Source organism: Monodon monoceros, unplaced genomic scaffold (assembly GCF_005190385.1).
Source record: "Monodon monoceros isolate NGI ecotype Baffin Bay Population unplaced genomic scaffold, NGI_Narwhal_1 Super_Scaffold_1, whole genome shotgun sequence".
Classification (NCBI taxonomy): Eukaryota; Metazoa; Chordata; class Mammalia; order Artiodactyla; family Monodontidae; genus Monodon; species Monodon monoceros.
This window is the reverse complement of record NW_021703765.1, coordinates 37,783,184-37,927,362: the sequence shown is the minus strand read 5'-3', so window position 1 is coordinate 37,927,362 and position 144,179 is coordinate 37,783,184. Positions and strand designations below refer to the sequence as shown.

At 39.2% G+C, this 144,179-nt stretch overlaps 1 protein-coding gene across 1 annotated transcript; it reads left to right on the top strand.

The window, feature by feature from the left end:
- The first annotated feature begins 56,902 nt into the window (after window positions 1-56,902).
- On the top strand, window positions 56,903-125,790 carry GALNT1 (polypeptide N-acetylgalactosaminyltransferase 1). Its single transcript, XM_029223215.1, has 11 exons — window positions 56,903-57,146; window positions 67,831-68,005; window positions 91,656-91,822; window positions 97,240-97,447; window positions 102,075-102,245; window positions 104,339-104,456; window positions 105,925-106,105; window positions 106,981-107,120; window positions 118,954-119,052; window positions 119,748-119,882; window positions 125,109-125,790. Exons 1-11 carry the CDS (start codon window positions 57,008-57,010, stop codon window positions 125,253-125,255), a joined length of 1,680 nt encoding a protein of 559 aa, XP_029079048.1. The 5' UTR covers window positions 56,903-57,007; the 3' UTR covers window positions 125,256-125,790.
- The last annotated feature ends 18,389 nt before the right edge of the window (window positions 125,791-144,179 follow it).

The following is a 144,179-nucleotide window of genomic DNA, read 5'->3' as shown; positions in this document are numbered from 1 at the left end:
CCCATAATCAGTGCAATGCCCATTTAAAGATTTGCCAGGAATTGTGATGATTTGCAGTGTCATTGCCTCTCTTACCTGGTCAACCTTGCTAAGTGAAGGCCCCCTCCTCCGAACTTGTGACCTTGGCCTCATTCGCAGAGCCGCTAAGCTAACCAGATGGGCTTGGCATTTTCTGGCAAGTGTGGGCAATGGTCAGAGTAGTCTTTGTGATTGTGAACTGTTTCTGGAGGGCAGAGATCATACCTTGTGCTTAATATCAACACATTGATCTATAATAATTCTTGTCAAGGACTCTGAGAGGGTGGGGTGGGATGGGTGGGTATTTTGTCCTCATTTCACAAATGAAGTTGAGGCCCTAAGAAGTTGTAACTTTACAGGGCGCAAGCTAAGCAGCAGAGTTGGGATTCACACCTAGGTCTTATTAATCCAGTGCTTTTTACATTACATCTGTGTCTGGACTTGGGTTGTCCATTGTGGTAGCCACTAACCACATGTGGCTATTTAAATTAATTAAAATTAAAGTTTTGAAAATTCACTAGCCACATTACAAGTGTTCAGTAGCCAAATGTGACCGGTGGTTACTATTGAACAGCACTTGTCTAGACCATATATCCATTGGCTTATTCAGTAAATATTTGTTGAGTGCCATATGTCTATGAGGCATAGTTTTAAGTCCTGGGTATAGTATGGTGAATAGGAGAGGCAAAATGTCTCTTGGCTTCATGGAGCTTGCATTTTACATGATAGTTTAAGGGATGTTTCCTTGGTACCTTCAGTGCTTTGCTAATGCAAAGTGTGGTTCGTGAACCAGCAGCAGCATCTCTGTCACCTGGGAGTTTGGAAGAAGTGCAGAATCTCAGGTCCCAAGCCACGTGAACCGAATGAGTATCTGTTAAAGTGATTCAACAGGTCACAGGTGATAGATCTCAGATCTCAAGTGATTTGTTTTCATACTGAAGGCCTTATTCAGAACACCAGTGATAACTGGGTTTAACAAATGTCCTGATGGATTGTTTGGTAGGGCTCTTAAGCCAACTTTGAATGCCTTGGGAACACTCATCATTTACACAAATACTTGTTAAATGCCTGGCTTCTGTAGTAGAGTGTCAGCTTTATGAGAGCGGAGATTGTGTCTTCCTTTTCCAGCCATGTATCTTCAAAGACTGCACAGTGCCTGGTAAGCAGTAGGCACTCAATAAATGCTTCTTGAGTATATTAATGAGCCTGTTCAGAAGTCAAAACTAGTTAATCCCAAGCAATTCAGGCAAGGTAATATTCAGGGCAGCGGGTAAGAGCATAGGACCAGAATCAAAATGAAGGTAGGTCTGTGTGCAGCTTTTCAGCTCTAAAGCCCCAGCTACCCTGGCCTGAGTTTCATTTCCTGGTTCCCTTGCATGCCCTATCTCTTTCTTTTTTTAATAATATAAAATAATATTTATACATTTGAATCTTAATCATATCTTAGTGCCACATACATATGTATATGTATATTATTTTTAAAAAACTAAATTCCGGACTTTATTAGGATTTCACCAATTTTCCCATTAATATCCTCTTTCTGTTCCAGAATCCTGTCCAGGGTACCACATTGCACCACATTGCATTTAGTCATCATGTCTCCTTAGTCTTTGGTCTGTGACAGTTTCTCTGTTTTCCTTGTTTTGTGTAACTTGGGTAGCCTTGAGGAGTACTGTCCTGGCTGTCTTCAGTGGGCAGCTTTCCATAGACCAGATAGGATCATCTAATACTGGGAAAAGGCTCTCATATTCAGGAAAGTAAGGCCCTGACAGGAATAGCTATTTCTGCTAGTATTTGTCTGTTTATGTAATATGCTTCTGTAACAACTTACAGAAGTTGTAACAACTTAAAACTGTAGTACTTTGTTTTCAGTAACAGATTCTTGGGATACAGTTCTTAATTGGTTGAGATTCAGAAAAGGGTTACAACATTGCAAATGTGAACCACTATTTTAAAATATACTGAGTTTTTATTTTATGATGGGTTAAGAGCTGGGCTGAGGTGGAGGGGCTAGGAAAAAGGAGAGATTAGCTAAAAGAGGCAGTGGGTCAGGGAGGGACCATGGAGCACGGAGTGACAGATAATGCAGGAAAGAAGACTGGGGCAACTGCATAGAAGGGAACTAGAAGTGAATACTTGCTGTTCGTTCATTGACTCAGTTAATATTTATTGGGTGCTTATTGTGTGCCAGTCCAGTGGTAGATACTCAAGATAACTGGGGTTGGACAGCATTAGATAAACATGCAGGTAAGTACATAATAATTAAACTTGTGATGAGTGCTAGAAAGAAAAGGTAAAGGGTGCTGGAGAGACTGTGTTTGTGTGGTGGTGGGGAGCTGCTTGCTTTTGGTTGGCTGGGTTGGTAAGGAAGTCTTCTCTCATTTGCATTCCTCGCTCCAGCTTTTGGGGACCTTCCATTGTTACCCCCACACTGCTTATTCCATCTTTTTGTTATTTCACAACACACACGCCCCTTTCTTCATAGGCACTGTGTTTATCTTTAGCTCCGAGTCTTTACATAAGATTTCTTCTTCCCAAGACATCCCCATCTCCGCTTCCACTTGTGGAAGTGCTACCTCTTGTTCAAGGATTTGCTCAAATCTCATCTCCTTTATGAAGTCTTTCACTGTTGATTTATGCCTGTGTTTGTCACTCTACTTGAGTTTATGGTGTTTGAGGGTACGGATAATATTTTACGTTTATATCTATGTGTCCGCAGTCCACCACAAAGCCAAAATTAATAAAGAGTTGTTAAGAAGGTAGATCTATTCTGAAGTGTTAACATTTGGGTGATGAATCTTAGAGTAGTGAGTGAAGGTCCAGTTTTGGGCCTTTTTGTGTGTGTGTGTGATGAAAGAAAGTGCAGCATTTATTTCAGGGCACCAAGCAAGGAGTTAGGGACAGCTAGTCCTCAAAAAGCCCAAACTCTGGGCTTTTTTAAATTAAACTTTTTTTGGCGGCATAATTGTAGATCCACATGCAGTTACAAGAAATAATTCTGAAAGATCCCATGTACCCTTTACCCAGTTGCTCCCAGTGGTATCATGTAAAACTGTAGTGCAATATCAGACCCATGAGAGTGTCATTGATATAGTCAAGACACAAAACATTTCCATCAGCACAGGGTTTCTGCATGTTGTTCTGTTATAGCCATACCCTCTTCCCTCCCAGTTCCATCCACTCCTTAAGTCCTGACAATCACTAATGTGTTCTCCATTTCTATAATTTTGTCCTTTCAAGAATGTTTTATACATGGAGTCATATAGTAAGTACCTTTTGGAATTGGCTTTTGCCCCCCATGCCCCCCCCAGCATAATTCTCTGGAGACTCATCGAGGTATTGGGTGTATCAATAGTTGCTTCCTTTTTATTGCTGAGTAGTATTTCATAGTATGGATGTACTTTTATGGTTCTTTTAACCATTTACCTGTTGAAGGACATTTGTTGTTTCCAGTTTTGGCTATTATAGCACCATTGGTTGAAAAGGCAACATTGTTTTCTCCATTGAATTGCTTTTATATATGTAAAAAAAAAATCGGTTGGGTATACTTGTATGCGTTTATTTCTGGGTTCTCTGTTATGTTCCATTGATCTATGTGTCTGTCCCTCCACCAGTATTGTACAGTCTTGGTTACTGTGCAATATAATAAGTCTTAAGTAGGTGTAGAATGATTCCTCCCACTTCATTCTTTTTCAGAATAGTATTAGCTGTTCTTTCCTTTGCTTATCCATATAAATTGTAGAATAATCTTGTTTATATTTATAAAAAAATCCTACTGGAATTTTGATAGGAATTGCATTAGACCTGTATATCAATTTGGGGAGAATTGATGTCTTACTATGTTGTTTCTTCCAATCTATGAACATGGTATGTCTCTCCATTTATTTAGATCTTCTTTGATTTCTTTCATTAGCATTGTGTAGTTTTATCATACAAGTCTATGTTTTGTTAGATTTTGTTGGGGTTTTGTTAGATTTACATGTAAGTATTTGTATTTTGAACAATTGAAAATGGTATTGTATTTTACGAGCAGCTCATGCAGCTCAGTATCAAAAAAACAAACAACCCAATCCAAAAATGGGCAGAAGACCTAAATAGACATTTCTCCAAAGAAGATATACGGATTGCCAACAAACACATGAAAGGATGCTCAACACCACTAGTCATTAGAGAAATGCAAATCAAAACTACAATGAGGTATCGCCTCACACCGGTCAGAATGGCCATCATCAAAAAATCTACAAACAAATGCTGGAGTGGGTGTGGAGAAAAGGGAATCCTCTTGCACTGTTGATGGGACTGTAAATTGAGACAGCCACCATGGAGAACAGTATGGAGGTTCCTTAAAAAACTAAAAATAGAACTCCCATATGACCCAGCAATCCCACTACTGTTCATATACCCTGAGAAAACCATAATTCAAAAGGAGTCATGAACCACAATGTTCACTGCAGTACTATTTACAATAGCCAGGACATGGAAGCAACCTAAGTGTCCATCGACAGATGAATAGATTAAGAAGATGTGGCACATATATACAATGGAATATTACTCAGCCATAAAAAGAAACGAAATTGCGTTATTTGTAGTGAGGTGGATGGACCTAGAGTCTGTCATACAGAGTGAAGTAAGTCAGAAAGAGAAAAACAAATACCATATGCTAACACATATATATGGAATCTAAAAAAAAAAAATGGTTCTGAAGAACCTAGGGGCAGGACAGGAATAAAGATGCAGACTTAAAGAATGGACTTGAGGACACGGAGAGGGGGAAGGAAGCTGGGATGAAGTGAGAGAGTGGCATTGACATATATACACTACCAAATGTAAAATAGATAGCTAGTGGGAAGCAGCCACATAGCACAGGGAGATCAGCTCGGTGCTTGTGACCACCTAGAGGGGTGGATTAGGGAGGGTGGGAGGGGGACACAAGAGGGAGGGGATATGGAGATATATGTACATGTATACCTGATTCACTTTGTTATAAAGCAGAAACTAACAACATTGTAAAGCAATTATACTCCAATAAAGATGTTAAAAAATGGTATTGTATTTTAAATTTTGGTGTCCATGTGTTTATTGTTAGTAGAAGTATTAACTTTCTTATGTTGATCTTGTATCCTGCAGTCTTGCGGAACCCATTTTTTAGTTCTAGGAGTTTTTCTGTAGATTCCTTGAGACTTTCTAAGTAGACAACCATGTCTTGTCTACATAGGGGCAGTTTTATTTCTTCCTTTTCAATCTGCATGCTGTTTACTTCCTCTTCTTGCCTTATTGCACTGGCGAAAACTTCTAGTACTATGTTTAAGAATAATAAGAGAGGACGTTTTTGCCTTGTTTCTGATCTTAGGGAGAAAGCATTCAGTCTTTCACTATGTTTTGGGTCAGTCTCTGCCAATCCATAGTGATGCTATTGGCTAGAAATGACTGGCACTCACCTGGGCCTGTGGTGAGCCCCCGCACAGACATTTCCCCTTCTGGAGCCAGTTTTGTGTCTGGACTGGCCCTTGTGCTCTTACAGTGATTGTAAGACACACCTCTGCAACAACCATAAGGGAAGTTTGAAAAGGAAAGGTTTATTACTTACAGGTCCTGGAGGAGGGTACATGGCATGCCTGAGGCCACACAACGAGGTTGTGGGTAAAGAGTGCAGACCTGGGTTTCTGCTTTTTTTGGGGGTTGATGGTGAGGGGCCTGGGGTTTTGTGGATTCTCTCTTTATTGGTGAATGTAAGACATAAGAGCAGGAATTAGGGCACAGGAAGGGAAAAGCAAGCTGTCAAGTGGTCAGTTATCTAATGACTAGAGCTTTCTTAAAGAAAAAAAAAAAAGTAACTTTATGGGTGGGGCGGCATGGCTCTTTATCTAGCTGTGTAGCTGGCAATATGTTTATTCAAGATGGATGTCTTTGAACTGGATGCCTGGGAAATCAAAAGCTTAATGTCAGGCATTTACATTGTACAATCAAAAAAGCTAGTTGTCAGGTACTTATATTACACACTATTAAGTATGGTGTTAACTGTAAGGTTTTTCTAGATGGTCTTCATCAAGTTGAGGACATTCCCTTCTGTTTCTGTCTCTGAAAGTTTTTGGCATGAATGGGTGTTGAATTTCATTAATTGCTTTTTGCGCATTGATCTTTATATGTTCATGTAATTTTTTTCTTTAGCCTATTGATGTGATGGATTATTTTGATTGATTTTTAATTGAGCCAGCCTTGCATTCCTGGAATAAACCCCACTTGGTCATGGTGTATTATCCCTTTTTTTTTTTTTTTTTGCGGTACCCGGGCCTCTCACTGCTGTGGCCTCTCCTGTTACAGAGCATAGGCTCCGGACGCGCAGGCCCAGTGGCTATGGCTCATGGGCCCAGCCGCTCTGTGGCATGTGGGATCTTCCCGGACCGGGGCATGAACCCATGTCCCCTGCATCGGCAGGCGGACTCTCAACCACTGCGCCACCAGGGAAGCCCCATATTATCCCTTTTATATTTTGCTGAGTTCTGTTTACTAATATTTTATTGAGGACTTTTTGCATTTACATTCACGGGGGCATTTAGCAGTATAAATTTTCCTCTAAGCACTGTTTTAGCTGTGTCCCACAAATTCTGTTTTATTTTTATTTTCACTCAGTTCAGTATATGTTTTTATTTCCCTGAGACTTCTTTGACCCATGGATTATTTAGAAGTGTGTTGTCTGGTTTCCAGGTGTTTGGAGATTTTCCTGTTATCTTTCTGTTTTTGGTTTTTACTTTGATTCTGTTGTGGTTGGAGAATACAGTCTGTATGTTTCAGTTCTTTTAAATGTGTTTAGGCTTGTTTTATGGCTTAAAATATAGTCTGTCTTGGTATATGTTCTGTGGACACTTGTTTAGAATGTGTTTATTGCTGTTGAGAGGAGTGTTTTATAAATTTCATATATGTTGATTAGATTCTGTTGGTTGATAGTGTTGTTGAGTTCTTCTATACCCTTGCTGGTTTTCTACCTAGGTATTCTATCAACTCTTGAGAGAGGGATGTTGAAGTCTCAACTATATTTGTGGATTTGTCTGTTTCTCCTTTTAGGTTATATCAGTTTTTAGCTTTACATATTTTTCAGCTCTCTGTTGCATACACATTTAGGGTTGCTGTGTTTTCGTGGTGGGTTGACACTTTCTGTCACTACATAATGTCCTTCTCTGTCTCTAGTAATTCTCTTTGCTCTGAATTCTACTTTTATCTGATATTAACATAGTTGCTACTTTTCTTTTTCCTTTGATTGCTTTCCTTTAATTGTTTGGATGTTATATCCTTTTCTATTCTTTTACTTCCAATCTGCCTAAACTGTTATGTTTGAATTAAGTGTCTTGTAGACAACATATACTTGGATCATGTTTTTTAGTTGATTCTAGCAATCTTTGTCTTTTTCATTGATGCATTTAGACCATTTACAATGAATGTTATTATTGATCTGTTAGAGCTTAAGTCTGCCATTTAATTTTTTGTTTATTCCCTCTGTTTTTTGTTTCTCTGGGTATTCCCCCACTGCTCCTCCTCCCAGCTTCCTGTGGGCTACTTGAGCATTTTTTTTTACAATTCCATTTTAATTTATACTGTTTTTGAGTGTATTTCTTTGTATAGTTTTTTTTTGTTCTGTTTTTGTTTTTTTGTTTCTTGCGGTACGCAGGCCTCTCACTGTTGTGGCCTCTTCCGTTGTGGAGCACAGGCTCCGGACGCGCAGGCTCAGCGGCCATGGCTCACGGGCCCAGCCGCTCCGCGGCGTGTGGGATCTTCCCGGACCGGGGCACGAACCCGTGTCCCCTGCCTCGGCAGGCGGACTCTCAACCGCTGCACCACCAGGGAAGCCCTGTATAGTTTTTTTAAATTAAAAATATTTTTACTGATTGATTTAGGTATTACATTATATATACCTGGCTAATCATTGTCTAGTGGTGTCATCATTTTTCCTGTTCAGATGAAGCGCAGAAACCTTACTTCCCTATACATCCCTTTACCTGCCCACATTTTTTTTTTTTTCTTTGTGGTACGCGGGCCTCTCACTGTCGTGGCCTCTCCCGTTGCGGAGCACAGGCTCTGGATGCGCAGGCTCAGCGGCCATGGCTCACGGGCCCAGCCGCTCTGCGGCATGTGGGATCTTCCCGGACCGGGGCACAAACCCGTGTCCCCTGCATCGGCAGGCGGACTCTCAACCACTGCGCCACCAGGGAAGCCCTACCCGACCACATTTTAATACAATTGTATTTATTTCTTTTACAAACATTTACAAGTGTACTAGACACTGTGTTATAGTTTTGCTTTCACAAACATAAATTAGTAAACTCAAGGGAAGAAGGAAAGCCTATTTATCTGTATTTTTGCTTACTGTGTTTTCTCTTGATGTGTCAGGATTCATTCTCTTATTTCTTTTTTGTGTTTTAGAACTTCCTTTAGCCATTCTTAAGGGTATGTCTGCTGGCCACAGATTTTCTTTGTTTTCCTTCATTTGGGGATGACTTGATTTGCTCTTCATTCCTGAAGCATATTTTCTTTGGGTATAGGATTCTGTGTTGATCTTTTCTTTCAGCACTTGAAAAATGTTGTACCACTTACCTCTGGCCTCCCTGGTTTCTGATGAGAAATCCACTGTCTGAATAGTTTTTCCTCTGTAGTTAAGGTGTCTTTTATCTATCACTGTACTCAGGATTTTTTCTTTATTTTTAGTTTTTAGAAATTTAATTGTGATAAATGTTGGTTTGGATTTCTTTGGGTTTATCCTCTTTGCATTCACTCAGCTTCCTGAACCTGTAGGTTTGTGTCTCTTTCCAAATTTGGGAAGTTTTCACCATTATTTCCTGAGTGCAAGTGCTTTTTCAGCAGACTCTCTTTCTTTCTTTTCAAGACTCTGATGACTTGAATGTTAGATCTTTTGTTATGGTCCCACAGGTTCCTAAGGTTGTCATTTCTTCTTTAGTTTATTTCTTTCTGTTGTTCAGTTTGAGTAATTTCTGTTTTTGTATCTTCGAGTTTCTTTGTCCCTTCCATTCTGCTGTTGAGTTCATCAACTTAGCTTTTTATTTCAGTATTTTTCAGCTCTAAAATTTCCATTTTGTTCTTATTTTTATCTTCTGTTTCTTTGTTGAGGTTATTTATTTGTTTCATTTATTTATTTTGAAATTTCTTGTTGAAGCGTTCCTGTCACAGCTGCATTATAATCATTCTCAGATAATTCTGACATCTCTGTCATTTTGGTGTTGGTATCAGTGTCTTTTTCATTTAGTTTGAGGTCATCCTGGCTTTTGGTATGGTGAGTGTCTTTTTGTTTTTTTAATTAAAACCTGGGAATTTTCATATTCTGTGAAATTCTGGATCTTATTTAAGCCTTTGTTTTAGCTGGCCTTTTTTTGACACCACTCCAGCAGGGGTAGGGGTGGCATGTGGTGCTACCTTGTTATTGCTAGGAGGAATTAGAAGTACAGCCTCCCCACTTGGCCTCCCTTGACCCAAGAAGTAAAGTGTTTTGTTACTGTCAGATGGGGTTAGAGGTTCAGGATTCTCAGGGGACATGATATGGAAGGGTGCCTTGTTACCAGCTGACATGGATGAAAGCCTGGGCTCCCTACTTGGCCTCCTTAGCACCAGTCTAGTGTGGATGGGGTTGGGGTGCCTTGTTACAGTCTGGTGAGTATATGGAAATTTAAGCTACCTACCTGACCTTTGCTGGCCTGGGTGGGCCACAGTTTTTTCTGTGGTTTTTGTCTGGAGTAGAGTCATTTTTTTCCCTTAGCGTTTTCTGTCTTGCTAAGATGTCCCTTTTTTGGTCCTTTGGCTAGAGAGAGCAGGCTTTTTGTTGGGCTTTTTTTGGTCTGTGCCTGTTGGCATTTCCAGTTGGCCAGCTTCTTCACTTCCAAGTTTGGGATATATGAGGCAAAAATAAAACCCAGGGTAGTCACCATTGTGTTGTTCCTCAGGGCCTGAGGTCTTGCCAGTCTGCCTTCTTCTCTCCACATTTAAGAGTCTTCTTATGTTTGTTTCATATGCACTGTCCAGAATTTTTAGTTGTTAGTGGGAGGAATAAGGAAAAGTACATCTACTCCATCTTCCCGGAAGCAAACGTCCCTGAAGGACCAGTTTTTAACATTTTCCCTTTGTCACAGGCTGATTCTTTTCTAACATATGTAAAGTATGAATTATAAGAAAAATGAAATTAAAAGCCTACAATATATAACTTACAATTTTTTGTTGTTAGATTCAGTAGATGTAAAAGTTCTGTAACATTGCCGTCAAAGTTTCTAAGTGCTTACTGTCAATCTCTGTACTTACTCTTCATGGAGTAGGTGCAAGCAGTTTACTGTCTAAGGACCACACTTTGACTAGCACTGCCTAGGGTATGACTGCTTGATTCTTTTTGAAACTAGAAGTCAGTGATCAGCCATTCAGTTTAGTTTCTCCTCTGCTATTTTACTTGTATTTTTGTAGGGATGTCTTCAATGTGAAACCCTTTTAATCCTTAAGGAGAAGGAATGTTTTAGGGCAGCTGTTTCATTAGCGATCAGTTCAGAGTGCACCTCTGATTTTATGTGACTTATTTCTCCTTTAATTTTTAGAGTTCTTATAAAATGTTATAAGTTATAGAATAAATTCCTACAAGTGTTTAAAGAATCCTTTACAATCATTGTAATTATAACTTCTAATGTTACATAGAGAACATATGGTGGTTTTTGGTTCTGTAAAGATGTGTAAATGTAGGTTTCTGGCATGTAATCTTTTGGTTGGTGACCTTAGCTGTGGGACAAACGCTAAGAGACACTAGATAAACCGTTTTGGGGAGACTTGAGGTGAACTGAAGGTAGTTCTTTAGTTTAGATGTCATGGTTTTTGCTAGATCTTTGTGTCCTTGGTAGTTACGACTTCCTTCTTGTTAAAAAAAATTTTTTTTTTTTAAGTATCAGTTCAGTTATAAAAAGGAGTAGAATTTGCATTTGTTGGTAAAGCCACATGCTAAGTTATTGGATTGGTCTTTGGAAATTGCACATTGCAGTTTATATTTATTGTTTCTCCTAAGGTTAAAGAGTGAGTGAAATTTTCTGGGAATGTTATAATTCTCATTTTTCCATCTCTAGGGATTTGTGAGTTATCAATAAACACTTTTCTAGTATTTACCAGTCCCTGTGTGTGGCAGGGGCTGTAGAGGGTAAGTGAGGCCAGACTGCTTCAGAGAGAAGTCCGTATTCTGCTCATAGTCAAGCCGCAGAATTAGTTTTAATTATTTTAAGTGTTTTCATGCAGAGAGAACACTACCTGATGAAATAGGACTGTTGTAGGGAGAGCAGCCATGAGAGTTTCAACTTCTACCCAGAAATAGGGGCATAAGAGAACTAAAACAGTTTTGCCACTCGGCATGGAGAATGGTGGTAAGATGGTCTCTGATCTGAAACTTGGGAGAGGAGTGAGAAAGTAGAGGGAAGAAGAGGTTGGTTAATTGTAGACTAGGAGTCTCTGAATAGGGCTGGAAATCCTATGATGAGCAGCCTCTGGGGCATTTCAGTGCATGAGCTACAAGGACACTCCTGGAGAGAAAGGAGCTTTGTGGTAGAAGCTTTCGACTGGAGATGTCCTTGAGTTAGAGGAAGGGGTGTAATAGTGGCAGCTTATCAGCCAGAGTTTATCAGCTGGTGTAGTGGGCTCTTACCTCAGAAGGGGAAGCTTGAGGAGTATTAGAGAAACAAGGAGTTGGTTCAGATAGACTGGGATGTAAGCTATTGACAGTTGGAGATGGTGCTGCAAAACACAAATAAGACACAATATGTGTAGCACTGATCAGTGCCAGGCACTATTCCAAGTGTTTTACATATACTAGTTCATTTAATCGTTATAACAGTCCTTGGAGGTAACTACTCTTATCATTATCCCCATTGTTTAGAGGAAGGATGGAGGAACTGTAGCCCAGGGAAGTTAAGTGGCGAAGCTGGGATGTGCACCTTCCCTGTGTCTGTGCATTTAACGTGGCAGTCTGGCTCCAGAGTTTATGGTTAACCACTAAGCTAGATTGCCTGGTTAGAATAGTGTGGACAAGATTAATAGGGTCTTTGAATACCAAGCAGAAGAATATGGACATTATTTGGAGGACAGTAGGGAGACATTGAAGGATTTTGATGGGACTGTTGATTGACATCAGAATTGAACTTTAAAATACATGTAGATGGGTGATTTTTAAGACTAGAGGTAGGACTTGAGACTAATGCACCAGTCTAGTTGACCATGTATACAGGAACATATAGCTGCATTTTTAGAGATGGAATCAGATGTTCTTGTCAGTGGATGAAGGAAAGAGAGAAGTCAGTCACTGGACCTCTAGGAGAATATCACCATTAACAGAAATGGAAAAAACAGGAGAGCTTGTTTGAGGATAGTTACTGAGTGTGTCTTGAGACATGTCCAGTTGCAGGTGCCAGAGAGGGACTCCAGGTGGAGCTGTCCTGCGGCCATCGTAATTGTGGAACTTAATCTTGGCAGGAGAGGTCAGTTCTGGAGGTACAGATAAGCATGAGCAGCATGGAGTTGGTGAAAATAGGGAGTGGTGGAGAGGGCCGGGAAATGAATTCAAGGGGATGCTTATATTTGGGACTTCAGAGAAGGAAAGAGTCTTTTTTTTTTTTTTGCGGTACGGGGCCTCTCACTGTTGTGACCTCTCCCGTTGCGGAGCACAGGCTCCGGACGCGCAGGCTCAGCGGCCATGGCTCACGGGCCTAGCCGCTCCGCGGCATGTGGGATCCTCCCGGACCGCGCCCCGAACCCATGTCCCCTGCATCGGTAGGCGGACTCCCAACCTCTGCGCCACCAGGGAAGTCCGGAAAGAGTCTTTTACATCGTCATTGAGCAAATATTTATTGAGTGTCTGCTGTGGGCCAGGCTATGTGAATACACAGTGAACAAAACAGACATGGTTCCTGTGCTTGTTGATCATACAGTCTTATGGGGTAGACAAAAATAGAGACAATTAAGTGAATAATGGGAGTTTTCACAACAAACAAACAAAATAAATAATGGGGAAATGATGTTTCAGCTGAGACCCAGAGGTCAACAAAGATTTTAGTACAGAGAGTGGGGCAAGAAGATTCCAGGTAAAAAGAATGGTATGTGCAGAGGCCATGTAGCAGAAGAGGACTCACTCTTTTTAAGGAACTGAAAGATCACTGTGGCTGAAGGGCCACTGGTGCAGTGGAAAGTGAGGTGAGATGCAGGGAGAGAAATTGGCAGGGACGATGGGACGGGTGATGCAGACCCAGTGCTGTTGGAAGGCTCTGAGCAGGAGAGAGCCCTGTCTCAAATTTTAGGCAGATCACCCTGCTGCAGTGTGGAGAATGGATTCATGCAGGAGGTAGGATGGGTGGAAGAGAAGCGTGGAGACCAGTGAGGAGACTTGCAGGAGGCCTGGACTACAGTGGTGGCAGTGGGTGTGTGTGAGGCTGAAGACGGCTCTAGTGTCTCTCTCAGCAGGCTGCTCAGGCCCTACCTGGCCTTCCCCTCAGTGGTGCTTTTTCCTGTATCACATCATGTATCGTGGTGATGCTCAGTTTATCCATCTGTGTTCCTTCTGGGCTGTGACTTCCTTAGGCAAAAGTAGGGACCTTCACTTACTGGCCTCTTAAGCACAGGTGCTTTCCAGCTGAGAAGTGAGCGGTAATGTTGAATAATAAATCAGCGTGCGTACCTTTCGAGGTGCAAGACTGTGGTCAGGTTTAGACTGAGTCTTTCCTGTTTTTTTTTCCTTGAGAGACCTGGGCTGGCTGGTGGCAGTGTTACAGGGGAGAGCGTGCTGACTGTGGGGCCTGTGTGGCCTTCAGAGGTGTTTTAAGATGCCTGGCCATTGGAAGGTCGGGAGGAGAATTAGAAGAGAACAGAGTCAGGAAAGCCTTGAATTTGGGGGAGGAGGCCTTGTGAGGAATGACGGGCACTCCTGTGCAGTGCTGCTGGGCAGGCCGGAGTGTGGAGAGACTTGCTCTGCTCCCTGCAGTTCCAGCTGCGAGGTGATGGCAGAAATCCTATTACAAGGTGATCAGTGGTGACGGCAGGTGGAGCCAGTTCCCTGAGGAGCTGGAGAGGAGGAGGGCGGGGCTTGATCGGGGCAGTGGAGGAGGTGACTTCTAGGACAGGAGGAGCGAGCCCATTGCCTGTAAGCAGTGGGAGTGGCCTGTGAGAGCAGGGGCCCAGCGCGGGGCTGACGCTGACGGGACAAGGAAGGAGGGCTGTGGTCGGAGGGGACAAATGCCCCCGCAGGAGGAGGCGGCCAGCCATCTGCTCTGAGGACTTTGCTCTTGGCGTGTGCTCCCTCCCTGGGGGCAGAGGGTTCTGTTTTCCTAGAGAAGCCAGGAATCCTGATTTTGTTTTGAGTGCAAAGTCCTGATGTTTAAATGTTGGCAGTTCATTTTTAAGAATCTGGTTTTGTGGGGAAAGGAGAGACAAAACCCTCATCTCTGACAGTTATCTCAGGAGAAAGGGCTGGTGAGTGTGAGACAGGAGGAAAGCGTGTGTGGAACAAGGCTTCCGAGGCTGTGGGAAGGGATGCGACTAAGTGTGCAAGTGGAGGGCACCGTCCTTGGGGAGGGGGAAGGGCTCTGAGAGAGCAGAGGGCGCGTGAGGTGCGAGTGAAATGGAAGGAGCGCGGGTCTGAGGAGGAGAGACTTCGTGGAGCTGGGGCCAGGGCCGCGTAGTGTGGCCACAAGGGTGTGCACATGTGGCTGGCTGGGCTGTGAGGTGGGTTTCCGGTGGACCCAGCCAGCCTGGTGTCCGGACTTTCTCTGTGATGTTAATATCCTGGAAGTCAAAGCAGAACAAAACAGTGGGGCTTGCCTAGGGTTAGGACTGAAAGGCCGAAAGGTCCAGTGGGTGAGGGAATTTTTGTGTGTCAGGAGGGTGAAATAACAAAGGTTGTGTGACTTCTTGGTTGGTAGCTGAGCACGTGGAAGGTGGGGTAGGGCTCAGGGGCAAATGGAGAAGGGCAGGTTTGGTGGGGTGAGGATTGTGTGTGCCAGATGGTGGGGAGACCGTGGCCAGGTGTGGTCTGTGTCTGGGTTTGGTGTGGGCCGAGGTATCCGTGTAAGGTGTGGATGGGCAGGTTGGTATTGGGCCCTGAGACAGAAGACAGAGCACCAGGATCCGGGCCGCTGAGGACGACAGTGTTAGAAGTCAGCTTGAGTGTTGCAGCCGATGGAAGATGGAGGGGATTGGAAGTGAGGAAGAAGGCGGTCAATCCAGTGCTGACATCAACCCATTGGGGAAGGTTGGGTGGTGTCTTGAAGATCAGTCTCAGAATATAAGGTTACATATTTTGGGGGTGGGGCCTAAATGAAAGCATATTTTGACTAATCCACAGTTCACACTTAACTATTACAGTACTCTATTTTAATATTATGGTAAATGTAGAATACCCTCATATATAACAAAAATGTAATAATATGTAAGAAGATTGGGAGTGATCCATTTTTTTAGGGCAGACAAAGTGGGGTCCACCTGCAGTTCACTTTACTCACACCCACAGCAATACTTGATTGCCAGTCCTGACCTGTTCTGTTTTCATTTACTAGCAGCTCCAGTCTTGTGAGAAGTGGCAGTGACTAACCCAGTCATGCCATCACCTGGACCCCTAGAAGTCCTTGCCAATATCACTTTCTGAGGGGTCAGGGGCTCCACAAGGGTCTTCAGATTTCCCTTAAACTTTCAGCAGTGGAAGACCATTGGCTTTGTTTAGTAACCAGACTGTAAGCCTATGGCAGCAAGCTGCTGCCTGTTTACTTGCCACCTTCCAAACAAAAGTAAACAAAAATGATTATGAATTTAGGGATGCTTTCTTCTCTCCGTATGATGTCCACATGTTTCTGCATAAAAATACTACTGGAAGAGTAAGGAGACTAAGGTCATTTTTTTGTATTATTAAGTAATGGGAATTTTTTTAAAATAGAAGTTGACATTTACATGGTAACATATCCTGACAGTACCAAAAGTTACACAGTGAAAAGTAATTCTTCCACCCCAGTATTATTTTTTAATTTGCAAATGGAAGTCATAGATTTTTCTGGGCCAGATGAGAGTTGCCTTAATTTTTTTTTTTTGTAAATTAGAACATTATGAAGAGATATAATAACTAGGCTAGAGGGGAAAGAAACCACCAGTTAGATGCGATTTTCCGGTAGGCATTTTTAAGAAGTTAAATTTGGGGTACATTTTGAGAAATGGGAAACAGGAGAGCTTTGGGAGAGAACTTAGGACACTGGGTGTTAGATATAGAAGTTAGGATAGATATGTCAGAGCAGAAAGAAGCACGAAGTCACTTAGCACGGGTTTATCTGAGCCCTGAAATGGAAAAACTTTTCTCCAGAGACTCAAAATGGGAACTAAAAACAGTAGCTAGATTCAGATTGGGCAGGAAGGTGGAAATAAGACAAATCAAAGTAGACAGGGATCTAGTGATGTAGACTAGGATAGTAAAAACAGAATTCCAGGAAAAAATTCTTGAGGACTTTAAACCTGAACCAAGCCAGCTGGATAACTTATACTGTTCTCTCACCTCTGAATAAGCTCTGCCCTTACATATTATTGAGGTATAATAGAGTTTCATTATGAACATGAACCTTTTATATGCTAAAGTGTGCTGAACTAGGGAAAAAGTGTTTCCACCAGAGAGAGACAGGGAAAGTCTCTCCCTTTATATTTCTGTGTAGATTGCAGCAGTGAACCTGAGTAGACATATGGTTTTACAGTCTCTGCAATATTATACAAGGCAGGGAGAGGTAATTCTCCAAAAGGAAATTAGGATGGATGCTAGGCAGCTGAAAAGAAATGTCTCCTTTTCAATATCAAAGATTTTCATGATTCTTAAAGGGAACCCTCCTACACTGTTGGTAAGAATGTAAATTGGTGCAGACACTACGGATCCAGTATGGGGATTCCTCAAAAAGTTAAGAATAGGACTACCATATGATCCACTATCCCACTTCTGGATGTTTATCCAAGAATAAAAAACATTAATTCAAAAAGATATATGCACCCCTATCTATGTTCATTGCAGCATTATTTACAATAGCCAAGATATGAAAACAACTTAAGTGCCCATCAACAGATGAGTGGATAAAGATGTGGTATATTGAATACATGCACAATGGAATACTACTAAGTCATAAAGAAGATGAAATCTTGCTATTTGCAGTAACATAGATGGACCTTGAGGGTATTATGCTAAGTGAAATAAGTCAGAGGAAGACTAAGTACCATATGATTTCACTCATATGTGGAATCTATAAAAAACAGAAAACCAAAATAAATGAACAAACCAGACAAAACATATATATGTGGAAAACAGAGTAGTGGTTACCAGAGGGGAAGAGATGGGGGGAGGGTGAAATGGATAAAGGGGATCAACTGTATGGTGACAGATGGAAACTAAATTTTTGGTGGTGAGCACCCTGTAGGGTATATAGAAGTAGAAATATAATGTTGTACATGTGCAACTTATATAATGTTACAAACCGATGTTACCTCAATTAAATTTTTTTCGTAATTCTTCACACTGTAGTAAATTACTTGTATAAGACAAATAATAGCTAGAACTTATTTAGTGCTTTGCTCAATACAATTTATACTGTGTCTGATATCAGCCCTTTACATGCTGCTTATTTAATCATCACAACAATCTTTTAATGTGGGTAACCACTTGTGTGAACTTACCCGATAATAGGTGTGAGAGCCAGGTGCAAACCTAGGTAGTGTGTGCTGCATTGCCTCTGTGCTGTTTAAAAAATTATCATGAATTAGTTAATGCTTTTTTTTTTTTTTTTTTTTTTTTTTGCGGCACGCGGGCCTCTCACTGTTGCGGCCTCTCCCGTTGCGGAGCACAGGCTCCGGACGCGCAGGCTCAGCAGCCATGGCTCACGGGCCCAGCCGCTCCGCGGCATGTGGGATCTTCCCAGACCGGGGCACGAACCCACGTCCCCTGCATCGGCAGGCGGACTCCCAACCACTGCACCACCAGGGGAGTCCTAGTTAATGATTTTAAATAAAATTGAATTTTATTAATTTTAGTGTGTGTGCATATTTTTAAATGGTAGTACCATGTATCTCTTTCTCACACACACACAAATGATGTAATTTATTCAGAAAGGTAGTGAGGCAGTTCTTCAACTTCCCGAGGCTTCTTGGCTGTAGATTAGGAATCACTGGCTATCCTTGTATTGATGTGCAGTTCTCTCCCAGTCATGGCTTCTCTTCTCCCCACTGTGTGACCATCAGTGGTGGCCCTGAGTAATCTAAGGCAGTTATGCTAGTCCCATCCCCCTTGCTAGGGATTGATTCAGAAATAGGCATGTTACAATTTTAGGCTGAGGAAAATCTGCTGAAACTTCTGGGAAAGACTTTTTTCCTTGCCCAAGGCATGGGGAAGTGGCCACTCTCTTTGTGTAGACGTTGTCGGATTTGACTGTGAGGCTCTGAGCTGCTGCAGTAATCTTGTTAAACTCAAGGAGGAAAGCAAGTATTGCAGAGGGATGAAGCGACAGTTGCTAGGCTGACAACTCTGAATTCCACCCTACCCCTGGACTAACAGTTATGTGAGCCAGTAAATTTCCTTATGTTTAAGCAGTTTGAGGTGTGATTTCTGTTCACTTACAGCTAACGGCATCTCAGCAGATGTCATAATGCAGGATTGCACTGGAAAGAGATAACGAGATTCCTTCTGCTGGATGTTCAAAGTAAAATCATCAAGATACTGTTAAATAGGCTGGTCCCCTAACCTGGCAAGGTAGAAACTGCATGAATTAGACTCAGAGGACCTGGGTTATAGTTTCTGCTTTGACATTACGAACCTATGTCACAGACCTAAATTTCCCTATTAGCAATAAAAAGAAGGTTGCCCTGAATAAGCTGTAATGTACTTTTCATCTCAAATATCCTCTGTTTTGGAACCCACAACAAATATCTAGTTAAACTTAATTAGGAATTAGGAGATTTTTTTTTTTGGAGAACAGTGAGCCATCTCAGATTTTGATTATAATTTAGTAGCCCCAAGGCAGTCTCTTTCTACAGCTTGTATGTAAGTAGCAGTAGTAAAGTTTTTAACAGTGTTTTAAAAACTCCCCCCCCCCGCCCCCAAGGACTTAAAACCAGTAGCTTATTTATTTATTTATTAAAAAATTTTTTTTTGGTTTCTTTAAGATTCTTCAGATTGTTCATATGCTCTCTCTTTACTGTGGAAATTTTCAAATGTATATGGAAGTAGAATTGTGTAATGAATCCCCATATATTCATCTTCTTACCTCAGGAATTATCAACCTTTTGACAGTCTTAAAACCAGTAGCTTTTAAATGCTTATATAGTTGGCTCTTCTAGCAGACACTTTTTTCCCTGGTAAACTTTGGAGCTAACTTAGGTCTCCCTTGCTTTAAGGTTTCAGTTGTCTGCGTATGTTTATTTAATAGTTTTTTTTTTTTAGCATCAAAAGCAGTTACAACACTGTGAAAACAAGTCTTTATATTAGCAATTGTGCTCAAACAATTATGAATATTTAGGCATTTATATTTGTACACGTCACGGTAGGATGAGTTATGCTGTACTAGCACGCAACCCCCAAATCTCAGTGGCTTATGTACTGGTTGGCTGGGGACTCTGCTCTGCCTCATCCCGCTCTGACACCCAAGCTGAGGGAGCAGTTACCGTCTTAAATGTTGCCAGCACTGGCACAGAGGGAAAGAGAGCAGGGCAAATTGTGCACTGTTTTTTTTTTTTTTTTTTTTTGGCGGTACGCGGGCCTCTCACTGTTGTGGCCTCTTCCGTTGCGGAGCACAGGCAGGCGGACTCTAAACCACTGCGCCACCAGGGAAGCCCTGTGCACTGTTTCTTAAAGCTTCTTTGTGTCATTTTTGTTCACATATCAGGGGCCAAAACAAGTCATATGCCTATCCCATATTTTAAGGGGATGGAAAATTGCAAATCTACCATGTGCCTGCCAGGAGAACCAGAAATATTTGGTGGACAGCATTAATGATTATCACAGTATCATGACAAATATAAAATCTCTTCTGCCTTTCAACTTTATATGTAAGAGCCGAGGCTTCAAATCTTGTTTACCCTCATGGAACAAGTTTAGTATAGGTCATGGTATTAAAATTAGCCTCATTGTTTTATTAGGTCTTGTTTATTTAAAAGGCACTTTCAGACCAGTTATTTAGAAAAAGTCCTCAAGAGAGGAAATACCAGTTTTGAGATTGGATCCCTGACTTTTTCTGGAAGATACAGACTTTTCACTTCTCTCAGGTGATGCAGTAGACCAGGGAAGGGGCAGGATAATTGGAGCTGCTTCACTTTCCATTAGAGCAAGACCTTTCCCATCTTTGCCCTGCATCTTTCAAAAAGTAGCATTTTGGATTTGCATTCTGACATGGGTAAAATCCTGGGTCAGACCCCTGGAATATTTCAACTGGGGTTCAGGATTCGATATCAGATCTCTGTTTATATATTTTGCTTTTGGAGGCTGGGATTTAAACAACAGATTCTGACTATCCTGTGTGAGTTATGTCAGTCATAGCACTGGCCATGTTTATATGACCTTCTGCAGGAAACTGTGTTACCCCCCCAGTCTCTGCTCAAACGTGCTCTTGGTTGGTCATAATTTTATAGCCCTCAGAAACATGCACCAGACAAAGGCAAGGCAGCCAGGCCAGTAGCAGCTACTGTGATAAGACTTGGCTTGAAAGGATAAGTGAGGCCAGCTAGCTGCTTTCTCATGTAGAGAATTTAACTTCCAGGACTGAGACTGAGGCTCCTGAGCCTGTTAGGAAGCCATGAGAGAGTAGAAAAGCCATGATCAATTCCGGCTGCTGGGGGCCTTTGCATTTCTGCTTCCCTCTGTGAGCCCCCAGCCCTGTGGTCACTTCTGCCCAGCTTGGCTTGGGATTCCTGGGTTCCTTGCATGTTCTGTAGGATAGGATTAGTTAGGAGTACTTGTTCCAGAGACCCCGAACAAGGGTAGCTGAGGCAAGAAGAGCTACTTCTCTTTCGTGTCCAAGTCAGAGCATAGACAGCTCGTGGCTGGGGTGGCAGCTCCATGGTTCTCTGGGATCTTGGTGGCTCCAGCTCTCTCCTCTGCCATCCCAGGGTCTAGTCTTCATCCTCGTGGCCTGCGTCGGCACATTCACGTTCCATGCAGCAGGATGGAGGAAGAGTAGAAGAGAAGGCATGCTCTGTCCGGTCCTTTTTGGACACCTCTAGAAGTTGTACACAAGACTTCTCTCATATCAATTAGATCTTGACTGATGAAGAGACTGGAAAATACATTCTTTTACTAGCTGTCCATGTGCCTTGCAAAAATTGGGGGTCCTGTAACTGCAGAAGAGGGCACGAACAGTAGACACCTCACAATCTGCTTTGTGTATCTTGAAAGTAAACTCTGTTGCTTGAGGCTGTCTCTGTGCCTTGGTATGAAAGGCATCTAAGTCACCTCTCAGAATGTCCTTCTTTCATTTCATGCCTGTTTGTACGTACTCCACTGATTGTTTCGGCCAAACTAAACAAAGATTCATTTGTTCATTTACTAAAATGCTCATTTGTTAGTGTCCGTTGTGCACTTCAAGTACAGTCCTGGGTATTGAGAAGACACAGAAATGAACTAATATGAGGTCTCTGCCCTCAAGGAGCTCACAGTTTGGCAGAGAGAGATGTGTGAGTAAATAGTCGCGCTGTTGTGTGATAAATGCAGTAATGAAGATCCTCGTGGAAGATACAAAGTATACCCGCTAGGATGGCAAAGAAGCATGCTGGCTGCATCTTCCCCCTCTTTCTTTCTTCAAGACGCAGGAAATGAAGGCCCACACGCTGGCCCTAACTGAGCACTAGCCATGGTAGGGGCACTGTCAGTCCAAATTCAGATACTCTTTCTTATAAGAACTTCCCAGTTCTTTCCTATCCGTGGACAGAGTAAAAGCTTTCTAACGGCAAATCCTTGAATCTACTACAGGAAAGAGCAATATATATACAGAGTATACAATACATGTATAACAGTATGTACAGTGCTTTATGTCATATAACATTCTTCTTACCAAAAACCCCATTTATCCAGAAATCCAGTTACCTAGTTTTATCAAAACTGGTATTTCTTTTGGACATCTGTTACATGACAGTCTTTGTTGACTGACTTACCAGTGGTGTTTTTGTTTTACTTTAAATCTTATCCCCATTTACTTTTTGTCTGCATCTGTCTTTAGAAAGCTGATTGTTGATTGGCATTAGTGGTGCTTTAGGGAATACACAGTAATCTTAGGTTGAAATGGAATTTTTATACAAAAAAATTTAGATCAGTTAAAGCACTGTCAGCTTATCAGAATATAGGAGATAACATAAGATTAATACAGCATTGCTCCTGCGACCTATCTCCTGGGATGTGGAAATAGCTGTTTTTCAGACCTCTCCTCTGAAATGGTGTTTTCTCTTTGATGATCTTACCTAGAGCCCGTTGCTACCATTGAACTCTTCTCTGTTTGCTCTGTTAGATTATGTGTTAAGTTTATGAGTTGAAAGCACTGCTATGCATCATAGTTTATTTGGATTAATTATAACTCTAAGTTTTGTTTTAATTCTTGCCATCATAGGTACTACTGGGACTGTTAAGAATTTTTTCCTGAAAGAGAATTATTTTTTAATAGGGAAGGTGGGAAAGACAGATGTGGTCAGAAGCATTTGGGAGAGAGCAGTGGCTGAGACAAAGTGAACTCATAGTTTTATATTGATTATAATCAGCTGCTTGCTCTTTGCATAGTACTAATCCCTTTAGATTCTCTTTTTGAAGGCTTATGTTGTAATAATGACGTCCCAAATAATACTAAATATTTTTTGTATATAAAAGTGAAATGAATCCCTAGCGTTTGAATGATCTTCAGTGTACATTTGATTCTTTTTGATAGACGTAGAAAATTGTTCTGAAAGTCATTATACTGAAACTTATGGAACTTCATATTGGAACATATGGAACTATGTAACTTCAGTTGTTGTTTTTTTGTTTTTAATCTGCATTGTGTCTGGAACCGTGGACGTGTCCTTCCGTGGAATCATAGAGTGTTACAATTTCAAGGAATAGGACCAGCTATATAATGTGAGTGAGCCCAGTGCAAAATGAAAATGTGGGGCCCCTTATTAAAAACCATTAAGAATTTCAAGACTGTGAGAGCAGAGCATTAAACCAAAATGTGGAGCCCTTCTAAGCGTGGGGCCCTGTGTGACTGCACAGGTCACAGGTGCGTGAAGCCTCCCTTACCAGGAAATCTTAGCATGCATTTAGTGTAGGCCCCTTCTTTAATAGATGAGGATGTGTAGCATTTATATGAAACTAGATGCTGATAAATTATTACTGTATAGCAAGACCAAAGCCTCAACCTTTAAAAATGGTGCTTCTGAAGGTTTCTGTAGGCATATTTAGTCAGTGTAATTTAAAACTACCATCAGGTATTCCCAGTGGTCATAAAAATAATGGCATGGGTAGTTGAAATAAATAATCCCACAGAATTTAATCCTAAATTGTTTCTCAATTCTCCATCCAACAGTGTTTCTTTTTTCTTTTTTAAGATTTTTGTCATAGTTTCTGTCCTGCTGCAAATTTTATTAGCTTAGATTTAGATTTCTTTATTCTCCTGTAAATGCTCTGAGAGTTCTAATGAGCCTTGAAGGGACCCACAGGAAGGGGACTGAAGAGAAGCAGAGGGCATTTATAATCTACAATGTAGATAACGAGCCCTTAAAACTGAGAACAGTGCCTGTGTAAGTGTGGTGGATATTCTATTGCTGCAGGACACATGGAAGACTAAGTAGCATGTGTTTGTTATTGAAAGTCTGCTGTATATACCCCTGTCACTATAGGTTTTTTTATTAAATTACTTTTATTAACTAGTAATCAAATAGTTTTTGTTTTGTTTTTGCAGAATCACGTTAATTATGACTGCTGTTAGAAATAAATGGAAGCAGCTAGCTCCTTGAGCATGATTCATGGTCACATCACTTTAAAACTTAAATGTTGATCTTCTGATAGCTACTTTGGGGGGCATTTTTGTACCTTGTTTCATTAGCTTACCCAATTTTATATGGTGTGTTTTTTAAAAAAGAATCATTTATTTATTTATTTGTTTGTTTTTGTCTGTATTGGGTCTCCGTTGCTGTGTGCGGGCTTTCTCTAGTTGCGGCGAGCAGGGGCTACTCTTCGTTGCGGTGCACGGGCTTCTCACTGCGGTGGCTTCTCTTGTTGTGGAGTATGGGCTCTAGGTGCATAGGCTTCAGTAATTGTGGTGTGCAGGCTCAGTAGTTGTGGTTCATGGGCTCTAGAGCGCAGGCTCAGTAGTTGTGGCGCACAGGCTTAGTTGCTCCGTGGCGTGTGGGGTTTTCTTGGACCAGGGATTGAACCTGTGTCCCCTGCATTGGCAGGCAGATTCTTAACCACTGCGCCACCAGGGAAGTCCTATATGGTGTTTTAATAAAACTCACAGACGGTATAATGTAAATTAGACCTGCTCTTCTAGCATGGTAGAATACATTGGATAGCCAACAGAAGAGAACTATTAAAAAAATGTATGAACAAACCAACTGCTCATGGCACAGGAAAATTAGGACATCATGGAGTTAAGGGAGTTTGTAATGCAAACAGCTACCAGCTCGTAGAGCTGCCTCTCAGCTCCCATAACAGAAATCAACTCAGTTGAACAGAAATAGTAAGAACTAACACCCTTCTACATTGAATAATTTGGGGTCATGTTTTACTGTTTTGATTGCTGTGTGCAATTGCCAGCTACAATGCTGAATCCACTTTACTTAACTTTCAGTTTTTGGCTGACTTTTCCTACAGTCTGGTGTCTGACAAGGAGCTTTTGCTTCTCTTAAGTGCTGACCCAGGAGCTGAGACCTGTGATGTGGATACCAGCCACCTCTTGTACCATTAGGGGAGAAACAGAATAGGGGATATGCCTGTTTGAGAGCGTTGCCCTTTACAAAATGGCTCTGAAGTTTATAACATGCTTTACAGATGAAATTCAGTAATCTGCTGAACATTTATGGAGTGTGTGTGATGTATAAGGCCCAGTGTTCAACTCAGTGGGTGATAGAAAGATAAGACGTCTTAATTCCTGCTGTAGTTAAAGATAAGACATAAAAATAGTTATAGTTAGAATAAAAGTCGATTCAGTGATTTAGACATTTGTCTCATAGTTATTAAGCACCTACTGCTATGAATCAGACACTGCTCGGCACAGTGAATTCAAAAATGCCTTCCAGGACCCCCAGTCAAATGGGTGGACTTGGCATACAAAAATACACCTGCATGATGACGTCAGTAGAGGTGTGTGGAGGGAGAGGTCTGAGGAGGCGAGGAGTGGTTCCTTGAATCCCAGCAGCATGTCAGCAGGCACAGCCCTGGGTCCTGGGAGTACAAAGCCTCTGCGTTCACGGAACTTTGGGCTGAGTGTTATATGAATCTGGCAGATGGACAAGCAGAGGCCATTTCAGACAGAGGAGTCAACACATGTGGAGACGTGGAAGCCAGAGACAGCATGGCACACTGGAGCCTGGGCGTGGTTAGCAGGGCAGGGCCCCTGAAGGAGGTGCGGATGCGTGGCTGGCTCATGCTGGGCATTGTCCCCAAGGCTCTGTCGGGGACGCTCTTCCACGGGCTCTTCTGTGGCTTCCCGTCTCCTCAGCAACACTGCCTCAGAAAAGCCTTTCCTGATCACCTGGCAGAGAGGAACAGCCCACATCCTTGCTAACACAGCACCTGTCCTTTTTATTTATTTACAGAGTGCTCCTTACTAGCTGACACTTTTTGTTTATTTTTGTTTATTGTCTGTATCCCAGCACTTGCTACAGTTCCATGAGAGCAGGAACCCGGTCTGTCCTGTTTATTGCTGTATCCCTAGCACCTAGAACCCAGCATAAAGCTAGCATTTGATAAATGTTTGTGGAATCAATGTAAGTATAGAATGTTTTACCATGAATTTTGGATTTTATTTTATAGACCAGTGGCTCTTAATATTATTCTTCTCTAGATGACTTTATACCAAAAAATTATTGAAGACCTCAAAGATTTTTTGTTTTGTGGGTTACGTCTGTTAATGTTTATTAATTAGATAAAAACCTAGACATTTTAGACACTAATTCATTTAAAATAATAATAAATCCATTACATGTTGATATAAATATATTTTAAAAAATACCTGCTTTCCAAAGCAAAAAATTAGTGAGAAGTGTGGCAGTGTTTTATATTTGTGCAGATCTCATTGTCTAACTTCTCATAGCTGGATTCTTAGTATTCAGTCTTTTATGATATCATATGTTATGTAGCCTCTGGAACTCAGCTATATACTCATGATGGAATGAGAGTAAAAAGGCAAATAATGACTTGATATTAGTATACGATTAGTTTTGACCTTGCAGGCTCCTTGAAAGGATCTTGAAGACCCCCAGATGTGGTCCCCAGGCTACCATTTGAAGATCTGCTGCTGTAGGTGGATGGTTTTCTAACTTTTTAGTAGCAAGAGTATGTTCTCAAATAATATCTTCTACCAAGCTCCAATGTATAGCTAAAGATAGAGCTGTTTGGGTTAAAGTGCATCTGTGTTGGGCATTAGGTCCCAGGAGCCCTGAATTCCCTTTCTTTCTCATTCCTTGGCTAAGTTGCTAAATTGGTACCTCCAGGGTGGGAACATTGTGTGAGAGAGTGAGGCAGGTGAGCTCTTTACCACTCGGTACCATAGTTAAATTTCAGTACGTATTTTATTTAATGGCTTTTAATATATCATAGCTTACTATATTTTTGCGTGAACTACTAGTATCTTATAAAGACAGTTTTCCCGTAAATACACGATCATTGGTTTGCTTTCATAAAAAAAAATTAATTGCAATCAGAGACCTTATTTTGTTTGAGGTTTACTTTTCCAATTTTGTTTAAGAAACTTTACTGAAATTTGCAGGAACCTTATAGAAATATTTATGTCAGTAAACATTACCTAACTCAGGTTTTTAAAAACAAGTTGCTTTCTTTACACATCTGAGAGTATGTAAAATAAAATTCAGTCAAGGCCCAATATGTAATCAGACAGAAGTGAAGAGGTAGAAGTGGTCTAATTCTACTTGCCAAATACAGGAGGGATTCTCATGGTTGGGAGAGTGGAGGAGAGTGGCAGCTGGCCAGAGTCAGACGGGCGCCTGCACAGGTGCTGTAAGCAGCATCACCACTGGCTGGCTTTAGTATGTTGCTGGGTTTAAAATGCAGTTATTTGCCTCAGGAAACATTCTCAAGTTGGCCTATTTTGTGACTACGTGGAACTGTTTCTAATGTTTTTTTTATCTTGAAAAAGGATCACAAGTTTCCTGTAAAGCTTCTGGTTTTGCAAGTAAATCCTGTCTCTACATTTTGTAGGTTCTATTCTTTGGGAGTTTTATCTGATAGACAAAATAAAATGACCATGTTATAACATTAATCAATTACCGTCATCATTACCTGTATCATTAAAAAGAGAGAGAGATCATCCGTTGTGTATAATCATAACACAATGTTTATATAGAATACAAACTCTAGCTTTATTTTCTTCCTTTTAAGAGGTGGAAGGGAAAATTGAGGGATACCGAGAAAAGCAATGAAAATAATTGCAGGACTGAAAAGTACAGTCTTGGTTTTGGAGTTAAATGTTTTAAGGTGTGATTTAATTACTAACTCAACATGATTCTTCTTATGAAAAGAGAAAAATCTGTTTTAAAGAGTTACAAATAGGGCACATCTCCATAAAAGATAGAATGAGATATAATTGGGCAAATTACCTTCTAAATTAGGTTTAACATTCAAAAGAACTGCCTAATAGTGATACCAATAAATTCCTAATTATCTTTAGAAATATGAGGGATGATTCTCATTTAACCATTCTCTCAGTAAATATTCAAGTCTATTTTGACTCATATCATAAGTTTATTTTAAAATTTCATTTATTTTAATTTTTTGAATAGGTAGCGTCATAACTTTCTGAGCAGCATCTCCAGTTAATATTAAAGTGCGCCTGTGTTTCTTTGAAGTGGATGGAGTCATATAGTATTAACATATCTGTAGACTGCTCATCATCCTCCTTCACATCAAGAGAAGAGGAAAATACTCATAATTTCTTATAATTGTATGTCTAATAAAAATTAATTGGTGGTATGTGGGGGAAATAATGTTTTAGTAATAGCTACCTTGTTTAAGCTCGCAGTCCCTTCACCTTACTCTTGATCCTTCTACTTAAAGGATCCCTATTTCTTCTTTCCATTGCTCTTACTACCTTCTGTGATACAATTCACTTTACTTAGTTTATTGTTTGCTGTCTGTACCTCTCTTCCCACATAGGGTTTTTTTTTGGGGGGGGGGTTATAATTTCTCATAATATTTTTATTTTTTATTTTTTTAACATCTTTATTGGAGTATACTTGCTTTACAATGGTGTGTTAGCTTCTGCTTTATAACAAAGTGACTCAGCTGTACATATACATATATCCCCATATCTCCTCCCTCTTGCATCCCCCTCCCATCCTCCCTACCCGACCCCTCTAGGTGGTCACAAAGCACCAAGCTGATCTCCCTGTGCTATGTGGCTGCTTCCCACTGACTATCTGTTTTACATTTGGTAGTGTATATATGTCCATGCCACTCTCTCACTTCGTCCCAGCTTACCCTTCCCCCTCCCCGTGTCCTCAAGTCCATTCTCTACCTCTGTGTCTTTATTCCTGTCCTGCCCCTAGGTTCTTCAGAACCACTTTTTTATTTTTTAGATTCCATATAAATGTGTTAGCATACGGTATTTGTATTTCTCTTTTTGACTTCACTCTGTATGATAGACTCTAGGTCCATCCACCTCTCTACAAATAACTCAATTTCGTTTCTTTTTATGGCGAGTAATATTCCATTGTATATATGTGTCACATCTTCTTTATCCATTCATTTGTCAGTGGACACTTAGGTTGCTTCCATGCCGTAGCTATTGTAAATAGAGCTGCAATGAACATTGTGGTACATGACTCTTTGGTTTTCTCAGGGTATATGCCCAGTAGTGGGATTGCTGGGTCATATGGTAGTTCTGTTTTTAGTTTTTTAAGGAACCTCCATACTGTTCTCCATAGTGTCTGTATCAATTTACATTGCTACCAGCAGTGCAGGAGGGTTCCGTTTTCTCCACACCCTCTCCAGCATTTATTGTTTATAGATTTTTTGATGATGGCCATTCTGACTGGTGTGAGGTGATACCTCATTGTAGTTTTGATTTGCATTCCTCAAATGGTTAGTGATGGTGAGCATCCTTTCATGTGTTTGTTGGCCAGCTACCACATAGGGTTTTTGAATGCGTTAATCTTTGTGTAGTTTAGTGATACATGCCAAGCGTGTAGAACAGTGTTTGGTACATATTTGTTAATCAAATGAATCATTTTTTTCTTTGGCTTTTAGAAGTAGAGGTACATTTCTTCTGGGGAAAAATACTCAGCAAACTATTCAAAGTGTTTAGAAGCTTCAGTTTCTGGCAGTGTGGCAAATTAGGGAGTGGAAAAAAAAAAGTCTCCACTTATTAAACATCACAAATACTGGGCCAGATATTCATACCTTTTAAACCCATAGTTGAGCTGACAAGCAAGTAAGGAAATGCCTCAGTGGTCAAAAGAAAGAACTCTTGAATCCAGGGAGGTAAGCTAATGGTGATGTGGCTGCTATGCTGGGGGCGCTGGTATCTGTAGATCCCTTGAGGCCTAGAGCTTTGGATTTTGCAGGGTGACCATGGGGTACTAGGCAGAGTCTTGGGATCAAGCAAGGTGAAAGGTCCAGAGACTCTGGTAGAAAGCTGAAACTCCCTGAAAGGTGTTGGTAAATAAACGAGGAAAAAATTTAAAAACTTGTACCACAGTGCAGGGGTGGGGGACAATAGGAGTGCGGTAAGGAGGATTGCCTGTCTCAGCTTGTCTTTCATTGGGAAGGTGAGCAGTCTTCCCTGAGAAATGATAACTACAAGTCCACTCTTCACTGGGTTTGGGATTGGAGCTCATGCTACCTGAATGGCACAAAGCAAACAAACAAACAGAAAAACAAGCCAAGAAGTTAGTGAAAGGTGATCTCAGGTTGTTAGAACTGAGAAGCAAAGCAGATCCTCTCTGGAGGAATATAGGAACACATACTTCAGAGAATTGATACAGTTAAGTTTCTACGAACATGAGCTCGCAGTTGAAAAAAAAAATCAAAAGCTCTTCAAATAAGCTACGATGAGTTAATCAGTGGAACTAGGAAACCATATAGTCAGGTACCAGAAACTGCAGATATTCTAGTTGTTAGATACAGAATATAAAATAAATGTTTACTGTGTTCAGATAGTATAAAAATATAGCTAAGGAGCAAGAGGCTATCAAAAATAATTAGACAAGCTGAATTCAGCAGTGCATAAAGGAAATACTATATATTGAACAAAGAGTTTATTCCAGGAAGACAAGCTTGGTTCTGTGTTAGAAAATCTGTTAATGTAATTATCCACATGAACAGTTTAAAGCTTTAAAAAAACAAAAACATATTCTAAAAGATACAGAAAAAGCATTTAATAATATTCAACATTCTTTTAGGATACAAACTCATTCCAAAATAAGGATAGGAGAGAAATTCCATAACCTGACAAAGGGCATCTGCAAAAAACCTACAGCTGACATCATACTTGATAGAGAAACATTAAAATTATTCCTTTAAAAATCAGCAGCAATGTAAGGATGTCCTTTGTTACCTCATTTCTGCAGCATTGCACTGGAGCTGCTAGTCAGTAAGGCAAGAAAGGTTATAGGCTTTAAAGAATGAACAGAATGGTCATCCTTAGAGTCAGTATGAATATTCTCATAGAAAATTCACCAGTCCACAGATAAATTTTTAGGATTTATAATAGTTAGCAAGTCGCTGAATATAAGATCAATGTAGTAAAATCAGTTCTGTTACTCTAAACTAGCAGCTCACAATAAAAATGTAATTAAAGATTTTCACATCAACTATACTCCAATAAAAATTTTTTAAAATTTCACAATAGTGAAAAAAAAAAAGCTCCATGGGAATAAATATAAAAAGAGGTAACAAGATCTTTATATATAGAAAGTTTAAAAAATGTATTGAAAGACGTTAAAGGAGACCTAAATAAATGTGGGGACACACTATGTTCATAGGGAGAAAGACTGTTTCTTGTAAATATATCAATTAACCTGTCATTGATATATAAATTCATTGTTATGTCCATAAAAACCCTGTAGGGTATGGTTTTGTTTGTTTTTGTGAAACTTGACAAGTTAATTTAAAAATTTATTTTGGAAAGGAAATATCTAAGAATAGCCAAGATACTTCTGAAGAGTACTTGTCCTACCAGATTTTAAGACTTAATGTAAAGCTTTAATAATTGAGTTAGGGCTTCCCTGGTGGCGCAGTGGTTGAGAGTCCGCCTGCCGATGCAGGGGACGCGGGTTCGTGCCCCGATCCGGGAAGATCCCACAGGCCGTGGAGTGGTGAGGCCCGTGAGCCATGGCCGCTGAGCCTGCGTGTGCAGAGCCTGTGCTCCGCAACGGGAGAGGCCACAACAGTGAGAGGCCCGCGTACTGCAAAAAAAAAAAAAAATTGAGTTAGTGTAGTATTAGGGCAAGGGTACACAAATAGATACAGTAAAAAAAATTGAGGCAAAAAAAACAAAACAGAACTCTACATACATGGAAATCTGATATATGACAGAGCTAGTGTTACAGATCAAATAGGGAGACGGAATCCTCTGTAAACGGTATTGGGATTTATTGTTAGAAGGCAGGGGAGAGGATGGTTTCTTACCTCACACCATATTTTAAAAAAAAATTCCAGATGTATTAAAAATTTGTGAAAGGCAAAATATAAGCCTTCAGAATAAAATATTAGAGGGTATTTTATGATTTCAGGCTTTCTTAACTAGTTGCCAAAAGCACACCTGTTGAAGGAAAAGGTTAATAAATTTGTGTATATTAAAACTGAGATCTTTTGTTTCTTGTTTAAAACAGAAAGAGCGTGTAAAGACAGGTCACAAGTACTCAAATAGAAGATATTTCTAACACATACAGCTGACAAAGATTTTTTAAATCACAGTAATATATACACATATATGTATATATGTCCATGCACATACATGTGTCAATGTGAAAAGATAAACGGGCAATAGAGAGGAAAAGCTTTCATAGAAAAAAAATGAATATTTGTCAACAGGGAAACGCAAATATTTGTCAACAGGGAAATGCAAATTAAAAGTACATTGACAAAATTATAAAAGCTGAATAATACCCAGCATACTCCTGTAATGCTCTGTGGCCAAGGTCAGCAAACCTTCTGTTTTAGGCTTTGCAGGCTGTACAGTCTCTGTTGTAATTACTCAGCTTTGCTACTGTAGAGCAAAAGTAGCCATAAACCATACGTAAACAAATAGAATGGGTGTGGCTGTGTTGCCATAAAATTTTATTTATAAAAATAGTGGTTTGCCAACCCCTGCTCTGTGGCACCAAAGATAATGAATTATTAATACATAAACATGGACACATCTTACAAACTGGACTACAAAGGTAGCAAAACATACATTATAGTATGATTCCATGAATGTACATTCCAAAGGTAGACTATAAAGAATACAGATTTATGGGTTTTACCGTGGTTACTGGAACTTGACAGACTTTGTCAAGGCCAGAACTCAAAATCGATGTTGGCCAAATTACCTAACTTTTTAAAGCATCAGTTTTCTTATCTGTAAGATGATGGGCATAGGCATAATAGTACCTAGCTCATTGGATTGTTGGGAAGATTATTTTACATAGTGCCCCTAAAAGTGCTTAGCACAAAGTTAAAAGTTCAGTAATTGTTGCTATGCCTTTATTCTCCTTTTAAAATTTACATTCCTATTAAAAGAAAGGATAACCTTTCTTGCTTTGGGAACTCTAGGTATTTTTTATCCAGCCTTGCACTGCCTGTAGTTAACGTGACTGATAGTAAGGCTTGAAATACCCTCACCCTGAAGTCTTGAATAAGGTTTAATTTCTTTCAGTTAGCACAGTGTTTGAGACCCTCTGATGTTTTAGTGTCATGTTTAGATCACCAAACTCCATGTAGCTTGCTAAATACCTGACAGAAACAGTTTCCAGTGTCCTTAACCTTCCTCTTTAGCATTTAGCATGTGCCACGCTCCAGATTCTTCTCTGACCTCTTAGACCTTTCAGTTCTCTAAATGCTGCCCACCCCTAAAATCATGACTTATCAGCTTTTTCAGCTGAAAAATGAAGATAAAACCCACTCAGACAATTTTCCCCTCAATCTTCTATGTGTGGCTTCTGTTCTCTATAACTTTCTGTCATACCACCCTGATCACAGATGTTTATACTGTCTCCTCCTTAAGGATAGTGACATTGTCTAACTCGTCTTTGTTCTCCTAGGGTCTGGCAGCATGCTTGGCATATAGTACATAGGTGCTGATTATATTGAAGTTAAGTGAATGAATGTATTCATGCCTTGATTTTGTTCATAAAACACCAGTGTTTGCAATATTTGGCCTGCCAAAGTAGGATGCTAAATCTGTTTGTAACCCTAAAGTAGCTTTTAGCTAGCTGAAACAAATTTAAAAGTTATTTCTTTATATTCAAAAAATTCCAACATACATCAAAGTAGAGGAAATAGTAAAATGAACCCCCTGAAACCTGTTTCCATCTTCCAGATTCAGCAGAGGTTAAGATTTGCCACATGTGCTTCACTTCTCAATCTTTCCCATCACCTTCCTGCCAACCCCAAGTATCTTTTTTTTTAATTAATTTTTATTGGGGTGTAGTTGATTTATATTGTCGTGTTAGGAGCCCAAGTATCTTAAAGCAGTATGAGACACCATGCTATTTTACCTCTAAAATTCTTCAGTGTGGATCTTTTAAAAGTGAGAACGTTTTCAAATCTATCCATAATGATGTTATCATTCCTAATAAAACTAACAGTAATTCCTTAGTATCATCTTCTACCCAGTCCATAGTCATATTTTCCCAGTGGTCCCTATAGTGTCTGTTTGAGTTGGTTTGTTGATTCAAAAGTCAAACAAATCCACACATTACATTTGGTTTTCATGAAAAAACTTCTTATGAAGAGATAAAGCAATACCTAGTTTTTATTATTTCTCACCCCCCCTTTCTTTTTGTTTTTTTTAAATACTCTCCCTCAAGATTAGGGTTCTTTATAATAAAACCAGAGACTTTGCAATTTTAGGTAAATGTTTCATCTCCCTTGAGACTGCTTTGCTGTTCTTTTTTGTTAATCAAGCACTTTAACGTGTATAGGGCAGTGCTGCCCTTAACAGCACAGCAACATGCGAGACTGAAGGTTGTTAAATTTAACTGCTCTCTGCAGTACTGTTAGGACTTTCCATGAAGGCTGTAAAATTATTTTATGTTCGTTAAAATGTATATGCTCTTTGATAACATTTAAACATATCTTAAATATTTTACAGTAATTTTTCTTGAATTTATGGTTTTAAGGAGGAGGCTAAATTTAGGCTGTAACACAGTATGTGTATTTGGAAAAATCTGCTCACGGATGAACTTAATTCTTACATACTCTAAAGCTGAAATGGAGAAATGTCATCTGCAAAAAATTTATCTTTTAGCTATGGTATTTTTGTCGGTAATAAAGAAAAACATGTGTAACTGTTCAGTGTATAATAAGGGAAGATAACCCAAGTGTTTAGAGGTTTTAGCAGAATGCAATTTTGAGAATTAAGTGGAATTTTAAAAAATAGTGCAGAAGTAATGTTTTGAGTTACTGAATTAAATAACAGGATTATTTCAGGGACTTTTTCAACAGTTTTCCTGTTAACTTTCTATTATATTGTTAAGTGAATAACATCCTAATTGCAGTGGTTTTGAGGGTTTCTGAGAGCAGGAAGCAAATCCTATGTCTACTCCCAAAGAGCTGAAAAAAATTCCAAGAAAAGGCACTTGGGATGTTATCTCCTAGCATGGACCTTACCTAGTGTCAGTGCAGAAGTCCTTAACTAGTATCAGAAGCCATGTGAAACTAGGAGAAAACTAAATTGAGGCAGTGAGGTAGAGAATAGCTATTCACAAAAACAAAAGGCAAGGGGCCAGAAAGTTGAGTAAAAACATCAAGAGAGAATGCAGAAACAATATAAGCTAAGAAAAGAAGTTAAGTGGCATTAGAGTAACAAAATTAGGAGGGAAAAACCCCACAAAAACCAAAACCAGTGTACCAGATTGCTGACTAGTTAAGGGAAGAAGATGAAGAGTGTTTTGTAGTGTGTGGTACCTGTGATAAGTCTATGAAGTAGAATTCATGACTAACTAGAGTACCATCTTTCTGTAACATGCTAATAAATGAACAAAGGGTTGTTTTTTTTTTAATGGTAACTAAATATTTCAGACCATTATCTTGGACCAAAATCTGATCTCTACCCCCATCCCAAATTTCTGTTTTCATTTGGTCTGTTGAGCAAATTTAAAACTTTTTCAATCCCAAAAGGTCACTTAAGTTAACCTCCAAGTAACGTAAGACAGTGTTTAAGTGAAGTAGCTCTCAAAAGACCCTTCATGTTTGCAGTCGTAAAAGACAACCAAATTTCATTTGAGGGTACTATCGTCCTTTGATATTTTTTCTTCCTTCTCTCTTCCCAGATGATTCAGTGGAGGAGGAGGAAAAGTATGGCACTGAGCTCTGGGGAGTGCATGGGAGATGGAAAAATAGGGAAAAGGGAATGACAACAGAGATTTCCATTTAGTCTGCAAATTGTTTTTGGTTTTTCTCATCCCAAGCCCAGAGCCAAGAGACTGTGGGATCTTACAGTCTTGTTTGTTATCCAAACTGGCGGTAGCAGTGCTGGTGGTAATAGCATAGCACTGTCTGCATTCTCAGTGTGGTTGGCCAGTTTCTAGTGGATTCTTTATCCACTCTGGTTGGCCACCTCATAGCACATACACATTGCCTGTGCATTTTGGCTTGATCTGTGGGCCAACAGCCATCTGTGGGTAACATTTGAGAATCTCTGTTTAAAATCTGAGAAGTAAAATATATTTTTTAAATAAAAGATTTTAAACATACAGTAAAGTACAGTAGCAGAAGCCCAGGAACAGTCATGAACTCACCTTTCCCCTGTGTCTTATCTTTACATTTTTCTCTACTTGATTCTCTTCAGTTAGTATTAGGTTTGGCTGCATCTAAAAGATGTGTTTCCCTTCTTCCCCCCCCCAAAAGAGGTGCTTTTAAAGAGAGTTTTTTCCTCCCAGGACATGGCAGCTGTGTGGTCATCAAGCACCCTACTCCTCTTATCTTTCTGCTTTTCAGTCCTTAGCCTGTGGCTTGCTTTCTCAAGGTCTTCTCATGGTTGCAAAGAATGTCCTTGTAGCTCCATCCTTTGTGTTCATGTTCCGGGCAGTGAAGTCAGTTCCCTTTCAATACCTTTCCCATACCCCACCCAGTGATTTCTGGTTTGATCTTACTAGCTACCTTAATCTGTGTGGCAGGCCAGGATATGTAAATTGCCACTCATTAATACAGCAGTTTGATTTGTAAGAAAGAAGAGGAAAGTAGGTATTCAGTGAGGAACTAACAACCTGCCACAATTTAGGTCTTTTATATATAAAAAAGTTCCATTATAGTTGAAGCCCTTTCCTTCCTCCTCAGAGTTAACCATATGTGAATTTGGTATATTATTCTCATGCATATTATTTTACCTTTACAGTACATACTTATGTCCATGAAGTGTCTTATTTTAATATATTTTGAAACTATATAAATGGAACATACTGTGCATATGCAGATTGCTTTTTTCTTCATTCAGCATTGTTTACCCAGATAGATGCACATAGTTCTAGTTTAATTTTAACTAGTATGTAGTATTATACAGTTCATGTTTCCTCTTGATGCACATTTATGTTGTTACCTTTTTTCCCCCATCATAAACAATGCTGCAGTCTTTGTACATTTCTCCTTATAAGTATGTGCAGAGTTTCTTCCGGGTGTATATCTAGAAGTGGAATTACTGAGTGATAGGGTAGTGCTTTCTTCAGCTTTGCTAGATATTGTCAGATTGCTCTCTGAAGTGGCTGTGCCAGATTACACTTATAACAACATTGTAGGAGTGGCTTTTTATTCCTTCCTGACACTTGTGTTGCTGCTCATCTGTTGAGGTCAAACTCATTTCCCTGAATACTGCCGAGGTTGAGTATATTTTCATATGTTCATTGGCTGTTTATGGTTCCTTGTCTGTGATTTGCCTGTTCATACCTTTTGGCTATTTTTCACTTGTGTGTTGTTGTTTGTTTTGATTTGGAGGAGTTTTTAATACATCCTGATACTAATCTTTTGCTGATAATTTCTGTTGTGGATATTTTCCCCCAGTCTCTGGCTTATCATTTAAATGTCTATGATGTTGGTTATATTAAAATTTTTAATTTTCATGTAGTAATTATTTTTTCTTTTATGGTTTGTGCTTTTTGAGTATTCTTTAAGAAATTCTTATGTAACCAGGGACATAAAGATATTTGCCTATATTTTCTTTTAAAGTTTTAGAGATTTGTATCCTTAAATCTTTAATCCACCTGGAATTGGTTTTTTGTATGGTGTGAGGTAGGGATTTTATTTTTACATATGGACGAACATTTATTAAATAGCCCATCCCTTTCATACTGATTTGTAGTGCCACCTGTGTCATGTGTTGTTTGTATGTTCATGTAGGTCTGATCCTGGACTCTCTATTCTGTTTCACTGGTCTTTTAATCTGTCTCTGCCCATGATTCACACTGACTTAATTACTGTAGCTTGATTGATATATGGTAGACAGAGTTCCCTCACCTTGTTGTTCAGAATCTTATTGGTTTTCATGGCTTTGCTATTCAGTATGATTTTAGCATCTGCTTTTAAAGTTTTATAAAAGACTACATTGAGATTTTGATTGGAGCTGTAGTCAGTATATAGATTAATATGAAGAGAATTTACTTCATTTTTTAAAAGGTCTTTCTAAGCATTTTTGTAGTTATTATTGGCAAAGGAATTCATTGAATTTTGTTTTTTAAATCTTTTTAAAATTTTATTTATTTATTTATTTTTGGCTGCACTGGGTCTTTGTTGCAGCGTGCGGGCTTTCTCTAGTTGCAGCGAGCAGGGGCTACTCTTCGTTGTGGTGCACGGACTGCTCATTGCAGTGGCTTCTCTTGTTGCAGAGCACAGGCTCTAGGCGCGCGGGCTTCAGTAGTTGTAGTATGCGGGCTCAGTAGTTGTGGCTCACGGGCTCTAGACTGCAGGCTCAGTAGTTGTGGTGCACGGGCTTAGTTGCTCCGTGGCACATGGGATCTTCCTGGACCAGGGCTTGAACCCGTGTCCCCTGCATTGGCAGGCAGATTCTTAACCACTGCGCCACCAGAGAAACCCAAGAATTCATTGAGTTTTGTATGTTGATCTTGAATCCAGCAGCCTTGCTACAAGTTCTCATTAGTTCTAATTGCCTTTATTTTCTTGGATTTGCTATCATTTCTTTTGTTGTTTTTCTGTTTTCGTCTTTCCAATTCTTAAATTTTTTGTTTCTTTTTCTTGTTTTACTGTTCTGGATAGGAATTCTAGTACATTGTTGGAAGGGAAAAGTGATAGAAAGCATTTTTGTCCTTTTCCTAACTTCAAAGGGAATGCTTACAACACTTCATCAATAAGTATTTTGTTTACTGTAGATTTAGGGCAGATATCCTCTCTCAGGTTAACAAAATTCATTCTATTTCTAGTTTCCTAGCATTCATTTGTTTTTGTTTTAAATATCATGAATAGGTAGGTGCAAGGTTGTATTATTTCACATAAAATGTTAAGTCCCTTGCAACCATATAGTTAAGCTTCCTCCCACCTCTATCCTTGGCTCTAATTTTGCCATATATTATGTCTTCATATTAATAAATTGTACAATACAAAGTTATAAATTTTGTTTTAATCAGCCATGTCTTTTAAGAAATCAGGAGGGGAAAAAAACCAGACTTTTGTATTTACTGATACTTACCATTGCTGATGTTTTTCATTTCTCCTTACAGATCTGAGTTTCCATCTGGTGTCGTTTTCCTTCTGCCTGAACAACTTCTGTTAGCATTTCTTGTAGTGCAGGTCTATGAGGCATGAGTTGTTTTGGCTTTTTCTTTATCTGAAAATGTCTTTGTTTCATATAATGAGAAGTCATTCTTTTTTTCTCTGTATTTAATATGTCTTTTTCCTCTCTCTGCTGCTTTCAAGATTTTTTCTGAATCTTTAATTTTCAGCAGTTTGAATGTGATGTGCTCTAGTTGTGATTTTCTTTGTATTTATCTTGCTTAGGGTTCACTGAACTTAGATTTGCAATTTTATGTTTTCTACCAACTGTGGACATTTTCAGCTCTTATTTTTATGTATACTTTTCTGCATAATTTTCTCTGTGCCCTACTTTTTGGGACTCTAGTTTCACTTATGTTAAACTTTATGGTTCTGTACCTCTGCTCAGTGAGCTCACTGAGGCTCTTTGTTTATTAAAATATTTTTCTTTCCACTCAGATCTTCAGATTAGGTTATTGTTTTTTTATCTGTCTTTACGGTGACTGACCCTGTATTCTGTTGTTGCTAATTTGCTTTAAACCTGCCAAGTAAATTTTTCAGACTTTATCTTTGTGTTCTACATGGTTCTGTACGGTTCCTTTTTTGTAGTTTTCATTTGTCTGATGAGAGTTCCCTCTCTTTATTATTAAGTTCCTGAACATATTTATAGTAGCCACTTTATAGTATTTATAGTAGTCCTCGTCAACTAATTCCAACGTCTGAGTAATCTTGCGTTCGGTGTGTATTGACTGCTTTTTTCTCTTGACTGTGGGTCACATTTTCCTGTTTATTCTCATGTCTAGTAAGTTTTTATTGTATACTGGGTATTGTGGATATGTTTTTGTGACCTGCAATTCTGTTTTGTCTTAACGATTATTGACTCTTTGTTGCTCCAGCAGGCAGTCAACTGACTAGACCTAAACTCCAAGCTCTGTTTACCCTGCATTGGGCAATAGCTGATTTCTTTGTTCAGTTCTTACAGCTGTCTGGCTGTTGCTTTCATTTTGGACCTCTGCAGTCTCTTCCGTGTTGTGTGGTCCAGGGCTTACCTAAGGATTGTGGTGGAGGTTATATACATATTTCGGGGTTCCCTCTTTTCTAGGATATCTCTGCTCACTTTCCTATTGCTCTTTTAGCTCCGGACTTCATATTTTGATGCCATGAACCAATATGATTGTGAATTCCTTCTTGAACTTCAGCTTCTCTACACAGTGTCGGCTGGTATCTGCCCTCAGGCATGCACTTGTATAAAGGCAGAGCTCACCTAGCATAGTTCCCCTCTTTCAAGGGTTGGCTTCTGTCTAGTTTCTGCCTTTTGATTGCTCTCCAGTGTGTTTAGTTGTTTTTATCTTTCAGCCAGAGTTTGTGATTGTTGTTTGTGGGAGGGTTAGTCCAGTATAAGCTATTCAACCTTTATGTGTGTAAAACTTCTGTGCTTTCAATTTTTTAAAAAAAAGCCTTTATTTTGAAAACAATTTTAGGTTTACCATAAAATTGAGAGGAAAGTACAGAGATTTCAGTCCATATGCCCCCTGCCCCCACAAATGTATAACCTCCTCATTATCAGCATCACTCACCAGAGTGGTGCATTTGTTTTTTTTTGTTTTGTTTTAACCAAGGATAAACCTACGTTGACACATTATAATCAGTCAAGTACATAGATTACCTAAGGGCTCACTCTTGGAGGTGTGTATATTCTTTGAGTTTGGACCAATATATAAAGGCACATATCCATCATTATAATATCATACAGAGTATTTTCACTGCCCCCTAAATCCTACCCTCTATTTATCCTGACCTCCAGCCCCCATCCCTGGCAACCACTGATTTTTTTTTTTTTTTTTTGCTCCATAATTTTGCCTTTTCTAGGATGTCTTATAGTTGGAATCATACAGTATGTAGCCTTTTCAGATTGGCTTTTTTCACAGTAATGCGCATTTAAGGTTCCTTCATGGCTTTTCATAGCTTGATAGCTCATTTCTTTTTAACACTGACTAATATTCCATTGTCTGGATGAACCACAGTTCATCCATCCATTCACCTACTGAGGGACATCCCAGTTGCTTCCAGTTTTTCGCAATTATGAATAAAGCTACTGTGTAAACATCCCTGTGCACGTTTTTATGTGAGCGAAAGGTTTCAGCTTCTTTGGGTAAATACCAAGGAGCATGATTGCTGGATGGTATGATAAGAATATGTTTAGTTTTGTAAGAAACGGCCAAATTGTCTTCTAAAGTGGCTGTGCCATTCTGCATTCTCACCAGCAGTAGGTGATGGTTTCTGTTGGATGAGAGTTCCTTACCAGTATTTGGTGTTGTCAGTGTTCTGGATTTTTGCCATTGTAGTAGGTGTGTAGTGGTATCTTGTTGTTTAACTTGTATTTTCCTGATGATGTATGATGTGCAGCATCTTTTCATATGTTTATTTGCCATCTGTATATCTTTGGTGAGGTTGCTTTCACTTTTAACTTTTCTGAATCCTTATGTTTTTGATGTATGTATCGTAAATAGCATATAGCTTTTATTTAAAAAAAGTCCAATCTGATAACTTTTAATGAATACATTTAATCTTTTTATCTTCATTTAAATTACTTATGTATGGGGAATTTTTTCTACCATTTTGTTTTGTGCTTTCTATATTTGTGGGTTTTTTGTATTAGGATTTTTTTTTTTTTTTTTGGCTGCATTGGGTCTTCGTTGCTGTGTGCAGGCTTCTCATTGCGATGGCTTCTCTTGTTGCGGAGCACGGGCTCTAGGTGTGCGGGCTTCAGTAGTTGTGGCGCGCATGGGCTTCAGTAGTTGTGGCGCGCGAGCTTAGTTGCTCTGTGACATGTGGGATCTTCCCGGACCAGGGCTCGAACCTGTGTCCCCTGCAGTGGCAGGCGGATTCTTAACCACTGTGCCACCGGGGAAGCCCTGGATTTTTAAAATGATTTTAAGTTCCTTCCCATTTTATTCCGAATTGATTGGTTTTCTTATTTCTCCTTTTTGCAGTTTGGTTTTTGATTACATATACTGTTTTTACTTAATTAGTTGTTACCTTTTAATTTAAAAAAATATTTAATTTTAAAAAGTCTAAAATTAATCAGGTATCTCTGCTCTATACCTAAACACAGCAAGCTTAAAATGCTTTAAGTTACCTTTATTCCTTCTTACATGGCATTGCTTTCTGGTATTTTCATTCATTTACAAATAATTATTGAATTCTTCTACCATGTGCCAAGTTGTCTTCTAGGTGCTGTAGTAATAGCATTAAACAAAATAGAGTCTCTGCCTTCATGAAGCTTACAAGATAATTAATAAACTAATTATGATATATTATGTTGTAAATTAGTGTTTGGTGCTAGAATGGAAAGTAAAGCATTAGGACAAAATAAAGAATGACTTGGGGTGGAGATGCTATTTTATATATGAGTTTCTGCTGTCTTCAGACATTTGATAAGATTTTTAGGGCTCAAGTGTGAAAAACATGATTCTCATGCTGGAGGAGCTTGCATTCTAACCAGAGTCACAGGAAGAAGTTACAGATGTGGGAGCCATCAGCACATGGTGGGTAATGCTTTACAACTGGTGGATTTCCCAACGAGGCTGTTACAGTGTCAGGCAGCATCCAGACAGATCCCGGGCAGAGTGGGATGAGCCAGAGAAGGAGACTGCAAAGCATAGTCAGAAAAGTGGGAGAACAAGGAATGACCCTGGAGCCAAGAAAAGAAGAGGTTATGTTTTACTTATAGCCTGCCTATTCTGCAAATAATTTAAGAGACTGAGACATCAATAGAAGGAGTATGAGAAAGAGACCTGTCTTGGTAGTGAGGACATTAGAGTGACTTGATCAAAAACAGTTTCATTTAAGTGAAGCCAGACTACACTGAGTTGAGAAGTTGAGAAATTGGAGACAGAATGAAGACTACTTGCATAGAAGGTGGTAAAGGAAAGAAGAGAGAGAGAGCGATAATTTGAGGGGAGGGACTCAGGGCTAAGTTTGGTATTCTGGCAAAAATACAGAACAAAACCTTGGAGACTTTAGGGACTCTCTGGCCAGAAAATAAAATGGGCCTCTGGCCTGGAGGAGGTTTCTGCTGGATCCTTTACTTGCCAGAAACTGCTCCCCAGGATCTCTCGGGGTTTCCATTGCTGATGGTGGCAGTGTATTTCCTTGTATCTCAGTTCATGGTTGGGAGGAAAGATGTAAATTTTCTGAAACCTCAGTGTTCTGTTGTAATGATTTGTCATTTGTATTCAAGAGATAAAATTAAAAACATGGGAAAACTTCCCGTGACTACTGCTCTTCAAGCTCCTTAGCGTGAAAGTCAAGTTTTTCTGTTTGCTGTCCCCTAGATGTCCCTTGATTTTCCTGCCTCCCTATTTTAGCTCACATTGTTTTGTCCACTTGAAATATCCTTTTGCCTTTTCCTAATTGAAACCAATTCCCGTCATTCTCCTTCACCAGGTTCTCTCCTTTGTGCACTATAGCTCCTTGTAGCTTGGTACCTGTTGCAAAGATAGAAAAGCATTCTGTAAATTGTAAAGTGCCACAAAAACTTATTATATATCCTCCTAAACTACAAGCTCATTGAGGGCAGAAACTGAGCCTTCTTCATATTTATGTACATCAAACTACTTAGTTTTGTGTCTTGTACATACTTGATATTTATTGAAGTTTGAATGAATTAGGGATTTGTGATTCTGTGATAGCTTAAATAATGCTAAGAGTGGGCATATTATACACCAGGTTCTACTTTGCAGCTGTTAAATTTATACTGAAATTCTGCTCCTATGCAGTCTCCTGTAAAAGTAGATTCCTTAATTTGGATCCTCCACTGGTTCACATCTCACTTTTTTCTTCACAGGATATGTGCCTATCTAAATCAGTAATTGTAGGTTGCAGAGTGATGTATTGGCATGCTTTTGACTATAGTAGCAGAATACCCAGTTAAACAAATAGGGCTTTATCCTCTCCGGTAACAAGAAGCCTAGACCAAGGGATTTCAGGGCTAGTCCGTTAGTGGCCCCACGATACAACAGGGTCCCTTTTGCTTTCCATGCTTTCATGTTGTCATCCTTAGCATGCTGATGTTGGCTTCCCTCATGACCTCAAGATGGCTGCAGCACTTCTAAGTATGCTCTGCAAACAATATCCAAAGCCAGGAAAGTATAGTTTCTCCTTCAGCATCTCTATGAGGGAGCATAACTTTTCCTGAATGCTTCCCAATAGATTTCCCCTCAGATCCTATTGGTTGAGATTTGGTTACTTACACTGGCAAGAGGAGTAGAACAGTCACAGTTGACTTGGACCAATCAAGAATAGGCAGTATAGCAGAGAATGATCACTTGAATTCAGTTAGGGGCCTAATGCCATGAAAAACATGGGGTGGGAGATAAGGAACAAACAGTATCTGCCACAGGTGCTGTCTGTGTGTTCTTGGCCTTCCCACCTGGGAAGTTAATATCCTCATAGATTTCTAAGAGGAGGAGAGATGCTTTTTACAGTATTTCTACTGAGCTTGGTGTTGGATCTCAGAATTACTTTATTCACTGATTCACTTATTCATGTAATAAACATTAACTGAACACATATTTTGTGCCAGGTATTGTGCTCAGCATTGGGGAAGTAGCTGGTAAGACTTGGTCCTTGTCCTCAGGTTGTGGCTGGTGTATAGTCCAGTGGAATAGGGTGGCTGAGGTAATGGGGGGAGGAGAGAGTTATTCTGTAATAAACTGATTTTAGGAAATTTATTTTTCAACAGGAGATGTGGGACATGTGGATTTGGGATATGAATTCATTTGAAAAACCACTTTGGGGTAAGTTGATAGCTGGGAGTAAATGACTTGAGGGTTGTACTTCTCTTTACATTGGGATTTGCTCTTATTGTGATGTAGGTTCAAACTTATGTTCATTGGACTTTATGCCTCATATACACACAAGAAAATGGCTTGTACTAAAATCCTAGTGTAGTAATTTGAGAAATAAAACCATCAAGCATAGCCACAGTACTAATTAATATTCATGCATTCACTTCTCATTCAGGAGGTCAATTTGAAGACTAAATGAAGACCAGGTTTAGAAATAGAAAGATACTTATTATATGCGGTTTAACCTGCTTGCGCTCAACCAATAATCCTGTCATGTGGACTGGAAAGCACTCATAGCACCAGTGTTATGGAGATGGAGGGTTAAAGTTTGTCTCTGAGCTTCTCTTTGCAGTACTCCAAATGGCCGTTTGAATTCTCATTGCATCAGTACAAATATAAAAGATTCCTGATTTTTCATTTCATCTGAGAAAGAGCCTCTAGAAATGCTATTTAATATTTACTGAGTGTTCACTATGAGTGTGTTGTGCATTACTTCATTTAATTCAGGGACTATAAGGTGGGTATGTTTTTCTCATTCAGAGGAATAAAAAGGCCCAGATTTATGCAAATAAAGTACAATTGTTAGGATCACATAACTAATACGTTTTGGAATTGAAATTTGAATTTCAGCATTTGGCCTAACAGACCCTCATTTCGGTTTTAAAATGCTGGTTGTGTTGGGTGTCCCCAAGACCAACCCCAGGTTTAGTGACTGGCTAGGAGGGCTCATAGGATTCAGCATATGATCATAATAATGGCTAAGATTTATTACAGCGAAAGGATACACAGCAATATTACAAAGGGAAAAAGTGCATGGGGTGAAGTCTGGAGGAGACTAGTCACTAGCTTCCAAGAGTCCTCTCCCAGTAGATTCCCACCGGATGAGCTTAATTCCTCCAGCAATGAATTTTGACAACACATGTGAAGTGCTGTCAACCAGGGAAACTCATTAGACTCTGTGCCAATGTTTTTATTGGACCTGGTAATGGAGCCGCCTTCCACCTTGCATGTACCAAAATTTCAGACTCCCAGAAGGAAAACATGTTTTGCATAAACCATAATGTTTGTATAAACAGTTTAGGCACAGTGAGGCCCACTTATCATTTAAGGTAAGTTTTATATCATTGTAGGGAACTGTTTATCCTTCAAGTTCCCAGACACCAGCCAAGGGCTAACCTTGCAACCAAGCCTTTCTAAGGACAGTAATCTCAGTCTTACATCTTAGCTTTTATCCTGTACACTGATTTATTCATTTAAGGATATTGTTCTTTTGATCATTTAGCTTCTGAAAAGTAATGAGAGAAGTAGGTATTATGGCAAACGAAATTCTTTAGTGGTGTTTATTTTGAGGGTCCCATGACTGCCCACTATTTGATTTGCTGGAAAGACTGACACAACTCAACATAATGTTGTACTCATGGCTAAGTTTTTTATTACGGCAAAGGTTACAGTGCAAGAACAGCAGGAAAAAGATATATGTAGGTGATTGCTAGAGAGATCAGGCACGGACTTCTAAATCTTCCCTCTGTGAGGATCACAGGGACACGATTTCCCCTCTAGCTGTGAGTGATAGAGACACGTACAAGATGTGTCAGACAGGGAAGCCCATGAGTATTCCAGTCCAGAGTTTTTATAGGAAGCTGGTTACATAGGCATACTACTGCCATGTGGCCAGCCATGGCAACTGAAACTTAGGGCTCCAGACCAGATACCAGGTGCGCATCATAAATCTTGATGATTACTTTAAACAATGCTGACAGCCTGGTACATCCTGATTCATCACCTCTAACATCCTTAACCAGTGACTGTGAACATTCCAGGAGTTTAGTTCTCAGAGTTTGGCCAGGGGTCATTGCCATGGCTGTAGGCATCCCCCAGGGTTTAGCAAGGACTGGGTAGGACTCTTTGTTAACTCTTTCCTCTCAGACTCCTACATGAAATAATGCTTCATTTGCTGAATGCAAAATTTAATGATGATATATTTTTATAATATACGCTATACTTAGAAAAAATAATTGATAGTAGAAATAGTATGCAAATTTCACTTACCTGAGGGGAGGTTTATAGATTCTTTTCTTTTAGGGATTTATATAATGGTGATTTTTGGATTTCCCATTTTTGTCCATAATTATTAGTATTATATACAGGTATATGTTATGTTAAAGAACGATACAGAAATATGAACTTAAATTAGTTGAATCAAGATATTACAAAATTAACCTTCTCTCTGAAGGTCTGCCTCATGAGAAGCTTTTAAACACAATGGGATCTCTTTTTTATGCAATTTGCAGACTCACAGAAATAACAGTTTTGCAGAAAGAAAATAACCCATAATTTAAAAATTGCCTGGTTCCAGGATTTGGAACCAATCTTTACTAGTTTATTTATTGCTCTTTGAAACCTTGTTTGTGTTATGCAAAAAAGAAAGACAAAGTAGATGGGGAAGGTTCCATGCTTGAATATGAGAAGTTCTGAGTTAACAAACTTGCATAGCTTTCCTTATTGCAGGACTTCACAGAACCTTTGGTGCAGTGATGTACAGCGAATGGAGTATGTAACATTTCCCTAACTTATTTGACCATGGAATTTCTTAAGTGCGGACTCTGTCCCTGTGGTCTTGCAAACAGTGTTCTTTAGAACAAAATAACAGGACATCGGGAAGCCCTTAAAGGGATTTAGCTAAAGGAGAGACAGAAACAAAACAACTATAGAAAAAAATTTAAAGAAAACCTTGTTGCAGAAAAGTTTAGTGTCTTACACTGCCTGATAAAACCTATTTAGAAACTTCCCTATCTGGATGTCTTTTTCCTGCCAGGTTTCCTGAGTTGATGTTTCTCTTTTGTAATGTGAATGGCGTGTCTCTTACACTGGTATTTAATAGTGTGATAAGAGCTTCTGTGGTGTGGATCACTGCCTTCATGCTCCTACCATCTACAGTGTCTGACATGGTAGCAAGAACGTAGTTGGCTAAGACTCAATAAATATCCAGACAGCATGGAATGATTGTGACTCTAAAATACTGAAGCCATTTTTTTTAAGGAATAACAATATAGTAGACGTAAAGGTTAGGTGCTGTGCATTTATTTTAATAGTGCTGTCATTTTGAAAAACATTTTTAGAACTTTTCTTTTAGACTTCTCTTGAATTCCTCTTTTCATCTCCAACTTCTTTTTTTATGACCTTTATGAATTTGTAATTGGTTTATTTTTTCAGAACAGTAGAATTGTTCTACCATAGACATGTAAGCACTTTTAACTACTAGATTTCTTTTGCAGTAGATGGAATATCATTTTAAGTAATTAAATGGTCGTCATAGCTAAGGAAAGCCAGTGGGTCAGAAGTAGCCAAGGCCCTCCTCAAGTAGTGAAAGGTGAGAATACTTGCTTTTCTGTGTATCAAAAATTATTATAGGGCTCCCCTGGTGGTGCAGTGGTTGAGAGTCTGCCTGGCGATGCAGGGGACACGGGTTCGTGCCCCGGTCCAGGAAGATCCCACGTGCCGCGGAGGGGCTGGGCCCGTGAGCCATGGCCGCTGAGCCTGCGCATCCGGAAAGAAAAAAATATATCATAAAGCTGGAATAATTAAGACAGCCATGTGGTGTAGGGATAGACAGACCAGTGGAACAGAACATAGAACCTCAGAAACCTGGTTTATGACAAAGTTGGCATTGCACACTTCTAGGGAGAGGATGAGCTTTTCCATAAATAGTATTGGGGCAATTGGTTATCCACATGGAAGAAGATGACATTGAATCTCTACTTAAACTGGAAAGGTAAAACATTAAAATTTTTAGACATTAAAACATTATTTTTAATGATCTCTAGATAGAGAAGAGTTTCTTAAGACATAGAAAATGTGAACTATAAGAGACACCTCTTGGGAATTCCCTAGCAGTCCAGTGATTAGAACTCCGAGCTCTCATTGCTTAGGGCCTGGGTTCAATCCCTGGTTGGGGAACTAAGATCCCACAAACTGTGTGCCGCAGCCAGAAAGAAAAAAATAAAATTATAAAAGACACCTCTTGTTAAGAAGATAAGCTATAAACTGGAAAAGTTACTTGTAGTACATGTAACTGACATGGATTAGAATCTAGACTGTATAAAGATCTTCACAAACTAATAGGAAAAAGACAAAACGACCCCACCCAATAGAATAATGGACTAAACTTCAATAGGTACATTAGAGAAGAGGAAATGGAATGACCAGTAATGTCAGAGATGGTGGGAAAATGCAGATTCAAACTATATTAAGATAACAACTACACACTTACCAGATTGTCAAAAAATAAAATAGTTTGACATCAATAACTGTTGCCAAGGATATAACACATCCAGAGCTCTCATTTTTCTTTCTAATTTGTTTCAAACACCTGGGAAAACAAATTTGCCATATTAGTCATATTGAAAATATGTATACCCTATGACCTAATTCCCCTAGGTATGTACTGTAGATCAGGGTTGGTGTGACAACTCATGAATTAAGAAAGGTTTTTAACATTTTAAATGGTTAAAAAAATAAAAATAATATTTCATAATTTGTAATATGAAAATTAAATGAGATTCAAATTTCAGTGCCCATAAATAAAGTTCTATTGGAATACTGTCACACTTTCTTGGTTACATATCACTTTTGGCTGCTTTTGTGGTACAACACCAGATTTGAGTGGTTGCAGTAGAGATCTTATGTCCCGCAAAGCCTAAAATGTTTACAATCTGGCCTTTTGCAGAAGAAGTTTGCTGACCCTTGGCACATTTGTTCCAGGAAACGTGTTCAGGAATATTCATAGCAGTACTGCTTGTAATAACAGAAACCTAGAAATAACCACATGTTTATTAAGGGTAGAAGGAATAAACTGTGGTAAGCCTCATAGTGTATAATTATAAGCCAATTGAATATTAGACAGTAGTGAAAATGAACTGACTGCAACTACATGCAACAAATGGATGGTTCTCAGGAACGTAGTGTTAGAAGAAAAGCAGGTCTCAGATTCTTCCATTTATAAGCAGTTCAGAAACAGAAAATGTAAACAAGGCATTTTTAAGGATAACAGTGAGGTAAAACTATCAGGAAAAGAAAGAATGTTAAGTTCAGAATAGAGGTGGTCTTCGAGGAGCTAGGAAGAGATGGTATTGGAGAGGGAACTTTAAAGGTGATGTTCTTATTCTTAAACTGAGTGGTGGATACATGTGTATGTTGTGTTGTGATCCTTTATATCTGTGATTTGTTTTATACCTACTTTTGATACTTGATATGTTTTTGTGATTTGGGGCATTAAAAAGTATCTTTTCAAATAGTGTAGTCTGCCTCATAATGTATAATTGTTTATGACTAGTAGAGGGGAACCTCACCAGTGGACCAGAACCTGTTTGATTTTTACCTGTAGGTCTCCTCTGTCCCCTACCCCCCCATCCCCCCAGTGGCCATCCCAGATGTGTGTTAGGAAGCCAATTCAAACTGTCATGAACAGAAAAGGGGATTAATAGAAGGATTCCTGGGTGTTCACAAAAGCCAAAGTAGAGTCAGGGACTCCGTCACCTTTGCCTCTCATCCTGTGTGCCTCTGGGCTCATCCTCTTGGACTGCAGGTCAGCTTTCTCTACATGTTGGGCAGTGTAGCTGACTGCAGTGCTAGATTAGCACAGTCTTCCAGCTCTGTGACTCGGGAAGCCAAGGGGTGAGATCCTGTGGTTGACCTGGCCAGGTCATTTGGCTATCCTGTGGCCAGGGGGCTAGGTCTGTTACCAGAAGAAACCCTTGGGGGAGAGTGGGGAGAGCACAAGTCAGAATCATGAGCCAGGAAGCCACCTCAGTTTGTGTCTATTTTATGTCTGTTCTTTAAGTATAAAACAATATGTGGCATTTTGACATAGCTTTGTGGATATCAGGGCTATTTTAAAGTGACCATTAAGACATTTGTTGCCTAAGACAGGATACTCAGTGGTTGGGGTGGAAAGAGAGGTTAGAAATGTCTGTTGAGCGTATTACTGCAATTAAAAAAAAATCACAACAGCATCACCACAGAGGTGTCTCCTGCTACCCCTTTATAGTCACAGCCATTCCATTCTTTTCCCCCGATAGGGACATTTAAGACATTAAAATGTTTGAGTCAAAATAGACATTACAAACTTGCTTTAAAACGATGTATCTATGAGCTATTCTGAATGACTGGGAGGGCACTTATCCCACTGGTAATAGTGTTTAAGTGGGATGGGGGTTTATAGATGGCTTTGTATCTTTTATTTTACTTCTCTGTGTTTGCCAGGTTCTTTGTATTGAGCATATATTACTTTGTAACTAGGAAAAACATTCACTTTTAAAGGTATTGCTAGGAGCTAAGTCTGTTTATCACATTGGAAACTGACATTCCACTTAAGATACCAAACACTGAATGCTCTAAATTAAAACATTTCAGCCAGTAAATTTTATAGGAGTTATGATCTATTCATAGATTTACTCTTGTTACTGGTATATGGTAGGATCTAAATTTATTTTTTACCATTTGGAAAGCTATTTGTTCCTTTATCAGTTTTCTGCTCTGATTTATAGTATCACCTTTCCAATTTTCCACACATGTTTAGGTTTGTTTTGGGGTACCACATGGCTGTAGATACTTCTGCTTTATAATAAATCCAGTCCCTAAAGGTTTCATTTGTGTTTTGATTAGAATTAAATTAATTTAGGAAGAAGTTGCTTGTTTGTTTTTCCTGAACATGGTACATCTATCCGTTAGTCAGGTGTTCTTTTATGTCCTTCGACAAAGCTCCTCAATTTTCTCCATGTCTTGCACATATTTTGTTAAGTTTATTTCCAAATACCTTAGGGTTTTTATAGCTGCTTTGAATGTGATGTTTTCCTTTATATATCCTAATTAGTTATTATCATGAAGAAGCATGATTGATGTTATATGTTTACCTTGTATTCAGCAACCTTGATGAAATAATGAATTAGCTCTAATGGTTTATTTATTGATTTCTTTTAGAGTTTCTATACAGAAGACATGCTATCTGCAGATAATTTTGTCTCTTTTTAATCCCCTAATTCTTATTCCTTTTCTTGTCATATTGTTTAGACCTCCAGTACAATATCAGATTGAAGTGAGGATGCATAACTTTTCTTATTTACAATGTTACAGAAATGCATCGGGAATCCCATCATTAAATATGTTTGCTATATAAGTTAAAGAATTTCCTTTCTAGTCCTAGTTTTCTGTGAAGTTCTCTATTGATGAGTAATGAACTACCTAACTGCCTCAAAACTTAATGGCTTTAAACAATAAACATTTATTATCTCATATTTTCTTTGGGTCAGGAATGCAGGAGTAGCTTAGCAAGGTGGTATTGACTCAGGATCTTATATGATGTTGCAGTCAAGATGAAGGCTTGACTGGGTCTGCTTCCAAAGTGGTTCTGGCTTTCCCCAGAGTGTGTGATCTGAGAGAGAGCTGGGAAGAGAACTGTGCTTTATGACTAGCCTTGAAATCACACATCATTACTTCCACCATATTCTATTGGTTAGAAGCAAGTCCCTAAGTCCAGCCCACACTTTAGGAGGGAAATTACACTCCACAAAAGTTGCTTCATGTATTGATTTTTTTTTAGTCTGTCTGCCCCTGCAAAGTTGCACAGGAGCAGGGGCTTCTATCTGTATATCTTTACAGAGATATACAGAGAACCCCACTTTGAGCCTCAAACTTTTGTGTCCTCAGCTGTGGTTAACATCTCTTTGAGGGTATCAGAGGTACCTCATACTCAGCATGTCCAAAGTCAAACTTACATTTCTTCCCATCTTTTCCTCCTTTCCAAAAATTGGTCCTCTTTTTACTGGTCCCTGTTTCTATGACTGGCAACACTCTGCATCCACTTGTATAGGCCAGGATTTCCTCCTCTTTACCCCCACCTGACTCATCCTTAAATCCCATTGAGTTTGTCCCTTAATACCTCTTGAATCTGCCCACTTTTATCCAGCTCCAGCTTTGTCGCAATCACAGTTTTCACCTCTTTTGTCTTTGATCCACTGGCCTTTGAGTGTTGGGCTCCTTCCTGCTATAGAATCCTTGCTACTCACTGCCCCAAATGCTCATTTTCTCTTCAAATCATGTCTTCCTCAGGGAAGCCTTTTTGACAAAGTCAGATCTCTTTTACAGATGTGTATAGTGCTGTGTACCTCCCTCCAAAGCAGTTATCACGATTGAAATTTCACGTTTATGTGAGTGTTTGACTAATGCCTGCTTTCCTGGAGACAACTCTAAACTTCGTAAGGGAAGGAATATTTTGTTCATGTTTGTATTCCTTGCATTTGACACATTCCCTACATTTACTGAGTTTGTGTGTTTTGAATGTATGAAATAATAATAAATGAATGAATAGGTTTCATTATAGTTCTGAGAAATAGAGCAAATGGAATATATAATTAGTAAATAAAATAACCTTGCTTTTCTTTACAATGTTAGAGATAAATATCATTTTTTAAAGTCTTTCAGTTTTTCTGGCAGAAATTTCAGCTACAAATTAAATGAACAGATCTATTGAAGGGTCTCATATCTCATACCTCTGCCTGGTCGGTACAGTGCAAAATTAGTCATTCTAGGTGTAGGTGCCTGAGAATTCAGTGTTCTTGGGAGAGGGAAGATAAGCACCTTAACATACTCAGAAGACTGAAGTTTTAGGTCCAAGAGAATGATGCTTCTATTTTCTCCAAAGCTGCTTTTGAGCTGAGACTCTCTTTTTAGGCTTGAAGTTTCTGGAGAGCCTTGGCTAGAAGTATATGGAGTAAGAGAAAGTAATTATTTAGCCCTAGAAAATACTGATCAACCTTTGGAAAAACTTTACATATGACACGTAGGATAGAATCAGAAGTTTACTGATATAATTGATCACTGTACTTTGACATTAATTCAGATTTTATACCTTCTAAAATAATTAAGGAGTTAAATGCATTTCATATGGAAGGTTTTAATCTATTGTGGTTGAGACAGAAACTCTGAGCTTTTAATAATTTCCAAGATAAATTCTGGTATGTATCACTTGAAGAAATACAAAACAGTTTTTCTCCTAAAATTGGAATTGTTTCTTTGAAGGATCCTCACCTCTCCTGTATTTATCTATGTACAGTAAAATTCACCCTTTTAGGTGTAGTCGTACCAGTTTGGACAAAATGACCGCTGCCACCACAAGCAAGAGATGGAATGTTTTCATCACCACAAGTTCCTTCACGGCCCTTTGAGAGCAGTCCTCTACTTTTCCACAGCCCCTGGCAACCACTGATCCAATTTGTCTCATATAAATGGAATCATACAGTATACAGTATGCAGCCTTTTGTGACTGACCACTTTCACTTAGCATAAAGCTTTTGAGATTCATCAGTATTATTGCATATATATTAAGAGCTCTTTTTGATTGCTGGATTTCTGGGTAGTAGTATTTCACTGTTTGGTGTACCACAATTTGTTTATCCATTCACCAGGTGATGGACATTTGGATTGTTTCCAGATTTTGATGATTATGGTTAAGCTGCTATAAAGATTTGTGTACAAGCCTTTGTGTAGACGTACGTTTTCCTTTCTCTTAAGTAAATAGCTAGGAATGGAATTGCAGATTCTTGTGGGAAGAAACTGCCAAACTGTTTTCCAGAGAGACTGTACCATTGTGCATTCCACTGGCAATGTATTAGAGGTCCAGTTGCAGCAGTTCCTTGATAGCACTTGGTAGTTTTCTTTTTTCCTTTCACTATTTATATTGGTGCATAGTGGTGTTTCATTGTGGTCTTAACTTGCAGTTGCCTAATAGCTGATGATGTTGAACATCTTTTCTTGTGCCCTTTTGCCACCTGTATCGCTGTTTTGGTAAAGCAACAGTTCAAACCTTTTGCCCATTGTATTGGATTAGGATTTTTAAAAATTGTATTTGGAGAGTTCTTTATATGGTCTGGATATAAGTAATTATCAGATATGTAATTTGTAAATATTTTCTCCCAATATGTGACTTGTTTTTTATTTTTTTAACTGTCTTTTGAAGAGCAGATTTTAATTATAAAGTCCAACTTATCAATCTTTTTAAATGATTTGTGCATTTTATTGTTACCATGTAAGGGATCTCTACATAACTCAAGGTCTCAAAGATGTTTGCCTCTTTATCCTCCTTTCTCCCTACACCTCCTGCTTTCTCTGTACCGCTCCCCCAAGTACACACCCACCCACTGCATTTCATCTTCACTTTTAGAATCTAATTGTGCTGCCTTGGAAAAATTAAATAGGAATGAGTACAGAGTTATAAAGATTTACATTTAAGTGTTCTGGGCTGTAAGCATTGAAAAAATTAACGATCAGCAGATTTTAGACAACACCAAACTACATTTGAATCCCAGCTGTTGCACTGGCAGTTAGACTGCTTGCTTTGCCAGTGACCAAAAGAGGCAGCCTTTCATGTAAAGTGGCTTGAAATATATACATATATGTATCTCGCTTCTCTGGAGAGAACTGTTGGTCCATGACACTGTGCATTATAATGCTTTTGCTCTTCCCCTCACCCTAGTCACCACAGATGTCAGTTGTTGCTCACTGCATGTGACAGGTATTGAGTAAGTATGATTTTGAGGCAAGAATATGACAGTAGCATCCCTGTTCTCACTGTGCAGTCAGGAAGTGTTGGTTTGATGAAAGGAGGCCAATAGGCAAGAGATCAAAGTCCCCAGAGAGATGAACAGAAATAATACTTTACATTTATAAGTATTACTTGGTATTTTGGGGTGCTTTTCAGGTTGCTGTTTAGCCACCTTGTGAAGTGGGAAAGAACTATTGTATCTTTTTCATAAATAAACTCTCTGGCCTGCCCTGAATTGTTTAGGTAGAGACATCTCTACTGCCCACCATGGAACATGCTACATAAAACTGCCCTTGTAAGAAGCTGCTATGCTGCCCATCAGCCCAGCCCTTCAGAGCTTCTGCTCATTGGCTTTCACCTGTGCCAAGTGTGTGTTTCCTCCATCCACTCCCCTGAATGCACTTGGCTCATCTATCTCCTGAACAGCAGTGACACAGACCTTTGAGCCTCGGTGTCAGCGGCTCGGTGGGATGGCTCCTTACCTCTCTGAGGTCCCTCGGGCTGCTCCAGAGCTCCCCCAGATGAGTGCCATATGTGTCAGAAGTGTTTCTGGTCTAGCTATCCCAAAGGACAGTTCCTCCAGTCATTTTCTCATGATATTTGGGGGTGGGGGGGGGTGGATAGAAACTAAACATCAGGGAAGTCTGTAAAATTACTGTCAGAGCCAGGACTAGGGCTCAGATCTTGCGATACCCTTTTCTTTTCTGTTATACTTTCCATGAGTCTTGTTTTTGAACGGCTGGTGACTAGCATTTTTAGAATGGGATTCAGTTGGGACAGAGGGATAAGAATCATTCCAATTAAACTGCTCTAGAAAAGCTACTAGGAGAACTCACATAAATCCTTGGACCCTGGGAACTGAATGTGAGTGGTTAAAATGGACTGGGAATTACTGGTTTCTTAAACTCCTGTGGCAGTTAATGGATTAGCTTTTGCTTTAGTGTTTAATACAGCAATTGAATAGAAGGCAGTTAAGCCCCATGTGTTTGATGGATATAAGATAGTAGCTCACTGTTTTAATTTGAATTTTCCTCATTGTAATGAATCGAGCACCTTTTCACTTGTTTATTGGCTATTCAGATTTCCTTTCTGCAAAGTGCTTGTTTAGTCCTTTACCCATTTTTCTATTGGATTGTGTATATTGATTTGTAGGAGTTATTTGCATGTTCTTGTTACTATTTTTATATATTTTACAAGTATTCTTTCAAGTCTGATTTTAAAACTTATTCTTCATAGTAAAATTTCATATTCATATTGAATTAATCCATTGTTTCTTTTTTGGGTTCTGAATTTTTAAGTTAATCGTTTTTCTTTTTCTTTCTATAGGTTATGAACGTGATTTCTGATGAAACTGGATTGGAATAATTTTCATGATCTTTGTATATTTATATATATATATATTTTAAAATTTTGCATTTGACTTAAAGTGCCATGAGAAAATTTGCATATTGCAAGGTGGTCCTAGCCACCTCCTTGATTTGGGTACTCTTGGATATGTTCCTGCTGCTTTACTTCAGTGAATGCAACAAATGTGATGAAAAAAAAGAGAGAGGACTTCCTGCTGGGGATGGTGAGTGACATTTTATAATAGTGGACCTGTTTTGATATATATGTCACTTGTTTGTACTAACTAATTTGGAAACTATAAAATTTTAACATTTTTAGATTAATAATAATCCCTGGCTTCCTATATATGATGATCATATTTCCATCAGTTCTCCAGTAGGTTCTTCTAACAGTTAAAAGTATTGAAGTATCCTGTATAGAATTGCTAAATTCAATTTGTGTGTTCAATGTTAAATGTAGTTAATTTTCTGGAAGATATATTACCAAATACTGTAGGGAATCTCATAGCTGGAACTACCAAAATTGTACAGGAGATTAGTCTAGTGTCATAATGCTGAGTGCAGCGTTAAAATTGCATTATCAAGTATGAGAGAGCGCTCTCCAGCCTTCCCATCTCAGTCCTAAGGGAAGAAGTCATTTTAGGTAGGTGTGGTCTGGTGAGTTTGTTTTGTTAATGCTGTAGATAGCTCCAGTTAGCACTTTTAGGGAGAGCTTATGAAAAGATCAGGCTGTAAAATCTGGGCTGCAGTGAGAACACTGCAGTATCTGACATGGAAAAGGAAGGAAACACAAATATGAAGGACCTAGTTTGGAAGACTGACATTTTTGACAGAGGACACCTGAAAAATTCAGTTTTAGACTCTCTGTGTTTAAACCAAAAAAACAAATGCTGCCTTTTATTTTTTTTTTAAACAAAATGAAAATGACTTTGCATTGTGAATCAGTAATTCAGCTATTCTGCGCTCTGAACTCTCTGTGATTAGTTATAGAATATCTGGCTAAACAGTAATTCTATTTTTAGGAATTATTTGTGAATGATTACTGTTTTATTTGAATATGTAGCCACATTTAAATATCTTGCACTTTTATAATGAAAGCACCTGGTCCCTTAAAATTTACAATCTAAAATTATTTATTTGTATTGGTAGGTGTGCCTACTTACTGTAATTTTTACAGATGGGATTGTGTAACCAGTTCTCTTTATTTCATGGGAAATCTGCCTAAAATTAGGCTCAGTTGCTAACACTGGACTTTAGTAATACCTAGGCTAACCCCTGACTTTTTAATTTTCACCTTCCCCATAATTTTTTTGCCTATTAATTTGTTGACTTTCCTGGTTTCCTTTATGGCCCTGCTGTTTAGTAAGTTTGTCGGGTGACAAGAGCTATAACTCTGTCAACATTTAAATCAAATCAAAGGTATTGCCATTCACCAGTAAGAAACTAGCATAATTCTTGTCCCAAATGGAACAGATTAACTTTACCCTCACTCCACCTTAATTCGTTACCATTTATAGTGGGAGCTCATGGTGTTCTGTCTTAAATGCAAAGGCACGAAAAGTAAGAAAGACTGGGACCTCTGTAGTAGGTGAAGACACACTTAGTGAATGTTTTTTAAACTCTGATATGTGCTGGGCAGTGTGCTATGTGCTAGTGACATACACTTCAACAATACAAAAGAGTTCCTCCCTTTGGGGAATTCCAATCCAACAGGAGAGAAAGAATATGGTAAAATAGTGATATGATAGATAGCATACTAGAGATGTGCATGAGAGCAGGAGGAAGGAACACCGTGGGGCATCTGAGAAGGTGCAGCAAGGAAGTGTAATGCTCAAGCTGTAGTATCAGGGTGAACAGGTGTTTGTTAGGTTTGATGGGTGAGGGGAATACCTTCCAAGCAAAGGAGAGAAGCATGTGCAAGATAAGCAAGTGAGAGACAGAGTTGATGGATAGGAGAATGTGAGGAAAGAGCATGGGACGAAGCTGGGAGGTTAGCAGAGGCCACATCACAGGAGGCCTTTTATGACATGCTAAGGGTTTTGGACTAAATCCTGTAGGTGAGGCATGACATTGAAGGATTTTTTTGGCTGTGTCAGGTCTTAGTTGCAGCGCACGGGCTTCTCTCCAGTTGTGCTGCGCAGGCTCCAAGGCGCGTGGGCTCTGTAGTTTGTGGCATGCAGGCTCTCTAGTTGAGGCCCGCGAGCTCAGTAGTTGTGGCGTGCGGGTTTAGTTGCCTTGCAGCATGTGGGATCTTAGTTCCCTGACCAGGGATTGAACCCTTGTCGCCTGCATTGTAAGGCAGATTGTTTACCACTGGACCACCAGGGAAGTCCCACTGAAGGATTTTAAACAAGGAAATCAGTAACCTGATGGGATCCAGACTTTCAGAAGGAAGTTTGGTGGTCACATGGCTGATGTATTGGCTTGGTGTTTAAAAGCCGAAGTTCCTTCGGTTTTTAAATAAAAATAAAAGACACATTTTTCATTTTCACCAAGAGCTTTATTGAACAACATATTCACAGTTTTGTACCACTACCTTCTGCCATTTTTCAGGCAACTTCATAATTCCATCTTCCCCAAATTTTTTATCTTTTTGAGCAAAGAACTCTTTCAGGTGCCTTTTACAGTCTTCCAGGGGATTGAAATTTTTTCCATTAAGAGACTTTTGTAAAGACCGAAATAAATGGAAATCTGAAGGTGCAATTGGTGAATATGGCGGGTGAATCAGAACTTCCCAGCCAAGCTGTAAAAGTTTTTGCCTGGTCATCAGAGAAACATGTGGTTTTGCGTTAATCCTGATGGAAAATCATGCATTTTCTTTTGACTAATTCTGGACCCTTTTCGTCGAGTGCTGCTTTCAGTTGGTCTAATTGGGAGCAGTACTTGTTGGAATTAATCATTTGGTTTCTGGAAGGGGCTCATAATAGAGGACTCCCTTCCAATCCCAACATATACACAACATCATCTTCTTTGGATGAAGACCAGCCTTCGGTGTGATTGGTGGTGGTTCATTCACTTGCCCCACGATCTCTTCCACTCCACATTATTGTACAGTATCCACTTTTCATCGCCTGTCACAATTTGTTTTAAAAACGGAACGTTTCGTTACGTTTCAGCAGAGAATCTCATGCGGAAATACGGTCAGGAAGGTTTTTTTCCGCTTAATTTACATGGAACCCAAACATCAAAGCGATTTACATAACCAAGCTGGTGCAAATGATTTCAGCGCTTGATTTGGATATTTTGAGTATGTTGGCTGTCTCCCATGTGATATAACATTGATTGTTCTCAATTAATGTCTCGATTTGATCCTTATCAACTTCAACTGGTCTCCCCGACCTTGGAGCATCGTCCAGCAAAAAGTCTCCAGCACAAAACTTCGCAGACCACTTTTGACACGTTCGATCAGTCACAGCACCTTCTCCATACGCTGCACAAATATTTTTTTGTGTTTCAGTTACATTTTTACCTTTCTTGTAATAATAAAGCATAATATGCCAAAAATGTTGCTTCTTTTTTCTTCCGTCTTCAATGTTAAAATGGCTACACAAAAATTCACAGATTTTGATGTGTTTTTTTTTAATGCATGACATATGACAGCTGTCACAATACAGTCTAACGAAAATGTTTCAAATGGGGCTTCCCTGGTGGCGCAGTGGTTGAGAGTCCGCCTGCCGATGCAGGGGACACGGGTTCGTGCCCCGGTCTGGGAAGATCCCACGTGCCACGGAGCGGCTGGGCCTGTGAGCCATGGCCGCTGAGCCTGCGCGTCCGGAGCCTGTGCTCCACAACGGAAGAGGCCACAACAGTGAGAGGCCTGAGTACCAAAAAAAAAAAAAAAAAATGTTTCAAATGAAGTTAAAGACAAATAAGCACTACTAGAGCCATCGTATGGGAAAAACCAAACAAACTTTTTGGCCAACCCAATACTAGAAGGGAGTGAGACGGCAGAGAGTGGTTGTGAGGCCGTTGGGAAGGTTTGGAGAAGTTCTTGGGGCCTACACTAAAGTGACACCGGAGATGGAGAGGAAATAAAATATATGAGAAGTTTGTAAATAGTGGCATTTACATAGTATGGGGAGTCACTGAACGTAGGTAATAATGGAAAGTGAAAAGTCTAAGATGACTCTTAGGTCTTCCTCTTTGGATGAATTGATACGAGGTGGGTCCCCCAGAGGCGGAGTGGCTTTGGTGAGAAGGCAGAAGGATGAGTTGCGTTTGGAGCGTTTAACGTTGGGGTGTTGGGAGGGATGTTCTGCAGCAGAGGGTGGCTGGGGTAGAGCATGTGGGCGGCAGTGTGGGCTCCAGCAGTGTGTGGATGTTGGAAGAGACAGGCCAGTGTTGGAGAGGATCATGGAGGGTCAGCAAAGGGAAATAAGGCTTCTGGAAGTCAGAGTAGGGGGAGAAGCCAGAGAGAGTGGGGTCATGGAAATCCAGGAGTGATGTTTGTTCAGAGGTTTTACCTGAGATGAAGAAGTGGTTCTGATGTGTTTCCCAGCAGGGGGCTTCTTGTGACCCTAGCAAGTGCCATTTCAGGGCCAGTGGATTTGATATTACTGATGTGTAGCTTATCCTTTTAGGAAGCTTCCACACAAAGAGATAGTACAGTAGTTTAAAAGAAAGGAATGGAGCCAAAGTTGGTTTTCTATGAGTGTATGTATTTTTTATGTATGTTGAGGGAGAGGTTTAAAATATAAAGTAATGAAGTAATACTTGAAAGAGCCAATTCTCAGCAGATGAGACAGTGTGGTGTCAACCATAAGAAAAGGATTATCCTTGAAGAGGATTCTAAGGTTAATACAGTTTTGGAAAACCACTAGTAGCATGAGCATCAAGGAAAAGGAGTAGCTTTTATACAAAGTCCAGAAGTACAAAGTAAAGGAGAAATGGTGTGAAAGTAACAATGTGGAGCTATGAGAGAGCGTCGTTACCTCCTGGGAGACAGAGAATGAAAGTTGTTGAGGGTTGTGAGGTTAATGGGCTCTGGGGAAGAGCTGGATTTAAGTCTGGTAGATGGGGCCCCTGTTGAGACAAGACGACGTATTGATAGAAGCTTTATAATGGCCTGGGGGCATCAGGGTGTTGAGTGGGACAGACTGAGAAGGCCATGAGCAGTGGAAGGATGAGAGAAGCACTGAGCAGTAAGCCAAGAGGTGAGTTAATAGCTGAAGGGAGAGACTTGGAGAGGCCAGCGGTTCCAGATGGGGCCGTAGAGCATCCATTTTTTCAAACTGTGTTCCATGTAGCCTTAAGGCATTGAAGGGAAAGAGTGAGGAAATGATTTAGGGAAGGGGGACAATTGATGCTAAGCAAGAAAAGTTTGAAAAATCTGCTCTGATGTGAAGTTTCAGTGCAGTGGGCGCCGAGAGGTCTCAAGTAGCATCAGAGGCCTAAGGTTGTTAAGGCTCTCAGCATAAGGCTGCTGAGGAATTGTGGTGCCACTGAACAGATCTTTCACTAAAATTGTTGGGAGAGGGTTGATAGGTGATGGCATCAAGGATGTGGACCTTCTTAGTGGAATTAGCAAGTACAGTCAGTGACCTAGAGGAATGTAGGTCTCTTTTGATAGAACACGTAAGGTCTCCAGGATATTCGTTTTCTATGGCATTTGAAAAACCAAATCAAAACAAAAAAGCAAAAAAATAATGAGCAGATACAACACTCCAGAGCAATTGTCTCAGTGTTGTGAGGACCTCATTTCTGAACTTCTTTGAACTGCTTTACAGTGCCAATTTGGTGAAATTTACCAAATTCTGTCCTTTATACTATTGTGTGCAAAAAGGTGTCTTATTTTTAAGCAGAATGGATTTGTTATCCTTATGATAATGCTTATAAGATTATCGTTGATATATTTAGTTTTCTAGGATTTTTACATTTACTTGTTACTTGCCTGCGTCAGGTAACAACAGGCCAGTCTTTGGTGTTTCAGAGGGTTGGTTTTGTTTTGTTTTATTTTATTTTCCTGAGCATTCTCTCTCATAGTTTTATTCTTGTATTTTATACCCCAGACTATCTGAGAATAGCAAAATTCTTCTGTTGCTAGAGAATTAGATTCCCTTTGAAAAAACACGGTTAGTGTGGGTTATGTCTTGGGAATATTTTTGCAACTCTTCTGCTTTTTAGAATTAACTCATTCATTCAGTTTATGGATTTGGATGTTGCATAGACTATTCAATATTTTTACAGATGCAATTTCCAGTAGGAATTAATCCTTTCTGCCAGCACTGTACTTGATTTTCAGATTATTAAAATGTTGATTATTCAAGTTTTCATGTACTTCTGCTAGAATTATTTCAGTTGTCAAACAGTAGGAAAAGTTTGAGAACATATTTTATAGAAGAAACTTCTGATGATTAAAAACTTAAAAATATTGTTAGTAAAGGCTTTCAGAAACTCTTTATTACAGACTTTTAGTGTGCTTAGAGTTTTATTTGAACACGTTACAAATGAATTGAATATAAAATTGGAATGAGGGTTGAAACTGACAGGTGTTGAGGTAGCAGAGAGTTATCAATGAATTTTATATGCAATAATATTTTGATGTTAAAAAAATCAGGTAATTTGCTTTGTTTATAGAATACATATTATATACACTAAGAAAGCAAAAACATTTCAGTTATCATTGTAAGCCACATGCCAATTTCAGAGATGTTAAAATATGGGAAAAAATATTTTGGAATAAGTGAGATATAGTGCATAAAAATAGTAAAGATAGTTGTATAATAAGGTAAGAAAATTGTTTGGGAGAAATGATTTTAGCCTTTTATCTTCCCCATCTTCCCCAAATGGGTATCAGTAACTTTATACCTCCTTATTCCACTTCCATGAGAAAAATACAAACTAGAAATTTGTAAGATTTATTAAAACACATTCATAGGTATGTCATGTGGTTTGTATATGTGAATTTTATTTGGCGGCATTCAGAGTGAACCTGTAGTTTTTTCGAAAATTAAATTTTCTAAAACATGAAACTTCTGTACATTGTCATGTAAATGAAGTTTAACTAAAGTGTATAATAAAATGTTTGTTCTCACATGATACTTTGGAATAACACCTTAGTCACCCCCTTGTCAAAGTTGATTTGATTTTTAGAAATGATCTGCCTATAAAATTTTATGGCAATGAAAGTTTGTTTTTCAGTTCGGGAAATGATAATATCCAAACCCATTTCATTTGCTTTCAAACAAGTTTCACTGAACTCTTTTTTAATTTACATGAAAGAGTGGTAAGTAGAATACAAGGAAAGTTAATGCTTACTATCTTCTTTGTTAGTTGCTTTTTAGTACTGCAAGTGCATTAGTAGTAAAAATATTCACTAGCTAGTTGCATTTTATCCTGGCATCTTTGCCAAAGAAAATTAGTTTACTGGTTGGTGTAATTCTTCAGGATATTATAATTTCTAAATTAGAGTATTGTGGTGGATTCTGTAAGTCATGCAGTAGTCATATAACTTTTGATTAATGGCCATTTTAAATGCGGCTCTGAGATCTCATGTGTATCAGTAGGTTAAAGTATATAATTTGGGTATTATACCAGATATTTAGATTATTAGTAAGTACCAGGTGACCAAATTTGTAAAATATTGCAGCCAGGAGGATTTTATATGTTGTGCAGTTTTGCCCAGTTCTTTAAGACCTCAAGGCTAGAGTTTTACTTCACTGTGATGGGGCAGGATTTTAACTTTCTGGTCATACAGTCTCTTAGGCTGTAAGCAATCAAGTTTATACTTACTGGTTCTTACAGTAATAATTTCTTGAGTGCTCCTTCATGCTCCCCCAATCCTCATGGAAAATTTCCAAACATAAACAAAAGTAGAGAAAAATAGAAAATTGATCTCCCATATACCCATCATCTGGCTTCAACAGTTATCAACTCAAAGCTAGTCTTGTGGCATAGATACATGGATACCTCTTTCTTTTTGTCCTCCCCACCCCCATTTTTGGTTGTGTTGAAGAAGAAGAAATTGCTTTCTTTGTTTTCTCCAGTTTCCCACAGTCAGGATTTGCATCCCTTTAATGTTTTTTTTTTTTATCATTTCCTCTGTCCCCTGTATTTCCTGTGAATTGGTAAGTAAGTCCAGAGGCTTGATCAGATTCAGGATCTACCCCACCCTGCCCCCAGCAAAAATATGTTATAGATGGTGTTCTGTATAACTTAATATTCAATTAAAAAACTGAGTAGTGTGAAAATGTTTCCATTTTAACTTTTCTTTAAAGCATCTTCTTATGCTAAAATAGGGCACAGGTAACTGAAGGATATTTATAATCAGGGCCACTAGATGTCTCCCACCTACTCTTCAGGTTATCTGTGCCATGCAGATAAAATAACTGTTACCTCTAGAACTCTGCTGCTTCGTACTGACCCCTGAATGTCCCAACGCCCAAATCTGTTAATTACTCTTTATTTTCAGAGACAGGTAAGTAAGAATTGACTCTGAGAGTTTTATAATTTATGATTTTTAAAGTTTTAAAAGCTTATATAGGCATTATACTTCTGTACTTACAGTTTTTATTACACTTGGCATTGAAAATTTTTGTCACTGAGAATTTTTTAATTCTTATATTTAAAGAGCTTACTTGACAAAAATTAGCCAGGATTTGTTTTTAAAAATTGTATTATAGGGCTTCCCTGGTGGCACAGTGGTTGAGAGTCCGCCTGCCGATGCAGGGGACATGGGTTCGTGCCCCGGTCCGGGAAGATCCCACATGCCGCGGAGCGGCTGGGCCCGTGAGCCATGGCCGCTGAGCCTGCGCGTCCGGAGCCTGTGCTCCACAACGGGAGAGGCCCGCGTAAAGAAAAAAAAAAAAAAAAAATTGTATTATAAGAGTTTCCTATAATTTATTTCCTAATATTTTAACTTTCTTCCTGGAATCACAGTTCATTGTGAGAATGGGGAAAGTTATTACCCACCATTTTTTTCCTTGATAGTCCTCTAGAATAGATTTTATATTCTAGACAGAGTTTTTGAAGACAGTGAATAATATTCTGCAGCTCTGGTATTGGTAGGTTGCTTTGTACCCCATCTGAACAGTCATCCTGTAGGTCAGCTTTACCAACTAGAGCTGTTCTTGGGCAGATGAGGCTTGGCTGAAATGAGCTGGTATGTCTACTGCCTTGATGTCTTCATTTTTGTCCAGAGACTTTCGGGGATGCCTAAAAAACAAACTGTAGGAGAATAAAACTTTCAGCTTTAAAAATAAACAGGTAATGTACAAAACAGATATTTTCATCCCATTCTTATCCTCACCTCATTTTCTACCCATCCCTCTTAGATGGGAAGTTTAACAATTTTTTTTCGAATTTAATATATTCTAGAACATATTTTTCTTGGAACACTTTCCAGCATCTCAAAAGCATATAGCAAGGAACAAGATTTGGGAATTGCTGATCAGGAATATTATTCTTTTTACTAATATAGCCGGTCCTCCATATCCGTGGGTTATACAGAGGCCTGACCATACCACACCTTTTTATATAAGGGACTTGTGCATCTGTGGATTTTGGTATCTGCAGGGCAGGGTGAGGGGGGTGTCTTGGAACCAGTCCCCCATGGATACTGAGGGACAACTGTATATTACGAGATAACATTACTTCTGATTAGAATTATATTTCTTTTTTTCATTAATAAGGTTATTTACTAGATATATTTCAAATATGTAATCTACATATATGGAATACATAATTTTAACACATTCCACTTAGCATTTTTAAAAATGAAGCATTTTTCTAGCCCACAAAGGAAATGTTAATACCTTTCAAAAGGTAGGAAGTTTAAGCCACATGAGAGTAGAGAACATGTAATGTCTTGTCTGCACTGATCCTCAGTGCCTGGCACAGTGGCTGCTATGATGTAGGTGCTCATTAAATATTTATTGTTGGAAGGCTGTATTTTCTCACTTAAGTGCAATAAAATAAAAAAGTTTACAATGAATGTTTGAACAAATAAAAAGCTCAAAGCATAAAAGAAATTCAAAATAAAGAAATTCTCAAGAATTATATTTCTTGATGCTCCACCTTGCATAATGCTTATTATAATGTCTACTATTGTCAATTCTAGGATTTCATTTTGACTTATTTTGAATAACACTTTGACTCACATATTAATTTAGCATATGGTTATAAAATGCCTGTAAAACAATGCTAAACTCCACAGAAGGTACATGAATGAACAAAAAACTCCAGCTAAAAAAGAGATCATAATCTAGTTAGGGGAGGGTGTCATAGGCAGGTTTAGCGATCATAATAAGAGAGAACTATTGATTAGAGACATAGAGCCCTGGATGTATGTAGTAGTCAAGAGTAGTAAATGGTCACTCTAGAGAGATGCAGAAAAGCTGCAGGAGAGAAGCTGTTTTAGCTGGGCCTTGAAGGACAAGTGTGAGTTTGGTATTGCAGAGGTAGAGGTAGGAAGGAGATGACAAGGGAGGGGCCAGTGTGAGCAAAGGCATCAAGGCAAGAAGACATGAGGCACATGGAGGAAAGTAGTGGGTGCTGTTTGATTGGAGGATGAGGATCCCGGGGGTGGGAGGTGGAGACCCCAGCAAGTGGTGGGTTTGGGAAGTTAGATTAAATTTCCTATTAAAGAGATTGGCCTCTAGGAGACCATGAGAATAACACAATGAAGGCTGTGCTTTAGGAAGATAAATGTGGTAACGATATCCGAGATGGGAGTGCCAAGGCCATGAAGTGATTCAGGTGAGTGGTGCAAAGTGAGGAGGTCTTGAGTCAGGACGAGGCGTGGAAGCGGAGGACAAGGCGGCCCCTAGGCCGTGTCTCAGACTGGGAGAGGATGGGCTCAGAAATGGCTCTGGTTGTTGAGGACATAGTTTAAACTCAAATGTTATTAAACAGAAACATGAATCAATTGTTATACAATTAATGTTAGTTAAGTTTCCTCCTTATTCTTAGTTCTAGAGCCAGTACAAAAGCCTCATGAAGGTCCTGGAGAAATGGGGAAACCAGTCGTCATTCCTAAAGAGGATCAAGAAAAGATGAAAGAGATGTTTAAAATCAATCAGTTCAATTTAATGGCAAGTGAGATGATTGCACTCAACAGATCTTTACCAGATGTGAGGTTAGAAGGGTAAGTACCTAGTGTGGTCCTAATAGTATTTAATATGAATGAAAAGTATGTTATGAATTCCCAATAAGTTGCACTTTAGTGTTGACTCTTCTTAAAGTGGTTGTTACATCACTAAGTTACTACTTACCCCCCCCCACTTAAATAATTAAATGCTGATAAAATAATACCTCAAGTTCTAGTGATCATTGGGACTATATATTTTAGGCTTTGGAAGATAATTGTTTATCTTGATAGATTAGTAGGGATTTTAAACTTCATTATTTACAAAACATTTATATAGTTAATTTTTTAATTTGAATTTTATTTTTTTTATACAGCAGGTTCTTATTAGTTATCTGTTTTATACATATTAGTGATTACATGTCAGTCGCAATCTCCCAGTTCATCCCACCCACCCACCCCCGCCACTTTCCCCCCTTGGTGTATATAATTAATTTTTTACAAGATTCTTTTAAGTTGTGTGTAACTTAAAACGGTGAAGTATACAGTCATAAGCATACAGATTACTGAATTTTTACATATGTATGTACCTGTCTAACCATCATCCAAATCAACTTATAGAACATTTCCATCACCCCTGAAAGATCTCTTGTGTTTCTTTCCAGTCAATACTCCTACCCCCAGGGGTAGCCATTGTTTTGATCTCTAAACATAGATTAGCTTTGTCTTTCTTTGAACTGTTTATAAATGGACCCATACTGTTTATATTCTTTGGTGTCTCTGAGATCCATATTGTTGCACATATCAGAAACTTATTCTTGTCCATTGCAGTGTTGTGGTTTGTTATGTGAATATACCATAGTTTATTTACATGTTGATAGATATTTGTGTTGTTTCCACTTATTGACTATTGTGAATAAAGGCTATGGTGACATTTCTGTGCCCATTTTAGGAAGACTTAAGCTCTCATTTCTATTTGGTGTACGTATTGGGGAAAGAAATAGGGTATACACTTAAGTAGCTTTAGCACGTGCTGCCAAACATTTTTCCAAGATGGTTGTAGCAACTTACACTCCTACCAGCAATATAAGGCCCAGTTGTGCCATACAAAGAAGGTAATACAAGGTATCTGGACTAGAGGACAACAGGCCCAGTTAAAAGCAAGGGAACTGTACAGAGAAAGGTAGATCAAGTGAACATATACATTCTAGCTGTTGAGACCCCCTAGCCACCTTGCTTTCTGTGGCTCCCATTAATGCCCGCAGCCAGGCTTTATCCCTCCAGGCAGGAGATTGGAAGATCTTTATCAGCAGAATTGGACTAGCCCTAGAGAAAAGCAAAACAACTGCAAGCACTGACATCAGAGATTCTCCAACTTAATAGCATAGCCTGATCACTCCAGTGGAGTATACTCATGGTCACTAAGCCTCACTTAAATATTCAGAGCTTATATTCAGTTTTTTGGCCTTCCATTTTTAGTAATAGATGACCAAGGAATACTAGACATCACAGGAAACCCTCAAACATGTAAAGTATAATTCAAAACTTTAAGCAACTTGGAGGAAGCAAAGACTGACTATTCAGGGGGAAGAAAACTTAAAAAGAAATAATTAGTAATCCCAATGAAATAAGAAAACATATTACAACCATAAAACAAGAATAGGATACCATTCAAAAGATAGACTGAGAGGGCTTCCCTGGTGGCACAGTGGTTGAGAGTCCGCCTGCCGATGCAGGGGACACGGGTTCGTGCCCCGGTCCGGGAAGATCCCACATGCCGCCGAGCGCCTGGGCCCGTGAGCCATGGCCGCTGAGCCTGCGCGTCCGGAGCCTGTGCTCCGCAACCGGAGAGGCCACAGCAGTGAGAGGCCCGCGTACCGCAAAAAAAAAAAAAAAAAAAAAAGACTGAGAGAACCTAAAAGAGCTTTTGGGAATTAAAACAAAACTCAATAGCAGGTTGGGAGGAAATCTTCCATAAAAATAGATCAAAGAGATGGACAATAGTAAAAGCTTATGAAATTTAATTGACTATCAATGAGGACCAATATTTGATTAATAGGAGTCTCAAAGAGAACAACGAAAAAGGTGAGGAGAGGGATAGGCAGGTGGGAAGGAGAAAATTTATCCACCAGATTTTCCAGAACTGGACTGTACAGGTTTTGGATTGAAAGACCATTAAGTTTTCAGGACAATAGATGAAAACAGACTGCACCCCCAAGGCATTGTGACTTTCAGAACACTGGCAATCATTCCCTGAAAAAGACCTCTTATAAGTTTCTCTTGAGAAGAAAGCAGATCACAGTCAAAGGATTATTTATCAGAATATCTTCAAGCTTCTCAGCAGCAACTCTGGAAACAAAGGAGCAAAATTCTAAAGGAAAATAACTTCCAACCTAGAATTCTGTATGCATCCAAATTAACAATAAACTGCACAGGTTAAATAAGGACATTTTGGGAGTGCAAGGTCTCAAACCATTGAACTGCCACCACATATCTTTTCTTGGGAAGTTACTGGCTTGTGCTCCACCAAAAGAGGACTTAAATCAAGGAAAAGGTTGACACAGGATGTAGAAGACGGGAGATCTGATGTGCGAGAGATGGTGGGAATCTCTGGAAGATGGTGTAAGGACAGCCACGGGTGAGAGTTGGGCAGGCAGAGAGGCAGCCAGCCCAGGTGGGAGCAGCTCAGAAAATGCTCACCAGGAGAGACTTCAAGGAAATGTTGTTGAAGTCATACCTGATAAGGCTGAATGTCTTGGAGAGATTTAGACAATTGATGGAGAATTTGAGATTGAATTAGTAATAAGTACATAGAAAACCATCGCAAGAAAAAAATTAAACAATCATTAAATCCAGGGAAAATTTTTTAAAGTTGTTCAGAGAAGGCAAAGGTAATCATAGTTTATTACATGGCACAGCTATGAATAAGTCATAATAAGGTAACCATTGAATATTGTGCATGTAAAAATTAAACTGAGGGGATATAGAGTATTCATCCAGCAGATTGGTTAAGTGGACATCAGTCAAGAGAAGCTTCATTGTAAACTTAGGTTTTCACAAACTGTGTACTTTCCTGAGTAATTTAAGAATTATTGAAGAAAGCTAGACTCCTCAGGGGAGTCTCAGTTAAATTCAGTGATGTCTGCGTTAAAAAGAACCTTAACTATTATTGTTTATAGTAGAGTTGTTTTTGTGCTTTTAATAATTCCCCTAAATACATCACCACTCTCAACACATTTTATTGTTTATTTTTTAAAATCTTTTACATGGTTCTTGAAGATACTTTTACTAATGAGTAGCTTATAAGTATATTAGATATATTATAAACACTAGTTTTTGCACAGTGAACAACTTCATTATATAAAGGTCAGTGTTTAAATGGTGTGATACGTGTGCTTGTGCACCAAATTTTGGGCTTGATGAGGACTTCTCAGACTTGAAAAAATCCTGCTTTGTGCTGGATTGCTAGTCCAGCTGCTAATACGCAGTCCTTCTGGCCAACCATTGGGTCTCTGTGGGATAGGGCTGCTTCATGGGGTGGCACAAAGTCACTACTACCACTGAATAGCCATTTTTTGCCTTCTTGTTCCATTTCTGTGCTTTTATCCTTTTTTTAAAAAAGTTTTGAAAAACTTTTTATTATGGAAATTTTCAAATATATACAGAAATAGAGATAATAGTCTGAACCCTAATGTATTCATCACCTTGCTTCAACAGTTCCTAAAAGTTCTCTTTTATCCCCTTTAAGATGTCCTGCAACAATCTCCTTCTCCTGGTATTTACACTTCTGTGTGGTCTCTTCCTATGTTGTGCTAGGGTTGGTCTGTATGGCCAGCAGTACAAGTGATGGAGTGTCATTTTCAGGACTGGGTTATAAAATATACACTATGGTTTCCAACTTGGTCTTTTATTCTCACTTGGATCATTGACTCTGGGGTAAGCCAGCTGACATGACAGGAATGGCCCCGTGGAGAAGCCCACATGGTTTGTGGATTTTGGGGATCAACCAGGTGAGTGAGATTAGAAGCAGATTCCCCAACCTCAGGCAAAGACCTAACCATTTGCAAATATTACAATATTTGTCTCTGAAAGATAGGACTCATAGAACAAAGAAAAAGGAAAGGGAAAAATCATGATACCATTTTTCATACCTAAAAAAAGCCTTAACAGTGATTCCTTGATAACATGAAATATCCAGTTAAATTTCCCTAGTTATGTCATATATTTTCCTTTTTTAAGAGTGTTTGTATCGGGATGCAAATAAGGTGCACACATTGCAACTGGTAGGTATCTATCTCAAGTGTCTCTTAGTCTGTAGGTTCCTTTTTCTTTTTTCCCTTACAGTTTATTATTTGAATACGAGTTAGAGCATCTTATATCTTTCCTGAGTCTGCATTTTGCTGATTGCTGGTGCCATTGATTGTGTTCTTCTGTTTCCTCTCTTCCCTGTAGATTGGTAGGTTAAAGGCGTTTTGTACCAATATCCTTGAAGTCAAGTAAGTTGTGACCTATTAGACAGGCCTATTATATGTCCCATCAGTCTGTTTTCTATCATTGAAACTCCTATTAGCCAGGCATTGGACTGCTTGCATTGATTCTCTTAGTCCCTTTTATTTTTATCTTTTCTCATCTTTCTTTGCTACTTCCAGGGAGAAATGCTAGGCTACCTTTCAGCTATTCTTTTGAATTTTTTATTTGTTAAATTTTTAATTACTAAGTCCTTGCTGTTGTTTTCTGAATTAAAGATACAGACACAAAACCCTGCAACTTAACTTTTTTATTCACAGAAATATTTGTGAGATGTTTAGTATGTAACATTTTAATCTTTCTAGTTTTTAAAGTAATTTTAACTTTGGTTTACAAAATTATCAGTCCCATGAGGCAGGCTGCTGTTAAGTGCCTCAGAGAGATTGCTGTAGCTCAGGACAATTGAATCAGGTTTGAATCCAGGTCTTCTGACATTTAATTCCCTTGTTTCTCTGCCTAATTGCTAAAGGTTATTTTTTTCTCATTTTCTTAACTATTACTTTTAATGTTAGATGAAATTCTGGAAACAGATTAAAATCATGTATTTAGTAGAATTCTCCTTATTTTCTCATGTTAGATAAGCTTCTCTAGATGATTTGGATAAACTCTGGGAGTTGCTCTGCTTATAATTTTTAAGATTTAACGGTTTTATAATCTTTTAGGTGTTTTCAGTAACGTTGTTATAATTCTATAAATAGTAATTGGTAGTTTTAAGGCTAATATGTATTTTGTTTCCGTTAAATACAATTTTGAAAACAATATTCTAACATAAATTTTACTCTTTGTATCTGTATTTATCCTCTTATAGTATGATTTCTACCTGCTTCATGAAATGTAAATTTTTGTTACACAAGTTTAGTGAGTTCCCTGATTTTTTGTTTTATCTGTTGCCTCAAAGACACACGTGATAATTAGTAGTTTAAAAATATACCTTAAAATATTTATCTTGAAGTATTTTTTCTTTTGTGGTTTTTTTTTTGGCTGCTTCGGTTGCTGTGCGTGGGCTTTCTTTAGTTGTGGCTAGCGGGGGCTACTCTTCATCGTGGTGCGCGGCCTTCTCATTGCAGTGGCTTCTCTTGTTGTGGAGCATGGGCTCTAAGCACGCAGGCTCAGTAGTTGTGGCTGGCGGGCTCTAGAGCGCAGGCTCAGTAGTTGTGGTGCATGGGCTTAGTTGCTCTGCGGCATGTGGGATCTTCCCAGACCAGGGATCGAACCCGTGTCCCCTCCATTGGCAGGCGGATTCTTAACTACTGCGCCACCAGGGAAGCCCTCTTTTGCATTTTCCATCTTTCACTAGTGATCTCTCAGAAATTTTATTCTTTGGAAAACGTAGCTTTCTCTTTCCTTATTTTAGCTATTAATTTTTTTTGAATGAAATAGTCTAAACATTCAGAAAGCTATAGGAGATAACGAAGTTTTGTATCAAACACTAACTTTATTGAATTTTCACAAGTTGCCATATTCTCTTCATATTTTCTTTTTAAAATAAAGCTTTACAGCTACTGTTGAAACCATTTGTGTACCCCTCCCCAGTTGTATTCCATTACTCTCTAACCATAGGTCTGATTTTTTACATTTATCATTACTGTGCATGTTTATCTATCTACCTAAATAATATATAGTTTCGTATTTTTAACAACAAATTCTAGCATAGCATATGCACATATTCTTCTGCAACTTTAAAATTGTTCAAGCATTGATTTTGAAATTTGGCCATATCATTACATGTAGTTCTAGGTCATTCATTTTAACTGCTTTGTAGAAGTCCATTGTGGGAATATACACCATAATTTATCTATTTTGCTTTTGCTTAGATGTATATACTTTACAGTTACAGAATGTCTATAAATATCCTGTTTAAACAAGCATGTATTCTCTTGTACAGATGTAACAGTTTTCGGTGGAACGGTGCTTTCCAAATTGTAGGTCATGATCCCTTAGTCATTAATGGATCATGAGATCAATTTAGAAGACCTTAGGCCTGAAGTTTTTTTTTTTTATGGTATTTCATACACAATGTGAATACCTGTTAGCCTTTTAATTAGTGAAATAGAAGATATCAGAGTGTATCTCATGTAATAAAAGTTTTTTTCATTAATCATTGTTTCAGAATGTATGTTTTAGGGTGACTTAAAATGTATTTGTTACCATGTGTTATGGTCAGTTGCACAGAGATGCGAAATAATCGTGTTGAGAGGAATGCACTTTTTAATTTCATTTGATGTTTTTAAAAATTGCTCCCGCTGTGGTTTCACCAGTTTACATTTTCCAGCTGCAGTGGGTGAGAGATTACATTGCTCTGCATATTCATGCAGAGGATAGTAGTGGCATGAGTGAGATATACAGTGGCATGGAAGAGGCTGGCACAGGTGAAGTTTTCAAATTCTGATTGTATGTTTAAGAGGGAAGCTCTCAGAATGCTGACAGGTTGGATGTGGAGTAAAAGAAAAAAGGAAAAGTTAAGAATTTAGGCCTGATTAGCTATCTGAATTAAAGTGATACTTGCCAAGATGGAAAGGAGAGTAGAAATATGGGAATAGAAATCAAGAATTGTTAGCACATATTTATAAAATCCTGGAGTTCAGGGGAGGGGTTGAAGCTGGAGTAATTAAGGGATAAGAGAATTTAAAGTCACGGGACTGGTTGACAGCCACTGAAGTGGATGAGTTGAAAAAGGGGTTAGGGAGCTAATGTTCCAGCCTTCGAAGATTGAGAACAGGAGGAAGAGCTAGCAAGAGGCTGAGGAGAGGTGAGGTAATGTTTCAAGGGGGAAGTGGCCAGCTGTGTTAAATGCTGCTGAGAGGCTAAGCTGAGATCTCTAAACTGACCGACGGTTTCAGTTTGTGGAGAGGCTGTTGGGACAGGATTGTTTCTGTGGAGTGATAGGCAATGAAACCGTGGCTTAAAAGAATGGGGAGACTTTCCATTCTGTAATGGTGGCCTTGGTGATCTGGACCAACTCTCCAGATGAGAACATCTAGAGAGTTAGAAAAATCATCCTCTTGAAAACATCCAGAGGTTAGAAAGCACAGCTTAGAAGGTAGTGAAAAATTACAGAGCCAACATCTGGGAGAAGATGGAAACCCAGAGAAATGAGCATAGAATTTGGAGGCTACTTTTTATCTAGAGGCATCTGCTGAATCCAAAAGGTATATACTGAGAAACTAAATAGTGCTTTTGACAGGAAAGAAAAGATATTGGGAGCAAGAGGGACTTAATGAGGTGCTGGCCGTGTTCTATTTCTTCACCTGAGTCATGATTACATGAGCATTTGCTTGTGATATCTCATTCGCTCTAAATTTATGTTTTTTGCACTCTGTTATGCTTCCCATAAAATCAACTTGAAAAAAGAGTGGGAGAAACAAAGTGGGAGGGAAGCAGTGGAGACAGCAAGTATAGCAGTGCTTTTGAGGTGTAATTGTTGGAAAAAGAGAAATGGGGCAGTTAGTTGGGGAGATTGTGCAATCAAGGGAGACATTTTCTTTTTCTTCTGTAATATGGCATAGAGTACAATATGGTTGTATGTTGATAGAAATGATCCCATTGAGGGAAAGTTTGAGAGGGGAGTATTATAGCAAGAGCATTCAACTTGAGCAGGTGAGAAGGAATGTAGTTGGCTTCAGACAGGAACAGGGATAATGCAGACATTGTATAATGGGGAAAAGGCACAATGTTGATGATCACAGATGTCTACAGGATGGTCAGTGTGTTGATGGGAGTATGGAAATCCTCATCTGATGGCTTTTTCAGTGAAATTAGAAACAAGGTTAACACCTGTGAGTGAGGAGGGTAAGAAAGGTATTGGGAATCTCAGGAGGTGTGGAACAGTTTGCAGGGGTTAACTAGGACATGTGGTGGGAACACTGGATAGTGCTGGAGCCTCCTTGAGGTTTGTGTTTGTAAATTGAAAATGAGACCATTCAGCATGCTCGTATGTTTTCTTTAGCCATATTCAGCAGCCCTAGTGCAGATGCAGAATCAGCAGAAAGTTGGATTTAGCTATTGGGATATTGCCAAGCGAGTGAGATAGAATAGGGAGATACAAGGCAGTGATTATAATAAAGAGTCCTGGAAAACATGCAGAGGGTCACAGAAAGTAAAAGGGTGGAAGGGTCTGGATTTGAGATCCCAATGAAGAAAGCTAAGGATCTGGGATTATTGGAGTAACTGAGTGGGAACAAGCCAGGATGTCAGGGGGAGGGAGTGGGGATGGGAGGTGGAAGGAGCAATGGTGACCAGAGATTGGGATGCTTAAAATGGAGATTATCAGTAATGATGTGGTCTAAGGGTATAGCATGAAAGTAAGTGGATGAGATATGCTGGAGGAGAGCAGAGCAGAGCAAAGATTTGAGAGGCCAAGTGTTGATAAATCGACTGCATGGAAACTAAAATGACTGATAATGTGATGACAAGACTAGTGATGGAATTGGTAGGGAAGGTGACAGATGACTGTACCAAGAATGGGTTGGCAACTTCTGATAGCACCTTCTTTAAAGGACCTGAGGCTTCTTAGGGAAGAGGGAGAAACATAAGTCTTAAAATAGCGATGAGGAACAAGGGAGATACTTGCCCCCACTTCCAGACTCAGTGGTGCAAGGGATGTTGAAGAAAAGCTAGCCTTCTCTTGAAAGACCACTCAGAAGGCAGTATTCTTGGTGATATTTTAATTAGTGTAGAATATGAAGGGAATATTCAGAGAATAGATTGTGAATATTCGGGAACTTTGCTAATGACAGTAACCATGAATTCCAGAGAGCACAGTGGAAAGGTTTAGAGATTATGAGCTTTAGTTAGCCAAATCGCAATTAGAATTTGGGTAATTCACGATGACTTGGAAGGCTTGGGTTTTTTGTTATTTGTTCATAGCATTATCTTCAGTACCTAATGCTTTTAAAACATTTTCACTAGATCTATAATTATGTGTCTATTCTCATTTCTAATACTGTTTGTTTCTTTTCTCTTTTTTCCTTAGGCAGTCTTGCTAGTTGTTTGTAGTTTTTAAGTTTTTAAAGAGGAGTAGCTTTTCCTTTTGTTTATCCAGTTTTTAAAAACTTGTTTTCTATGTAATTATCTTTTCTTCTATTTTGTGTTTAATCTGTTTTCTCACTTGCTTAGTTAAATGCTTAACCTGTTAATTTAAAATGTTTTTGTTTTCTAATGAATTCACTAAAGACTCTAAATTTACATCTGTGAATCATGTCAGTGTACCCTGCTAGTTTTATATGTAGTACTTTCATCCTAATTCATTTACAAGTAGTTTGTAATTTCCATTTGATTTCTATTCAACCCAGGATGACTTAGAAGTAAATTTTAAAACTTCTATGTACATTTCTTTTTGCCTTTTGATTTTTGTTATTGATTCCTAGATTAATGATCAGTAAAGATGGTCTTTTTGAAATGTGTTGAAACCTTTGTGATCTAGAAAGTGTGCAGGGTTTTTTAAATGTTTCCTCTGCTGTTGAAAATAACATGGTCTGGTTGCCTGTTACTTTTGTTTTTTTCTGTTTTAGTGTGCATACTCTATTAGATTCTGATTAAGTTGTATAAAAAAAGAACTCCCACTATGATCGTGGATTTGACAATTTCCCTAACTCATTCTGTTAGTTTATTTTTCAAGGCTGAATCGTTGGATGCATTTAAGACAATTTACTGTGTGTGTGTGTGTGTGTGTGTGTGTGTGTGTGTGTGTGTGTGTGTGTGTGCGCATGCATGCGTGCACGTGTGTTTTTTAAACTCAGTGTCCGCGTATCTTTATTGACTTTCTTCCTCCTGATTTTGATATTGTTACATCACTTTTAGTCTAACATTTTCCTGGTATGTCTTTTTTCTTTTTCTGTTTTTTTACTTTGAGGCATCTGTATGATTTTTGTTTTAGGTATATCTCTAAATGGCTGAATTTTATATTTTTAAATCATATAATCTTTGTTTTTAATAGTTGAGTTTGATGCATGTATATTTATTGCGACTGTTGACATATTTAGACTTATTTCTTTTAGGTTGAACCATATGAAATTGATATTCATTTTTGACCTATGAAAATGACAGCTTTATAAAGTTCCATCTAAATAAATCTTGTTTTTTGTTTACCATCATTTTTTTTTCTTCCTTTCCTGCATTGCTAATTGATAACATTTTTAGTATTCATGTTTTTCTCTCTCTTGGTTTGGAAACTTCACATTTTATTTTTATTCCTTTAGTGGTGAGATCTGGGCACATTGTAATGTCTGTCAAGGTGTGAATTCATCTACATGCTCAGTGTACATAGTGTACTTTTGATCTGAGCATTCATGTTCTTCACTTCTAGAACATTTCTGGTTGTAATCTCAGATTTTGCTGTGTCACCATTCCCTCTGGTCTGTTCTTCTGGAACTGCTCGTGTGCATATACTAGAGCTTCTTAATGTATACTCTTATTTTTTCTCCTTTTTTGAATTGTATCTAGGTGAATTTCTCATTAATGTCTTGATGCTGGCAAAGTCTGGATCTGCCATTGTTGGCTGTGTGGCTTTGGACAAGTTACTTCACCTTTCCGTACCTCAAGATCCTTATCTGTACAATCTGGACAGTAATAAGAGCTGCTGGGAGGCTCTGTAGTGCTTTGAATACTCACTGTCCTAGGATGTAGAGAAGGCCTCTGTTCAGGGAGAATGAGCTCCTGGTCCCAGTGTAGTTCTCAGGAGAAGCTTACTCCAAGCATGCTTTTCCATCCTCACTCTTTTTCACTCACCACTGTCTGGCTTTTGAAGTGTATTCACAATGAAATGTGAAATGAGAACTATCAGCCTATATTTAAATATCCCTACATTGAGATGGATGAAACTGGCCAGCAGGTGGTTTTCAGACCCATTCCCAGAGGCGGAAGGAGGAGTAGTAGTGTGGGACAGCCCCTAGAGAGCAGCTTTTTCACCCCCTTATCTGAATCCAGAAAAGCCTTGGTTGTTCTAAGCTGTAGGGTTAACTGGTAGTATAGCTGGAGTGTCCAGATCACCCTGTGTGAGAACCTTTACTGCCTTGTAGGGTCTCCAGGGGCACATTTCTGAAGGCAACTGGAGGAAAGAATAACATTGTTCCAGTGTCAAGAAGAGTTAAGTAGAATTAAGGAAGAGTTCTCTTTGTAACATGTAATCTTAGGGAAAGAGATTAATACAAATTCAAAGCACCTAATTTGTCAATTCCATCCTATATAATTAGTTTCAGATGCTTAAAAAGTAATAATACCACTTATTGAGTGTTTATTATGTACCCAGGACTATACACATTATCCTATTTAAACAGTTGAGCAAAATGGTAGTAGTATACCCAGTTTACAGATTGGTAAACTCAGCTTAGGGAGATTAAATAATTTATGCAAAAGTATGATCAAGAAGTGACTCAAGTGAAATGTGTCAGTGATAAAACATGTAATCTTAGTCACAGTGCTTGGCCATCACTTTTATGGTTAGATCTTCATTGATCTTGCCTGAATGAGAGTACATGGAGGAGAAATTATGTAACATTGCCAAACACTGCCAGACAGTGTTTTAACTTGTCGTTGATAAATGGTAGTGTCAGGTAGGTGACAGGTGGGTGACAAAGAATACTCTGAAAGTGTCAGGTGGGTGACAAAGAATACTCTGAAAATCACACTCAAAGGGACGTGGAGATGAGGAATAGGTTATTTGTGCATATTCACCTTGATTTGGAATCAAGCTACTTCATTTCTGTAAGCCTCAGTTTTCCCATCTTTAAAATTGGGAGAATAATACCTCTGTCTTAGGGTTGTTGTAAGGATAAAGTGGGATAATGCATATAAAACTCTTAATGCCATCTCACTCCCTGAGAGGTTTAGGCTAAGTACAGTGGGACTTTAACTGTTGAAAAATCATAGAACTAATAATTATCAAGGGAATTCTGTTGTTCTGTATTCCTGAATTTTTAGGTATTTGTGTGGATTGACTCTCTGGTAAGCCTAGTCTTGCTGAGCTGAACACTATCCTAAGCAATTTTATTCATGTCTTTATTTCCTGAAACACTGCTGAGTCACTCAGGCAGGCATTCGAGCTAACTCTCAGACCACATAGTGAATTTCATGCATTAGAGTTTATTCAGTAATCCTCTCACTCGCTTATAAAATGAGTACTCATTATGCAGGACATCTTTTAATTAGTATCGTATATAGGGACATAAATGAAACCACTCGTGTTTTCACTCATTGTTTAAAAATTATAAAAATGGGATTTTCAATCTACTCTAGTATATAACTCACTCCCATTAATAGCATCAGCCCACTATAGAAGAGATGGTGTAGTCTGAAACACGTGCCATCTCCCCTCATCCTTTCTCAGTCTGTGCTCTCTGCCAAAACAAAGGAGTAAACTAAGAGAAAGACATGCTGTATAGAAGAGAGGAAGTCCAGTGTGCAGAGAGAGAACAGAATCCTGGGCGGGGCTGGGGGGCAGACGGCAAAGGGAGAGCCTCAGATGACAGTGGTGCAGGCATGGAGGGAGGCAGCCCAGAAAACCTCAGGAGAGATTGCTTTAAGAAGATTCCACTGATACTATATTGATAGTTGCTGCTTCTGAACACCTTAAGAGACTTTTAGACAGTTTATAGAGAGTGTGGGTTTGAATTAGTGACAAATACATAGAAAACTAAGGAAGAGTGGGGGGATAATTGATGGTGAAGTGGAGGGGAATGTTGTGCAGAAAGAGGAAAATTATTAATAATATATGACTCAGCTATGAATAGCATTTTTTAAATTATTATTTATTTATTTTTGGCTGTGTTGGGTCTTCGTTGCTGTGCGCGGGCTTTCTCTAGTTGCAGTGAGCGGGGGCTACTCTTCATTGCAGTGTGCAGGCTTCTCATTGCAGTGGCTTCTCTTGTTGCGGAGCACGGGCTCTAGGTGCGCAGGCTTCAGTAGTTGTGGCTCTCGGGCTCTAGAGCGCAGGCTCAGTAGTTGTGGTGCACGGGCTTAGTTGCTACACGGCATGTGGGATCTTCCCGGACCAGGGCTCGAACCTGTGTCCCCCTGCATTGGCAGGAGGATTCTTAACCACTGTGCCACCAGGGAAGCCCTATGAATAGCATTTTACATAGCTCTAATATACATTCAGGAGTGATGTATCCAAATTTATAATATAATTTTGGGAGACTGAGAGACTAGCAAGTTTATGTGTTGGGGGAGATAGGAGTGAGATAAATCCTCATATTCTGTAGTAAGAAGTCAATACATAATATCTACAACTAGGGAAAAATGAAGTAAAAATGCAGGTATAGTACTTAGAATTATGTCTGCTCTATGAGAAGGGAGAAGTGGCAAAGAGGTGAGGGAACAGCCTTTTTTAAAAATAGATCTTTATTGGAGTAGAATTGCTTCACAATACTGTGTTAGTTTCTGTTGTACAGCCTTTTTAAACAAGCTTTTGACAGCTTATTTTTTAAGCATGTACATGTCCTTTGATCAAAATAAAACCTAAATAAAGATGCTCAGCTAATTCTGATCTCTGCAGACATCCCACCTCCCAGAGACTCATTACTCCAATCTAGTGCTTCTCAAACTCAAACTTGCTAGGGTAGGAGAGGAGGGAGAAAGGAAAATAAGGCTGGGAATGTGGATGTGGAATTAAATCTGTCTCTGACCTTTGGTCACCCCTTACTAGTTTCCCAGACCAGAAGGAGAGAGCTTATCTTGGGACTCTTTCTTTGTGCTTCTAGTGCATGCTTCCAGTTGTGGAACTGCCTTTGAGTGCAGCCTGACTAATGCCAGAGGGGGAAAAATGGAAAACTCACCACTGGTTAGATGGAACTTCAAATTCCAGTCTCCTTCACCAGTTGACCTGCTACCATTTACATTTCAGTGTCCCCTCAGACAGCTGCTCCATGTATTCTGTCCAGGAGTTATGGTACCACCCACTGGGAGTAACAGAGTGGAGTGCACTTACTCCATCTTTCTGGAGCCAGAAAATGCACCCATTTAAAGTGAATAACTCAGTGATTTTGAGTAAATTTTCAGAGTTATGCAAGTATCACCACTTGTAGAAAATTTCCATCACCCCAAAAAGGTCTGTGGTGTGCATTTGTAGTTACTCTCCATTCCCACTCTCAGCCCTAGGATTAAGTTATCACCGGTGTACTCTGTGTATATAGATTTGCCTTATCTGGGTTCTTTGACGGAGGATAATGTTTCTGAGATACTCCCGTGTTGTAGCATGTATCCTTTGTTCCTTTTTATTGCCCAGTGTTATTCAGCTATATGGATAAAACAGATGTATTTCTCCTGTCACCAGTTGATGAACATTTGAATTGTTCCCCTTTTCTGGCTATTATGAATAATGTTGCTAAGAACATTTGTGTTACAGGTGTTTGTGTGGTTATATGGTTTTGTTTTTCTTGGGCAAATTCCTGATTGCTGGGTCATATGATAACTTTAACTATTTAAGAAATTGCCAAACGATTTTCCAGAGTGGCTGCACCATTTACATTCCCACCAGCAATGTATGAGGGTTCTAGTTTCTCCACATCCTCACCAACACTTCTTTTTGACTGTCTTTTTTACTATAGCCATTCTACTAGGTATGAACTGGTGTTTCATTGTGATTTTAATTTGTGTTTCTCTAATGATTAATGATATTGGGGATCTTTTCATGTACTTATCAGCCATTCTTATATCTTTGATTAAATGTTTCTTCAAATATGTTGCCCATTTTAAATTGGATTATTTGTCTTCCTGTTACTGAGTTGTAAGAGTTCTTTATGTATTCTGGATACAAATCATTTATCAGACATATGATTTCCAAATATTTTCTCAGTTTGTGGCTTGTGTTTTACATTTCCTTAATGGTAACTTTAGGCACAGAATGTGCTTAATGGCACACAAAAAGTTAATTTTAATGAAGTCATATTTATCAGTTGTTTCTCTTACGGGTTATGCTTCTGATGTTATCACACTTCATGGTACAAGACTGGAATCTTACCCCTGAGATCAGAAATAAGGAAAGGATGTCTACTTTCCACTTCTGTTTAAAATTGTACCAGTCCAAATCTTGCACCTGTGCTGTGGGTACAGAAGGAGAGCCCCAGAAGAAGCCCTCTCTGGGCTGGGATATAAGAAGAGGGTCTCTTAAGGGTTAGAGAGTGGAGTAAAACCCTTATTTCTCCCCTAACCCATCTCTTTAAAAAATTTTTTTTTACCTGCCCCACAATCTCAGCCCCTAGGCAGTATTGCCAGGCAGCAGAGCCATGAGCAGTGGCCAGGGAAGCAACTAAACATCTGAGGGGAATTGTCTCTGACTAGAACAACTCTGGTGTCCGGAGCATGGGTAGAATTCCCATTGCTTTTCTTTTTCTGTCTCCGACAGCATGACCTGGAACACAGGACAGTCTTGGGAAGTATGCAGCAGAGGGAGGAAACTAAAGCCTCTGCTTTCTAACTATGTTGGAAGACTCAACATAAAAGATGTCAGTTCTCCCCAATAGATGTTTGGTGAAATTCCATTCACAATCCCAGCAAGGGATTTAAGTTTTTATTTGAAAAGGCAAGGGAAATAGAATAGATAAAATAATTTTGAAAAAGATAAATAAAGTTGGAGTAAATACAGTACCCAATTTAAAGACTTTCTATAAAGCTGCAGTAATCAAGACAGTGTGGTGTTGGCAGAAAGATAGATATATAGATTAGTGGAACAGGACAGAAAACTCAGAAATAGACCCATATAAATATGGCTATTTTTTTAAATTGAAGTATAGTTGATTTACAATGTTGTGTTAGTTTCAGTTGTACAGCAAAGTGATTCACTTTTATGTATTCATATTCTCTTCCATTATGGTTTATTATAAGACACTGAATATAGTTCCCTGTGCTGTACAGTAGGACCTTGTTACCTGTTTTATGTATAGTAGTTTGTATCTGCTAATCCCAAACTCCTAATAATACCCCTCTCCCAGGCCCTTTCCCCTTTGGTAACCATAAGTTTGTTTTCTATGTCTGTGAGTCTGTTTTTGTTTTGTAAATAAGTTCATTTGTATCATATTTTAGATTCCACATATAAGTGATACCATGTGGTATTTGTCTTTCTGACTTATTTCACTTAGTATGATAATCTCTAGTTCCATTCATGTTGGTGCATATGGCATTATTTCATTCTTTTTTATGGCTGAATAATATTCCCATTATATACAATACACATATACACACACAAATACATATATATGTATGTATTTATGTATATACCGCATCTTCTTTATCCATTCAGCTGTCAGTGGACATTTAGGTTGCTTCCATATCTTGGCTATTGTAAATAGTGCTGCTGTGGACATTGGGGTGCATGTATCTTTCTGAATTAGAGTTTTCTCCAGATATATGCCCAGGAGTGGGATTAGGCTGTTTGATTTTTGACAAAAGTAAAAAGCCATTCAATAGAGAAAAGATTTTCTCTTCAACAAATGGTGTTGGAACAGTTAGAAATTCATATGCAAAAACATGATTCTCAACCTGAATCTCATGTATTATATGAAAACTAACTCAAATTTGATCATAGATCTAAATCTAAAACCTAAAATATTATAATTTTTAGGGCCAATATTCAGGACCTTACATTAGGCAGAGAGTATTTAGACATGACATCAAAAGCATGATTTCATCAAGGAAAAAAATGATAAATTGGACTTCACTAAATTTTAAAATTTTCACTCTGTTAAAAACACTGTTAAGAGAATCAAATGACAAGCAACAGACTGGGAGGAAATATTTATAAACTGGATATCCAACAAAGGGCTTGTGTCTGGAATACACAAAGGACTCTCAAACATCAACCCTTACTCCAATGAAGATGTTAAAAAATAAAAACAATTTTTTTTAATTAAAAACATTCAGGGGCTTCCCTGGTGGCGCAGTGGTTGAGAATCTGCCTGCTAATGCAGGGGACACGGGTTTGAGCCCTGGTCTGGGAGGATCCCACATGCCACGGAGCAACTGAGCCCATGAGCCACAACTACTGAGCCTGCGCATCTGGAGCCTGTGCTCCGCAACAAGAGAGGCCGCGATAGTGAGAGGCCCGCGCACCGCGATGAAGAGCGGCCCCCGCTTGCCACAACTACAGAAAGCCCTCGCACAGAAACGAAGACCCAACACAGCAAAAATTAATTAATTAATTAATAAACTCCTACCCCCCAACATCTTCTTTAAAAAAAAAAACATTCAACCCAATTAAAAAAAATTGAATGCAATAAAAAAGTTGTCAAAAGATTTGACACTTCACCCAAGATGCTGTATGAATAGCAAATGAGCACATGAAAAGACACCAACCATTGGAGAAATGCCAGTTAAAACCATAATTAGATACTGCTCTATACCTATTTAAATGGCTAAAATAAAAAATACCGCCAGCATCAAGTACTGACAAAGATGCAGAACAATTGGAACTCTCATATATTTCTGGTGGGAATGCAAAAATAATACAGTCTCTCCGGAAGAGTTTGGCAGTTTAAAAGTTACACTTACATTGTTACACTTACCATGTAACCCAGCTAGCTCATTACTGAATATTTACTCTAGAGAAATGAGAACATGTTCACATGAAAAGTTTTTTTTTTTATTGGAGTATAATTACTTTACAATGTTGTGTTAATTTCTGCTGCATAGCGAAGTGAATCAGCCATACGCATACACACATCCCCTCCCTCTTGGACTTCCCTCCCCCCACCCCAACATCCCACCCAGCTAGGCCATCACATAGCACTGAGCTGAGCTCCCTGTGCTATACAGCAGGTTCCTACTAGCTATCTATTTTGCACATGGTAGTGTATTTATGTCAAACCTAATATCAACACAAAAGACCCCGAATAGCCAAAGCAATCTTGAGAAAGAAAAACGGAGCTGGAAGAATCAGGTTCTCTGACTTCAGACTATACTACAAAGCTACAGTAATCAATACAGTATGGTGCTGGCACAAAAACAGAAATATAGATCAGTGGAACAGGATAGAGAGCCCAGAGATAAACCCACACACCTATGGTCACCTAATCTATGACAAAGGAGGCAAGAATATACAATGGAGAAAAGACAGCCTCTTCGATAAGTGGTGCTGGGAAAACTAGACAGCTACATGTAAAAGAGTGAAATTAGAACACTCCCTAACACCATACACAAAAATAAACTCAAAATGGATTAAAGACCTAAATGTAAGAGCGGACACTGTAAAGTTAGAGGCGAACATAGGAAAAACACTCTGACATAAATCACAGCAAGATATTTTTTGACCCACCTCCTAGAGTAATGAAAATAAAAGCACATGAAAATTTGTACATGAATATTTATAGCAACCCTATTCATAATGGCCAAAAAAACTGGAAAGAACAGGTGAATGAAGAAACAAACTAATATATCAGAAGGGAGTACTATTCAGCAATAAAAAATAACAAACTTCTGGTACAACAACTTAAAGGAATCTCAGAGATATTGTCCTGGGTGAAAGAAAGATTATACACCTCATTCATGACATTTATGAAAACACAAAACTATAGTAATGGAGAACAGATGTTGGTTGCTGGGGGTGTTAGGTGTAGGGGGAGGGTGTGAGTATAAAAGGATAGCACAAAGGAGTTCTTTGGGGAGATGGAACTGTTCTGTTTTCTGATTTTGGTGATAGTTTTGTGAATCTATACACATGCTAAAACTCATAGAACTTTTCACCACCACCCCAAAAAAAGGTCATTAAAAAAATGACATAATACCAACTGTTGGTGAGTATGTGGAACAACTGGAACTCTAACAGACTGATGGTGAGAGTGAAAATTATTACACCCTCTTTGGAAACCTGTTTCACAGTATTTACTAAAGCTGAGCTTATATATCCTTTATTGCCCAACAGTACAGAAATGTATACATGTCGTCACCAAAAGACATACACATGAATATTATCACAGCACTATTCATTATAGCCCAGACTAGAAAGTACTCTAATGTCCATCAATGGTGAATGGAAAAATACGTTATGATTATGTTATGATTACGTATTCATATAATGGAATACTGTGCGGCAGTATAAATAAACTATTGCATACAACAATATGGATGATACATAACCACACTGTTGAATGAAAGAATTCAGACATAAAAGGATGCTCTGTATCGATAGCTCCCAAAGTGTAGTTCTGAGGCTTCTGGGGTCCTTGAGGTCCTTTCAAGAAGTCTGCAAGGTCAAAACAGTTTTCATAATATTACTAAGATATTATTTGCCCTTTCTGCTCTTAATCAACTAGTGTGCAGTGGAGTTTGAGAGGCTGTGTGGGTCAGGGTCCAGGTGGGAGTCAGAAATCACACAATAATTTGAACAGAGAAGTTTTAGTATAAATAATTACTAACTATAATGGAATTAACTATAAGGGAGTATAGATAGTAGTAAAGGAAGGAAAATTATTAAGGAAAGAAAACCTTTGGAAGGGAGACCCCCTCCATAAGGCTGGGATTCAGACCTCATTGGAGAAGTTTCTGTAGATGGTAGAGAACTTTGCTAGTTACCCCTGGCCAGACCTGGTACACAGTACCCTCCAGAGTGGGGACTGGTAAGGCAGGGTAACAAGCATAAAATACACTTCAGAGCGCATTTGGGCAGGAAATCAGAGCCAGAACTGCCAAACAGCAACCACCCCTCCTGGCTTTAGGCAACCAACTCTGGGAAGCCAACTGCTGGGGTACCTGGGAGACTTACTCAGAGTCTGCCTGTGGGGTGCTACTCATGCGTTTGGGTGTCTTCCACACACTCCAGTAGCAGCCACCCTATAGGAAGGAGAAGAAAACAAATGGAGGCATGCTAGAACCAGGAAGGGAGGTTTCTTCCTCCGGCAGTGTCCCTCCAACACCCTCGACTGTCGAAGCTTATGTATGCATCTTGCCAACTGCAAAGGAGATATGCTTATAGGAGCCAGTTACACTATCACAGAGCAGGCAGTGAAGGATATATTTGGAGATAAGAGGCAATAAATTCTTAGTGGGTTACTATATGAAAGTTATAAATCATCTCTTTGATAGCTAACGTAATATGTTTGTGGATTCTTTATTTGAAAATTTTGTTTTAATTTATAATGTAAATATTAATAGCTATAACCCATAGACAGAAGAACTTTGGGATCCTCAATTTTTAAATGTGTAAAGGGGTTTTGAGTCAAAAAGTTTGAGAACCACTGCTCTATATTATTTCTTTTAAATAAGCATTTAAAGAAAGGTAAAAATCATCTGTAGTGTTAGAGGTCCAGAGGAGTGGTTACCTTGGGAAGGGGCAGAAAGGAAGCCTCTGGGGTGTTGATAATGGTCTGTTTCTTTATCTGGGTGCTGACTCCTTGATGCAGTCACTTTGTGGAAACACATTCACCTGTATACTTATGGTTGTCAACTTGTTTGAATGTATATTATATTTCAGTAAAAAGTTAAGACTCTTCTTTTTCCTCTCTTCCTAACCCACATCCTGTTGTTAAATCTGTGTGTGGTGTTTTTGCTTTGTTGTGTTTGCTTTTAAAGCAGCACAACCTTACACTGGCTAATTTTCATCCCTGAGGATGAAAGACTCAGTTGGGACAGGGTGGAAGAAAACTGCTTCATAGTACTGCCTGTGCTTATCCTCAGCTCTGTGCTCCCTACCCGCAAAGGGATCCCTCACCTCCAGCCCCACAAGGACAGGTGGTCCCTCCCTGGGAGAAGCTTAGCTAGAATGCTGAAAGCATCTCTGGTCTTCTCGAGTGCTTTATGGCTTTCTCAGGTAGAGGGGGAGTATGTGTGTGTTTACCTGTTTGAGATCAGTTATGAAGATTTTCCCATATTTTCTCTATATTTTCTGTTTTGCATTGAGAGAATATTTATGAATTTATATGTTCTCTGAATGATTAAATTCAATTGTTTGATTTAGGAAATTGTTTTCCTTTTTGTCATCTGTTCTTCTGGGTCCCAATAATTTGCTTTGCTTTCTGATTCTTTCATCCTGCTGTGAATGATTTCCATTTTAGTCTTCTTTATTTCCAGTGTTCCTATAGCCTTGCTTCCTTTCCATACAACTTCAGAATTTAATTCTTTAATGTCATCCTAGTAATAAATCTGGCTTATCACTCCTCTTCTGCAGACCCTGCCATCTCAGGAGTTTTCCGTCATCTTCCTGTCTGCTCCCTAGCCATGCACATGGCTAGCAGTACTGTTGGTACATGGCGAATTTGCCTGATCATCTCTGTGTCTCACTTGATTTTGTTCTCTTTGTTGTTTCAGTAAGCTAGCAGCTTTACAGTCACCATGACTGTTTTGTTTCCCAATTCTCCTATAATAATAAGTAGGATTAACTTGTGAAAAAGGATTACACATGACTTAATATGATTCAGTTAAATAATATTAGAAAGTCTTTTTCTGAATGCCCCTTACCCGTACACAAGCTATTCCTGACTTCACAGTCCTGCTCCAGTAGTCTGTGGGTCAGGTATACAGCATGCACCTTCCCATGAAAACATGAGTGTCTTGGCTTGCTCTCACCTACAAGGTACCTGAAGCATAGTACTAATGAGATATCTATAATTTGGCCACCATTTATAACAGAGTTTTGATAAATACTGTCCAAAAGTAAGACTATTTGATATAATGCTATTATATCAATACTATCTGAAAATAATAATAGTAAATAAAATGGTACTATTTTCAGATAGTATTATTTGGAATGCTAAGAACCTTCCCATAGTTTTCCTTCCCGTAGCCTAGGCAGCTAGTCTTTTGGACTTCACCTCTAGCCCAGACCTGGAGGGAGGGGACTATAGAGAGGGTGGCAGGCTGTGTGGATCTTGGTGTGGACACAGGGTGAGCGGGGAGTGGACTGTGACGTGGACATGGGACTGTGGTCTCAGGCGTCGGTGGATAGACAGTGAGGTTACTGGCGAGAGGAGAGGGAGACGCGCTGTGAAAGGGAGTCTTGGGAATGGTGAAGAGGTGGGAGGGGCTGAAATGGGATTTAATGAAGAAGGACAATGGAAGCTGTTTGTTTCCCCTTTTCTCCTGGGAGGGAGGAGGGACCAGTGCTGATGGGGCTCCCTAGTGAAGTCTCCTTCGTTTCTCCTTCTTTCAACCCCTTTATTTTACCTTGCCATCTTTTTCCTCTTCTATTTTCCTTTTCTTCCAGCTGCCAATCAGCAGCCCTAGGGTGCCGCGTTTAGTAAGTAGGGTTATAGTGGCAGCTTCAGAAGAGGGCTTTTGTTGGTATTTTTTCTCAATTCTTCCCCCTTCTCTCCTTTCTCCACTCCCACTGACAGGTAATAATAGACAAGATTGGAGAGACCACACAAGGTTTGAGGAGTTTACGAGAGCAAGAAAAAAAGGTGGATATAGAGACTGGGACAACTCTTAAAATTTGGGGGTCCCTAAGAAAGAGTAATACATGCAGTCTTTAGGAGAGGTTTTGTCCTAAAACAGATGCCTTGACGTCTGGTTACTTAGTGCTCTTGTTGCCCTCGGTTAGTCTGTTTCTAGCGGTTTCATCTAGCTAACAAGATTGAAAGAAGAGACCATGTAGAATTAGTATATTGATTCTGTGTGCACATATTTTGGGTGTGTTTGGTCTTTCTGATGGTTACATTTCTAAAGATAGTCTGTACTAAACAAGATGCATGTGGAAATTTCATTGTGGAGGGGGCAGCATCAAGACTGTGGAGCTCCCAGTCAGGCCCTGCCGCTCCCTCCCTTGGTCCATCCTCTGCTTCTCATCTGTGAAATGTGGCTTCACATACCCCACAGAACTATTAGGAAGTTTCAGTGACCAGTACATAATAGATACTCAGTAAATTTTAGTTTACTTCCTTTGTGGAAGGTAATCCTTTGCTTAGATTATTAAACTGTTAGACTGTAGTGGTTCTGATTTTTTATCTAATGGGATTCTTGAGATACGTTCACTTTGGGATTAATATAGCCTTAGTACGTTACCCATTAAAACGAGTCAGCAGAAAACATGTCAGGAAAGAGGTGTCTGATTTTAAGAATATAATTAACATCTTTAAACATAGTTTTAATCTAACCATATAACTTTAAGTAGGTACTATTTTATTAAACATGCAACATTAACCAAAACTTAAAGAAATGAAGTACTGAGCGTTGCACCACTAGCGCCACCTGTCTTATTCTTCTGTTACCCCTACTTGATTATGCTATTGCAACAGTTTTACAAAGGCATTTGCTTTGTCTCTAGGTGTAAAACAAAGGTGTATCCAGATAATCTTCCTACAACAAGTGTGGTGATTGTTTTCCATAATGAGGCTTGGAGCACACTTCTGCGAACTGTCCATAGTGTCATTAATCGCTCACCAAGACACATGCTAGAAGAAATTGTTCTAGTAGATGATGCCAGTGAAAGAGGTAAATTTTACATTTTAATGCCAATAATATGCTACACCTTTTGTCATTATGGTTAAAAAACGAGTTGCTATCATTTTAACCTAATAATTTTATACAAACTTCTAATTTATCCTAAAAGTTATTTATAACTTTTGGACTCATTTCACATATGCAAAAAATTTACACCCTTGTGAAACTTAAAATATTACTTTAATTAGCATTTAGTTTGTGTCACATCTTAATCTTGTTTTAAAAAGAAATCTATAAAAATTTATGCAGAACAGTGAAAAAAAAAAACCGCGTAATTTTGTCAGGATTTTCTCTGTGGGAAGCTGCAGCCCTGAGTCAGTGGAGAAAGATTGGCTCTGACTGAGAGCCATGAATAGAGAGATTTAGTTCCATGTACAGTGGGAAGCATCCCTGACAGCAAAACAGAGCCTGAGCTGGCTGAGCCTTAGTTCTCCAGATTCTTCTTAGGTTTTCCGTTTCCTCTATTCCTAAGTTCAGGAATAATCTATAGCTAGGTACATAAAGGGTGACGAAGGAACTTACGAAAAAGTGGTATATAATATGTTTCTGATCTCATGATGAATCTCTACAGTGGCTCTTGCCCAGACATTCTTCCAAGAATCTCAGAATTTTTCACAGGTTTTTTTTTCACAGCACAGCTGTTCAGCATCATTGGTGTCATGTGTTTCCCCAATATTCCTATACTCACATGAGAAAAATTTGGAGGGAACTACGGAAAACAGCTCTTCCTTCCTTGCTTAGGCAGCCTTAAACTTCATGACCCATCTTTTCAACCTTTTTTGTTATTATCTTCAACTTTCTCACCTATCTCTCATTGCATCTGCTAAAATAGTTTAGTCAAGTATTATACCTTCTCCTCCCTGTGCCCACACTAAATATATACGTTTAACCGTGATGAATTTAATCATTTCCTATCTTAATTATTGGGAATAATTTACTCATTGATAACAATTTAAATCTTCTTACTTTGCCAGGTTGTAGAGGTACAAATGAAGAATAAGATACAGCCCTGCTGTTTCAAGGGCCTTGTAGCTTACTTCCTTAGTCTAATCAAGGAGATAGTTTATAATTACATAAAACACTTAATAATAATATATAATGTAATTAATGTCAAAATGAATGAGAGCTGTTATAAATTAAGAATACCACACTTAAATAATTACTGTTGACAGAAGTATAAACCCCACGTGGATAATTGTTAGCTAGGAGTTAATTAATCCCTCTTTAAGAAAATTAGCTGAAGTTAATTTTAGCAGTGATTCATACAGACATCTATCCTGCAAGTGACTTTTACTTATATGTTGATATTTGTTAAATGTTCCTCAAGAAGAGATATTTTTCCTCAGATGAAATGATTTATTTTTCCAGTCCCCCCTTTGTTTTCTCCAAGGCCAAGTGATCATTATTTTGTTGAGTGCCTGAGAAGGCTGTGAAATAGTAAGTTTTTGTAGGATGTGGCCTAACCAGCAAGACTTAACATGTCTGCAGCCTGAAGTGACAAAGATAGTCACGTATCCCGGTTCTCTTTTACCTCCCTCATGTAGGCCCTTCTGAATCACCCCAGCCTTTGTAAACCTGTAATTGGAAACGTGTGGGCAGGTGTCTGCCTCGCTGCCCCGTCGGGCTTAGTCACTAAGCAGGACCCTGAGCGTCACCCCACAGCCCTGATCAGGGACCTGGCTCTTCTGTATCTTCCTGCCTGGAAAGTCTCAGGCATCTGGGTCACCACTTCTGATATTTGGGAACCCCTGGGCATTGTGTTTTTGTGGTTATAACTGCAGTCTTGCTATCCAGATTGAGAATTATCTAATCTAACTTTCTTGTTTAGGTGGTAACTTTGGGCCCAGGAACCAGAGCCAGCTCTCTAAGTCCACTCTTTCCTATTCATGAGGCACAGCCATGGCACCGTCATTTCTCACCTGGCCGATGAAATAGACTAATTAGTCTCCCCACAAACACTCTCACCCCATCCTGTCTGTTCATGCTGCGTGCAGAGGGAGCTTTTTAAACGTGCAGACCTGACCGTGTCACTTCTCTGATTAAAACCTTTCCTCTAAACAAGGACCTACTGTATAGCACAGGGAACTATAGTCAGTATCCTGTAATAACCTATAATGGAAAAGAACCTGAAAAAAATATATATGTATACATAACTGAATCACATTGCTGTACAGCTGAAACATTGTAAATCAACTATACTTCAATTAAAAGAAAAAGAAGCCTTCCTTCTAAGGCCTGCAGGACCTGGCCTCTGCCTGCATCTCCAGTCATATCTCAGATCATTCCCTGCCCACCCCAGCCCCTAGTTCTGCTCGTATGTTTCCTCAGAATCAAGTCGCACTTAGGCTTTCCTGACCTCCTGCGACCGGGTCATGTCCCTCTAAGCACTTCTCAGAACACTCTGTACTCCCACAGCTCTCCCCAGAGATTAACCTGTTTACTTGTCTATTTAATGACTGTCTCCCCCAACCCTGCCCCCCAGACAGGCACTATGACTCCATCAGGACTATTTGCTCACCATTATCTCCTTGGTGTCCACAGTGCCTATCGCACAGTAGACAGTCCAGAATATATTCAGTGAATGAAGGAAAGAATAATCTACCAGTCAGTTGATCCTTATTTCTACTCCTTGTCTGCACAGACTTCCTAACTAGGTTGTGTAGTGTGCATAGTCTGCTCATGGCCTCAGGGTATTGGATTTCATGGTGAACCTGCTGAGTTGTCAGTAGCTCCATTTATTAAGTATGAAGTAGGTGCTATAATTATCCCTATTTTATTGATTGAGCAAAATGAGACTTCACATAAACCTAGGGTTTAACCTCTTAACTGCTATGTAGTCAGGTCTGTCATAACTTTACTGCTAAGGGGTCTGTAATGAAGATGGAGTCTGGATGAATCCCTAGTTCATGTTCAAAGTTATGCAGTTGTCATCTCAGAAGGTTACGTTAAGATTTAGAATTGATATAGTGTTCTGAATCTGAGATGACTATTGTTTTTTTCATTTTACACAAAAGGAAACAGAGGTTCTTATTTAAGTAGGGATTAGGAGTCAGATTTATTACACTCTAAATTCTTTGCTCTTTCTGCTGCTCTTTAGAGTTCTGGCTAAGATTTCTCAGATGTTGCTAGGAGCAGTGAAATTTTCCCTGACATTCACTCTCTGACAGCCTCACAACTCCCTGATGCAGAGATGCTTAGGGATCCATTTATAGAGACTAATAGCTGTAAAGATACTCTAATAAGATTCTCTCTTATTTTTAGATGACATAGTACCTTCTACTCATAATCACTTAACACCCCCCCATGGCTTCATTTTTATAAAATGAGGTTTGAATAAATAGTTCCTAATGCCCCACCTAGCCCTGAGTCCATAATTCTGTATCAGGTGTTAGGAAGATACCTATTTCTTAGCCATATTGCCTGAAAGCCACAAAGACATCAAACAAAGATGCCAAGAAAATTTGTTGAATAGCAACTTTTTTCAACTACCAGACCAGAGAATCATGGATTTTTCATTTTAGTTATAGACAGGACAGAATATTATAACTTTCAAAGATACAGAATTCAGGGATTAGATTGCTTTGATTCTTAATAAGCACTTTAAACTGTCTACTATTTTGGGGAAGACTTACTGGGCGACACAGTGTGACACAGCCGAATTTGACTGGTCTAAGGTACTAGAATATACCTCACACCTTACCACATGAGGTTCTGTCAAACTCTGGACATAAAGCAGTTTAAATTTGGATCAGGTTGGGTGAATCCACAGTCCTGAATTGTTCTCTCGGTAGTTCCCTTCTAGGATTTCTTGCTGTGGGTGAAAAGAGGGGCTTTGAAGTCAGGTAGACCTGGTTTGAATCTTGGATCTACCTCTTAATAAGCTGTGTCATCTTGATCAGTTCATTTAATATTCTGAGCCTTAGAGTTTCATGTCTAAAATACGTTTAATGACATCTCATAGGGTTGTTATGAGGATTAAATGAAATAAAATATGTAAAGAACCTGGCATTGTACTAAATAGGCATAAAGTGGTAAAATGTTGTTTTTCATTGGGGCTGGCACTACCCTCACCTTTTTTTACTCAGAATCAAGTTATGTATGTTTCTGACCCTAAGGTTTGGTTCATAAAATCATGGTGATCAGATAGGAGTTCTCCACATATTTTTCAGATTTTCTTTTTAGCCCAGATATTCTAGGAAGTGTATTAGCAGACATGGAAATGATTGGTGTTCTGGTGTAGTGGGACACAGAGGCCTTTTTTTCTTTCACAGTTTTCATAGTCCTGATTATTCCATTATTGAATCAGTCAGGTCTTAACCAGTTCCAATGGACCAGAACCATTCCACTACTATTTGTCTTTCCCTCTCTGCTATGTAGGGAGCCCTTTGGATTCCCACGTTTAGTATTTAAAGAGCCCCTTAATACTTACACCCTGACCTTCGTTACTGGGGTCCCAGGACAGAGCGAGTCATAGGAGTCCTAGTAGCTTCATGTCAAGTTTTTCCTTCGCTAGAGACACTGTCCTTGTACCTGTGGTATGGGGACAAATTGGAAAGACATTTGATCACCATCTGTCACTTCTCTGGCATAAGCACCATGAACTAACCTGATCTGAAAAGTTTCCTGTCTTTGGTTTGAGGAAGTGGAACCTTTTCTGCTTTTTTAAAATCAATTATGTACTTTGGAGGCAGGAAATCCTTGGCTTAGGAGCATAACCTCTATCTGATCTCTCTAGGATAGCTGCTGATTTCATCACCCATTCACTCTCCCTTTCTCTTTTCCTCTTCAATTGCCCTTCCCTCTGGAAACCTTTTTTGCTTAGACCGACCTGTCTGGTAAGGGTCCTGTTTGGTCTTGTAGCTCCAGTCCACCATTCTCATCTAGCTTGACCTCATTTCCCACCTCCTGAAAAAGAACTACATAGTCAGAGACTGTGATAAACTATAAGACAGTTTGTTTCTGCCTTTGAAGAAACCCCACAATTTTCCGAACTCTAACAGCTATTGCGTATTGTGTTCTTTCTCTCTATTGAGGTCTGGATTTAATTCTCTTGCACTACCTTCTTTCTGTTCCTGATCCTTAAGCATGATTAGAGAAAAGGAGAATTGAGCCTGACGGAGAGCTGCTTAGAGAAGTGTGGTAACGTGCCTTTGACTGAGCCTGAGCTCAGAGGCTCTCCCCTAATTCCTCGTGTAACAAAGGAGAGGCAGTTCTGGTACCTTCTCTCAGGAAATAAAAAGGCTTCCTAAGTGAAATGGGTTTGTGAGTCAGGGAGCCGCACTGAAAGTGCTCAGTAGGTATGTGTTGAATGAATATTGCAAACCAAAATTACCTTCCATCTGGATAATGCCAGCTCGCGGTTTTTTCATGTTATTTTTTAAAATTTGTTTTGTTTTATTAATTTTCAGACTTTTTGAAAAGACCTCTAGAGGGTTATGTGAAAAAATTAAAAGTACCAGTTCACGTAATTCGAATGGAGCAACGTTCTGGATTGATCAGAGCTAGGTTAAAAGGAGCTGCAGTGTCTAAAGGCCAAGTGATCACCTTTTTAGATGCTCACTGTGAATGTACAGTGGGGTGGCTGGAGCCTCTCTTAGCCAGGATCAAACATGACAGGTAATTTTCTGGAGTCTATAAATTGTTTTCAGTGCGTTTGTCCTAAACTATGGTAAGTTGCAGAATTCCATGTTTTTAAATAAATATAAAAATATTTTCCTTTAAAATACCCATGAAGAGTACTCTAAACCAAATATGAATAAGACCACGTTCTAAAGTCTGGAAGGAATGTTTGCAGACTGTCTTGTTAATGAGGATGGATTAGGAAACATGTTAGGACGTATACTATATGCTCTCTTCACTAAACGGGAGCAGAACAGATAGACACGAATCTCAGGGAAGGTAGGATAAAGCCCTTTACTTGTCCCTGCTCTCTAAGGCCGACACTGGGGCGCGAGCAGGTCATCTCCTCTCTGCCTGCATCCTTACTGGGACTGTATCTCTTAGCCTATAGCACAAGGTAGAAGGGGGTGGGGAGATACACATTGTCTCCTGAAATGCTTGATTGTATATGGAAAAGGACTGTAATCTTGGATAATACAGGTAGAATATTGGGAGCAGTGCAAGCTCATGGTTGTAGTCTTTCATGATGCACAATTTTCAAAGAATTACCTACTGCTGGGCTTGGCCTTAGCTCCTAGATATGAGGAGACAACCTAACTTCAGTCTGCAAGACCTATGTTAGTTGAATTTCTGCTTGTCATTGAAGTTTGAACCAGAGGCTGTCTGTGTCAACATTAAGGTTTAGATTTCAGCAGGGTAAACTTTTACTAGTCACGTAGAGCATAGTGGGAGCCAAAGTCATTGCATCTATTCTGTTTGTAAGCAAATGCTGGACCTACATCTCTGCCTGCCCCCCCACGCCCAGTTTTTTTTTGGCCACGCCACCCGGCATGTGGGATCTTACTTCCCTGACCCGGGATCGAACCTATGCCCCCTGCATTAGGAGCGTGGAATCTTAACCACTGGACCGCCAAGGAAGTCCCCATCTCTCCCCTTTCAAAGATGAATTGCCTGGGCAATGAGAAGATACAGTAGCTTTAGGAAGAAGAACACTGCCTGAAGAAGAAATAGGATATTTCTGTAAATTGTTTTCTATATGTAACAGATGACTGATTTAGGAAGTGTTTGCTTGCGTAAAGACAATGTGTAACCATTATGAAGCAGGAGCCTGGACCCATGGAGAGAAAGCAATGTGAGGTGATGACAGAAATATGAAAGGGAAATTGGCTGAAATAACAACCGCAACAACTTCCACTTGGGCTGTGTGGTAGATTAGGTATCCTGAATAATGTTTCCAACTGAAAAAGCTAAGTGCTGGATAAATTCAAAACACATTTTTTTTTAAATATTTATTTTTAATTTATTTATTTCATTTATTTTTGGCTGCGTCGGGTCTTAGTTGCAGCACGCAGGATCTTCATTGAGGCACGCAGGATTTTTCATTGCAGCGCATGGGCTTCTCTCTAGTTGTGGCATGCGGGTTTTTCTCTCTGTAGTTGTGGCGCATGGGCTCCAGAGCACGTGTGCTCTGTAGTTTGCGGCACACAGTCTCTCTAGTAGAGGCGCGAGAGCTCAGTATGTGTGGCGTGTGGGCTTAGGTGCCCTGCAGCATGTGGGGTCTTAGTTCCCTGACCAGGGTTCAAACCTGTGTCCCCTGCATTGTCAGGTGGATTCTTTACCACTGGACCACCAGGGAAGTCCCCCAAAAACATTTTTAAGTGCATCACCAAGTTGGCAGCAAAGTAAGAAATTCTGCAGATCTCAGAACAAAGTGCAAACAAGTAAAGTAGTCTGGGCACTAAAACCAGCTTTCACTTGTAGGGTTTCTGCTGAACTTAGGGGACACTGAGCTTCTGCCTTGAAAGACAAACAGATGGGAGGATGGGAGCCAAGGCCTGGGCCCCGCCTACAGTGGGAAGACGAATAGCAAACACCTGTATAAAGCTAGGCTCCTGATGTCTGTACTTCTGTGTTAGAATGAGAAATGAATCCCACCACACCAAAGACAACTTGGCCGTTTCAACCTTGGTATGGGGTGGAGATGGGGAAACGGATCTCCCCTAAGAATTTGTAAGCAGAACATAGAAAAGGGGTACCAATTCAGCTCTTTTTATGAGACTAGTATAACCTTGATATGAAACCAGAACAGATGTGGAAAATTACTCAAACCCACTCACAAATGCTAATACGAAAATCTCACAGCACCAGCAAACTGAATCCAACTGAGATTTATTAATATCATATCAACATATATATATTTATAAGTAAAGCATATCATATAACATATCAATATATGTAACATATCATCACTGCTTGGTTAGTGTAATATTACAAAACCAATTCACATAATATACCCTACTAACATATTTCTGAAACTGTGATTAAAACCCTGTCATTAGGGCTTCCCTGGTGGCGCAGTGGTTGAGAGTCCGCCTGCCGATGCAGGGGACGCGGGTTCGTGCCCCGGTCCGGGAGGATCCCACATGCCGTGGAACGGCTGGGCCCATGAGCCGTGGCTGCTGAGCCTGCGTGTCCAGAGCCTGTGCTCTGCAACGGGAGAGACCACAACAGTGAGAGGCCTGCGTACTGCAAAAACGAAAACAAAAAAAAAACCCTGTCATTAAAACTCTAATCACTTTAGTAGATACAGAAAAAAGTGTTCATTTATGATTAAAATGAACATTGATTTATGATTAGAAACACTTAGTAAACTATTATAGAATGTAAATTTACTAATTTAAGACGCTAAACTAATTTAATTTAGCTACACACACACACACCCTTAACTAGCAAACATCATATCAATAGAGAAATGCAGAAAGTATTTTTTGGGAAGATATTGCACAACATAAGAATGCCCTGAATTATTACTGTTACTCAGTATTATTAGAAGCCTTAGATTTTGCAATAATATAAGAAATAAAGGGTATAAGAATTGGAAAGGAAAAAAGCAAGTGCTGTCAATTGCAAATGATTTTTTTTTTACGAAGAAAAGTAAACTATAAGTAGTAGAAATAATAAGAATTTAGCAGTGTAGCCAAACATAAGATCACCATAGAAAAGTCAGTTGCCTTCTCCATACCAGCAGGAAGCGTTAGAAAATATAATGTAAAAAGAAGAAAAGAAATGATACCATTTATAATAGCAATGGAAATCATAGGCTATAATTAGGAATATGTTTAACAAATGATGCATGAAATAGAAAACTGTTGAAATTCATTGGAAAATAATCTGAACGGAGAGAAGGATAATGTTCATGGATAGAAAAGTCAATACAAAAATGTCATTTCTCTCCACATTGATTTATATAAATTCAATGTGTTTCTAATTGAAAATCTCAACAGAATTTTCTTGGAGAAACTGGCTGACTCTAACATTTATCTGGAAATACACATTTTTAAAAATAGCTAAAATACCCCTGAAAAAGAGGAGTCAAGTACAACTGGGCCTGCCCTACTAGACATCAAGACTTATTTTAAAGCTATTTTAATTGTGGCAGTGACGTATTGATGCAGGAGTTCACAAATAGACTAGTGAAACAGAGCCACTCCATATTTCTATGAAAACTTGATTTATGACAGAGCAGGCACTTACGATTACAGCAGCAGAAAACAAAAAGACCGTTGGATAAATAGTGCTAGAACAATTGGTCATCCATAAGGAAAATAAACGAAGTTGGATACTTAATGCATGTAATACCCAAAATCAGTTTCATAAGGATTAAAGATAAACATGAAAGGCAAAAATATAATTCTTTTTGAAGATAATATGGGAGAATATGATTTGGGATTAAGGAAAGATTTCTCAAATAAGACACCAGTCAGATGGGGAGGATATCACATACTCTAAAATGTGGCTCCCAAGGGCTCTGAGCAGAGGGCACTGTTTCTTAGAAGGGGCTGTGGGCATATGTGATTTTTCAAGTTTATAAAAATCACAATACCAAAAGAAAAATGTTTCAGAGTGCGTGTTCAGACAATTTGTATGAAGAAATACAAACTGCAGGAAAAATACTCTTTCTAATCATTAGAAAAGATAATTTTTTTAAATCCAGAGATACTGTGTAACATTATTATAGTAACAAAATTGCAAGAAAATAGCATCCAGAGTTGATAGTATTATAAGGAATCTGTATATACATATAACACTTTTGGAAAGAAGTTATGAGTAGTGCCACAAAAAGTTATTTCCTTTAATTCGCTTATCTCACTCCTGGAAGTTCACTCTTAAAGCAAAAGTGAAATATTGTATATATGAACATGGTCACTTAGTATCTTAATAGCAAAAATATATAAGAAACACAAATGTCCAGAAGTCATTTATTAAGAAAATTGTTAGCTTAAAATTATTAAATATGTAGTCATTAGAATTATTAAATATATAGTCATTAAAAGTTATTTTTGAATACTGTAGAAATATTTGAAGTACTTTTACATGTGGCAAATATATGAAAGTATGAATGGAAGAGGGATGGAAGGTTATTTTCAATAAGTTATAAATATGATAAATAATTATGATGCTAGCTTGGTAGGATATAGCAGGGAATTTTTTCACCATTGTCCTTAACATAATAGAATGTATTTTTATTTTAAAAACACCTAGTATACACTTGTTATATAGTTGTTACCATAGCCCTCAAAAAAGAAGGTTTTAAAAGATTTTTAATTTGCTTTTATGATTTTAGGAAGACAGTGGTCTGTCCTATCATTGATGTGATCAGTGATGATACTTTTGAGTACATGGCAGGTTCTGACATGACCTATGGTGGATTCAACTGGAAGCTCAATTTTCGCTGGTATCCTGTTCCCCAAAGAGAAATGGACAGAAGGAAAGGTGATCGAACTCTTCCTGTGAGGTAATTGATTTGTCAAACATTTTCCCTAATGTGTTATTGGCAGGGGATTGTGAAGCATTGGGGATCATATTAGAAGGATTATATGTGTATTTTGAAAGACATGAAGGATCTGTGCACCATATATGTAGTTAAGAGCCATCTTTCATGTATATCATTATTTCAAAGAGGGATTTTTTTCCTCTGATGAATTAATAAAATTCGAATTTTTCATTTCTGTAAATCTAGTGCCTGTGAGAAATGATAGTGACATGCATATGTTTTCATTCCCATATGAACAATGTTTTGAAAATCTATAATTTATGCTTTAATTCAGTTGTTAGGGATAATAATATTTAACTTAAACCATCCCTTAATTAATTGTAAGTGCCAGTATGTGAAAATAATACCTAAAACTGGGTAATAAAATGTAAGATTTTAAATTCAGACATGTACCATCTGATAAGGTTAGAAAAAGCTTGTTTCAAATATAAAAATAACTAGAATTGACAAAAGTATAAAAAAGGATTTCCATTAATGCATTTCTGCTTTTTCTTTTGTTCTATATTTGGTCTTATATAGATTTTTTTCAGAAAGGGATAAAAACCTTCATGCTATTCAGGACCTTTAGATAGAGACCTTGAGCCTTCTGAGCCATCCTAGGATTCCAGTTGCGTCAGCCTCCTGCTTCTGTAGTAATTGAGAGTTCCTGCAGCACCAGGCTTTTTAGCCTTCTCCTCTCCAGGAGAGGAGAAGGCTTCCCAGATCTGTCTTCCTTTGAATTAAGTCCAGTTCTGACAAAGTTGAAGAGAGGTTTCACTAATTCTATGTTCTTTCTCCCTAGCCAGCCCGAGTCCTTTCCTAGTAAAGGGACTTTTCCACTCTTCTGGTGACAGTTCAAATCACCATCTAAACCAGGGGTCACTAAACATTCCATACATGATTGACTTCTTTGAAAAATCTGATAAAAGCTTTGAGTTTTCTCTAAAGTGGGACTGGGCGTGGGAGGCAGGGATGCACATGTGCAAACAGAAGGGTTTACATACAAGTCTAGGAAATTTAGAGAGATCCCCAAACCTAGGTCAAGAAACCCCTGCACTAAATGATAATGCAGGGTGTCAGCCTATTTATTTCCTTTGACTCCTAAGATATTAGACTTTCTCATTCTTTTTTCTCTTCTAAAATCAAAGTAAGTCCTAACTTCTTTGTGGAAACAACTATTTCTACTGGAAAAGCAAATGCCGCCACCCTCACCAGTGCATGGAATGAGTATGTTTTAGGGTTACATAGGTAGCCAGTTCATCCTAAAATATGATCTCCATAGTGCCCTCTGTCCCTGGAACTTAATTACGGTCTCTTAGTTGGAACCCAATTTTTCTCCATATTCATTCTTCAAGGAAACCAATATTTGGTATTCATTTATTTAAATCCTCCTTCATTATCATTTCTCTACTTAATTCTACCTATTCCCACCCACTCTACATACCTAGGCCATGTTCTGAGGCAGAGAATTTACCATACTTGGTCAGGATGATGATATCCTTACTTAGGAGGAGTACATTGATTTTATTCTGTACTTCATCTCCTTCCTTAAAGGTTGAGGGAAAGGGCTTCATTGCTTTCATCCTGTTTAGTCTTACATCTTTGCAATATTTGCCACCCCTTAGAACCTGGCGTGTTAGAACTGCTAACGTGAGTCTAGTTGGTTAATGTGGTCAACTGCATTTATGGTTGCTTGGAACTATGGAGTAGATACACAGTCAGATGGAGAGGATTATGAGAAATAGCTTCAATTTAAGGAGTTTGGGGTAGAAGCTCAGTCAGGACCTGAGGATCAAGAAAGGTACTGAAGACAGTAAGAGCCCTTGGGACTGGGCAGGGAAGGGTGTCCAGGCAGAGAAGGATGTCCAGGTAGGAGCTGTGACAGCACAACTGGGGTGCAGGTCCAGCACAAAAACAAAGAAAGCCCTGGGAGCCTGTGAAAGTTTCTGCAGAGTGTGAGAATAAGCATTTATTCTGTAGTTACGAACAGTTATAAAACTACTTTTAAAAACAAAAACTGATAGTAAATTTTAAATTGTTACAATTAACGGTATAGTATTATGATTGAATTTCAGAACACCTACAATGGCAGGAGGCCTTTTTTCAATAGACAGAGATTACTTTCAGGAAATTGGAACATATGATGCTGGAATGGATATTTGGGGAGGAGAAAACCTAGAAATTTCCTTTAGGGTAAGTTCCCTTTGAAAAAAGTAATCTGTATAACCTCAAATATGGATATGCTTTAAATATTTATGTTATCTCTAAATAAAAATTAAAAAGTGAATTTAATATGAGTTTAATCAGACTTCACAGCCTTCAGCCCATAAAAAGTTTGGTGATACTATTAAAGGTTCATTATAAACTATTTTAAGCAAATAATTTAGTTATATTACTAGTCCACCTGTAAAATTTATACAAGATTCCCCTGTTGTCTTTAATTTGTTACTTTCAAGGAAGTGATTCAAACTCTAAAAATAAACAAAAATAACACATAGTTTGTAGATGCTACTTTGTTACTTAACTGCCAAAAACATAATCTCACTTTCTTTAATATGCTTTGTCCTTCTGGTTTGAAAATTGTTCTCTCTTATTTAAACCTGGTCACTTTACCAGCTTTATATTTTTCCCCATAAAAAGAAAAAGGCAAAAGAATTCTGAAATTATTCTAAATGAATGTAACCCAGTCAACTTTAAGTCTTATGCATTTCCTGTTCACAAAAAACAATGTATTTTTAAAATGACATAGTGTATTTCTGAAAATAATGAACTTTAGACACGTGGCCTATAGTGGAAATCACACTGAACTGCGCTGGAGTCTAACCCAGCTAGCTTGCTGTGTTCCTGGTAGATAGCTTTGCTCTTTATAAAAGGAGAGGTTTGAACTCCAGATCATCTTGGAGATCCTACTTAGCTGTATCACTTTATGATCCTGTGAAAATGTTAAGGTAGGCACACAATATTTAACAAAATCAAAATTTTTCAAAATGTATTTTAATTGAAAATAGATGTTTGACTTACGGAAAAATGTATTTTGAAAGGATAATTTCGTTAAGGATGTGAAACCAGTTAATGATCTTTCTTTTACCCCTTTTTTGTTTTTATTCTCACAAACACCATAGAGTGTGCTCTCATTGTCCACTGAATAACTCGTGAGTAATCAAGTTTAGATTCCTAGGTTCTGTTGAATGTACAGGTTGTGACAGGTTTGGAGAAGGAGGAACAGATAGGACTCTGGCTGAATACTGCATGGTCAAAGTTTTTGACCACGAACCATATTAATAAATATACACACAACCCATAATATAAACATTTCATGAAACAGTATGTCCTTGTTAGTACTGGTTGCAGTTCATCAAATTTGAATTTTATGACCCTTGTAAGAGTGACGGCCTGCAGTTAGAGAAATACTGCTGTGGACCTCAAGTCTTTTCTGTATTTTGCATTTACCTATCTTTCTGAATTTAACCTTCAACTTCTGGTTTGATCAGAACCAAAAATTGAGGAAGCACTGGCTTTGGGACCATATAGCAGGAGCTCCACTGTACGCCCTTGATTCTGTGAAATTCCAGCTATGAAACTCAATAAGGTGTGAACCGTTTTTTTTTTTTTAATATAATTATCAGTGTTTAAAACTGGTCTTCTTTGCTGTTGTTTTCAGATTTGGCAGTGTGGAGGAACTTTGGAGATTGTTACTTGCTCACATGTTGGACATGTGTTTCGGAAAGCTACACCCTACACGTTTCCAGGAGGCACGGGGCAGATTATCAATAAAAATAACAGACGACTTGCAGAAGTGTGGATGGATGAATTCAAGAATTTCTTCTATATAATTTCTCCAGGTTAGCATTATTTTGCATTAGAATTACAAAACTAACTTTCTTGGTCTGATCCTAATGCATTCTGAAGAGAGATAAGAAGGAGTGGAAGAGAACCTCTGAGCAGAGGCGAGACACCTACCTCATAGGTTGTTGTAAGGAGTAAAGGAAGTCACATACGTATAGAAGGTGCTTAGCAGAATGCCTGGTATATGTCATTAACAATAACAATACATGATCCAGTCTTGCAGAAGTCACTATTGGTCCAGGTGCTTTCGATGTTCTTTTTTTTTTAAACCTAACTGCAACATTTAACGTGTATGTGAAAGCGTCAAGTATTTCAAGGCCAGTGCAGAGCCCTGTAACATGCCTCCAGGGACTTCTCTCCAGGAGTTTTTCTCTGCTCTTCTGAGTTTTGTGGCAACAGCTGTTCCATCAGCTATAAATCTGCCTGGCATTGTTACCATTCCGTCCTCTTCAATCACCTACAAGACTGTGCAGTGGTAGCGCACACAATTCAGTGAGCTGTGAGAGAGAAACCTGACTGGAAACAATTGCTCTGTTTAACCTCTGTTTCATATTTGGGCAAAATTGGTCTTTATTTCTGTTTTTGCCTTAACAAATATTAAACTTTTCTGACCCCATATAACTTACATTTGTGTGTAATATTATTAGCATATATATCATTCTCAGATAAATTTAATTTTTCTTTGAAGAACACATATATTTCCTTGTTTTATACTTTGGGAGGTGGATTTATGGTATGTCACTTGTGTAGTCACACATCACCAAAATGATACTACTTTTCCTGTTTGACTGGCTTTTTAGATGCAATATATAAATAGAAATGTGTTACCTAACGGAACATTAATAATTCAGTCACTTATTTCTTTTAACAGGTGTTACAAAGGTAGATTATGGAGATATATCATCAAGACTTGGTCTAAGACACAAACTTCAATGCAGACCTTTCTCTTGGTACCTAGAGAATATCTATCCCGATTCTCAGATTCCACGTCACTATTTCTCTTTGGGAGAGGTAAAAAAAAATATGTGTGTGTGTGTGTGTGTGTGTGTGTATTCTGTGTGGTTATTATGTTCTCACTGATTTATAAAAAAGAATAGAGGTTACACTTCTAACAAGGGAGTACCTTCGTATTAAAGTTACCTCAAATGTGAGAAAGTTCTTGTTAGTTGAAGCAGTCTACTTATTAATTTTTTATCATGTTATATTTTGTTAAAATAAGAATGCTCTACCTCTCACCTTTCACAGTTGGACTTTTGTTACAGTATATTAGTGTCTTTGATAGACTTCTTATTTTAACAAACTGGCCCATTTAGTTGAAACCATATATTCCTAAAGCTAATGTCCTAGCATTAACTAGCCCAAATTAAAGTGTGAGGAACTTCAAAGTAAAGATAAATTGTAAAGAACTGACAAGGAAACTTGAAAGACCATTTATAATAAGTTGTATTTTTAACACCCATTTATTTTCCCTTGGGAGTCCAAAATCTCATTGTGGGCATGGAGGTTGGAAAGACTATTGGTTAGCATACTTATCTCTGATGATGCCTTTAGTCATTGCTCTTAGAATTCAGCAGCAGATCTTCTTGAAACTGAAATAATTTACATATTAGTGGTTATAATTAGCCAACACAATTAGTTGTGCTTTGGAGTTTGGCCTTTTTAATCTTTGTGGGTGCCCATGGTATAGGGTCTGGTGTGAGAGAGTCTTGCCTTCTTACCTTCTGGTATAACTACCAGGATGGTCACAAGGAAGTATTTCTTGTGCCCTGTCCCACTATTTTCCTAGAATGTCGATAGCCGTTCTTTCTGGTTCCCAGCCAAAGCTGTGCTCTGTGTGTAGGAAATCTAAATGGGTCCTTCTCTTTAGTCCAGGGGTCTGATCAAGTCAGGGGTTTTAGTAGTTTCATAGGGCTGCCATAATAAAATACCACTTCTGGCTTAAACACAGAAATGTATTGTCTCACAGTTCTAAAGACTAGAAATCCAAGATCAAAGTGTGGGCAGGTTTGGTTCCTTCTGAGGTCTGTGAAGAATCTGCTCTCTGCCTCTTTCTAGCTTCTAGTGGTTTGCCGACAATCATCGGTGTTCCTTGGCGTGTAGAAGCGTCACCCTGATCTCTGCCCTCATCTTCACATGGCATTCTCCTGTGTACGTGTCTGTCTCCAAATTTGCCCACTTTATAAGGACACCAGTCATATTGGATTAAAGCCTACCCTAATGACCTCGTTTTAACTTGATTACCTCTGTAAAGAACCTATCTCCAAATAATGTCACATTCTGAGGTGCTGGGGGTTAGGACTCCAACATGTGAATTTGGAGTGGGGACACAATTCAATCCATAACAAAGATTGAGCTAGGTGGGGCTGGGTTGCGGTTTTAGGGAAGGCTTAGTTCACTTCTGGCTCATGTATGTTTCTTGGAGGGGTCTCTGTCTCCTCAACCCTGAAAGTTTTGCCTTTCTGAGGTTTTGAGATTAGAATAATTTAGCCTCCCACCTTGTTCAGTGGGGGGAACCAGTTGTTATTTTTTCAGGTCTTCTGTCTAGCAGGAATTTGTCTCCTAAGCACCAGGAGATGTGGAAGATTTTTTTTTAAATTTTATTGAAGTATAGTTGATTTACAGTGTTGTGTTAATTTCTACTATACAGCAAAGTGATTCATTTATATATATATACACACACACACAGGCATACACACACACACATTCTTTTTCATATTCTTTTCCATTATGGTTTATCACAGGATATTGAGTATAGTTCCCTGTGCTATACAGTAGGACCTTGTTGTTTATCCATCCTATATATAATAGTTCACACCTGCTAATCCCACACTCCCAATCCGTCCCTACTCACCCACCTCCTTTTTGGCAACCACAAGTCTGTTCTCTATATCTGTGAGATTGTTTCTGTTCTGTAGATAAGTTCGTTTGTGTCATAATTTGGATTCCACATATAAGTGATATCATATGGTATTTGTCTTTCTCTTTCTGACTTACTCTGCTTAGTATGATAATCTCTAGGTCCATCCATGTTGCTGCAAATGGCATTATTTCTTATGGCTGAGTAGTATTCCACTGTATATAGGTACCACATCTTCTTCATCCATTCCTCTGTCGATGGGCATTTAGGTTGCTTCCATGTCGTGGCTACTGTAAATAGTGCTGCAGTGAACACTGGGGTGCATGTATCTTTTCAAATCATAGTTTTCTCCGGATATATGACCAGTTGTGGGATTGCAGGATCATATGGCAACTCTGTTTTTAGTTTTTTGAGGAACCTCCATACTGTTTTCCATAGTGGCTGCAGCAATTTACATTCCCACCAACAGTGTAGGAGGGTTCCTTTTTCTCCACACCCTCTCCAGCGTTTGTTAGTTGTAGACTTTTTAATGATGGCCATTCTGACCAGTGTTAGGTGATACCTCATTGTAGTTTTGATTTGCATTTCTCTAATAATTAGCTATGTTGATCACCTTTTCATGTGCCTGTTGGCCATCTGTATGTATTATTTGGAGAAATATTTATTTAGGTCTTCTGCTCATTTTTTGATTGGGTTTTTTTTTGCTGTTGTTGTTGTTGTTATTGAGTTGTATGAGCTGTTTGTACAGTTTGGAAGTCCTTGTCGGTCACATCATTTGCAAATATTTTCTCCCAGTCCATAGACTGTCTTTTCATTTTGTTTAGGTTTCCTTTGCTGTGCAAAAGCTTGTAGGTTTGATTAGGTCCTGTTTGTTTATTTTTGTTTTTATTTCTATTGCCTTGAATGACTGACTTAAAACACTGGTATGATTTATGTCACAGAATGTCTTGCCTATATTCTCTTCTAAGAGTTTTATGATATCATGTCTTACATTTAAGTCTTTAAGCCATTTTGAGTTTATTTTTGTGTATGATATGACGGTATGTTCTAATTTCATTGATTTACATGCCGCAGTCTGTCCACCTTTCCCAGTACCACTTGCTGAAGAGACTGTCTCTTCTCCATTGTGTATTCTAGGCTCCTTTGTCAAAGATTAATTGACCATAGGTGTGTAGGTTTATTTCTGGGCTCACTATTCCATTCCGTTGATCCATATGTCTGTTTTTGTGCCAAAACCACACTGTTTTGATTACTGTAGCTTTGTAGAATTGTCTGAAGTCTGGGAGAGTTATGCCTCCTGCTGTATTCTTTTTCCTCAGGATTGCGTTGGCAGTTCTGGGTCTTTTATGGCTCCATATAAATTTTAGGATTATTTGTTCTCCTTCTGTGAAAAACGTCATGGGTAATTTGATAGGAATTGCATAAATCTATAGATTGCTTTGGTAGTACAGCCACTTTAACAATATTAATTCTTTCAATCCAAGAGCATAAAATATCTTTCCATTTCTTTGAATCATCTTCAGTTTCCTTTATTAATGTTTTATAGTTCTCAGCATATAAGTCTTTCACCTCCTTGGTCAGGTTTATTCCTAGGTGTTTTTTTTAAATGCAGTTTTGAAAGGGATTGTTTTTTTTTACTTTCCCTTTCTGATATTTCATTGTTAGTGTAAAGAAATGCACCCGATTTCTGTTATGTTAATCTATCCTGCTACCTTGCTGAATTCGTTCATCAGTTCTAGTAGTTTTTGTGTGGAGTCTTTAGGGTTTTATATATATAGTATCATGGCATCTACATATAATGACAGTTTTCCCTCTTGAGATGTGGAGGATTTCATTCTCCCTTTTAGCCACAGCTTCCCATCCACTGACAGCACAGCAAATGTCCCATGAGGAGAATGGCCTCGTATTTGGGGCTCCTCTGATTTTTATTTTGTCATGCTAGCCTTCACATAACCAGCATCACTGTGCTCTTTCCTTGAGGAAAAGGCCCTTTTGGGCCACACCCTGTCCTCAGCCTGCACCATCAGCAAATGTCCTTACTGAGGAAGACATCTGGTGATTGTCAGCTCACCCAGGGAGGGCTCTTCCCTTTCTGGGATTATAGTTCACCTCACCCTAATTGCTTCCATTGCTCTCTAATAGACTCAAAAATAGGATTTCTGCAATTTAGCTGTTTTTCCCTCTACTTGTTGGAGCAGAAGTGTTGGACTGCTATGTGTTACTACTGAGAAAGTGCTTTTTCTCTTCTTTACTACAGTGCAATACCTCAAGCCAGGGGGCCATAAAGATTCTGGTTCTCCTTTCTTAATAATCTTCTAATTCCCCAAGGTCCCTCTTTTTATTAGGTCAAGGCAGTGATTTTCAATTTTCTGCTTACAACCCAGAAGTGGTTTATAAATCAACTTAGCTACTTATGGCCAACATTTTTTAATAGCTTAGGAAATACTGTATGAAAGTGCATTGCTTATAGTAAAGAAATTTTGTTTTTACTGGGTCTGTCTGCAGTTCGTTGCAAATCTTTATAAACCTTTAAATTATAAAATTGACTTTTTGAAGGCATGTGGATCCAAATAGAAAAAAAGAAAAACTCAACACTTTTGTGACAGGAATTGATAGCAGGGCAAAATTTTCTTTGTAAGTCACAACAGGGAATGATGATTTGTGTGGACAGGGCCACATCCAGGTCCCACCCCAGGACTGAATCTTCCTGACACTCAGGAAAAGTCGACCCCCCCCCCACCCCCGATCTGCAGGAGGTTGTCACTTCTTCCTTCCTTTCATTCATTCAACAAATATTTGCATACGGACTATTTGATAGATACTGTTTTAAGTACTGGGAATACAGTGAATAAAATAAAGTCTCTGCTCTTGTGGATCTTACAGTCTCTGGAGGAAGACAGATTTTTTTTTTTTAAATATTCACGGTGTCAGGTGGTGGTAAGGACAAAGGGGATAGAATGACTTGTGGGCGGGAGTGGTGGTGCTCTTTTATGTGGAGTAGTTGAAAAAATCCTCTCTTATAAGGTGATTTTTGAGCAGAGATCTGAAGGAAGTGAAGGAGCAAGTCAGATGAATTTCTGGGGAAAGAGTGTTCCAGGCACAAGGAAAACAAGTGCAAAGGCCCTAAGACAGGAATGTACTTTGGCACATTCCAGAAGCAGCAGAGAGGCCAGTTGTCTGGGTATAGTGGACAGGGGGAGAGCAGAAGAAGATAAGGTCAAGACGTAGTGAGGGCCAAATCACATAGAGCTTGTAGGCCATAGTAAGGACTTTGGGTTTTGTTCTGAGGTGGGAAGTTGCAGGGAGAGATGAGCAGACTTTCACTGAAAAGGATCAGATTGTCTGCTATGTCAAAAAGAACTCTGTGGGAACAAGAGTAGAACTGGTGTATTGGTGAAAGGAAAAGAAGCCAAGGATTATATTAAGATTTTGACTGAGACTCTAGGGCAGTGAAGTTGGCCTTACTGAGATGGGAAGGCCTGTAGAGCAGGTGCAGAAGGCGCTCAGCAGTGCAGTCTGGGACATGTTAATATTTGATCCAGGTAAAGATAGTGGATAGATATTTGCATTAAAAAACCTGCAGCTTGGACAAAAGTTTGCGATGGAGATCTAAAGTTAGGGGTTGGCAGTATATAGGTGGTTTTTAAAACCACAAAACTTCATGAGAGCACCTTGGGGGGGAGTGAATGTATTGTAGATGGACAAGAGAACTGAGGACCAAGCCATAAAAAACTCCACAATTTAGAAATTGTGAAGGTGAGAAGGAATCAGCCAAAAAGATTGAGAAGGAGAGAGCATTGAAATAGGAAGAGAGGGAATTCCCTGGCAGTCCAGTGGTTAGGACTCTGTGCTTCCGCTGCAGGGGGCACGAGTTCTATCCCTGGTCAGGGAACTAAGGTCCCACAAACAACATGGCATAGCCAAAAAAAAAAAAACAGTTACTATTTCTGAAATAGGAAAAGAACCAAGAAAGTGATGCCCCAGTAAGTGAAGGACTTGCTTCAAGAAAGAGGGAAGTGATCCATCGTGTGGAACACTGCAGAGAAAGGAGGGAGACAAGTCCTGAGAACCGGCCGTTGGATTGGTGAGGGAGACATTGTCAGGAGGCTCCATCTCACTGTGTCAAGTGGGTTCCGGTGGAGATTGGTAGGGACAGAATCTCTGATGGCTTCACAGGAGATCAGGAGAAGAGGAAGTGGAGATCATGAGTGTGGATAAGAAATTTTGCTGTAAAGCTGAACAGAGAAATAAGTGGTAGCTGGAGGGGTAAATGGGGTTAAAGAAGGGTTTTTCTGTTTATTTTTGCTAAGATGAAACTGTGCTGATGCCAAGGACACAAAAGAGAAAATGTGAAGATAGAAAAGAGCCACTGCTTGCAGGAGTCCAGGAGTCACGTTTAGTAGGTGGGGGAATGGGCTGTGGTGCACAGTGGAGGTAGAGGCTGGAGGGCGGGCAGTTCACCCACGCAGCTGGAAGGAAGGGGGGGCCGGGGCCAAGTCAGGCGAATTGTGGGTTGAGAGCTGGAGGCTGGTAGTTTGAGGTGGGAGTGTGAGGGACTTCTCTGGTGAGCTTTGTTTCTTCAGCTGAACACAAGATCGTTGGCTGAGAGTAAAGAGCGGGTGTTGGTGATGGGGTAAGAGGAGGAGATGTAACGTGGAAAAGTAGGATGCGGTAGAGCAGCTAGATCACGGTGGGGAGCTGCGCGGTGGTGAGTTAGAAACTGATCAGCCTGGTTGCAGTGTCTCCAGTGCCAAAGCGAGCACAGACTCCTTGTTTGTCCTTGGTAGTTCCTAAGGCTACTTCATGGTTGACCTGAGCTCCCTGCCTCTGAACTTTGTTGTGGTTTAAGGAAGTCACCTCAAACAAGCGAGGGTATGCGGAGTTCCTTGTCTCATTAGTGAGTATCCATTCCCTTTGCTGGAGCCTCATTCCAGTCAAGAAAGGCCCAGCGTGGGTGATGCCATGGGAAGATTGATAGCAGTTGCTTGCCTTCAGAATAAAGAATGAGGAGCTTTTTTTTTTTTTTTTTTTTTTTCCAGAACTGACCCAGTTTTGGACAACACCTAGGAGGCATTGTTAGCTAGGTCAGAATATAGGCATATTACAAAGAGCCACTTGTCTAACACACAGTAGATGATTGCCTAGGCAAGCTTGCCTTTTACCTGCCTCTTGCCAGGCGGCTTTCTATATAAGGAACAGATTTTACCCTCTGTTATTACTTTAGTAACTAAGCAGCTGGTCTTAAGCATTTATGTCCTTAATACTAGGCCACACTATCAGGTCGAAACTCTGATTTTGGGACTGGGGTTGTTCTCGAGCACCAGCCAAAGTGCAGCTAGGGAGCTTGTGCTTGTGATAGCTCCACCTCTGTGAGCCTTCCTTTGCTAGGACTGGAATTTAGCCTATCAGGTACCTCTTGTCATGTTACAAGGGCCCAGGGAAACCTGAAGTCATAGGATTTTAGAGCAGAAAGGGAAATCGGAATGTGTACATTTAGCACGTCTGGCTCCACAAAGTCTGGCTCTCATAGCTCCTGTAGGGACCTGGAACTGAATAAATGTGTTTCATTGTGATATCTAGTTGTTGTTAATCCAAGAGCTGAATTGTCTAAACAGCAGACACAGAAAGCAAATAATCCAGACTCTTACAGTTTAGCCAGGCTTATGACTGACCATTTACTTTTCCACCCTAAAATTTACTGAGCATGAACTTTATGTCAAGCACCAGTCTGATGCTTTACAAATATTAACTCATTTCCCAGCACTCTGAGATAGGTGCTATTTTCCCCCACTTCACGGGTAAGTAAATTAAGGCACAAATAAATGGTTTAAGCAACACGGCTCAGGTCACAACCACAAAATGGAAGAGACAGGATTTGAACACAGGCAGTCTGGCTTGAGAGCTTGTGCTCTTAACGACTAACACTCATACCCTTTCTCGTATCTAACCAGTATTACCCTCGTGGCAGAGAGGGAAAAAGTAAATCTAGATTCCGTAATAGTAGATTCCAAGAATCCTTTAACTGCTTACATTGTCTACCCTAATGAAGGTGCCAGGATTCTGGAGGAGACTATAGCAGAAACCAAGAAACTTAGGCTCTGATTTCTTGCCTGGTTTCCCAGGAATGAGTGCATTCACAATCATCAACTCATAAGGTTGAAAATAATATTTTAGTGACAGCTGTTGTACACCTGAGTTAAGGAGAACCAGCAGCTGTTGTGGACCTACTAGGTGTCGGTTTCTGCTGGGTCTCTGTATGTGTTACCTCGCTAAGGGATCTCAGCAAATGTGAGAGAGAGTGTTATTCCTGTTTTACAGATGAGAAAATGAGGTTTGTACAGCAACATTTCCCACTTACTATGTTCTAAAGAATGCTGGTGTCTGATATCTCTCAAGGTGCCTGGTAGAAAGGCAAGGGATAGGGGAGGAGGGGTGGATTTTATGGCCAAAAATGTTTGGGAAATGCTGCTTTATGAAAAGCAGCATTATATCCTTCTGTACTATCAGTCCCCATCCCTACCAAGAGTCTATGTTAAAAGACTTTGAGAAGTCCTTCAGTAAAGAAAACCTATTCAAATTTGTTAATCTGGTATTTCCCAAACATACTTCATCACAAAATCATTTTTTCAGTGGCAGATACTGAAAAACAGTTTATTCAGTTGTTCAAATCATGGTTTTGGGAATCACTGTCTTAGAGTACTGACCTGCCAAGGTCGCATGGCAGGTGGAGCCGGGCGTGAGGCCCAGCTCTGCGTGTCCCCCGACCCTGAGCTCTCATGCCTACCCATCTGCCTCCAGACACCTTGAAAGTGCAGCTATTTTTCCCTGACTGCATCGTTCAGATATTGTTATGACTTTTTTTAAGTGTCAGATTTTGAGTAACCAACTCTGGTACCTATTTCCATTCCAATATGAACGTTGAAACAAGTATTATCACCACCATTCCATAGTTCACTAGAAAGCCGGTAATTGGTTACATAGCCTTAAAGCTGTATAGAATTACCATTTTGAACATCTGATTCAACTTTTTTTTTTAATGTTCCTAATTTTTCCCTTCCCCAAAGACTCTTCAAAGTTAACTCCCACCAAAGAAACCTATTAAATGATCTACTGCCTCCTGACATCATAAAGAACAGAATTGTTCCCCAAACTCACCCCTAGTCATCCTGGTTTTTCTTGTCCTTCAAAAATCATCTCACACACTCTTTAGGTGAGGTAGCCCACATGTATTACTACAAAGGAGGAGGATATTCCCTGAAAATTGTCTTCGCTAGCAATCTAACATGTGGAAAAACCAGCCTGAAGAGCAGCTCAAAGATGCCACTTTATGCGTTGAGCCAGACAGAATCCTCTCTGCCCAGGGACCAAACATCACAGCTCCCCTTCTACAGAAGTTCCTTCCTCACCGAATGTGCGGGGCTTCTCTCCATCCCTCCCCTGCACTTTGGAGAAGTGCCATCAGGCCCCACCAGAGGCCCACCCACTCTCTGACCACCCGTCTCAGCTGGGCCACGTTTTGCTGATCAAGGTTCATTGTCACCAAAACAGTTGTTGGGAAGTAATGGTTTCCAATCCTTGGAGAACTCTACTTTTAACATCTAGTTGTCAGTAGTATCCTCAAGGGTTGGAGGCTCAGATCTCTTATGTCAGAAAACAATCCAGAATTGTTCATAGGCATGGTGTAAGGGTGGTATAAGCTGTTACAGGTAAAACTCATAGAACAATGCCTAGTGCAGAGTAAGTGTAATTTATTTGCTGTAATTTTTAGCAACATCAGTTATGGAAACAGAATAGCCAAAGTTGATTTATTATAAGATAGTTACTGAGTGATAGGAAGTCCAATTACATTTGGGGAGAATTTTATTTTTTATTTTTTTATTTTTTTGCGGTATGCGTGCCTCTCACTGTTGTGGCCTCTCCCGTTGCAGAGCACAGGCTCCTGACGCGCAGGCTCAGCGGCCATGGCTCACGGGCCCAGCCGCTCCGCGGCATGTGGGATCCTCCCGGACCGGGGCACAAACCCACGTCCCCTGCATCGGCAGGCGGACTCTCAACCACTGTGCCACCAGGGAAGCCTGAGAATTTTATTTTTTAAATTTTTATTATATTAAGTTTGATAAAAGATAATTATTTAACCAAAAAAAACCCATTCCATGTGAGAGGGAGAAGCTGACAATAATGTTGGTTCTTCCCTAATCATTTCTGTGACATTTATCACCTTTCTTCAGAAACCTCTACATCTATATTTGAAAGAAAAAAATTGAGGAAAACAAAGGACTGGGGAGTTTGTAACTTTTTCAAAAGTATAAGGAAATAATTGTTTTATATGAATATATGAGATAAAGACTCACCTTGTCAAAATTTGAACTAAATTTTTTGTCAAGTAAGATAGCCATGATCATCAAGTATTAATTGATTATCCATTAAGGTGAAGAAAGGTGTATTTTATGTAAAATTGTATCTAACTATAAAACCTTTTATAAAATCTATTTATGAGGTAATAGGTTTCTGCTTTAAAATAACGGATAAAAAGATGATGTGCATTACGTGGTAAAAGAATTCCTGGATACTGATGTGATATGTTACACCCAGGAAAAAAAGGCCTTGGGATTTCCAGCTTGAATAATTTGACAGCTTGTGGGATTTTTAATAAAACTAGGGGTATCAGGGGAAGAGGGGAATATATGGAGGAATGATGATGGAGGTTTGTTTTAGGTAGCACTCCTCAGGGTCAGGGGTAGAGTGGCAGGGGTATGTTAAAATGTTCAGGTGAAGAAGTATTAGCATTAAGGAGTTGGAAAATCCTATTCTTGCATGAACTGAGTTTGAGGTTTTGGTGGAATAGCCAGACGGAGTTGACTAGCGATAAGGTGGCAGCACAGATTATTACTGTTTCTGAGTTCACTACGTGCTAGACTCCGAAGTAGGTATGTGGATGCACTGTCTTACCCAACCTCAACATAGAGCTGACTAGTCTCTCTTAGGAAATTGTCCTCAGAGGGTTTGGATCATTTGGACTTAAACCCAGGCCTCTCTTTTGCCAAAGCCCCAGTTCTTATTCTGATCCTCTGGGAATAATACAGTTATTCATACTTATGCTATTGTATCTTTATAAGAAAAAAAAGCATCTGGACTTGTTAGTGCCTTATTAAAATAGTGGAATAATGTGTAGACTGTACATGTTTATAAAAATAAATGGGTTATTTGTGGTTTTAACTTTCCCCTCAGTTTATCTGTCACACACAGTTACTCCTTTTCTATCTACATGACATGACAGATATAGTTTGTCCCACTTCTCCCTTCCGGCTTACCTGCTGACAGTACCATCCATGACAACAGATTTAGAACTTTACAAATGTCTATTAATTTGCCATATGCTTTTAAACTGTAGTGGTTCAGAGGAAAAAAATATATCAGTGCTTAAAATATTCTTCCTAATTCAGATGACTGATGCAACTTTTTTTATGTAACTGACAAATAACTAATGGAAGAATGGTGTTTACACATTCTTAACTGGCTTTCCAGTTAAGCCAAGTTCCAGGTTCTTTGCTTAGAAAATACCCACCTTGAGCCTCCTAAGAAGTCATCAAAGTAGTTATCAATAGTAATGCCCCCTTATCTTGGTGGCAAACAGTGTCCACAGGGAGCTGTTAAGTTGCTTTAAATTATTAGGCAAACTAGAGCTTACTGAGTTAAATACAAATCATAGAAGAACAGTTTGGGATGAAAGAAAGAAAGCACTTAAAGGATTTCTCCATGAAACACAAAAATTACTTATATAAATAGTAAGACCTTTCTAGATCACAGAATCTTAGATAGCCAGACAGTGATTTTTTTTTTCCCTCCCAACTCATAGCCCTTACCTAAGGAATTAAGAGATTTAGTGGGAAGTTTAGATCGATTTTAATGTGTGTGTTAGATATGTATGTGTCTGTCTAGTTAACCTCTCTAACTCATGATATTTTTCATTATTCATTGTCCCCCTAGATACGAAATGTGGAAACAAATCAGTGTCTAGATAACATGGCTAGAAAAGAGAATGAAAAAGTTGGAATTTTTAACTGTCACGGTATGGGAGGTAATCAGGTGAGTATTTTAGTAAAGCTTTAAAGGGGTAATTTTTGGATTTGTTTTCATCTTCTTCCTTTTTTATTTCATGACATCATTCAGGAAATATTTTCCTACCTTTAAAGAGAAAATAATAAAGACCTTTAGGAGAATAGAGCCTTCAATCTAATGATTATTTTTTAAATGAAACATTTGTAAAAGGCCCTCTCAGGGCTTCCCTGGTGGCACAGTGGTTGAGAGTCCGCCTGCCGGTGCAGGGGACACGGGTTCGTGCCCCAGTCCGGGAGGATCCCACATGCCGCGGAGCGGCTAGGCCCGTGAGCCATGGCCGCTGAGCCTGCGTGTCCGGAGCCTGTGCTCCGCAACGGGAGAGGCCACAACAGTGAGAGGCCCGCGTACCGCAAAAAAAAGGCCCTTTCTGAGAACTGTGTTTACATTGTTGTACATGAGATTTATTCTGCCCTTTTTAGTCAAACAGATGACAGCCCTTGACAGTACACTCAGTATATACAGAGAACTTAAGATCATTTTTTTTTTCTTCTCTGCAAAAATAGTGGTGTCTCTTCTGAGTCATTTATTCTCCATTACACTAATAAAGTTCAAAAAGCATGTATCTTGAAATACTTGTCTTTTTCTCTGCCAGATTCTTGGGCATATAAAACGCTAATTTATTTTGCTGTTAAAGCTTATATGTGTGCATTTTTGTTTTTCAGGTTTTCTCTTACACTGCCAACAAAGAAATTAGAACAGATGACCTTTGCTTGGATGTCTCCAAACTTAATGGCCCAGTCACAATGCTCAAATGCCACCACCTAAAAGGCAACCAGCTTTGGGAGTATGATCCGGTGGTAAGTTATCCAGTTGAATATAGGAATAAAATTGGGTGTCATTGGATGTATTGTATAAAATACTTTATATCTAAAAGAGTGAATTCTTGTGGAATCTGCATATGGATCAAATTGTTCTTATATTCCAAGAATTGACAGATAGGGAAAGCAATATAAGTAAAATAAACATGTTTTAATCTCTCCAGTAATTAAATTAGAATTGCCTCCAGTCCCTGGGTCCTTGTTGTTACTATGTAATCACTCTTCCCTCCGTATGTCCTTAAGCTTTGCCAGCCACTGTGGTAGAAATGGAACGGTTAAGTAGGCTTTTAAAATTACTGAATTAAACATTGAGGTAAAAGGTGAGATTTAATTAATGAAATTCTCTGGCTCAATGATTTTTCAGTGACATATATAATAAAACTATTTGTCTTTGCTTTCCTCTGGAGCCACTCCCTCTCCCCACGTGCTATATGTTGTACTCAAATAGAGGTACTTAAAAGCAATCAAAGCATCTCCAGTAAACCTCTCTTCCTTTCCTCATACCTGGCTAACCTCCCAACTTATGCTTTTTTGCTCTATGGTTCTGGAACCAGCACCAGCATCTTCAATATATCTTTCTCTGGTTCTTTTTTTTCGCTTACAAGCACTGGTTTTCTTCTTCATGTTGGGACAGACTTTTGTTCCTATTTTATTTTGTATATACCATCCTACTTTTCTCCTGTGCTGTATGATGGCGAGTGAATGGCTGGCACTTGTGCCTCTGGTTCTTCAACCTGGCTCCTGCCTTGGTCTGACTCTATGTAGAAACAGCCCCTGGATGCAAAGCCAGGACATTCCCGTCTCTTTTTCTTAACTTCTCTGTAGTATTTACTATTGCTAAGCAGATGCTCTTTTAAAATCCTCGTATCCATTGGCTTTAGGTGCACTACTGTTTAGTTTCTTCTCTTAGCTTTTTCTCTACTTCTTTTGTCTGCTTGGCTCACTCTGCTGCTTCATTCTACCCCCTCAGTGGAGATGTCCAAACCAAGTTGTGACTTTGGCTGTCTTTTCTCCATATACTGCATCACATACAAACCCTGGTCTACTTTTCATCTTCGACCAGCTATTCCCTGAACGTATCCTGTACTTTCCACTTTACATTTAAGATCATACAGTTCCATCTGCCTAACAAATCCTGCCTGTTCTTGAGAGTCCAGAATTGACATCACTTCCATGGATCCCAGCCAGAAATTAGCTCTCTCTGTCTTAATTACAATTGTCTCTGACCCCTGTAATTCTGTGCTTCTTTGTAGTTATTTATCTACCAGTCTTTTTCTCCACTATTAGTTAGATCCTGGAGGGCAAAGACCATGTTTTATAAATCCTGGGTCTCCCTTCACAGTATCAAACTATAGTTAAAAAAAAAAAGCGTGTGTGTGTGTGTGTGTGTGTGTGTGTGTGTGTGAGAGAGAGAGAGAGAGAGAGAGAGAGAGAGAGAGAGAGAGTGCAGTAGCTCAGTTAATATGACTATTGGAAGTGGCCTGAATATTCTGTTGCAGGGTTTTCCATGGTGCATGCTGTTGCCATTTTGGATGTAGCTGCCCCAGGTCCTGCAGGATATATGGCATCTCTGAGTCCAGACAGTAAATGCCAGTGGCACCCCACAGTCATTGTGAAGCCAAAATATTTTGAAAATTAAAAAGCCTCCCAATTGTATATGTTCATTGAAAAATGATGGTATGTATAATTAGGTAATATAAACCTATTTATAGTAGCATGAACAAATAGTGGTTTAGTGTTTTCTTAAGTCTGGATGTAAGTGGCTTCTGGCATGGATTCAGTGATACAGTGATGTCAGGGATAACATTGCAGCAATATTCTTGGCTTTTTCTTGTGGCCTCTAGAAGGCTGCTACAGTGCTCACCATCACACCCAACTCAAGACAGGAAGAAGGGAAGAGGAATGTTGCACTACTGCTTGAATTGCTGTTTATCAGGAAAGCCAAAGCTTTTCCTGGATCCCCTGCAGCAGGCTCTGCTGTGCCCCATGGGCCAGAACTTCATCTCATAGTGATCCCCCAGCTATAAGGGGAGGCTGGGAAAGCAGGCATTTGCATTTCCAGTCTTTATGGTGTGATGTGGCCAGGAGACAGGGAGTGGGAATGGCCATTGGCAGACTGTGTATAAGATACACAGTCTACCACAGCAGTTATTCAAAAGTAAATGTTTGCTTAGAAATTAAGGAGCTAGAAGTGATTTAGGATATTTTGAAAGAACCAGTTATGAGTGTAAAGTTTTAAAACCCCTGGAGCACTCTGCAAGGTGTCTTCCCTGAGATTAAATTCTAGTATTGCCGGCTGGGTTCTCCCAGAAGCAGACTCCACTCCAAGGTTAGTATTCAGGATGTTTATTAGGGAGCATCCTTTAGATCAACACCTGTGAAAAGGGAGACAGAAGAATTGGCAGAGGGAGGAGTCAAGCTGCGATGTGGGTCCCACAGTCTGAGCTGACTGCACAGGGAGCTCCGGAGGGCCCATCAGAGTTGTCCTGCCTCCATCAGTTGAAAACTGCAGTCTGGAAGAGTAACACTTAGGTCAGTAATGTATAATCTAAAGTCATGAAATCTTAGATTTCAAAAGAACCCTAGAAATAAAATTCAGGACATTGTTTTTAATACATGTAGACATTGAAGCCCAGAATGGAAGTTAATTGCCCAAGGTCACAGAGCAGGTAAATGGTGTTACCAGATCTCAGACAGACCTGGGATTCTTAATCCAGGATTTTTTGCACAATACCATACTGTCTTTCTATTAAATTTGTAATATTATATCTTTAAGTCTTGTTTATAGTATACATTGCAGAGAGTTTACGACACCAGGCTCTTTTGCTTTGACTACTTGTAGCTGTCCTTTCTGGAATGAAAATGTAGATTTTGACACAGTTATATCTAGAGATTAGGGGTAGAGGGCGGCAAATTATTTGTTTTCTAGGTTGCAGGTGGACTTTATGCGATGATAACTATAGCTTTCATCCTCCTTTCAGAGGTTACAATTAGCCTGTTGCCTTAGTTACACTCTTTCTGTGTGGAAACTAGTCCATGCTGATGGATCCTCTGCTGAGCACGGTGACCACAGTCCCCACAGAGTCACGAGCCACAGAACTCTGCCCCTGCTGTCAGCAGCCAGAGAGCTGTGTCTGGAACAGGGCTCTTCACCAGAGTCCTGGTCTCCTGAAGGGATGTTAGCTTCCTGAAATTATAGGGATTCTGTCTTAATTTTGAGCAGTTAAATACCCAGCATGTATCAATAACCTCTTTGTTACAAGTTTATTTTAATGATTCTCAGTAAGTGAAATAATGACATTTTTAAAAATTAGGGTGATAAAGACCAATTTCCCAACTAAGTTTTTTGTTGTGTTTTTTTGTTTTTATTAATACCGACAGTGGGCCTGGTGAAGGTGGCCACTCAGAGAAGCTTTGAAGGGCCTTCTGGAATGTTTGGGGGGGTTCTTTTTAAAGTGCTTTGTTTTTGTCTTACAAATGACCAAAGGCCTTAGCAGCAAGCTGTGTGCTTCTGCTTGGCGCTCTCGGGGCTGCCAGACTGTGTCCGCGGCTGCTCAGGATGTTGTAGTGAGCGCCTCTGAGCTGGGCGGCACTTTCTGTTCATTATCTTATCGTTTCTGCACAACTCTAGAAGTATCCTTGTCCCCATTTTATAGATGAGGAACCTGGGGCTGAGAGAGGTTTTTGCTCAGGGGCATGTCGTTGACATGTGACAAATCTGGGGTTCACTACAGAAATGTCTGACTGCAAAGTGCATCCCCTCAAAACAAACTACACAGCATCTGCATAAAAGTAAAAACAGCCCCAGCCATGCTGACTTTTCCCGGTCTTTTTATATGTGTATGTATGTATGTATGCATGTATGGCTGCGTTGGGTCTTTGCGCAGGCTTTCTCTAGTTGCGGAGAGCGGGGGCTACTCTTCGTTGCGCTGCGCTACTCTTCGTTGCGGTGCGCAGGCTTCTCATTGCCGTGGCTTCTCTTGTTGCAGAGCATGGGTTCTACAGCGCAGGCTCAGTAGTTGTGGCGCATGGGCTTAGCTGCTCTGTGGCATGTGGGAATCTTACCGGACCAGGACTCGAACCCGTGTCTTCTGCATTGACAGGCAGATTCTTAACCACTGCGCCACCAGGGAAGCCCTTCCTGGTCTTCTTGTTATGCATTTATTGGAGCTAAAGTAAAGTATCTAACACTGACCCTTCGATACTACTGAAGTCAGTGTTGAGAGTAAACTGTGACATCTGCGAATGTGCACTGCCTTTTGCCAGCTTCCACATGGACCATAACACAGAAGTGACTGAAAGCTAAAGTAGCTGTATTGTATACAGTCATTAGGTTTTGCTTTGTTTGAAGTTCAAATAGGTACAAAAGAGGCCTTATGAAAATGAAATGTTCCTTATGAAAATTGAGATAAAAGAATTACATTAAAATAGAGCTGTGAGTAAAAATGTGTGAATAAATAAACATATTTCCTTATAGTTACATACTTATTAGGATAACGCTTAATGCAAATTCCTACATAGCTGCTTTGGAGTTCTTCACCTGACCGGGGCTTGGTATCGGATTCATTAGTATGGTCAGTGTGTGTCTGTTAACTCTTATCTGTCATGTTCTTTTGAAATTATCCTAAAAATCAGCATGACAGCATCAAGTCCGGAATGCAGACAAGTAGAGAGGAAGGTATATAGCCACATCTGTCAGCCACTTACTAAGGACTGTTGTGTAAATCTTACGATTTCGAGTCTTCAAAAAGACCTGAGTTGCTAAAGACTTGAAACTTGGAATCACAGAATTAATTTGAACAGCCTTATCATGGGAAAACGAAGCAGTTTTGAGATAGCTTTTTGAAAATAGGTTGAGGATCCTAAATTAGGAATCACTAATCTGATCACTTTTTTAGGAAACTGAAGCACAAAAAAGTAAAATTTCTCACAGTATTACAGAGCTTATGGCAGAATTGGGACTTAGAATTGAGGTCATCTGACTGCAAATCCAGCAGAATGCACTGTACCCCCAGTGCCTTTCTCCCCCGACATAGCTCTTAATGCTGTCTTTACACAGATACATTTCTCCATTGTCTTAAGTAATTTATATTTCAAAAACAAAACCCTTTTCTACAGAGGAATTTCATAATCACAAAAAATGGTTGAGGTGTTTTGGTTTTGTTTTCCACTTTCATATTAAGACTTCTTTCCTGTCATTTTCAGAAATTAACCCTGCAGCATGTGAACAGTAATCAGTGCCTGGATAAAGCCACAGAAGAGGACAGCCAGGTGCCCAGCATTAGAGACTGCAATGGAAGCCGGTCCCAGCAGTGGCTTCTTCGAAATGTAACCCTTCCAGAAATATTCTGAGACCAAATTTACAAAAAAAGAAAAAAATAAGGATTGACTGGGCTACCTCAGCATACATTTCTGCCACATTCTTAAGTAGCAGAAAAGGAAAAGTGCTTTCCTCCTGCAGGATGTAAGGTTTATCAGCCATTAAAACTTAAACTGCTCTCTCTTTCACTAGCCTGTGAACCGGCCTTCCTGTCCAAGGACGTGAAACTACGTTAGTAGCGAGATTGTGCACACTGATGTTTACAAGATTAAGAGTCTTTCATCAAGAATCATTGTAAAGAATATTCAGACTGAAACAATCTACGAAATGTGCTTTCCAGAGAGCTGCACCTTTTATGGTTTGCTTGCACATCAGTCATTTCTGCTGAATGTGCTGTTATAATGAAGAGCTGTCCAAGATTTTTTTTCTGATTAGAACTGGTAGCCAGTATATTAAATATTGATATAAAAATAAATGAAAAAGAACTGGAACCAGATTCAGAATCATGAAAACATTTTTACAACAATTAAAAAGACTATATTAAACAGGGTTTAAAGGAAATTAAAACAGAACTATGAGAAGTACAATTTGTTATAGTATAGTATCAAATTTCTATATAGATTTTATACCTCAGTGGGGGAAAATAACGGATTCCAATGACATTTCATTCTGTTTTCATCTGTGATAGTCATGGATGCTTTTTTTTCCCTTGGGGTGCTGAAATTGAGCTGAAAAAGTGGCTCCTTGAACGTAGTTTTAATTGCTTTCTACAGTTGTTTTTTTTTATTTGGTTTGTGGGCTGTTGGAATTGTAATTTTTAATTGCCTTCAAAAAATGGAGATTTAAAATAATGTCTGGTTTCACTGAACAAGTTTGATATCTCAGTTGCTCTTGGGTCAACTGGCTTATAGACTTTCTCTCACACGCAAATTTCTTACTAGATTTTCAACTTCCTAACTTGATTCAACTGATTATGTTTAATACCCAAGATTCATACTACTGTACTACAGATTTGTTTTCACAGCAATAAATCTTCTGTTCTTTGTTTATGATTCCACTCAATAGACGGCCTGCAGAAGTGATTTATTATTTGGGTATCTGGAGATGATACGTTTGATGGTTTTTTGGAAAAAACTTTTTTCACTCCATACTCAGATGTGCTTCATTGTCAAGTGCATATTTAGATTAGGTTCTTGAATTGTAATGTTGATCTGCTGCTTTTTTTTAAATAAAATTTGACTGAAAATGTTTAATTGGCATTTTTTAATGAGTTAGCTGAAGAAGTGCAGCTATTATTCCATATTATTAGTCCTGCATTTCTTCCCTAAATTGCATTTAGGTTAAATTTGTTTTATTTTTCTGATTTTTAATACAAGATAACCTGAGTATTGATTAAAGTTGAGTATCAATTAAATTGTTTTAATCATCGAAAGAAAATCTGATTGTGACATTTTTCCTGATACGTGAAGCAGTCCATTGGCAAAAGTGCATATATTTTTCTTCCTATTTGTAAGATTATATTTAATGATAGTTTCTTTGTCAAAGGCTCTCACTGCAGGCAGTGCTATTTCTTGTGCCTAAAAATGTTTCTGAAAGTTGTTGCTCACTAATGATGCTTGCCAAGTTGAGTGTACAGAAAGTTTCTCATGCCCTATTCGTTAATATCAAGCACATGTGGATGCTTTAGGGTGAGGCTGTAGTACAGAATGCACATATTTTGTCCCCAGGAAATCTGAGACAAAGGAGGTGCTGGATGGGGTTTTTTTCCTATTCCATGAGCTGTGTTAATTCTATCTTTGGTAGGCCTTATGCTTGAATAAACCAGATGTCTAATCAATAAATTATTTTCATGCTCAGAATTTCAGGTTTTTGTACTCTAGTGTAGGTTGGTCTTATTTCTTACTGTAAGAAAACTTAACAGCAATGTGATTTAAGGTTTTGTTGTGTTTTTTAAGAGGGGGATGTGAGTGATTTAATTCATGGGTACTTTTAGAATCCGATAGATAATCCCATTGCCTTTATTTTTCTAATTAAAGAATTCCTAAGTACTTTGAAAATATAAAATATTCCTGAATAGTTTTGCTTTACATTGGTTTTATCTGAAGTTAAAATAGATCCCTGTTCTTTATAGCTCTTTGTAGATTAGGCAGTGTGCTAAACACTGTTAAAAATTAAATTGGGAAGAAAGGAATGAATGAAAAAGAAAGCAAAGGATGAAAAGATGGGATTATTACTTGACTAGTGAATAATTCGTAAATGTGACAGTTAGTTAAGGACAATTTGAATCTCACCAATCTGTTCACCCTACTCCAATCCCAACCCATTTTAATATGTCTATTTCTGTTCTAATTGGGATCTTGAAAAATAGTACTTTGTTCACCATTCTGCAAATAAAAGGCAGCATGTAGGTCATGTCCTCATTTCCCTATTCTACATTCAGCTGAAAAACAAAGGTTTCTCTGTAAAGATTTGGTGCTGTCTCCATTTTTTAAGAACTATACCAAGAACAAATTTAACTCCAGAATTACATATTCTGCAAAGGAGAAGGAAATCAGAAAGAAGGTAGTATTTCTGAGGTGATAACTGTAAAAAGAGGTATACAAAGAGTGAATCACTTTTTACTGTTCAGAAAATCAGATGTTTCCAATTATATGACACTGCTCCTATTCTCTGATTTCTTGAAGTGTTTGCTTGATAAATCTATCAGAACTGACAATTTTGCAGGATATGAGGCAAAACTCAGTTGTACTGTCTATACACTAGCAACAAACAGTTGGGAATTAAATTTTAAATATATAATTTATCATCAAAGAAGTCAAATACCTCAAAAGTAAGGTAACAAGAGAGGTGCAAGACTTCTACCCGGAAAACTACAAAACATTGCTGAGAGAAACTGTAGAACACTGCAGTCGATATGTTATGTTCATGAATTGAAAGACTACATACTGTTAAGATCTCATTGCCCACAAATTGATCTACAGATCCAATGAAATCAAAATATGAGGTTTTCTTGTAGAAATTGGCAAATATACATGAAATGCAGCAGACCCAAAATAGCCAAGAAAATCTTGAAGAAGAAAAAAAAAGTTGGAAGACTTTACTCGATTTTATGACTTGCTTTAAAGCTACAGAAATGGAGTGTGTACTAGAGTTAGGACAGACGTAGATCAATGGATAGAATAGAGAGTCCAGAAATAGATCCACACATATGTATACTGACTTTTCAACAAAAACACCAAGCAATTCAGTAAGTTGTTATGGAATGTGTTTTCAGTTGGATCTGGAGTGATGATACCTGTATGAGAAAACACCAAACATTGATGCTTTAATGCAATGTGCGTTTATTCAAAATTGATCAGAGACCTAAATGTGAAGGGCAAAGCAAATCTTCTAGAAGAAAACAGAGTATCTCCATGACTCTCAGGATAGGCAGGTATTTTAGGACACAAAAGATGTCAAGCATAAAAGATAAAAACTAATAAATTTCACCAAAATTAAACCCTTCTCATCAAGAAGATACTATTAAGGTGAAAAGGCAAGCAATGACCAAGGAGAAAACATTTGCAATACATGTAAATGACAAAGGATTCATATGCAGAAAAACAACTTGTAAAAGCCATTTCAAAAGTAACACGATATAAAAATCAGTGACTTGAATACACACTTCACAGAAGCTATCCAAATGTGCAATTAGCACAGGAAAAGGTGCCCAACATCAGTCATCAGGGAATGCAAGATGAAACCACAAGGAAATCACACTGCATACCTGCTGAATGGTGAGAATGTGGAGCAACTGGTGTATGTCAATTGGTATTGTCACCTTGGGAAAGAGCTTGCCAGTTCCTCATAAAGGTAAACATATGCCTACCCCATGACTCAGTGACTACTTCCACAGATACAACCAAGAGAGACAAGTATATGGGCCCACAGCAAGATTTGTGCAAGAATATTCTCATAGTTCCAAACTGGGAACTACCCAAATACCCATCAACAAGTTAGTGGGTAATCAAACTAATGGTACATTTATACACTGGGATATTAGTCTGCCATTTTAAAAAGTGAATTCCTGATAGAACAACAAATCTAAAAAATGTTGAACAAAGAAAGCTAGACATGTTACATTTATATCAGGTTCAAGAACAGGCAAAGCAAATACAGAGTGGTTACCTCTGGGTGAGCACAGGGTGGAAACAAGCATGAGAGAACTTTCTGGAATGATGGGAGTATTCTATAAAGTGATTTAGATGATGGTAACATGCATAAACTTTTAAAATTTTCTTGAGCTGTGTACTTAGGATATATGCATTTTATTGTATGTGAATTATACCTCAATAAAGTACTGGGGGAAATAAGGAAGATAGCAAGATTTTTCTCCACTGCTACAAAACACCCAGAGGCTGAATAAATTACAACAAACATATTTCCTAGTGGGATGCTGAGCTCAGAAGAAAATATAGAAGATCCCTAATGTCTGGGGAAAAAAAGGATACATAAACTTAAGCCACAGATGTAAGTGCTAAACATGAAAGCCCTTCCTCTCCAAGGACAAAATATAGTAACCAGAGTTTGGGGAATAGGAGCTTAGGCCTGAACAAAGTTGGAGAATTGAAGATCTGCATAAAGCTGGGGTAGTCAGAGGAGTTACATCTAAGAATAGGTAAAGAAGTCTGGCGCCTTGTGAAGGAAACCAAAAAGTGATTGACTAACTCTGCCCCTCTTCCGAGTGTAAATGGTGATGAGGATGGTGCCACCTCTGTAATCATAAGACCTGCTTTTACACAGATCAAGGGTTTAATGCCACCCTCATGAGGTCTGCAGATCAAGAAAAAGTGAGTAGATTTATGGCCTTTGCTGGGAATGATTAGAATATAAGTCTTTTTGAAAAAAATCCAATTCCCTACACTCCACAAATTATGAAATCACTATATAAAAGAGGAAGTGAGTCCCCAGTATGAATGTTAAAAAGTTTGCTGAAGACAAAGACGGTGGAATAGGAGGATGCTGAGCTCACCTCGCCTCAAACACATCAAAACTACAAATACATATAGAGCGACTCTCAGGTCAGCGTGGGGACTAGCAGAACAGCTCTTCCACAACCAAGGCTGTAAAGAAAGATCCACACAGAGCCTGGTAGGAAGGGAAAAGAAGCAATCTGGTGGAGACCTGCACCCCTAGTGGGGGATACAGAAGAGGAGGGAGAGATCACAGGCTCAGGGATCCTCCCCGGATAGTGAGGGGTTCCAGCCACTTACTAGGCACGCCAGCACAGGGGCCTGACACCAGGAAGATGAGCCCTTTTAGTGAGTTTGAAAACCAGTGGGGCTTACCCGAGGGCTATAGGAAACTGAGACCCCATTCTTGAAGAACATATGCGTGGACTTGCTTACTTCCGATCACAGTGTGGAGGCAGCAGATTGAAAACTGCCTGGGGCTCTGGCCAGTTTGCCGGGACCACCCTAGCACACTCCCGAGCCTGCACTGGGCTCCTGCTCCAGTCCCCCTTGCTCTGGTGCTGCTTGCCACTAAGGCAGAAGCTGTCGTTTTCAATGAGCGTATGCACACTTGGGGAGAACTGAGCCAGCTCAGACCCGGCCCTGCCTCTGGCCAGCCATTGCCAGCGAGCCCTTTGGTGCACACACACAGGAGCGAGCAAGGCTATCTCCAGGCTGGAGACCATCACGAGAGCACCAGTCCTTGCCCAGACTCGGAAGGGAGTGAAGCTAGCTCCAGGGCAGAGAGAAGCATCATTGGAGCTTTGTATACATGTGGGAGGGGGCTGGGCCAGCTCAGTGGCATGGCATCAACCCCTCCTTCACCAACCCAGCCTCTAACCAAGGCGTGCACACCAGGGAAAAAGTGAAACCACAGAAGTGTAGCCCCAAGTCCTCAGGTCTCAGCCATATCCCAAACCAAGGTGGAGGCTGCTACCACACCTGGGAGAAACCCACCTCCCTTGCAGCTCCAGCTCCATCCCCTTAGGCCCCAGCCCTGGCCCCAGTAGAGCAGTTACAGCCATTGAGCATAGGAAGGCCCCAGCTTGCACCTGGCTCTGGCTCTAGCCCCTCCAATTCCGTTCTTACCTCCCACCAAAGAGGTGGCTCCCAGAACACCCCAGGGAAAGAGGCAGTTCACGCTCTTTTGAGAACCAGCTCTGTGCCTAAGCTACTGGGCACACTCAGCCTGCACAGAATGCTCCCATACAAGGACACACCTTCAAGACCAGGATAGGTAACTGTTTGACCTAATTTCACAGAGACATGGAAAGTTAAAATGAGCCTACAGAGGAATATGTTTCAAACAAAAGATCAAGGGAAAAAAACCCTGAAAAAACTCTAATGAAACAGAGATAAATAATTTACCTGAGAAAGAGTTCAAAGCAATAGTAATAAGAATGCTAACTGAACTAGGGGAAAGAATAGGATTGACACTGTAAGAATTTTAATAAGGAACTAGAAAATATAAAAAGAACCGGTCAAAGCTGATGGATACAATAACTGAAATGAAAAACACACAGAGGGAATTAACAGCAGATTAAGTGATACAGAAGAACTCAGAGGGGACGAGGGGAAGAGGGCGGAAGACGTGGAGATCACCTTCCTCCCCACAGATACACCAGAAATACATCTACACGTGGAACAACTCCTACAGAACACCTACTGAACGCTGGCAGAAGACCTCAGACCTCCCAAAAGGCAAGAAAGTCCCTACGTACTTGGGTAGGGCAAAAGAAAAAAGAATAAACAGAGACAAAAGGATAGGGACGGGACCTGCACCAGTGGGAGGGAGCCGAGGAGGAGGAAAGGTTTCCACACACTAGGAAGCCCCTTCGCGGGCGGAGACTGCGGGTGGTGCAGGGGGAAAGCTTCGGAGCCGCGGAGGAGAGCACAGCAACAGGGTGCGGAGGGCAAAGCGGAGAGATTCCTGCACAGAGGATCGGTGCCGACCGGCACTCACCAGCCCGAGAGGCTTGTCTGCTCACCCTCGGGGGCGGGCGGGGCTGGGAGCTGAGGCTCGGGCTTCGGTCAGAGCGCAGGGAGAGGACTGAGGTTGGCAGCGTGAACACAGCCTGAAGGGGTTAGCTCGCCACGGCTGGCCGGGAGGGAGTCCGGGGAGAAGTCTGGGCCTCCCGAAGAGGCAAGAGACTTTTTCTTCCCTCTTTGTCTTCCGGTGCGCAAGGAGAGGGGATTAAGAGTGCTGCTTAAAGGAACTCCAGAGACGGGTGCAAACCGCGGCTAAAAGCGCGGACCCCAGAGACGGGCATGAGACGCTAAGGCTGCTGCTGCCGCCACCAAGAAGCCTGTGTGCAAGCACAGGTCACTATCCACACCCGCCTTCCGGGGAGCCCGTGCAGCCCGCCACTGCCAGGATCCCGGGATCCAGGGACAACTTCCCCGGGAGAACGCATGGTGCGCCTCAGGCTGGTGCAACGTCACGCCGACCTCTGCCGCCGCAGGCTCACCCCGCATCCGTACCCCCCCTCCCCCCGGCCTGAGTGAGCCAGAGCCCCCGAATCGGCGGCTCCTTTAACCCCGTCCTGTCAGAGTGAACAACAGACGCCCTCCAGCGACCTGTACGCAGAGGCGGGGCCAAATCCAAAGCTGAGCCCCGGGAGCTGTGAGAACAAAGAAGAGAAAGGGAAATCTCTCCCAGCGGAGCCGCGGATTAAAGCTCCACAATCAACTTGATGTACCCTGCATCTGTGGAATAAATGAATAGACAACGAATCATCCCAAATTCGTTGGGATGAGAGGCTCTTGGTGCTGCAGCCAGGAGTCAGTGCTGTGCCTCTGAGGTGGGAGAGCCAACTTCAGGACACTGGTCCACAAGAGACCTCCCAGCTCCACATAATATCAAACGGCGAAAATCTCCAAGAGATCTCCATCTCAACACCAGCACCCAGCTTCACGCAACGACCAGCAAGCTACACTGCTGGACACCCTATGCCAAACAACTAGCAAGACAGGAACACAACCCCACCCATTAGCAGAAAGGCTGCCTAAAATCATAGTAAGTCCACAGACACCCCAAAACACACCACCAGACGTGGACCTGCCCACCAGAAAGACAAGATCCAGCCTCATCCACCAGAACACAGGCACTAGTCCCCTCCACCAGGAAGCCTACACAACCCACTGAACCAACTTTAGCCACTGGGGACAGACACCAAAAACAATGGGAACTACGAACCTGCAGCCTGCAAAAAGGAGACCCCAAACACAGGAAGATAAGCAAAATGAGAAGACAGAAAAACACACAGCAGATGAAGGAGCAAGATAAAAACCCACCAGGCCTAACAAATGAAGAGGAAATAGGCAGTCTACCTGAAAAAGAATTCAGAATAATGATAGTAAAGATGATACAAAATCTTGGAAATAGAATAGACAAAATGCAAGATACATTTAATAAGGACCTAGAAGAACTAAAGATGAAACAAACAACGATGAACAACTCAATAAATGAAATTAAAAATACTCTAGATGGGATCAATAGCAGAATAACTGAGGCAGAAGAACAGGTAAGTGACCTGGAAGATAAAATAGTGGAAATAACTACTGCAGAGCAGAATAAAGAAAAAAGAATGAAAAGAACTGAGGACAGTCTCAGAGACCTCTGGGACAACATTAAACGCACCAACATTCGAATTATAGGGGTTCCAGAAGAAGAAGAGAAAACGAAAGGGACTGAGAAAATATTTGAAGAGATTATAGTTGAAAACTTCCCTAATATGGGAAAGGAAATAGTTAATCAAGTCCAGGAAGCACAGAGAGTCCCATACAGGAAAAATCCAAGGAGAAATCCGCCAAGACACATACATATTAATCAAACTGTCAAAAATTAAATACAAAGAAGACATATTAAAAGCAGCAAGGGAAAAACAACAACACACAAGGGAATCCCCATAAGGTTAACAGCTGATCTCTCAGCAGAAACTCTGCAAGCCAGAAGGGACTGGAAGGACATATTTAAAGTAATGAAGGAGAAAAACCTGCAACCAAGATTACTCTACCCAGCAAGGATCTCATTCAGATTTGATGGAGAAATTAAAACCTTTACAGACAAGCAAAAGCTGAGAGAGTTCAGCACCACCAAACCAGCTTTACAACAAATGCTAAAGGAACTTCTCTAGGCAAGAAACACAAGAGAAGGAAAAGACCTACAAGAACGAACCCAAAACAATTAAGAAAATGGGAATAGGAACATACATATCGATAATTACCTTAAATGTAAATGGACTAAATGCTCCCACCAAAAGACACAGATTGGCTGAATGGTTACAAAAACAAGACCCATATATATGCTGTCTACAAGAGACCCACTTCAGACCTAGATACACATACAGACTGAAAGTAAGGGGATGGAAAAATATATTCCATGCAAATGGAAACCAAAAGAAAGCTGGAGTAGCAATTCTCATATCAGACAAAATAGACTTTAAAATAAAGCCTATTACAAGAGACAAAGGAGCACACTACGTAATGATCAAGGGATCGATCCAAGAAAAAGATATAACAATTGTAATATTTATGCACCCAACATAGGAGCACCTCAATACATAAGGCAAATACTAACAGCCATAAAAGGGGAAATCGACAGTAACACATTCATAGTAGGGGACTTTAACACCCCACTTTCACCAATGGACAGATCATCCAAAATGAAAATAAATAAGGAAACACAAGCTTTAAATGATACATTAAACAAGATGGACTTAATTGATATTTATAGGACATTCCATCCAAAAACAACAGAATACACATTTTTCTCAAGTGCTCATGGAACATTCTCCAGGATAGATCATATCTTGGGTCACAAATCAAGCCTCGGTAAATTTAAGAAAACTCAAATTGTATCAAGTATCTTTTCCAACCACAACACTGTGAGACTAGATATCAATTACAGGAAAAGATCTGTAAAAAATACAAACACGTGGAGGCTAAACAATACACTACTTAATAACCAGTGATCACTGAAGAAATCAAAGAGGAAATCAAAAAATACCTAGAAACAAATGACAATGGAGACACGATGACCCAAAACCTATGGGATGCAGCAAAAGCAGTTCTAAGGGGGACGTTTATAACAATACAAGCCCACCTTAAGAAGCAGGAAACATCTCGAATAAACAACCTAACCTTGCACCTAAAGCAATTAGAGAAAGAAGAACAAAAAAACCCCGAAGTTAGCAGAAGGAAACAAATCATAAAAATCAGATCAGAAATAAATGAAAAAGAAATGAAGGAAACGATAGCAAAGATCAATAAAACTAAAAGCTGGTTCTTTGAGAAGATCAACAAAATTGGTAAACCATTAGCCAGACTCATCAAGAAGGGAGAAGACTCAAATCAACAGAATTAGAAATGAAAAAGGAGAAGTAACAACTGACACTGCAGAAACACAAAAGATCATGACAGATTACTACAAGCAACTCTATGCCAATAAAATGGACAACCTGGAAGAAATGGACAAATTCATAGAAATGCACAACCTGCCATGACTGATTCAGGAAGAAATAGAAAATATGAACAGACCAATCACAAGCACTGAAATTCAAACTGTGATTAAAATTCGTCCAACAAACAAAAGCCCAGGACCAGATGGCTTCACAGGCGAACAGAAATCCAACAGCACATTAAAAGGATCATACACCATGATCGAGTGGGGTTTATTCCAGGAATGCAAGGATTCTTCAATATATGCAAATCAAGCAACGTGATACACCATATTAACAAATTGAAGGAGAAAAACCATATGATCATCTCAAAAGATGCGGAGAAAGCTTTCAACAAAATTCAACACCCAATTATGATAAAAACCCTGCAGAAAGTAGGCATAGAGGGAACTTTCCTCAACATAATAAAGGCCATATATGACAAACCCACAGCCAACATCATCCTCAATGGTGAAAACCTGAAAGCATTTCCACTAAGATCAGGAAGAAGACAAGGTTGCCCACTCTCACCACTCTTATTCAACATAGTTTTGGAAGTTTTAGCCAGAGCAATCAGAGAACAAAAGGAGATAAAAGGAATCCAAATCGGAAAAGAAGAAGTAAAGCTGTCCCTGTTTGCAGATGACATGATACTATACATAGAGAATCCTAAAGATGCTACCAGAAAACTACTAGAGCTAATCAATGAATTTGGTAAAGGAGCAGGATACAAAATTAATGCACAGAAATCTCTGGCATTCCTATACTCTAATGATGAAAAATCTGAAAGTGAAATCAAGAAAACACTCCCATTTACCATTGCAACAAAATGAATAAAATATCTAGGAATAAACCTACCTAAGGAGACAAAAGACCTGTATGCAGAAAATTATAAGACACTGATGCAAGAAATTAAAGATGATACAAATAGATGGAGAGATATACCATGTTCTTGGATTGGAAGAATCCACATTGTGAAAATGACTCTACTACCCAAAGCAATCTATAGATTCAATGCAATCCCTATCAAACTACCACTGGCATTTTTCACAGAACTAGAACAAAAAAATTGACAATTTGTATGGAAACACAGAAGACCCCGAATAGCCAAAGCAATCTTGAGAACGAAAAACGGAGCTGGAGGAATCAGGCTCCCTGACTTCAGACTAGACTACAAAGCTACAGTAATCAAGACAGTATGGTAGTGGCACAAAAACAGTATGGTACTGGCACAAAAACAGAAAGTTAGATCAATGGAACAGGATAGAAAGCCCAGAGATAAACCCACGCACATATGGTCACCTTATCTTTGATAAAGGAAGCAGGAATGTACAGTGGAGAAAGGACAGCCTCTTCAATAAGTGGTGCTGGGAAAACTGGACAGGTACATGTAAAAGTATGAGATTAGATCACTCTCTAACACCATACACAAAAATAAGCTCAAAATGATTAAAGACCTAAATGTAAGGCCAGAAACTATCAAACTCTTAGAGGAAAACATAGGCAGAACACTCTATGACATAAATCACAGCAAGATCCTTTTTGATCCTCCTCCTAGAGAAATGGAAATAAAAACAAAAATAAACAAATGGGACCTAATGAAACTTCAAAGCTTTTGCACAGCAAAGGAAACCGTAAACAAGACCAAAAGACAACTCTCAGAATGGGAGAAAATACTTGCAAATGAAGCAACTGACAAAGGATTAATCTCCAAAATTTATAAGCAGATCATGCAGCTCAATAACAAAAAAACAAACAACCCAATCCAAAAATGGGCAGAAGACCTAAATAGACATTCTCCAAAGAAGATATATTGATTGTCAACAAACACATGAAAGAACGCTCAACATCATTAATCATTAGAGAAATGCAAATCAAAACTACAATGAGATATCATCTCACACCAGTCAGAATGGCCATCATCAAAAAATCTAGAAACAATAAATGCTGGAGAGGGTGTGGAGAAAAGGGAACAGTCTTGCACTGCTGGTGGGAATGTGAATTGGTTCAGCCACTATGGAGAACAGTATGGAGGTTCCTTAGAAAACTACAAATAGAACTACCATATGACCCAGCAATCCCACTACTGGGCATATACCCTGAGAAAACCATAATTCAAAAAGAGTCATGTACCAAAATATTCATTGTAGCTCTATTTACAATAGCCCGGAGATGGAAACAACCTAAGTGTCCATCATTGGATGAATGGATAAAGAAGATGTGGCACATATGTATAATGGTATATTACTCAGCCATAAAAAGAAACGAAATTGAGCTATTTGTAATGAGGTGGATAGACCTAGAGTCTGTCATACAGAGTGAAGTAAGTCAGAAGGAGAAAGACAAATACCGTATGCTAACACATATATATGGAATTTAAGGAAAAAAATGTCATGAAGAACCTAGGGGTAAGACAGGAATAAAGACACAGACCTACTAGAGAATGGACTTGAGGATATGGGGAGGGGGAAGGGTAAGCTGTGACAAAGCGAGACAGAGGCATGGACATATATACACTACCAAATGTAAGGTAGATAGCTAGTGGGAAGCAGCCACATAGCACAGGGAGATCAGCTCGGTTCTTTGTGACCTCCCGGAGGGGTGGGATAGGGAGGGTGGGAGGGAGGGAGTTGCAAGAGGGAAGAGATATGGGAACATACGTATAACTGATTCACTTTGTTATAAAGCGGAAACTAACACACCATTGTAAAGCAATTATACTCCAATAAATATCCAAAAAAAAAAAGAAGAAATCAGAGCAATCTGGAAGCAATCTGGAAGACAGAATAATGGAAATTACTCGATCAGAACAACAAAAACAAATTTTAAAAGTTGAGGGACTTCCCTGGTGGCACAGTGATTGAGAGAGCCTGTGCGTCCGGAGCCTGTGCTCTGTAACGGGAGAGGCCACGACAGTGAGAGGCCCATGTACCGTGAAAAAAAAAAAAAATGTTGAGAATAGTTTAAGGGACCTCTAGGACATCAAGCATACTAAGATTTGCATTATAGGGGTCCCAGCTGGAGAAGAAAGTGTAAAAGGGGTAGAAAATATATTTGATGAAATGATGGCTGAAAACTTCCTAACCTACAGAAGGGGATAGATATCCAGGTACAAGAAACACAGAGTGCCAAACAAGATGAACCCAAAGACACCTACAACAAGACATATTATAATTAAAATGTCAAAAGTTAAAGAGAATTCTAAAAGCCACAAGAGAAAAACAAAGAGTCACATATAAGGGAAGCTCCATAAAGCTATCAGCTGACTCTTCAGCAGAAACTTTGTAGGCCAGAAGGCAGTGGCATGATGTATATAATGTGCTGAAAGGATAAAACCTACAAGCTAGGATACTCTACCCAGCAAGACTATCATTTAGAACTGAAGGAGAGAGAAAGAGCTTCTCACAAAAGTAAAAACTAAAAGAGTTCATCAATACTAAACTGACCTTACAGAAGTGTTAAAGGGTCTTCTTTAAGTAAAAAAGAAAAAGCTACAACAAGAAATAAATTATAGGAAGTGAAAAATCCCACTGGTAAAGGCAAATATATAGTGAAGTCTGTGGATCAACCACTTAAATATCCTAGTACAAAGGCAAAAACATTGTAAAATTATAACTACAATAAACAGTTAATGGCTAAGCATGAAAGTGTAAAATATGACATCAAAAACATGAAACAAGGGACTTCCCTAGCAGTCCAGTGGTTAGGACTATGCATTTCCACTGCAGAGGGCGCAGATTCAATCCCTGGTTGGGGAACTAAGATCCCACATGCTGCATGGCACAGCCAAAAAATAGAAATAGAAGAAAAAAACCCACACAAAACATGAAACAAGGTGGGGGTGGTAAAAAATGCAGAGCTTTTAGAATGTGTTTTAACATTTTTAAACAAGTAGATCAAGTAGATACAGTTATAGGTCAGTTATAGGTTACAGGTCAACATATATGAACTACACACTAACCACAAATCAAAAACTTACAATAGACATAGAAAACCTAGAGAGAAAGGAACACAAACATGACATTAAAGAAAATCATCAAACCACAAGAGACTAAAAGAAGAACAAAAGACCAGCGAACTACAAAAACAACCAGAAAGTGAATAACAAAATGGCGTGCCGCAAAAAGAACATACCTATCAAAAATCACTTTAAATATCAATGGACTAGGACTTCCCTGGTGGCACAGTGGTTAAGAATCCACCTGCCAATGCAGGAGACACAGGTTCGAGCCCTTGTCCAGGAAGATGCCACAGAGCAACTAAGCTGGTGCGCCACAACTACTGAGCCTGCACTCTAGAGCCCACGAGCCACAACCACTGAGCTCATGTGCCACAACTACAGAGCCCATGCGCTCTGGAACCTGCACACCACAACTAGAGAGCCTGTGCACCACAACTAGAGAGAAGCCCACGCACCACAACAAAGAGCCCATGTGCCACATTGAAGATACCACGTGCCGCAACTAAGACCCGACGCAGCCAAAAATAATAATTTTTTTAAAAGTCTATAAAAAAGACAAAGGAAGACTTTATATAAAGGGATCAATACAAGAAAGGGACATAATATTTGTAAGCAAATATGTACCTAATATAGGAGCACCTAAATATATAAAGCAGATATTAACAGACAAAAAGGGAGAAACTGACAATAATATAATAAAAGTAGGGGACTTTAACACCCCACTTATATCAATGGAGAGATCATCACACAGAAAATCAATAAGAAAGCATTGGCCTCAAATGACACATTGGACCAGTTGGAATTAACAGATACATAATGGAACATTCCATCCAAAAACTGCAGAAAACACATTCTTTTCAAGTGCTCATGAAGCATTCTCCAGGATAGATCACATGTTAAGTCACAATACAAGTCTCAAAAAAGTTAAGAGGATAGAAACTATATCAAGCATCTTTTCCAACCACATGATATGAAGCCAGAAATTAATTACAGGAAGAAAAACGGGGAAAACAAAAACACTAGGAGATTAAATAACATTCTAATAAAAAACTAATGGGTCAGTATAGAAATAAAAGAGGAAGTCAGAAAATACATTGAGACATGAAAATAAAAACACAACTTTCCAAAATCTACAAGATGCAGCAAAAGCAGTTCTAAGAGGAAACTTTATAGTGATACAGGCATACTTCAAGAAACAAGAAAAATCTCAACCTAACCTACCATCAAAAGAAATTAGAAAAAGAAATACAAGCAAAGCCCAGAGCCAGAAGAAGAAAAGAAATAATAAAGATCAGCAAGGAAATAAATAAAATTGAGGCCAAAAAAAAATAGAAAAGATCAATGAAACCCAAACAATCATAAGAGACACATATTAATCAAACTAACAAAAATTAAATTCAAAGATAAAATATTCAAAGCAGCAAGGGAAAAGCAACAAATAAGGGAATCCCAACATAGAAGGGAATCTCCAAAAGATTATCAGCTAATTTTTCAGCATAAACTCTGCAGGCCAGAAAGGAGTGGCGGGATATATTTAAAGTCATGAAAAGGAAAAGCCTACAACCAAGATTACTCTACCCGGCAAGGATATCATTCAGATTCGTTGGAGAAATCAAAAGCTGTACAGACAAGAAAAGGTAAAAGAATTCAGCAGCACCAAGTGAGCTTTACAACAAATGCTAAAGGAACTTCTCCAGGAGGGAAACACAAGAGAAGAAAAAGACCTACAAAAACAAACAGAAAACAATTAAGAAAATGGTAATAGGAACATACATATCGATAATTACCGTAAGTGTAAATGGATTAAATGCTCCAACGAAAAGACACAGGCTGGCTGAATGGATATAAAAACAAGACCCATATATATGCTGTCTACAAGAGACCCACTTCAGACCTAGAGACACATACAGACTGAAAGTGAGGGGGTGGAAAAAGATATTCCATGCAAATGGAAATCAAAAGAAAGCTGGAGTAGCAATACTCATACCAGACAAAACAGACTTTAAAATAAAGACTGTGACAAGAGACAAGGAAGGACACTACATGATGATCAGGGATCAATACAAGAAGAAGATATAACAATTGTAAATATTTATGCACCCAGCATAGGAGAACCTCAATATATAAGGCAAATACTAATAGCCATAAAGGGAGAAACTGACAGTAAGACAATAATAGTGGGGGACTTTAACACCCCACTTACCAATGGACAGATCATCCAGACAGAAAATTAATAAGGAAACACAAGCTTTAAATGACACATTAGACCAGAGAGACTTAATTGATATTTATAGAACATTCCATCCGAAAGCAGCAGAATACATTTTCTTCTCAAGTGCACACAGTACATTATCCAGGATAGATCACATCTTGGGTCACACATGAAAATTAGTGATGCTAAACATCACTAATTATTACAGAAATTCAAGTCAAAACTACCATAAGGTATCATCTCACACCAGTCAGAATGGTCATCATCAAAAAATCTACAAACAATAAATGCTGGACAGGGTGTGGAGAAAAGGGAACCCGCTTAAAAAAAAGGGAACTCTTGATGGGAATGTAAATTGATACAGCCACTATGGAAAACAGTATGGAGGTTCCTAAGAAAACTAAAAATAGAACTACCATATGACCCAGCAATCCCACTCCTGGGCATATACCCAGAGAAAACATAATTCCAAAAGATACATGCACCCCAGTGTTCATTGCAGCACTATTTACAATAGCCAAGACATGGAAGCAACCTAAATGTCCATCGACAGATGAATGGATAAAGAAGATGTGGTACATATATACAATGGAATATTACTCAGCCATAAAAAGAAATGAAATTGTGCCATTTGCAGAGACATAGATGGACCTAGAGACTGTCATACAGAGTGAAATAAGTCAGAAGGAGCAAAACAAATATCCTATATTAATGCATATCATAGAGAACAAATGTATGGACACCAAGGCGGGAAAGGGGGAGGGGTGGGATGAATTGGGTGACTGGGATTGACATATATATGCTACTATGTATAAAACAGATAACTAATGAGAACCTACTATATAGCCCAGGAAACTCTACTCAATGCTCTGTGGTGACCTAAATGGGAAGGAAATCCAAAAAGAAGGGGATATATGTATACATATAGCTGATTCACTTTGCTGTACAGCAGAAACTAACACATAGTAAAGCAACTATACTCCAATAAAACAAAAGAAAATATAATAGTTGGTGGTGATTGCCTCTTAAATGTCTTAAAGCCACCACCCTTCTTAAAAAAAAAAAACAAACCACAATGTGATTTCACCTCATACCTGTCAGAATACCTATCACTAAAAAGACAACAAATAATAAGTGTTGGCAAGGGTGTGGTGAAAAGGAAACTCTATTTCACTATTGGTAGGAATGTAAGCTGGTACAGCCACTATGAAAAACAATGGAGGTTCCTCAAAAAATAAAAAATAGAGCTACCATATGATCCAGCAGTTCCACTCCTGGGTTTATATCTGAAGAAAACAAGAGCACTAATTAGAAAAGATACATGCACCCAATATTCACAGCAGCATTATTTACCATAGCCAAGACATAGAAACAACCTAAGTGTCCATCAACATATTAATGGATAAAGAAGCTGTGGTACACACACACACATACACACACACAAATGGAATATTACTCAACCATAAAAAAGAATGAAATTTGCCATTTGCAACAACGTGGATGGACCTGGAGGGCTTACGCTTAGTAAAACAAATCAGACAGAGAAAGGCAAACGCTGTTTTCACTTATATGTGGAATCTAAAAAATAAATCACATGAATGAATATAACAAAACAGAAACAAACTCATAGATACAGAGAACAAACTAGTGGCTACCAGTGGAGAGAGTGGTGGGGAGAGGAGCAGGATAGGGGAAGGGGACTAAGAAGTACAAACTACTAGATACAAAATAAGTAAGATACAAGGATGTAATGTGTAGCACAGGGAATATAACCAATATTTTATAATAACTTTAAATGGAGTATAATTATAAAAATATCAAATCACTATGTTGTACACCTGAAACTAATATAACATTGTAAATCAACTACACTTTAATTAACAAAAAAGAATTTTAAAAAGTTCAGGCAAAGTGAGAATAGCTTGGGTCAGGCTAAACCTCTTCCCAGTAAGTCAATAAGTTAATGACCCTGGACAACAATTTTTAGCGGGGGTGGGGGGCGGGGGGCCATGCCACTTGGCTTGTGGGATCTTGTTCCTCAACCAGGGATCAAACCCAGGCCCCCCTTGCAGTGGAAGCACAGAGTCCTAACCACTGGACCACCAGGGAATTCCCCAGGACAATTTTTAAAAAGAAAGTCTGAAGGCCCTGGAGAGTGAACAAAAGACAGAAAAGGTAGGGGATTTGATGCTTGTTTAGCAGGACCTTCATTGGATAAAATGACATATATATAGCTTTTCCACAGAGAGGATCCCCAATGCACACAGCTCACTAAAGTAGTGTTCATACAGGCAGTGACTGTTGTCTTATGCTGAGGAGTAAGAGATCTTATTTAGAAGGAAACAGAGTGGCTG

Excerpts from the sequence above, each read along its gene's own strand:
- GALNT1 (XM_029223215.1), top strand. The coding sequence starts at position 57,008 with ATGAGAAAATTTGCATATTGCAAGGTGGTCCTAGCCACCTCCTTGATT. Across the intron at positions 68,006-91,655 it reads CCAGATGTGAGGTTAGAAGG|GTGTAAAACAAAGGTGTATC; the intron begins GTAAGTACCTAG and ends CTTTGTCTCTAG. Across the intron at positions 97,448-102,074 it reads GCCAGGATCAAACATGACAG|GAAGACAGTGGTCTGTCCTA; the intron begins GTAATTTTCTGG and ends TTATGATTTTAG.